This window comes from Schistocerca americana, chromosome 2 (assembly GCF_021461395.2).
Source record: "Schistocerca americana isolate TAMUIC-IGC-003095 chromosome 2, iqSchAmer2.1, whole genome shotgun sequence".
NCBI classification, from domain to species: domain Eukaryota; kingdom Metazoa; phylum Arthropoda; class Insecta; order Orthoptera; family Acrididae; genus Schistocerca; species Schistocerca americana.
This window is the reverse complement of record NC_060120.1, coordinates 580,961,759-581,105,937: the sequence shown is the minus strand read 5'-3', so window position 1 is coordinate 581,105,937 and position 144,179 is coordinate 580,961,759. Positions and strand designations below refer to the sequence as shown.

The window sequence follows — 144,179 nt, the reverse complement described above, 5'->3', positions numbered from 1 at the left end:
AGCGTTAATGTCTTGTCGAAGTATTTCTACTTGTTGCGCTGCAGGCAACGGCGAATGAGATGGCTCGGTGGTTAAGACTCTTGACTATTTCACAAGGAGTAAGGTTCGATCATGTAGATGCAAGTTTCTAGCGGTCTTTCAGAATCCATTACGGCGACTATCAGGATTGTTCTCTTGAAAAACGACACGATATGTCGATTCCCTTTGCCTTTCCTAGCCAATCCGAGGTTTTGCTCCGTCTCCAATAACCTAATGGGAGAAACCTCAACCGTAACAATCCATTCCCTTATGTAAGTCTGCAGGCTTTCGTGGCCGTTGTCACTGAAGTTAAAATCTTCTGGGTTATTAGGCCGCGTCATGTTTCTTCTAAAATGATCGACGTTTCGACCCCTCTGCTGGGATCCTTCTCAGGATCTTCTGGTGTCCACTACCGCTAGAACACAGAGTTCTAGCAGAAGATCCTGAGGAAGATCCCAGCAGAGGGGTCGAAACGTCGATCATTTTAGAAGAAACATGACGCGACGTAATAACCCAGAAGATTTTAACTCCAATCCATTCCCTTGTTGCCCGCCTCAGTAGCTGCGGGATCAGCGTGGCCGAATACCAACTGAAGGAGCACGGGTTCCATTTCCAGACGGGTCGGAGATTTTCTCCGCTCAGGAACTGGGTGTTGTGTTGTGCTGTCCTCATGATTTGATCACCACCACTTCGCAGGTCGTCTAAATGGTGTCACTAAAGATGACGCACCGGACAGTGGGCGGCCACACGACAGAGAGAGATCACCTATTTGAAAACCCTACACATTTTATGAGGTCTAGTCTTCACCTGTCGACTGCGAGTAACTAGCAAGTGGTTTATGGGTGGTATGTCATATGGATGTCGACTCTAAGATCGCAGCTTAAATAACCCGGTGGTCAAAATTAAGAACGTGCCAGTTTAATTGTAACAACTCATTCTGAAGTCTAGTCCAAGTGAGCATGTTTACGGTGTGTAATGAATGATATTACGGGTCAGGATGTTCGGAGCATTAATGAGTCAATCATGAGTCGAGATCAATATGCAGGTTATGAAACTTCCTGGCAGATTAAAACTGTTAGCCGGGACTCGAACTCGGAACCTTTGCCTTTCACTGGCAACTGCTCTACCTCTGAGCTACCCAAGCAGCTACCCAAGCACGACTCACGCCCCGTTCTCACAGATTACTTCTGCCAGTATCTCGTCTCCTACCGTCCCAACTTCATGGAAGCTTTCCTGCGATCTTGCAGAACTAGCACTCCTGGAAGAAAGGATATTGCGGAGACATGGCTTAGCCCCAACCTGGGGGATGTTTCCAAGATGAGATTTTCGCTCTGCAGCGGAGTGAAAATCTCATTCTGAATACGCAGATTGGTTGGCTGGGCAGCGGTTACAACGAGTTAACTCCTTTGTCGTCACGGAATCTTAAATGAAGTGGTAACGACAGCCTGGTTTATTCAGCAGTGTCCATACATCCGATGTAGACAGTATCCCCGAGGCCTGCGGTGAAATTGGGCGGCAGCATAAACCACAGTAAAACTATGCGGCGCGCGGCGGCGGCCGTAATGGCTTCGATCAAGAAGATCGTGCATCCTAGCGGCCTCGTATGGAAGCCATGTTCTATGGCGTTATATCAGACGCTGTGGCGCACCATCCTGGTCGTACTGGCAGTTGCGCTGACAACAGCTGAGGGGCGTAGCCCATGGCGCCAGCGGGCAGCGTGGAGAGCAGGTTGGTGCCCTCAACCCGACAACCCGGCGCAGGGTGCAGCCACAGTGGTCCCTGGATTAACTCTGCAGTAACAGAATGCGTGCACGCAGGACAGGTATTATCTCGGCAACAAGTCGGGTGTAGGTCGCACCTGAGTGAGGACCGCAAACCAAGGGCCCCTGCAGCGGACCCTGTGGCCGGTTGATGTCAGTTGTAAGGACTAGGCTCGGCCCATAAACCAACACCTAGCGGAGGCAGTGTCTGTTTGTAGCTGAGATTGCGTGACACATTGGGTAGACGGCTGGCATGGAGTACGACTCTGTCTACACTGCGGGCGACAAGAGATACCGTTAGGTCTCAATGGTCAACGTTTGCACTGGCTTGTCTTAAATTTATTATGAAAACGGGTCGCCTCCAGTCACATCTGAGGCACAGCAACAGGTGACGGATCCCAGCCTGTGGTAACCTGCGCTCGCCTGAGTGCCAGGGGCGGAGACTTTCACCATGTTGGCTGTAAAGGAACCTGCCAATGCAGTTCTTTTAGTCCACAACACGATCAAATGAGATCAAAATTTTAATTCTGCATTTTGACGGTATAATCAATGTGATCTTACATTTTGTTAACTCCAAATTAGAATCACATTTGAAATTACTAGTGTTAATCTGTAATTATTGTAATAATCTGAGAATATCTGTAAAAGAAGTAACTGTGTATTAACGTCTTTTGATACAAAATCGATATACTGCGACTTCTTGGAACACCTTTTTGATCTGCATAATGGAGAATAAATTTGTGAAGTTCCGCACATTTTAAGAAATGTGTTAGTATTTTTACCAGTAGGAAGCAAAGAACTTATGGACCTTTTTTCGAGCAGCCAAGGGCAATTTTTACCTATCCCAGACAATAGTGCCGTAACTCTGAAGCAATATACAATAAAATTCATTGTGAAAGTTAAGTAAAAGAGAAATCTGTTGATTTTTCAAGTAACTAATATGTGAATACTAACATTTCCCTTATTTCTGCAGTACTTGCTGTTCAAAACTGGAGGAAACGCAGAACTGCAACAAGGTGTACGCGTGGTTCTGGTTAATTTCTTTATAACGATAAAATTGAGACATTTAGGGTGTTAGACGGCTCAGCATTTCTCCTGGACGCAGGGTGAGGACGTCGATTTGCAAACGTAGTGGTGGAGCGATGTATTAGTCTACTATGAACGGGCACAAGAACACTGTTTCAGTGTAGCGTGTTCTCATCCCACCTATGTTCACACTTAACAAGATTCCTCGCAACACTCCTACTCAAGAGTTCTGACGTCTTCTGTTTAACTCCTGCGTGTAGAGGTCGTGACAAGGTTTGTTTCTGAAAGATTATTTCATTTTCGCGAATGTGTAGCTCTTGTCTATCCAGGTATTTGCGCGTTCCGAAATTATTATGAGGGTGACGATTCACAGTTTCTACTTTCTTGTGGTTTGGTAGCGAAGATACACGACCTGCTGGTATGGCAGCGTGCTAGCTTGCGAAAGACGAATGTGAGCCAGGCCCGGATCGAATGCGCGCGCGGGATTAACTACCGTGGTTGATCCCGCGCCCAGCGTGAGTGTGGTTTTCAGGCGGTTTCCCACGCTCAGTTAGGAAAATACTGGTCTGGTCCCCGCTTTGTTTCTAGCATTTTCTAAAACGGAAAGAGTTAAAGATACGATGACACACATAACAACGTTTAGACAATTCAGAGACAAGTGGGGCTCAGGGCTTCTCTGCCTTAGATAACTCACTAATGTGGCGACTGCAAGTGCATCCAGCCGTAAAGTACAATAAAAAGAAATTTTCCGAATGTTGAGCACAGTGGATCCCGTACTAGGCGCGATCCACGCGAAGAAAAAGAAGAAAGCTGCAACGTACGTTAAACTACCTACCTTTGATATTTTCCTGCGCCCCTTCCTTCAACGGATGGACACGTGCCGAACTTGGATTACCTGCTAATAGCAACCTGGCGCTGCCGCCGTTCCCTTCCCGGAAATTGTAGGCACACGTTTTGGTACGCTAAGTGCGGCTTGTCACTGGCGCCCCTCCCACAGGAGATAGGTATTTGTGATTAATCAGGAGAGAAGTGCCCTGCCGAGGCGGCGGCTGTGTAAGGCGGAGCTGGCTGTGCGCCGACAAGAGTGGGGCGGGGCCCTTGTTTGTCAACGCGTAATGCGTGTGTCACGCCGCGGCCGTTCCGGGAACACGGCGGGCCGCGCCGCCGTGGTACGGCGGAGGCTCCACCATTAGCACCCTGCTGGCGGCAGGCGCTGCTGAGTGGCCGGACACACACACACACACACACACACACACACACACACACACGGCAGCGAGAGAGCGAGCGAGAGAGAGAGAGAGAGAGAGAGAGAGAGAGAGAGAGAGAGAGAGAGACCGAGAGAGAGAGACACCGAGAGAGAGAGAGAGAGACCGAGAGAGAGAGAGAGAGACACCGAGAGAGAGAGAGAGAGAGAGAGAGAGAGAGAGAGAGAGAGAGAGAGAGGAGGGGGGGGGGGGGGCAGTGATGCAATACAAAGTGGTGAACCATGATGCGAACAAAATGTCCTAATACCGGTTTTGAGGTAGCTCTGACTAAGCCTCAATTTGCTTTTGTTTGTTAAAAATAACATCTCCTGCTGCCACTCACTATTTTCCTTTAATTTCTGCACGAGGCGGTACGAGAAATAACGCTATTATGACATGTTTGAGCATTATGCATGCGATGTGTGAGCTGCTGAGTTATTCTGATACTGGTATCTTCTTGTCCTCTGTGTAGAAATTCATACGTACAAGTATCATGTATACACAGTTGACAGTTCACAACACACATAAATGTATGTTATTAATTTATATTTATTGATTTATTTATTTATTTACTAGCGGAGAAAGGTATTTATTTACAAAATGGCTCTGAGCGCTATGGGACTTAACATCTGAGGTCATCAGTCCCCTAACTAACCTATGGACATCACGCACATCCATGTCCGAAGCAGGATTCGAACCTGCGACCGTAGCGGTCGCGCGGTTCCAGACTGTAGCGGCTAGAACCGCTTGGCCACTCCGGCCGGCTATTTATTTACAGGTATGCCTCCAAGTCCGTGCAACGCATAGTCTGGCCTTATGCTTAATATCACATCTCCGGAACTGTGTGCCGTACAGTGATATAATTTTGTAGGTACATACAACGGGCATATATGAATGCTGTCTGAGAAATTTATTGCGGTTACAGTCAGTAGCAAAGAGAAATAAATTTACACGCTTTGCGTGATATGGCATTTCTCACCAATCTCACTGTTTATAGCGTCGTATCTCCTAAACTGTGAGTCGTAAAATGATACAATTTTGCACTTGCATATATGCATACTGTCTCTAAAATTTGTCTTGAATATAATTAGTAGAAAAGAAATAATACGTCAATGAATCATAACGTCATGTCTCACGCGGTACTTTTACTGCATGAACAGCGGAAAAATAGTAAGATAGAAACATTTTTCTTCCATCATTTTGCAGGGGTTGTCAGCGAAAAAAAATTCTTTAGTGTCTGAAATTATGTGCAAAGTTTGCTCGAAGTTTGCACCACTTTGATGGGTACGTGGTTCTCACCCCTGTAGCGACTGTCGCCATACAGGTAGGTACATGTGTACCAAGTGTGGTTGAAATCGGTCCAATGGTTTAGGAACAGAAGTCGAAAATACACACACACACACACACACACACACACACACACACACACACACACACACACACAATTTTTTAAATAAGTTTGGATTTATTTACTCTGTCGCTGCTTTTAGACCGACTGTGTCTATTTACATAATAGATCGCGTTCCTAACATTTTTAAATTGTTACACGTTTCGGTTAATTACGAAGCTAGGTCCCAGCATAAGAACAACAATCATAATAGTAATAATTAATTAATGGTTAGAAAAGAAATGTAAGAGTTCACTTACATAGAATAGGAGTACAAGCTGTGGAATGGCTTCAAATCATGTTACCCTTCTCTCCCTGGCGTAAAAATCACTTTCCTTTACGGTTCCGTACTTCAGTCGGTAAAAACGGAACACAATGTTAAACAGAAAAATTTCTTCCAGCAGTTATTGTTCGTGACTTGGTAAAACGGCCCATAATTAGTTAAGTTCCAATGAGAGATCTTTTTAATGCATTTTAGAAGTTAACTGCAAGTAAGCTTCATGTGAAAAGCACTGCACACTCACGTACACGTACACCACATTTACAAATTCGCTCGTAGCTGGTATCTTCTTTACAGGAGTTTACGTCTTCGGAAGTAGCGGCAATGTTTCTAAGGTGGGAGTAGGTCTACATTCGAGCCAAAGTTTGTCAAATGTGTACATTAGTGTTTCCTGAGGTGGAACGTGATGTATAACAAACTGTAAATTAAGCCGTCAACCATGGCTCTGAGCACTATGGGACTTAACATCTATGGTCATCAGTCCCCTAGAACTTAGAACTACTTAAACCGAACCAACCTAAGGACATCACACAACACCCAGTGATCACGAGGCAGAGAAAATCCCTGACCCCGCCGGGAATCGAACCCGGGAACCCGGGTGTGGGAAGCGAGAACGCTACCGCTACGAGCTGCGGACCGTCAACCATTTTCTTAGACGAATATGCATGTTACGAATGAATCACATACTTGAGAAAGCGGATCCAAAACTAAAGATCTCTAAAAACATATTCGGTGGAACGACCAAACGACCTACGGTCGGAATTCAGGAGAATACGTTGGTGCAGCAAACGAACTGACTAAAGTGCCTACAATACGGGTGTGTTAGCTATCATTTCTCTTGCCCATACTCGACGATAGAAGCTTAGGTGTTCTTCCGTAAGATGCCATCTTACACGATGTTTCGCCGGCCGGTGTGACCGAGCGGTTCTAAGCGCTTCTGTCTGGAACCGCGCGACCGCTACGGTCGTAGGTTCGAATCCTGCCTCGGGCATGGATGTGTATGATGTCGTTAGGTTAGTTAAATTTAAGTAGTTCTAAGTTCTAGGGGACTGATGACCTCAGAAGTTATGTCCCATAGTGCTCAGAGCCATTTGAACCATTTACACGATGTTTCATTTTCGCTAGACACTACCGCAGATGTGTTGCTGAAACCTCTTGTGTTGCTGGGAGTATCAGTATCCTAAATCGTAAACGAACACTCGGTTCGATATGAAGTGAGAATCATTCTCTAATACTGGAATGTAACGGTGGTTAAGGGCCTTTGAACAAAACATTTTATGCGTCTAACGAGAAGAAACCCTGGTAAAGCCACGCGTACAATGAAACTGTTAATGCCCTCCGTATTAGTCTTATACACTGATCAGCCAGAACATTATGACCACGTACCTAATAGCTGGTATGTCCACTTGGCACGGGTAACAACGGCAACGCTTCGTGGCCTTGGTAGGTTGCTGGAGGCAGTTGGCACCACATCTGCACACGATAGTCACCTAATTCCCGTAAATACGGGGAAGGGGGGACGGGGGGACGGGGAGGGGTAGATGATCTCTCACGCCAAGTACAATAACATAGAGTCCTACACTGGCTGCAACATCAGATTATCATCTAACACAACATAAAATCATCTAATTTTTGTGTAGCTGTAACCATTAGTTTGACTGCAAATGTGCTTACATCTACCGATTTCAATCCCATTCCTGTTACATTTCAAATTACACTTGTTTAATTTCGTATTGACCCTTATAAACAGATGATTCCTCATTCCTTTTTACATTAGACATATATATCATATCAGATACTTGAACATTTGATACAGTTGCTCTAGGGTAATGTGTCTTAGACCATCTGCATAAACTGAACATTCTGCAATAACTTCAAACAACATTTGAGTATCAGTATATTTTGTAACATCACTATTTAAACTGCTTGTGCTTAAAGCATATGTAGGATTAATGCCTACATGTAGGCTCGGTTGAACATTTGTATCGTGAAGTCTAATATTATATCCCGCAGAAGCAATATCAGCTTTTTCTATTAAATTATTATATCCTGATGCTTCTGCATTTGTGACGGGACTAACAGCTCCCACTAATTGTTCTTCCGTTCTTGCTGATTCAAAGGGGGTTAAAGAAAAACTATCACATGACATAAAAGGATTACAGTGCTTATCAGCATTAATATTATACCTTTGAATTACATTTTGAGCAGTAGTTGTAATAGGAAAAATATCAACATTAGCTACTTGTGGAATTTTCAGAAAACCTAATGTTGGTGTATACGTATAGTCAACAACAACACTTCCTGTTCGTGCATTTGCATCTACTTCAGAAACACAAGACTGTACACATTTCCAACCCCAATTATGTAAACCCTTATCTTCGTGGTGAGTGTTTTTTGAGTGCATCTTCGCGTCTCTAATTGCGTTTGCTATTCCAAAGAACTGATGACCGCCGGCCGTGTGGAGTCAAAGGGAAGTCACCGCGTATGCGCCGTTTCCGTAGATGGCCAGACAAGTTCGCGCGACTCGGTATCAGCCTCCGTAACGGAAGAACGACGCTTCCCAGCTCGTCCAACGTAGATGGGGGCGACAGAGCGGCAGGCCGCTGTTAAAGCGCTCTGTCGCCGGTGTCACTCTGCGGATCCAGTTCCGTGAGCGAGCGGCGCCGCAAAGCTGTCAGCAGGGCAGCCATCCCTGTAGAGCGCGGCAGCGGGGGCGATCACAGGCAGGCGCCCTCGGCTGCTGCGGCGCTAACACAGCTGCCGAGTGGAGGACGGGCGGCTTCTTCCTCAGAAAGCAATGCTACATAAAGCTAACTCCCCATGCTTGTTACGCTCCGTACAGTAACATCCTGTACCGTGCGGGGTAGCCGCGTGGTCTCGGGCGCCTTGTCACGGTCCGCGCGGCTCCCCGCCCCCCCCCCCTTCCCCCCCCCCCCCCGTGGGAGGTTCGAATCAACCCTCGAGCGCGCGTGTGTGTGTGTGTGTGTGTGTGTGTGTGTGTGTGTGTGTGTCGTCCTTAGAGTAAGTTAGATTAAGTAATGCGTAAGCTTGGGGACCGAAGACCTCAGCAGTTTGGTCCAGTAAGACCCCACCACAAATTTCCAAAACATCCTGGTCTCGACTAGCAGGTAGCTATACTTTGTTCCACTTTGAGCTCAGTCTGAGCCGGAAGAGGAAGGCAACGACACGGTGAACGATTCACTGTTTCCGGAAGGCGAATGCTAGGTCGGTTCCCAAATGCAACACAGGTTATTGGAAATGAGGCATATACTGTAAAGTATTAACACTGCAGAGGTATATAGAGCGTCCGGAAAGTCTCTCTGACCTGGACTCCGAACCTTGGAAGTTCGAAACAAAGTTCGCAGAACGCAAGTTAATAGTACGGTTTTGTTACAGGCGCGTGATTCTTTTTTAATTCGTTCTACTGTTCCGGTAGAAGTAACTGTTCGGTTTTGTTGGTGAAAGTTACTGTATGCGGTGTTTAGATGTTCAGTTTGCTTTTAAATTATAATGCTTTTAACTGAGAAGAGTTTTTTTTTTTCGCTGAAAATGTGTTTTGACAAGACGACGAATACACAGATTTAGTACAGGAGGAGTTCCTGAAAACAGCTGTATCTCATAGGAATGCGGTTCGTCGACTTATTGAGAAATTTCGCGAGAAAGGTTCAGCAGTAGATGCCGAATTAACTGAAACACTACCCAACCTAAACGCACGGAAGTAGTCGGATATTTCTGATTCTATGCAACAGAACCTAACAAAATGATTGCGTACGTTGGCACAAGAGAAAGATACCGGACTTGCAACAGTGCGTGAAACGGTTTGACAAACACATTGTTTCCGCATATTGTGACCGCAGTGCTTGACCTGAAAGATGCAGATCGCTGAAAGCGAATCCATTGCTGCAAATCATTTACATCTTTTATTTAGAGGAATACCATTGGTGTTCTTAATGTCACCTATGGAACGAGGCCTGGTACCACTTCTCTTGTCATGGTACCATATAAAAAACAGGATCGTGCTCAACGGGGAAACCTTGTGCTGAGCTTGAAATGCCGTTGTATAGTCATAAAATTGGAAACTGTGTACCAATAGCCGGACGGCGCATTATTGGACCTTGATTTTTTCGAAAAAAACCATCAAAAGTGTGTCGTGTTCGGCTCCATGGCCTAGGCTGGCAACAGCCGAACTGTTATTCTAGGGCCGGCTGGGGTGGCCGAGAGGTTCTAGGCGCTACAGTCTGGAACCGCGCGACCGCTACGGTCGCAGGTTCGAATCCTGCCTCGGGCATGGATGTGGGGTTGGGTTGTTTGGGGAAGAGACCAAACAGCGAGGTCATCGGTCTCATTCGTTTAGGGAGCGATCGGGAAGGAAGTCGGCCGTGCCCTTTCAAAGGTACCATCCCGGCATTTACCAGAAACGATTTAGGGAAATCACGGAAAACCTAAATCAGGATGGCCGGACGCGGGCTGCATGGATGTGTATGATGTCCTTAGGTTAGTTAGGTTTAAGCAAGTTCTAGGGGCCTCAGAAGTTAAGTCCCGTAGTGCTCAGAGCCATTTGAACCATTTTGTTATTCTAGGTCCGCCATACTCCCTATCGACGCTGCTTGTGACCTGTCCGACTGAGAGAAGGGTTTACCTGCGCAGGTGCTGCGCGAAAAGGTGTCAGCGACTGCTAGTTGGAATCAGTACTGCGAGTATGAAGGAATTTGTCGCTGCGCTGACGAAAGGAATGCCGACACGGATAGATGATGTCATTATTTGATTGCGCCTGATCGAAACGGACTGTGGTTTGTCGCACAGAGGACTGTCACTGTGTATGCCTTTCATGAATGCACTGCGCACTTGCGGAATATGAGTAAGCCGGAAGCATAGAAATTGGGTGTCGTGACCGTGACTGAATGTCCGTCACAGTCACGACGGACATTCAGTTCCTTCAGGTACTGTGTACTGAAGATTTGTGTCGCTATCTGATTTTGCATTCTTATGGCGTACTGTTAACTGCTCACGAAGCTCTTCGAAGATATTTTACATGCTACGTAAGCTGTAGAGATTGAACACTTTCGTGTACACACTTTATTACAGAGGTATTTGCCTGATTAAACTATTCAGTGGTATTTGTCGTATGTGTGTCTGGTATTAAAGATGTGCATTAAAACGTGTTCACTGTATGCTCGCGTATTTCCTCGTTCACAACACACTTTTGCAAGGGACATCCGTTGAATTCTCATGCCTCTTAAAGTAATTTAAGTACATTTTAATATCTGTATATTTGTTAGGTTCCACACTAAGTAATTGTCAGATTTAGTTATTTGAGCAATATTGAACGTTTGCTTACTTCTGCATTCCTGAACTGAATGATTATCATGGTTCAGCTTTATTAATTTGCTAATTGTTTGGATTGTGTGTGAATTTTAAGATATATTGTTGTATAGAGAACAGGTTTCAAACTCGGTAAAAACCGTTTTTTTTTTTTTTTTGTGGTTTTAGGGCGCACAACTTCAATGGTCATTAGCGCCCTGACGACTCTAAGAATGCACCGCGAGGCACAAGTTGACCACAACAACTAAAAGGGAAAACACGATAAAAGACAGACTGACAGGCATAGGATTAAAAAACAGCATCATCAAATGTCCTTAGCGAGGTTTGTCAAATTGATAAAACGAAGAACACGAGCAGCTGCTCGTGGGTCATCCGCTAAAATGGCATCGAAAGTATTTGGCAGGTTAAGATCGAGGCGCAGTGTGTTAAGATCTGGACAGGACATTAAAATGTGTCTAACCGTCAGCAAGTGCCCACATGGGCAGAACGGCGCCGGCGCAGCCGTCAGCAGATGGCGATGGCTGAACCGGCAGTGTCCAATTCTTAACCGGGCTAAAACGACCTCCTCCCGCCGAGAAGGGCGTGAGGAGGACGTCCAAGCCACGGGAAGAGGTTTTAAGGCCCGAAGCTTGTTGTCGGTAAGTGCAACCCAATCGGCATGCCACAGAGATAAGATGCGCCGACAAATCACCCTGCTAAAATCGGACGAAGGGACACAACAAGAAGCTGTCCGAGGCTGGAGGACCGCAGCCTTGGCCGCGGCATCTGCAGCTTCGTTCCCAGGGATACCGACATGGCCAGGAACCCACATAAAGCTAACCGGAGAACCGACGTCCACCAGCTGCTGAAGAGAGCGTTGGATCCGGTGTACGAAGGGGTGAACCGGGTACGGATCACTGAGGCTCTGGATGGCGCTCAGGGAATCTGAGCAGATGACATAAGCAGAATGTCGGTGGCGGCAGATGTAAAGAACAGCCTGGTAGAGGGCAAAGAGCTCAGCTGTAAAGACCGAACAATGGCCATGGAGCCGGTATTTGAAACTTTGTGCCTCGACAATAAAGGAACACCCGACCCCGTCATTGGTCTTAGAGCCATCTGTATAAATGAAAGTCATGTCGATGAACTTCGAACGAAGTTCCAAAAAACGGGAGTGGTAGACCGAACTGGGAGTGACCTCTTTTGGGAGCGAGCTGAGGTCAAGGTGAACGCGGACCTGAGCCTGGAGCCAAGGTGGCGTGCGGCTCTCGCCCACTCGAAAGGTTGCAGGGAGGGAAAAAGTAAGGTGTTGAAGGAGGCGACGAAAGCGAACGCCAGGGGGTAGCAGGACAGAGACATACAACCCGTATTGACGGTCAAGAGAGTCGTCAAAAAAGGAACGATAAGACGGATGGTCGGGCATTGACAGTAGCCGACACGTATACCGACAAAGCAGTATATCGCGCCGGTAGGTGAGTGGCAATTCGCCAGCGTCAGCATGAAGACACTCTACGGGACTGGTATAAAATGCTCCGATCGCAAGTCGTAAACCCCGATGTTGTATGGAGTTGAGGCGGCGTAAGATGGATGGCCGTGCAGAGGAGTATACGAAGCTCCCATAATCCAGCTTGGAGCGGACGATCGACCGATATAGACGAAGTAGGACGGTTCGATCCGCTCCCCACGACAGACCACTGAGAACACGGAGGACATTTAAAGAACGGGTACAACGGGCGGCCAAATATGACACATGTGGAGACCAGCTAAGTTTCCTGTCAAATGTAAGGCCTAAAAATTTGGTTGTCTCCACGATTGGGAGAGCAACGTGACCGAGTCTTAAGGACGGTGGGAGAAACTCTTTGTATCGCCAGAAGTTAATACAGACCGTCTTCTCGGCAGAAAAACGGAAGCCATTGGCGACACTCCAGGAGTAAAGACGGTCAAGAGAACGCTGAAGACAGCGCTCCAGGACACGTGTACACTGCGCGCTGCAATAGATGGTAAAATCGTCCACGAAAAGGGAGCCTGATACATCAGCTGGGAGGCAATCCATTATTGGATTGATCGCGATGGCGAAGAGAGCGACGCTCAAAACTGAGCCCTGTGGCACCCCATTCTCCTGGCGAAAGGTGTCGGACAGGACAGAACCCACACGTACCCTGAACTGTCGATCCATTAAAAAGGAACGAATAAAAAGAGGGAGGCGACCGCGAAGGCCCCATGTATGCATGGTGCGGAGGATGCCCGCCTTCCAACAGGTGTCGTAAGCCTTCTCCAAATCAAAGAACACAGCCGCGGTCGGGCGCTTCCGCAAGAAGTTATTCATAATGAAGGTCGACAAGATAACCAGATGGTCAACAGCAGAGCGGCGCCTACGAAATCCACATTGTACATTGGTAAGTAGGCGTCGAGACTCGAGCAGCCAAACCAATCGAGAGTTAACCATTCGCTCCATCACTTTACAGACACAGCTGGTAAGCGAGATAGGTCGATAACTGGAAGGCAAGTGCTTGTCCTTCCCCGGCTTAGGAATCGGGACAATAGACTCGCGCCAGCATGCGGGAACATGTCCCTCAATCCAGATGCGATTGTATGTACGAAGAAGAAAACCTTTACCCGCAGGAGAAAGGTTCTTCAGCATCTGAATATGAATAGAATCTGGCCCTGGAGCAGAGGACCGTGATCGGCCAAGTGCGTTTTCGAGTTCCCGCATGGTGAATGGGGCATTATAACTTTCACAATTCGAGGAGCGGAAGTTAGGTGGCCTAGCCTCCTCTGCCTGTTTGCGGGGGAGGAAGGCAGGGTGGTAATGAGCGGAGCTCGAAACCTCTGCGAAAAAGCGGCCGAAGGCATTGGAGACAGCCTCAGGGGCCACAAGGACGTCATTCGTGACCTTCAAGCCAGAAACTGGTGAGTGGACCTTAGTGCCAGATAGCCGGCGCAGGCTACCCCAGACAACAGAAGAAGGAGTAAAACTGTTGAAGGTGCTTGTGAAAGCAGCCCAGCTGGCTTTCTTGCTTTCTTTGATAATACGACGACACTGAGCACGTAATCGTTTATAATTGATACAATTCGCCACTGTAGGGTGGCGTTTAAAAGTGCGTAAAGCACGTCGACGGGCACGTAAAGCGTCTCTACATGCTGCGGTCCACCAGGGGACCGGTACGCGACGTGGAGAAGAAGGAGGGTGAGGGATGGAATATTCAGCAGCAGCGAGAATGACTTCCGTGAGGTGTGCGACCTGACGATCGCAGCTTGTAAAGGTTTGATCCTGAAAGGTCGCCCTGGAAGAGAAGAGCCCCCAGTCTGCCTTGGAGATGGTCCAATTAGAGAAGCACGGAGAGGGGGTATGCTGCAGGAGATGGATAACACACGGGAAGTGGTCGCTCGAATATGTATCAGAAAGTGCATACCACTCAAACCGGCGTGCAAGTTGGGGAGTACATATAGAGAGGTCTAAATGGGAATAGGTGTGAGATGTGTCCGAAAGAAAAGTAGGGGCGCCAGTATTGAGGCAGACGAGATCGAGCTGGTTGAAAAGGTCTGCTAACAAGGAGCCCCTCGGGCAGGATGCTGGAGAGCCCCAAAGGGGATGGTGGGCATTGAAGTCTCCAGTTAACAAAAATGGTGCAGGTAGCTGAGCAATAAGTTGCATCACGTCTGCCCTGGTAACGGCAGATGACGATGGAGTGTAAACGGTACAAAAGGAAAACGTAAAAGTGGGGAGAGTAATGCGGATGGCAACTGCCTGCAGGCCGGTGTGCAACGTGATGGGATCGTAGTAAATATCATCCCGGACCAGCAACATAACCCCTCCATGAGCCGGGATACCTACCACAGGGGGTAGGTCAAAACGCACAGAGGTGTAGTGTGCCAAGGCAATTTGATCGCATGGGCGTAGCTTCGTTTCCTGGAGGGCTACGACAAGCGGACGGTGCAAGCGGAGCAGCAACTTCAAGTCCTCTCGGTTGGAGCGAATGCTGCGAATATTCCAGTGAATAAGTGCCATCGTAAGAAAAGAAAGATGAGAGAAGTGGTCACCTCGAAGGCCGCTTAGGGCCTGGCTTCGAGCGAGCACTGCCGCCGCTATCAGTAGGCGGACAGTCATCGTCCATTGGGTCTATAGGGTCATCGGCCATCTCGGGAGGATGGCCGGGAGGGGGAGCTTCCTCCGCCAGTGAACGGCCAGATGTACGGCGACCAGCGGTGCGGCCAGGCGAAACGGATGACGGCCTGGGGCGGCAGCCGCTGGGTGGCGCAAGAGAAGAAATGCGCCGTGGCGGGGAAGGAGAACTGTGCTTCCTATGCGCCTTTTTGGAAGGACGTGTAGTGGAAGTACCGGTCGAAGGCTGTGAGGTCGAGGTACGGAGGAAGTCTGCACGGGATGGTTCCTTCTTGAAGGCCCGTGCATCTGACTTCGGTGTCTTCGTCTTAGCAGAAGCTGAAGAAGGTGCTCGTGTCTGTGGGGTGATGGGAGGAAGAGGAGACGTCGACCGCGCGATCTTAGCACTGGCCGAACGGACGACCGTGGTGCTGAAGGTCAGATCGCATGTCTGGGTTGCTACCTCCAGGGTAGTCCGAGGAGAGGCGAAGACAGTACTGTATTTCCCCGCTGGGAGCAGCGTGGGCTTCCTACTAGCCAATAGCTTGCGAGCAGCCGAGGTGGACACTTTCTCTTTGACCCGAATTTCCTGGATACAGCGTTCTTCCTTATAGACAGGACAGTCGCGGGAGGATGCTGCATGGTCACCCTGACAGTTCACACAACGAGGAGACGGAGGTGGACAGTCACCCTCATGGGCATCCCTGCCACAGGTGACACATTTAGCCGCATTGGAACAAGACTGTCGAGTGTGATTGAAACGCTGACACTGGTAGCAGCGCGTAGGTGTCGGGATTAGGGGCGAACAGAAATAACCTCGTAGCCCGCCTTGATGCGCGATGGCAGCTTAACACTATCGAAGGTCAAGAAAATTGTCCGGGTCGGTACAAGGTCATTGTTGACCTTTTTCATGACCCTATGGACAGCCGTCACGCCCTGCTCAGCGAGGAATGATTGAAGCTCCTCGTCAGTCAATCCGTCGAGGGAGCCAGTATAGACCACACCACGAGACGAATTCAAAGTGCGGTGGGCCTCCACCCGGACAGGGAACGTGTACAGGAGGGTGGCCCGAAGCAGTTTTTGTGCCTGAAAGGCATTCTCAGTTTCTAGTAATAAGGTGCCGTTACGCAACCTGGTACAGGATTTGACAGATCCGGCTATGGCATCTACGCCCTTCTGAATAACGAAAGGATTGACAGAGGAAAAATCCTTTCCGTCCTCAGTTCGAGAAACTACGAGGAACTGTGGGGCAGGCGGTAGTACTTTTGTCACTGTTGGCTGGTCACGTTTCCGTTTTTGGGTCGAAGTCGAAAGAGATGGAGTAGAATCCATTGCGGAGGAATCCCCCATGATTGCCAGCGTCTCCGATGGCGCGCTCCTTCCTTGTGGGGACCCTCTCAGAGGGCACTCCCGCCTTAGGTGAATGTTTACACCTCAGGTCACACCTCCCGAGAAACAGACGGAGGGACCAATCGGCATGGTCAGAAGGTATCAGCTCAGGCAATCACCCCTCCCCGGGCCTGGCCTTTACCAGGGGGTACGCGCGTGCCTTACATGTCTACCCAGGGCGGGGACTTACGCGTTACCCCGTCACCGGCTACGCGTGCGAACGCGTGGGTCGGCCTTCAGGCACGCACAGGGAGGAAGGAAGAAGAGGAAAAAGAAGAGAGAGAGGGAGAAAGAGGACAGACTGTCTCAAACGCCGAGGCGGAGACCAGAGAAGGCAAGGAGAAGAAGGCAATGAGAAAGCAAGGGGAAGAAGGCAATAAGAAGGCAAGGAGAAGAAGGCAATGAGAAGGCAAGGAGAAAAAGGCAATGAGAAGGCAAGGAGAAAAAGGCAATGAGAAGGCAAGGAGAAGGCAAGGGAAAGAGTAAGGAAGACAGTGAGGTGGAGAAGAGCAAAGAAAGGAACCAACAAAAGGAAGGAAGAAACGAGAAGTGAAAAAACCAAAAGGACCACGATGATAGGTCGTGGAACCGTCCGTCTCCGGACGCAGGCGCGAACTACCCCCGTGAGGGGGATGGACTCCTTTTAGTCGCCTCTTACGACAGGCAGGAATACCGCGGGCCTATTCTAATCCCCGGACCCGCAGGGGGGGGGGGGGTAAAAACCGTGTGAATATTAATAAGTCATGCGTTACTGTATCTGTGACTCAATCAATCGTTTCCAGCCTTTCTTATCCTTCGACGCTAGTTAATGCTACAACAGTGAACGTTAAAGTACAATCATCGACGATTCCATTGGCCAGTTGAAGGGAAACGAGTGCAACTACTCATGGTTTCAGCGTGATGGCGGTACTGGGTACACATCTAACAATACCATGCGTCTTCTGGAAGAGGTTATTTTTTCGGGGGGGGGGGGGGGGGGGGGGTACGTGTCATCGCAAGAAACCTATGGCCCAATCGCTCCCCAGACATTACTCCACCAGACTTTTATTTGGGGAGCAAAAAAATCTGTAGTGTATCGCATTCGCCCACGCATGCTTTCTGACCTACAAACTGAAATAACTGCCTATCTCATACGCCTATCACAATCATATCTGCATAAAGTGTTTTGCAATAAAATTAAGCGGGCTCAAACTTTGATAGCCACCTGTGGACGTCATTTCCAAGATATGTTCTACCTGCACGGCAACTTCCCGAACACCCTGCATGATGTCGTTTTGCTGAGCAACACACTCAAGAAACCACCTTTATCTACAGGTTGGCTACAATTACATTTTCGGGCCTGAACCAGTGTAGGTGAAAAACTATTTGCCTCGTGGGTACTTTATAGGAATGATGTTCAGGCTGCGCGCTGCAGGATTTGCGTTGTTATTACTGTTAGTATCACGACTTACCGTTAGGCGCCGGTACTTGTATGGCGAAGTAGGGTTGAAACAGAAGCATCAGTGTGAATTACAGTAGCAGGTAGTCAACATGGGTCTGGACGACGTGAGCAGGGCTTTACTTGTAAAGTTGTTTTTTCGAAACAACAACAACAACAGTGCTGCTGCTCTTCGCGATTATTGACGCATTAAAGTAATACAATGAGGTCCCCTTTCCGCAACGGGGTTCAAGAACATGATTCGGAAGTTCGAATTAACCAGCGATTTGGGAATTGTTCCTGGGAGAAGTCACAATCTGTTGAAGTAACTGTTGCCACGGCTGAGAATGCTGGACGGAATGTGCGATCTTCAAGCAGTGCGAGATATGTCTCTCGACAGCTGAACATTCCATGGCCCACCGTTCAGAAAGTGCGGCGAACAATTGTGAAATGGTAGGGTTCCGACTGTCGTAGATTCAGATGGTCGTCACAATGAGTAACTTTTGTAACCTGGAACGTAAATATGGTACGCAATTAACAATGTTACCTTCTCATGTGGAAATTAAAAGGTGTTTCTTTCAATGGTTCATTCGTTATTTCTCGCACGTATGTCCTTACAAACGTGTCCACAAAGTTTCCATACGATCACTCGTTTTTCTTGGAGGCCCTCTTAAGTGGCGGAAGCTCAATTATAACGTATATAATGATCGAATGATAACCTCTCTTTACAGTCAATCACATGTATCCGATATCACGTGCGCGCTATATCGCTCGTATTGCGCGTAGAAATTGACCTGCTGAGTTTGAAAGATTGCAGTATGTGCACACCATGAGGTGCCTTTAAGACTATGGCGTCTCCATTAGTTGTGTGCAGGACTTAAGCGACAGTCGATTATCGGCTGGTTCCTTTGTAACGTCTTTTAACTAGTGACAGGGATTGGAAGCCATCTTCAGTTGTTCAGAACAGGTGAGGAGAGCAGAGAGAACTCTTACACTAGAAAGTATTCTAGATTTCAAATTAGTATTGCTTGTTCAACAACTTACTTCACCTACGTACAGTATCTGACTGGCAGAAGCGTGTTATAGTGGTTTTATGTTCTTACAGTTATTTGGTCTAAATGTTGCCATAGACAGTTGCTTTACAGCAAACTCTTCCCATTACTCCGGTTATTTTTTATTTCTGTTAATTTTATATTTTACATACATATATAATACATACATATAGTATACATATATAAAATTAAAACCGCACAAGATGACTGGCTTTCGGTTTTTTTATTTCTACAATTTCCTGTAAGAAACGCAGAAATCGAAGGCAGACTGAAATACTTTGACTCCCACAGTTTCAAGATATACAAAATCAAAATATTTAGACAAATAAAAGAAAACTTAGTCCATCCACCTTTTCTTGAAAAGTGGTAAGTTGTTGAATACTAAAAAAAAAAAAAAACCACTAATATTCTCCTACTGATTTAAATTTTTTGAGGCTCCGCTCTAAAACCATGTTTTAATCAAGGTTCATAATAACACTATTTGGGCATTAGGAACAGTCAGTACTAGAGGGTAAAAACTGATGTTTGTGTTAGTTTGTCCGTTTTCAAGAGCTGCAAGGAGATAAAGACATATAACGTCAACACAAGCAGCAGATCAGCTGCTTTCTATTTTTATCGTCAACGATAAACGAATTGTTAAGTTTTAAGTTCTCTCCTCAAATGATGTCGCAAATCCGTTGTGATTCCTCCTGCTTTTCATCTTTTAGAGAAAATGGTGCATTGCAGTTCACTAATACCGCACTTTGTAAAATTCTTCCATTCTGTAATACAACTGATATCCCACGACGAAAGTGAGAAACTACTATATAGATCAGATGGGACAAGTATTACACACTGCATGTACACGCTTACCATCTCACTATAGGCTACGCCTCAGGGAGATTACTGTCTCAGCAATGCTATACCAATTCTTATGCCATGTGTCTTTTGCTCGTTTCTGTCGGCATTGTTATTAAAATAGCCAAATGTTCAAATGTGTGTGAAATCTTATGGGACTTAACTGCTAAGGTCATCAGTCCCTAAGCTTACGCACTACTTAACCTAAATTGTCCTAAGAACAAAGACACACACACACACACACATGCCCGAGGGAGGACTCGAACCTCCGCCGGGATCAGCCGCTCAGTCCATGACTGCAGCGCCCTAGACCGCTCGGCTAATCCCGCGCGTCATTTAAAATAGCCCTGATAGCTTTCCCCATTTTCTATAACAAACACAGTATTTCAATGCAATGGAAATTTTAAAGACAAAAAGTACTCCGGTATGTTGATGATTTTCACTTATGGACCGTCTGACAGCAACTGAATAAAACACAATTTTTAGTGCCATACGCGTTTCGCCTTTATTTTCTGCAAGGCATCATCAGTGGCCTGTAATATGTACATATGTTAGCTATTTTATTTACATTTTTGTCACTGTGCCTATAGGTTATAAACAGTTCTGGTGGTTGGTATTTCCTATTAAGTAGTAATGTTTTGAACTGTACTTACAGGTTGCGTAGACAGTTTCTTATATATTACGCTCCTGTTGCATTTTTGGTCTTGTTCGTCTTCCTATGAGCGCCAATTTGCTGTTTTTTCTGCATTCCACAGCACTATGCACTGAACGCTTTTTTTAATGCAATGTTTTGGTTTCTGTTGCCGACTGTCAAATGTTTTTGCCAAAGATCGAATATTACTGCCAAACTTATGAGTGTAACTATCGAAGTATCTGTGGTCTGTTCGTGTATGCATTTGTGTGTGTGTGTCATATTATTTAATTTTCTTCAGGACATAAACAAAAAAAAAAAAAAAAAAAAAAAAAAAAAAAAAAAAAAAAAAAAAAAAAAAATAGATAATTAAATTCAACAAAATAAAAGAAAATTAAATAATATGACACCAAAAAAAAAAAAAAAAAAAAAAAAAAAAAAACACACACACACACAAATGCATACACGAACAGACCACAGATACTTCGATAGTTACACTCATAAGTTTGGCAGTAATATTCGATCTTTGGCAAAAACATTTGACAGTCGGCAACAGAAACCAAAACATTGCATTAAAAAAAGCGTTCAGTGCATAGTGCTGTGGAATGCAGAAAAAACAGCAAATTGGCGCTCATAGGAAGACGAACAAGACCAAAAATGCAACAGGAGCGTAATATATAAGAAACTGTCTACGCAACCTGTAAGTACAGTTCAAAACATTACTACTTAATAGGAAATACCAACCACCAGAACTGTTTATAACCTATAGGCACAGTGACAAAAATGTAAATAAAATAGCTAACATATGTACATATTACAGGCCACTGATGATGCCTTGCAGAAAATAAAGGCGAAACGCGTATGGCACTAAAAATTGTGTTTTATTCAGTTGCTGTCAGACGGTCCATAAGTGAAAATCATCAACATACCGTAGTATTACGCGCAACTGAGGAGGACAGGACCAAAAAATTGAAAAAGTACTCCTTTTAAAAAAAAATAATTAAACACCAAAAATTTTAGCACTGCTGCTACGAGTAATTGATATTTCGGTTTTTTACCGGGTTATTAGTAAAAATAAGAAACGCCTGTTATAACCGTGGCCAAGGAATTACTGAAAATACCTGTTATTCACAGCTACCGGTATCTGTTATAAATGGCTGGTTTTCCCCATCCCCACACGCAAGTGCTGCCTGCTCTCTTGTTCTGTTATCTGACACATAGCCAAAGGCATCCAATATATTTTTTGCTGTATACGTATCTCAGTTACTTCAGCTCCGAAACGGCAATCTTCCTCGCACATTTCTTTCTGCTGCGTGGCATCAGAACTTTGACGTCGGGGCTACGCTATCGAACTCTGAGGTATCTATTATCTGTGAGATGGAATTCTAAACCACGTTACTTATGTACTTCACTCACTTATAGAGGGAGTCTCCACTTCCAATAATATGGATTGCTAATTGCCAGTATTGAAAAAAAAATACATGAAAATTACAAACTTGTCAGTGTTTCGTCTGTGTAGACATCGCCGGCCGGTGGGGCCGAGAGGTTCTAGGCGCTTCAATCTGGAACCGCGCGACCGCTACGGTCGCAGGTTCGAATCCTGCCTCGGGCATGGATGTGTGTGATGTCCTTTGGTTAGTTAGGTTTAAGTAGTTCTAAGTTCTAGGGGACTGATGACCTCAGATGCTAAGTCCCATAGCGCTCAGAGCCATTTGAACCATTTTTTTTTTTTTGTGTAGACATCCTCCGCAGACGGGGTCGCTACGTTTTTGAACGGTTTCTCGCAATGGCCACGGCTGCGCAGCCTGGCAGTTGTAACAAAGGATGCATAAAATACGGTTGCCCAGTCCGTATGTATGTTTCATGAGATTGTAACACTTTAGCAGCGACATGAGGTGTAGCAACGAGACAACTTTCGTCTGACCCAAGGAGGAGATAACATCTACGGCAAGGAAAACTGCCGTGTTCAGATTACTTACGGGAATGACGACTAGTTTACCATTAGATCTCTGATTACGTGTCGCCTCGCCGCGAGGCGACACGGAGCACACGCCGGTAACCGGTCGGGATGGCCGCGTACCGGCGGGCAGCGAGTGTACATTCCAGCAGGGCGGCGGGCGCAGTTATCGGCTGGACCAGCACCCGCCACCAGGGCAGTCACGTGATGGATGGCCGGCACAGCCGCCGCCGCCGCCGTCACTCACCCAGCCGCGATACCGGGCCATGTGAGATATGCGATAAGCGCACCTCTACTCCGCGACCTCACCAATCTCATCTCACAGCACGCCACGCTTTCTAAACCGATACGAACCTTCTGCTCTGCGGCAGAGTACGAGGTGTAAACCAAACGGAAATGTAATTACGTTTTCCTTTAGACATATTGAGCCTCAACTTTATCATCGATAAGGTTGGGGGCTGAAGTAATGAATTGATTTGTGCCAAAGCCGGGACCTGAATCCGGGTCTCCTGCGTACTAGACAGATATTTTGTCCACTACACAACCCTGGGATTATGGCTAACACAGCTACATGGACTTCAATCCACACCTCAGCCCATCTTGATTTTCCCCTTCTTAAATCTTCGAACGATTTAGGGAGGGCATTGGACTAGTGTAGTCCGTGCAACTGAGTTAGTCACACTGCCAAGGTGGTGTAATGGATAACGCATTTGCATAGTAAGCAAGTGAGCCGGGTTCGAGTCCCGACCTTAGCAAAACTTTTAATTCGACACTTCAGCTTGTATCCCAGTCGGAAATATGTTTCTTGCTGGAATTCGAACCCGGATGCCCGGTTTTTTTGCGAACACTGTGCAACTTTCCTCACCACCATCCTCGAAGCTTCTGTGGCATCGCGCAAAGTGTCACCCGCGGCGCGGCCAGAATCCACGCACTGTCAGTGGTTTGCTGCTACGCCACACAAATTACAAATGGCTCAGAGCACTATGGGACTTAACATATATGGTCATCAGTCCCCTAGAACTTAGAACTACTTAAACCTAACTAACCTAAGGACATCACACGACACCCAGTCATCACGAGGCAGAGAAAATCCCTGACCCCGCCGGGAATCGAACCCGGGAACTCGGGCGTGGGAAGTGAGAACGCTACCGCACGACCACACAAATTACACGACGTATTACTACGCACATCTTTATTACTAAGCGGCTACACCGGAACCCTACACCTGTTGCAGGTTGCCTACCTGACGGCTTCCAGGGGCAACAAAAATTTGATGCGACCCACGGTCAAATAGACAAGAGCTATAACACAGAGTAGCAATAATTAACAATGATTTATTGCTAAAAGTTTTACAACACTTAAATGGAGTATGAATACTGCGCCTGGCTATATACGAGGGTTATTCAGAAAGTGAGGAACGATCGGTCGCGAAATGGAAAAACAGTGAAAATCCGATGAAGTTCTGCACAGGTGAGTTGGATGGTGTCTCTAGTATGCCCGTCGATCGCGTTACATCGTTCTTTTTAGTTCTGAGCTCACAGGATACCTAGAACAATAGTGTCTCCCGCTAAGTACGAGGGCCTCGTGAGAAAATTCGGCCGGCCGGTTGGACGAGCGGTTCTAGGCGCTACAGTCTAGAACCGCGCGACCGTTACGGTCGCAGGTTCGAATCCTGCCTCGGGCATGGATGTGTGTGATGTCCTTAGATTAGTTAGGTTTGAATCGTTCTAAGTTTCAGGTGACTGATGACCTCAGAAATTAAGTCCCATAGTGCTCAGAGTCATTTGAGAAATTTCGCCTGAAGCTATGCACCCAACATTACATAACTGTCGTGCGCTTTCTTCTTCAAGACAATTCTCAGCCGCATTCTGCAGGTGCAATCGTTTTCAATTGGAAATGTTTTATTAGCAACAATACAGCCCGTAATTGTCTCCATCTGAGTTTCATCTCTGCTCACATGAAGCGCTGGCTATGAAAACAACATTTTGGCACAGACAACGAGCTGTAGGCCAGCGTAGAGAATTGGCGTAAAGCACTGGCGGCTGCCTTCTATAACGAGGGTATTGGAAAGTTGGCACAACGCTACGACAAACGCCTAAGTCGGATCGGCGAGTACGCATATAAGTAGCTGGAAGTTGTAGCTGGCTGTTGCAAATAAAACAGTTTTGATTTTCACTGTGGTTTCCATTCCGCGACCTATCGTTCCTTACTTTGCGAATAGTCCTCTTAGATCACTGTCCACTTGCACTGATCTGTCTTTAAACCTTGGATACACTAAGATCAAGTGAATGATGACTGACATCACTTGCATGATGTCCAGTTGAGCTCTTCTTGGCGATGAAGGTAGGTGAATTCTGTATTAAGGCTCTTTCTAACTAAGGTACTGATTGACAGATTGCTGAGTGGAGCCGTGTGCCTGCTTCTATCTGCGTTGGGCAGATGGATGTCCACTAAGAAACTGGATGTAACGGAACGCGGAAGTGTAACTTGTTCGCGATATGTGACCCTGTTGAGTCTAATCTTAGCCTTGTTGGGCCTGAATCGTAGGCAGCTCGGTGCTCTTCTATTGTAGGCTGTGCCACGTAACTTCTAGAAGACAGCAGAAATAACTGTAAGGCCTGTCTTAGACTCGCGAAACATAAAAAAACTTTTAACCACTTCAAAAATTAATCATTAATGCCTAGTAGTTATGCAGCTGCATTCAGCAAGATTCCGAGACGTGATCACTGGACTGGAAAATTTACACCGCTCATAGTCAATAAAACGCCTCCTGCTGGACCTTGGCTACTACTGAACTACTTACAATCTTCATAAAAACAAACACAACAAGATAATATTTAAAAGTCGGTAGGTCGAGAGATGGGGAGAGAGAGAACACCTAAAGTTTCCATGGAAACAAATACAATTTATAAATTTCAATTAGACAACATAACAACTCCAATTCTGTGGGCTCCAAGCAGCTTTACGACATTCCTTTAACATTCAGGTATTACAGTCAGTCAACATCAGGAGCAGAATGCCGACACTTCTACTGGTGACTTCTTACCCCCACTAATAGCTCTTCACTGGAAAGTACTATCGCTGCCATAAATTTTCGTAAGTCAGTGGGTTAAGTCACAAGTCCCGTAAGCCTGCCTAGCAGGCTCCAGCAACGGAAAGACCGAATCTTCATCTCCAGGCTGGACAAAGATCCATACTATCTGATCCCTAAAAGTGGCTTTGGCGTTCCCAACAGCTAAGGGGACGACCCGTCGGCGTAACGTATGCTACCTGCTAAGCTATCTGAACCAGACCAAGCGGAGATACTGTAATGGGCTAAAAAACAGCGTCTATACTTTGAAAACTGCTGTAAAATGAGCGCCAGAGATAATGTTTTATACCATCTCACCTTGCCCGATGTCTTCGAATAACCTGACGTACATTAAAGCAGTATGTTTGTCTTTCTGCACGCTCAGAATTGGTAAGAGTTTAGACGGCTTTATGCCTTTTGACTGAAATGTCCGCCGAGAACAGAATTTTGAGTCCCAAAACCAAGTAAACCTTGTTACTATCTGCATATACAGGAAGTGGACAAAAATATGGAAACAACCACAAATAACACTTTACCGTGCCCAATACATGCAAGAAAACCATTGCCATTCAAAACAGCTTCCAGTTGCCCCGAAATAGATAAACACACGTCCTACATGGTTTTCAAGGGATTCTTTTATCATTCTTCCCCCAAAATAGTGGCAAGTACAGGTAACGATGATGAGGTGCATTGCGATCGAAGACCCTACTTTACAAAGTAGATCACGATAGCTCAATAATAGTGAGACCTAGTTGCTGTGGTGGCCATAGGGGATGTTATAACTCGGCCTCGAGCTCACAAAAGCAGTCCTGGACGATGCGAGCTGTTGTGAACAGGAGCCCTAACGTCTTGGAGTACAGCATCACCACTGCATAATAAACATTGCATCATAGGATGGACGTGATTGACCAAAATAGGCACGTAATTCTTGTCAGTAATGCGATCTTATATAGTAACCATAGGGCCCTTGGAATACCACGATACGGCTGCAATGTCACTAAAGAATCCCTGCCAAGTTTCACTCTTGGGACGTAGACTCGGCCCCAAGTTGGAAACCATGTCGATCGAGACTCATCCAACCAAACGACTTTCCTCCATCTTTCCATAGTCCAGGTTTTATGGCTTCGGCTCCACATTCTACTGTTGCGGGCATTTGCATCACTGACGAGTGGTTTTTGGGAGTCCAGATAGCCCTGCAATTTCCTCTTCATGGAGCTCCCTTCGTGTCGTTTTGGTGTTGAGAGTGTTTGCAACTGCGACATTCACTTATGCAGCGACTTTTGCAGTTGTCGTCCTGTGATTTTTCGTCACAATCTTCCTCAGTCACCGTACGTCACGATCACTGGACACATACTATCGTCCGCGTTGTTATTTATCCGATGATGTCTTTCCACTTTCCCTGTACACCGTATAAATCTTCGTTACGCTGCCTCTTGAAACACCACATACCTTTGCTGCGTTAGTTCCAGAAGCAATCCATCATAGAAGGACTAAAAATTTGTCCACCGTCGAATTTACTTGGCTCCGACATAAGGCATTCGCAACTACACAGAACACTGTTCTGACCACGAGTGACGCTTGCAACACTTTGAGGACATCGCACAGGCGCCTTTCGTGGTGAAATACAACGTCGCAACCTGCAGGCTTGGCTACCATCAGCGTTTATGTTCGAACATGGATTCTCGCGGTGTTTCCATATTTTTACCCAGTTCCTCTATTGCATACGATTCGGCACACATAAATTCCACGTGTAGCTTTTGGGCGTAGCGCTGTGTTGCTACTGGCATTTATACGATCTGCCTGACCTTCAGCGGGGAACAGCGGCCTCTGGAATGTCGAGGTGGTGGTATAAATAGCAGCGGTCTTAACAGCTCCAGTCCACACTTACGTAACACACGATGTCTACCTGATGAAGTCTTGATTACGGCATAAGGTTGCAGCTGCTATAGGCATATAAGCGGAATTACCCGATTAAAATGTGAAAACCCATGTAACATCAACAACTCTTTAGTTTTATTTCATTTATCTGCTGGGTAGTCGGTTGTCGGCGATTAATGTCCGCTCTTCAGCTACAGGAACGCTTGTAATTATACGCCATTACATTATTAGCGTATCATAAATGTCGATAGTAAACAAAAATTATGGCTGTGACTTGAGATTCAGTACCTGTATTTGAGTCTTCGCTGGTCTTTACTTTATACGCCGTAAGTACTTGAAGGGAAGAAAGGAAGTGTAGTGTTGACTTTCCGTCGAATATGATATCATTACCGATGGATCATAGCAGGAATTGCGAAACGACGTGACGAAAATATCGCTGCTGTTTTTTGGAAGGAATCTTCCAATGTTTAGGAAAACTTAAATATGAAGACCAGATGAGAATGCTGAACTTAGTGCCTCCGTAGCGCGAGTTCACTGTTTTACTTATAGCAAATCTATTTCGGTATATTGCGACGAAATTGAGTGTTCTTAGAGATGTTGATGCAGACTAGGCTGCCGTCTTGCTAATGCTGTTAGTCGGCTGACACAACTGCAGTTCAGGACGATAGTGCTGGCGACGGCTGCAATTGACTGTATTATGCGGTGGGCTGGGAAAAGAAAGCAAGCGAAAGAAGGTATGAGAGTTAACAAGGCCAGTATATTGTCTTATAGTCTCAACATCGTTTTAGCGTAAGAATAGCGCTAAGAATACATGCCGGGTATGGAATAATTCATGGGACTCAACAGATACTGGGTTAGATTTTTTTCGTGGCTTATTTAAAAGATGGATTTTGGATTATTAAATGTTGCAGCCGTTATTATTACCACCATCATGTGTTGCTGGCAATTGGCGTCCTCTACACTTTTCCTTGCATCACGGTGTTCAGTTGTACACATCCATGTTTGTCCATATTTTCTAACCTTATCTGCCCACCTTACATCATCTAGTCTTCTCGGTCTTTTGTAATATCCTTGAGTCCAGCAGATAATTTCATTGGTCCCTCTTCTTTCTATTTGTCTGGCTACAAATTCCACCCACCTCCACTTTATCCCCATTACAATTTTAAATACGTTTTCCAGACATCTAATTCCTGATTAGCTTTGTTTGTTTTCTTGTCTCTACTAGTTGTATTCTCGTCGCCACTGTAGAGTCTTGTACCATCGGAAACAAGAGAGTGGATGTTGTGTCGCAGGAAGAGGATACCGGCCACCAAACAAGTGCACACATGTATTAACAGGGTTCTTTATTTACACAAACAGGAACCTACTTAAGACTGCATGTGTTGTGGTACAAGCTCTTCACTTATCAGTTAGCCTCACTGCTGGTGAAGTACAAGTCCCGCAAAGCGATGATTGACAGACGCCACACTATGATGCGAGTTAGTGAGCTAGTGACAGAGAGACTGCGCTAGTAACGGACTAGAGGCCCTCCGGTCAGCGGCAGCTATCGAAATAGTTACGGTTGAGAGGGCGATGGCCGCCTGTTGCTTGTGAGTCTCTCCTTGGCCTCTCTCTTGACAGGCGCACTTGATCCAGAGCCTTCTTTCGATCTTCTTGCTACATCTTTGCCGACCGGTGTGCTGGCGACACCTTACGCCAGGACATTACTAGTAGCTCCAAAACATACAACACCTGACAAAAAAGATAAAGCACCCAGAAGGAGAAAACACACTTAAACGTAACAGGTCAAGAGGGGTACGTAACGTTATCGAATACAATTTATAAAGAACTTCGTGATACAGAATTTTTAGTATGACGCTGCACCCTCTCTGGCGAGGGTGCATAAAATTGCCATATCCTAAACTGCTGCAACTAGTCCTTGACAGCGTGAATACTGGTACTGGTACGGAGTTAACGTCCGAACTGGTCCCACATATTTTTGTCGGGTACAGGTATAGGGGTCTTAATGGCCACGAGAGTGCCGTAACATCAGACAGACACTTCATTGAGACACATGCCATTTTTGGACGAGCATTTTGCTATCGGAAAACGGCACCACGGTACTGTCGCATGGGAGGTAACACATGGGGACGCGGGATGTCCGCGACTTAACGTTGTGCCACCAAAGTTCTCCAGGTTGCCGCCATACTCCCCGACGATAACCACGAGAGGTAGTGAAGAATCGCAATTTGTTACTGAACACAGTGCGACGACATTTATCAGCAGTCCATGGTTTCACGTCATGATGCAATTACAAACGAAGTCGTTTGTGTTGTGTTTAACGGCAGCGCATACATGACACAGTAATTCAGTAGTCCGGCTGCTGCTAGCCTCCCACCAACAGTGCGGGATGATACAGTGATGAAGGGAGTTTATTACTTATTCTTGAATGGCAGGCGCAGATGTGAATGTGTTAACCATGTGCTTGGTGCGTAACACAACGATCTTCTGGAGCTGACCGGTACAACGTCGACGAGTATGCAAGCATTCACATTCCCATGCAGTCCAACAACGGATCTCTGGCACATCCGAATATAAATCAAGACATCTCACGATTAGACTAGCCGGCCAAACGGAGACCCCACAATTACACGTCTTTCAAACTCTGCCACGTACTGATAATTCTGTCTTTCAGGAGTACGTGTTATCCCCGTGTCCTTCGCAGTGACCACTCAATGTCTGACGCTGTTCAGGCCCCATATGTACCTTATCAGCCCTCGTAAACACCAACACCACTAATGCACTCTGGTTGCCATTCTACCATATCCAAAAAGTGCAACTCCAATAATTTACATACTCGCCGAAGATGTGTACACATCCGACCCTTTTTTTTTTTTTTTGTCAAGCAGCGTATATTTCTCAATTCCTCTCCAAGCAACATTGAGGTATCGAATGGTTTTCGCATTAAAAATACCTGTGTCACTACTACACGATAAAACTGGTAGTACGCATACTAACTGCAGACTTTCCAGACACTTCGCAAGTCTGCTATTTAATTTCCCAAGGCACTGTTGGCTATTTTTACTCTTGCTATTTTGTCTAAAACTGACATGGTGAGACCGTGGCTGTGTACAATTAATGTAGGTTAATTCTTACAAAGAAGAAAACAGCAACCAGCCACTATTAATACTGCTATTTGTTTAGGTAAATAGCGCCGTTACCGGTTTCGAACTGGCAAGTTCATCATCAGACGGCTGTTCACATGATTTTCAAAATACACTTTACATTATCGTCCGTTTGCGATTTTTATTATTCCACTGTGGCGAAGTATTTTTGGTATGTTGTTGCCCTACGGTAGAAAAACAGTGTTAGAAGCGCCCTAAGTGAAAATAACTAGCCTCCAAACGATGAAATATGTAATATATTAATTTACGGCTGTATGACATAGCACTCAGTGAACTTTCCTTCGATGAGGAAACCCTTGCGGAGCAGGCATTTGCAGAATGACGACGAGGTGTTTTCGAGAACTCATTGAATTTTCCTCGGGTGTAGAAACGATTGAATAACTGGATTTTCAGAATGACGAGGAGGTGATTTTCGAGGGTAAACGTTCCCTGAGCAGCTAAAATGTATTGGGAACCATGTGTCGCGCTGGAGGGTGAATATGAAGGGAAGGACTAACGCCATCACTAAGTTGCACGGTCACAGCTTCGGTCTGTTCAAGGTGAGTTAAAACTTTACTTCTCTTTGAGGTGACGAGGAGACACGCCACTCGCACCATTTTACACTACTACCCATTAACATTGCTACACTACAAAGATGACGTGCTACAGTCGCGACATTTAACAGACAGGAAGAAGATTCTGTGATATGCAATTGATTAGCTTTTGAGAGCATTCACACAAGGTTGGCATAGGTGCCGACACCTACAATGTGCTGACATGAGGAAAGTTTCCAACCGATTTCTCATACACAAACAGCAGTTGACCGGCGTTGCCTGGTGAAACGTCGTCGTGATGCCTCGTGTAAGGAGGAGAAATGCGTACCATCACGTTTCCGGCTTTGATAAAGGTCAGATTGTAGCCTATCGCGATTGCGGTTTATCGTATCGCGACATTGCTGCTCGCGTTGGTCGAGATCCAATGACTGTTAGCAGAATACGGAATCGGTGGGTTCAGGAGGGTAAGACGGAACGCCGCACTGGATGCCAACGGCCTCGTATCACTAGCAGTCGAGATGACAGGCATCTTATCTTCATGGTTGTAATGGATCGTGCAGCCACGTCTCCGATCCCTGAGTCAACAGATGGGGACGTTTGCAAGACATCAACCATGTGCACGAACAGTTCGACGACGTTTGCAGCAGCATGGACTATCAGATCTGAGACCATGGCTGCGGTTACCCTTGACGCTGCATCACAGACAATAGCGCCAGCGATGGTGTACTCAACGATGAACCTGGGTGCACGAATGGCAAAACGTCATTTTTTCGGATGAATCCAGGTTCTGTTTACAGCATCATGATGGTCGCATCCGTGTTTGGCAACATAGTGGTGAACGCACATTGGAAGCGTGTATTCGTCATCGCCATACTGGCGTATCACCTGGCGTGATGGTATGGGGTGCCATTGGTTACACGTCTCGGTCATCACTTGTTCGCATTGACGGCACTTTGAACAGTGGACGTTACATTTCAGATGTGTTACGACCCGTGGCTCTACCCTTCATTCGATCCCTGCGAACCCCTACATTTCAGCAAGATAATGCACGACCCCATGTTGCAGGTCCTGCACGAGCCTTTCTGGATACAGAAAATGTTTGACTGCTGCCCTGGCCAGCACATCCTCCAGATCTCTCACCAACTGAAAACGTCTGGCCAGTGGTGGCGGAGCAACTGGCTCGTCACAATACGCCAGTCACTACGCTTGATGAACTGTGGTATCGTGTTGAAGCGGCATGGGCAGCAGTACCTGTACACGCCATCCAAGCTGTGTTTGACTCAATGCCCAGGCATATGAAGGCCGTTATTAGGGCCAGAGGTGGTTGTTCTGGGTACTGATTTCTTAGGATCTATGCATCCAAATTGCGTGAAACTGTAATCACATGTCAGATCTAGTATAATATATTTGTCCAATGAATACACGTTTATCATCTGCATTTCTTCTTCGTGTAGCAATTTTAATGGCCAGTAGTGTAATAACTTGTTACACGGAGGTGATTTAGACAGGAAGGGGTAGCAGCTCGCTATGGAGAAGCGATATGGTGATGAGCAGCGGGGGCAGTGGCTTTACCTTCCCGCAGAGTGGACTGGCCGGCCAGGGTCGGTCCAATGACAGGGCGGCAGTGGCAGTGGCGGCGGCGGAGGCAGACGGCGCTCGGTGGGAACCGGGCAGGCCAGGAATGCGGCTCAAGGACGCCCGCCGAGGACACGCCAGACACACCCAAGGCGCTGAATCAGACCGCGCCACCTGGGCCGCCGCTGCCACACGACGGCGTGTCTTATCACTTTTATAAGCAGCGACACCTGCCACCGCTCTGCTGGCGACTGAAGCCTCATGTCGTTTCATAACGACTCCTTTCCTATCCCCTAGGACCGATTGGGATTTCAGGTGATTGAAGTGCGGCGCGAGACACCTCCGTGGCACGGGAGCAATGGTGTTAAGACTGCATTAGGGACTCGGTGGATGTGTCTGGTCCGCTCGCAGACAATGGACTCTGCTTTGCTGCCGTGACATTTAGTGGTTCAAAATGGTTCAAATGGCTCTGAGCACTATGCAACTTAACATCTGTGGTCATTAGACCCCTAGAACTTAGAACTACTTAAACCTAACTAACCTAAGGACATCACACACATCCATGCCCGAGGCAGGATTCGAACCTGCGACCATAGCGGTCGCTCGGCTCCAGACGGTAGCGACTAGAACCGCACAGCCACTCCGGCCGGGCGACATTTAGTGGATGGGTCGATTTCCCTAAGCAGAGCACAGCAGGCCCCTCTCGCGAAGTTTGCGAGACTCGCGCGGGAGTTAGGCTGGTGATGCTGGGCAAGCCTAAGCGGCAGAGGATTTTCCAAGACGTCCGAGAAAACTTCTTTGACCAGTACGATGTAAATAATAGAAATGTGAGGACGGGCCAAGGGGCATCATCAGGCAGAGAAATGAAATTAACAGAACACGGGGCAGGACAAGTGGCAATTTCCGTTTACCGGGGAGACAGGAAACCAATCTATAAACACAGTTTTGTTGGGCTACAAGCCCCAATGTTCAGGTATTTTCAGCAGCCAGTAGGATTTCGAGTGGTGGAGGTGTTAGTCACGGGCCCTGGGAGGGTGTTACGTGCTAGGCTGGGGGTGCTCCCAGATGGGGAGCGGAGTACACAATGTATACAGTATTTACAAGCAAATTTGACCTCTTATATTAACAAGAAAAAGCCGACTCGCAAAATACCATCGCCAGCAATCGATCCTACACGGAAATTTTGGCCACAATTCCATTAGTAGACGGTTATGACCTTTCAAATGTACGAACTTCGCGCGCACCGACTGTGTCACTCGCTCCGCCCCACTGCATCCACAGGTTGGAACGTTGCTTTCGTTCGTGTCTCAAGCTGGTGGAGGCTCTGTAATGATGTGGGGCGTGTGCAGTGGGAGTGATGTGAGACCCCTGATACGTCTAGATACGACTCTGAGAGGTGTCACGTATAGAAGCACCCTGTCTGATCATCTGCATCCATTCATGTCCACTGCGCATTCCAATGGACTTGGGGAATACCAGTAGGCCAATGCGACACCGCACTTGTCCAGAATTGCTACAGAGTGGCTCCAGGAACACTCTTCTGAGTTTAAACACTTCCGCTGGCCACGAAACTCCCCAGACACGAACATTATTGATGATATCTGAAATTCGTTGCAACGTGCTGTTCAGAAGAGATCTCCACGCCCTCGCACTGTTACGGATTTATTGACAACCCGCAGGATTCATGGTGTCAATTCCCTCCAGCACTACTTCAGACATTAGTAGAGTCGATTCCACGTCGTGTTGAGGTACTTCTGCGTGCTCCCGAGGGCTGTACACGATATTAGACAGGTGTACGAGTTTCTTTGGTTTTTCAGTGTGTCCGCATCTCGTGGTCGTGCGGTAGCGTTCTCGCTTCCCGCGCCCGGGTTCGATTCCCGGCGGGGTCAGGAATTTTCTCTGCCTCGTGATGACTGGGTGTTGTGTGATGTCCTTAGGTTAGTTAGGTTTAAGTAGTTCTAAGTTCTAGGGGACTGATGACCATAGATGTTAAGTCCCATAGTGCTCAGAGCCATTTGAGCCATTTTTCAGTGTATAAGAGTTCCTTTTTGCACTTAAAAAAGATTCTTAGAAATATGCGGCGGTAACAGTCTCACTGACTAACTAATTCGCGGTTTAATGAAACACCTAGAAAATCTAAATATAAATTATCTAATCAAAGTGTTTAAAGAATTTTTTTTTTTCATTCTGAAGTTTAGTTACATGTTAACGTTGATGTTGGTGAGGGGAGGAGGGGTGAGGCGCTAGCTAACATCTTATTGCCCTCAGGGTAATGCATCAGACAGACTGGGAATCACTGCATTAAACAAAAAAGAAAGGTTCAAATGGCTCTAAGCACTATTGGACTTAACATCTGAGGTCATCAGTCCCCTAGAATGTTCAAATGTATGTGAAATCTTATGGGACTTAACTGCTAAGGGCATCAGTACCTAAGCTTACACACTACTTAACCTAAATTATCCTAAGGACAAACATACACACCCACGCCCGAGGGTGGACTCGAACCTCCACCGAGACCAGCAGCAGAGTCCATGACTGCAGCACCTTAGACCAGTCCCCTAGAACTTGGAACAACTTAAGCCTAACTAACCTAAGGACATCACACACATCCAAGCCCAAGGCAGGATTTGAACCTGCGGCCGTAGCAGCAGCGCGGTTCCGGACTGAAGCGCCTAGAACCGCTCAGTCACAGAGGCCGGCTCACTGCATTCATGATGCCACAATTTCTTCAAACTGTATCTGGAGATCAGGGAAAATTCATGTGCGCATCCTGTGTAACAACACACTCTGGACTTACTCTCATTTAGTTAACGATTAATTGGCGATGAAGTGGACGGTATCTGTCTACCAGCTGATAAAGATTAGGGAAATGTGTTGGTGCCACTAACCGCAGCGGTGACAACTGAAAGTGACCAACTGCAACTACAAGCATGTTGCACCAGGTTTTAGTAGTAAGAACTAAAATCCCCCCCCCCCCCCCCCACCGCTTATTCCAAAATAATAAACACGCATTTTTTGCAACTAAATAATTTCATTCATTGAGCAAAAGACGGACACATTATAGCAACATTGAAAGAGACAGTACGCGGCCAGTAAAAAATATTTAACCGTATCTTAGTGTGTGGCAACTGTACTATTGTGAAGAGTCGGTCATGACTGCGACAGACCAAACCGCAGAGTGATAAGGCGCGCAGACATGAGCGCCTTACCGGTCACACAAAGGAAGAACGCGAGTGCAGCCAAGTTGGGGCGGCGTTGAGTGAACCGAGGCCGGGGCCGGGGCCGGCTCCCAAACTTCCGGCGGCAGCAGCTCCCGGCTATCATCAGCTCATCCCGCCGGCGTCCCCCGCGCTAGATGACACGACGAGACGAGACAAGACAAGACAGCGGAAATCGTCCGCCTCCACCTACTCCCACACAGCCGGTGCGTCCTCCCCGTCTGACAAATGTGCTCAAACATAGCGGTCCACACAGGCACGACAAAGTCGACAGTAGATGTATCACAGTGGGCAAGTACCCACGAAAGTTTCATTAACTGAGCTTTCCATCGTTGCTAGCATAACATGATTATAATATTAAATAAGAAACATTTCCTAATATTCTGCAAAATTATATTTCTTTCGTCACGAAAAGGAATCAATAGGAAATGTTTCCTATTTAATATTACAGTGCCAAATCACTTTAATGTGACTGTCACAGGCCTGAAGAACCACCTTTTGCAGCGCAGACCGGAAGGTACCGACAGGTTCAAATGAGCACTATGAGAGTTAACTGCTTTGGTCATCAGTCCCCTAGAACTTAGAACTACTTAACCCTAACTAAGCTAAGGACATCGCACACATCCATGCCCGAGGCAGGATTCGAAACTGCGACCGTAGCGGTCGTGCGGTTCCAGACTGTAGCGCCTAGAACCGCTCGGCCACCCCGGCCGGCCTACCGGCAGGTATATGGAGCAACGCCAACTCCAGTGCCGTGGCAAACTGCATCCACGGTACGAACAGCCAGATTGAAGTGGTACCACAGATTCTCGATTGGGTCTAAAACCGGGGAATTTGATGGCCAGGGAAGTACGGCGAACTCATCATAGTCCTCTTCGAAGCACGCACATGCTCTGCAAACTGTGCGACACGCAGCATTGTCCTGCTGATAAATGCCATCGTGCCGAGTAAAAATAAGCTGCATGTACGGGTAGACGGGGTCCCCAATACTTGGGCTGATCCATGTTGCCTCCCTAGATGACGAGATCACACACGGAATGCCACGAAACTTTCCCCCAGATCATAGCGCTCGTTCCTCCGGTATGCACCCTTCCGACCACTGTTGCAGGGTGTTTGCTTTCAGTCGTTTCACGCCGTACAGACGAACGGCCATGTGTCCGATGGAGCAAAAACGCGATTGATCTGAAAAGGCCACCTCTCGCCATTCAATGCACGTCCAGTTGCGGTAGTGCTGAACAAATTCCAACCTTCGTCGCCGATGAACAGCGGGAAGCATGGGTGCATGAACCAGACGCCTGCTGCGGAGGCCCATACCGAGCAAAGTTCGTTGTACACTTGTTGCGGACACGTTGTTGGCAGACACTCTGTTCATCTGCACTCAACGTCTACACTGATCAGCCAGATCATTATGTCCACCAATCTACTATCGATATAGACCCATCCAGCCGACAGCATCAACACCTGGTGGAGAATAGCGGCTAGTCAGACACAGGCACGGTGCATGTAGTATCAGTGAGCGTGCTGTCCGTTTGTAGAACGGGGAAGGCGCACGATCTATCCGAGTTTCACCCCAGGGCAGACTGTGATGGCGCTGAAGCTCGGCACAAACATTTCGGAAACTGCTCAACTTTTTTTTACCATAATAATTATACAAAATTAACCCACTTCCTTATCTCATTAGTGGGTCATAATAATTATACAACTAGTACTTATATTGCAGCTAGTTACAATTTTCAGCTGAGCTACAGTTAATGTTACATACAGTGGGCATTTAATTTCTAATATCTACGGCTTATATCTATTTCTTAAAACTAATTCCTATCGCCTGCAGCGTCACATGTGTGCCAGTGAAAGATATAAACCTACTTTTGATAGCCCTGGTCATCGAGCTAAACCCGAAGAGCGTGCCCCCTGGCACTGGGCAGGCCCCGACGTTGATTCACTGCAGTTCCCTAGCATAATTTTCCTAAGACTAAGTCCTACAAACTAACTTATCCTATGTCATTTCCGGTGCATGTCCTTATCGGTAGCATTGACCCCCACTCCCCCTAATCCTGCACGTGGCGGATTCCAACTATGATGGAAAGTCGGCCAGTCCACGCACAGGCGGTATGGGAATAGGGCTCTGGACGCAATCAGTGTTGGTTGTCTTAGTTATTAGTCCATGTCACTGAAGTATTTTGTTAAAACTTTCCGTGATACCTCGTTGGCCAATGTGTTTAGCATTTGGAAAGTGTCCTCACGTCTAAGCAGTTGATATGTGTCGTGGTTTGGAAGTCTGTCTCGAAATGTAGTCGCAACATCATTGAAGAGGGGGCACTCGTAAACTACGTGGTAGGGAGTACCCTCTGACACGCAACAGTCACACGCTGGTGTAGCCCTCTTCCCAAATCGACGTAAGTATGTCGGGTAGAGCCCACGGCCAAAACTGCACAACTTGTCGACTGTTCGAGGAGTGCTGGGTGGCGAAACCAAGGTGAAACCACATCCAGAAGTCGTGGGATTCGGCGGCCACCCCTCATTACACATGTCGGGCGTCGTAGGCACGTCAGACTGGTAAAACTGAACAGGCAGCGGACTGCGGCGGGACTAACATCAGACTTTAATGCTGGGCGAAGTACAACTGTGTCTGAAGACAGAGCAACTGGTTCAACTGGCTCTGAGCACTATGGGACTTAACTTCTGAGGTCATCAGTCCCCTAGAACTTAGAACTACTTAAACCTAACTAACCTAAGGACATCACACAACACCCAGTCATCACGAGGCAGAGAAAGTCCCTGACCCCGCCGGGAATCGAACCCGGGAACCCGGGCGTGGGAAGCGAGAACGCTACCGCACGACCACGAGCTGCGGACGAAGACACAGCACCAAACACTCCTAACGATAAGCCTCCACAGCCGACAACCCCTGCATGTGCCAATGTTAACACCACGACGTCGGCAACTACGACTGAAATGGGCACGTGACCATCGACACTGGATATTGACGCAGTGGTAGAGCGTTTCATGGTCTGATGCCGATGGGAGGGTGCGAATGCTTCGTCTTCCAGGGGAACAGCCCTTGGCACCTGTACTGTGGGGCGGAGACAAGCTGGCGGCTGCTCCATTGTACAGGCATTGTACAGGCGGGCATCGATGGATCCAGTGGAGCTCGTGAAGGCATCATGACTGTCAAGGTGTATCTTACACTGGTTGCACATCATGTACACACCATCATGACGATGTTTCCCGACGGCACCAGCATTTTTCCAATAATATACTGCGCCAGGTCACAAGGTCAGGATTGTGACGGAGTGGTTCGAGGAACACAGTGGCGAGTTGCAGTTGATGTACTGGCCCCCAGGTCGACAATCTAAATCCGATGGAACACAGCTGGGACGAGATTGAACGTGGCGCCAGAGCTCACCGCATCCTGCCTGGAATTTGCGGCGATTAGGTGACTTTCATGTGCAGATGTGGTGCCAACACCCTCCAGCGACCGATCAAGGCCCGACTGTTCCCATGCCACGACGCATCGCTGCTTTTATCCGTGCTAAAGGTGGACATAGCAGCTTTTAGGTATGTGATCGTGCATTCGCATATACACGTCTCCTAAGCCGTCTTTCAGCCCTGTCATCTATTGATGGCGCTATGTTGGCATATAGCGCAGCACCAGGCGAACAGTTTGCAAACTTTGCCCTTGGCGCGAAACCAAATGACCGTGCCCTTTTCGAAGTCAGATAAATCGCTCCGTTTCCGTATTACAAAGATTTCGTTGTTGTCCACGACAGCAAAAAAATGGTTCAAATGGCGCTGAGCTCTATGGGACTTAACTTCTAAGGTCATCAGTCCCCTAGAACTTAGAACTACTTAAACCTAACTAACCTAATGACATCACACACATCCATGCCCGAGGCAGGATTCGAACCTGCGACCCTAGCGGTCGCGCGGTTCCAGACTGTAGCGCCTAGAACCGCTCGGCCACCCGGCCGGCTCCACGGTAACACCCTTACATAAAGCTAGTGCTAGCACTGGTGCTTTTGCTGCCACCCGCCGTCTGTAAGCGATAGTTGAACGTTGACGTCTAACGTAGGCAGTGTTTCCGTTAATGTGAGAACCCTTTGCCGTTTTAATCACGCATTTGTTAATGTCACACCTCCTCGTGATCACGCCAATGCGGGGGGGAGGGGGGGGGGGGGGCAAACCGTAGCCGTAGAACTGGGAAACATAACACCCTTCGCTGCGTCAGATCACGTTGGGTGGATGCTTCTGAACAATCCTTAGTGTTTCCACCCTGTACGACGGAGGAAAAATGCGACCGTGCTACACCCCGAAGGGTCAGATAACGTTCATTGCGGCTGCATGCCCACGATGACCTCAGAGAAGGGTTGAATCGTCAGACAGTGTCTAATGTTGTCAAGAAGTTCTTTCTGTTGCACACTGCACTGCAAACTGTGGTTTTCGTCCGCGAAATATATGTAAATGGACGTACGAAGGAAGCGGTCGTTTTATTGACGCCCATTATGCCATCTCATGAAGCCTTTTCGTGTCCACTTTTGGGCGACGGTGCGTGTCAAATGGTTTCCACAGTCACCCATAAGAAAACCGTGTGATTTCAACGCTGCGTGTAGCGGTTGTGACCTCCATCGCAGAGACAACCAAGGAAGGGTGAAATGTGGGTAAGAGGGGCTGTGATGACCTCATCCTATGACACGTCCACAGTGGCTTTGGGCAGATTTGTGGTGAAGTCTGTTGCCAGTGTGGCACCATTAAGCCACCTTACACCGCGTGCGTTTCGCCGAAGTCCTTACCCTACCGATTGAAAATGGTTCAAATGGCTCTGAGCACTATGGGACTCAACTTCTAAGGTCATCAGTCCCCTAGAACTTAGAACTACTTAAACCTAACTACCCTAATTACATCACACACATCCATGCCCGAGCCAGGATTCGAACCTGCCACCGTAGCAGTCCCGCGGTTCCGGACTGCAGCGCCTAGAACCGACTCTTTAGTTTTTTTGCGCAATATATTTACCAGTATCGCTTAAACGCTTACGGGAACATAGGATGTAGCACCTAAACAAAACAATAAACGTAAGGAACCACTTCACAGTAATATTATTGACTAAAATTTATTTGAAACCTACAGGAACTTCGACCTCAAACACTGCCTCATTGCTGACTCGCCGCGGCAAAGACATTAGGATCGCATTTAAATGAGCCCCTCCCGCATCTTTCGAGTAACCATATATCATACAAGTATTAGATTTATTTCTTCTTTGGGTTACAGGAAAATCTCCCGGTAATCATTATCTTGTCTGTTAGAGCCTGTGCAACTCTTACGCCCGCGTTAAAGACTATACCCTTAAGGCATGTGAGATGATTATCAGGTGTGGCTGAGGTAAGAGAAAGTTGACATCAAGGCGAGGAGCATGATTCATGGCCTGAAGAATGAGTAGTCACTCCTGCTTGCAGTGACTCTTACAATAGTATTTCAGTAAAGAATAAAAAACGATTGCATGCATTTATGTCTACACACTTTTCTTAGAGACAATAGATGACAAATCAAAATTGACTCAAATGCAACAGGACTACGATTCGTAATTTCTGGGAAAATATAGGAAAGACATTAATGACACTCTAGCTGATCTGGCCGGCATCAATGTGTATCTGTTGTGATAAACTATCAATGAATATGCTGTTGCTGTTCCCGGTGAAACTTGGCACGATACTTCTCAAATGATCCAGAGAAAAATTTGTCTTATGTATCATCCCTAGTGCAACCAAAGCCATTGGCATAGATAATTTGTTAGTACAGAAAGAAATTAGCTACTTTAAAACTGAAGAAAAACTGAAGAAAAACTTCTCCACTGATCAGTCTTCTTATATGCGTTTAAGAGAGGAAAATCTTAAGTTCACCGATGATAAATGTCACAAGTGAAAATCACAATGAAACTATGAGTAGGCTGTTCCTCCTAAACAGTATCACCAGATGGGAATGAACTACGAGGAAGTGCAGCAGAGAGAACACAGGATACAAATGACACGAAGTATCTGAAACAAAATGCTGATTAAATATCCAGAGAATATTCAAAGAATAAATAAATTCAGATCTTCGAGAGAAATATTCAAAAATGGTTTAGAAAAGTCTGCTATAGAGTACTGCCAAAATGAAAAAAGTCAGATACCACGAGGAACGTTTGTAACAAATATATGCCTGTTGCATCATCGTAACCAAAGGAAATATTATGAAAAAATCTGACTGCTTATATGCAAGTCAATATCTAGTAATGTATTGTAAATTAGATTAGAAATATTGTAAAGAAGAACTGTAAGAAAATAATGGACCCATTAACAACTAATCTCCATACATTGGTAAGTAATGTCAAAATATATCAGAAAGTAAGAAAAAATACAGTAACAGAAACAACCAGAAAGAAGAGATTGACATTCTTTGATTATTTGGATAGGTTGAATGGCAACAGATCTTCGGATAGCTCTGGTAGAGCATGTCACCAACTTCAATTCACGGGATCAAAATAAATTTTGCAAAGAAACTACATAAAAACATGAAGCATCACAGATGGAAAGATCCAAGGAGGTAAGGAAAAGAGGTACGTTCGATTTTGACCGAGAGGATGAAAAATACTCAAGGAATGGATGAATGATTAGAGGAAGGAAAAGAGAAAATAAGAAACGAAACAGAAAGAAATGGAATTGGTGCGTGGTGCTCAGGTCTCAATGAGAGAAGCAACAACAGGAGGAGGACAGGAGGACGAAGAAAGGAACGTCTTTTACAAATAGAATTTCTTCTTTCTGTTCACGGAGAGATTATTAATTAAACATTGACCGCGATGTTTAATAAATATTCCACAAAGTTACATGTGCTTTGCTGTTACGAAAATGTTCTAAGTGAGCAGAAAGTCTTATTTTTTAATGAAACAGTTATTTACTGTTGTCAGTGTAGGCGTGATCGGAGGATGTAGCTTTTCATCGGGTGTAAAACCTGATAAATAAAATGGATATGAACTCTATCGACAAACGTTCAGAGGTGTTTCTGGAATATTTACGGAATAGTTTGCTAAAGGGAATCCACTAACTCTAACGATTCATGAAGAATAAATTTAACAGTGCTATACAGGGACAAAGACAAATTTTGATGTTAAAAAGAATTACCTACTCGTTACATTCTGAACACTGTACTAGGTGTGGCAAATGGAAGTTTGCTGACTGGACGTGAATTTGAGACCGCATTAACTGAGGAGAAAAAAGCATACCCAACAGGATTAAGCAACTGCCTATTCAGCTAGCAGAGCCTTGCAGCACATTTACACAATCTTCGCGCCTGACAAGAGTTGTCAACAAAGGTCAGTCTGGTCGCGGCCCTAGCTGAGCACCCGGGTCACCTGATCTGTCAGGGTAGGATTACTTTGTTCGGAAAGCCCTAAAAGTCTACGGTGTATCACAACAACCCTCAGTCGTCAAGAACTGCAGCAGAACATTTCGGATGAGATTGCAGGAATTCCCGCAGGCCAGCTTCAATCCGCCTTCAGCAGCTTGCTGACCAGGACCCAAAAGTGCCAAGACATGATGGTGATCACGTTCAACATCTGCTATAGTCATGTTAGCACTGGTTTTCTCCTTTCTCTGCTGTGTTTCTTTGCACCCTGGAACTATGCTCTCCAGGCCACTTTTATTTGCCCCATCCTGTATTTCGCTTGTACAGAAGTAGATAACGAAAAGCTATAAAGTAAGTTAAAAGCCGGTTGAACCACTTTTAATTTTGTCACTACATTTTACTGCATCTATTATTTTACAGCACAGGTCATTTTCCATAAAGATGTTGTTGAAAGTGACAGTAAATAACGACACATCCCAAGAGGTTCTTTTACAGCTTCAGCGGTTGCAAGAATCCTAATAATCAGGGCCGTGGTGACAAATTAAACTCTTCATGTGACTGTAGATGTAGCCAATCCGGGTTGTATTTGGTGATTAAGTTGACTGGGGAACAGGGAGATGGTTACCGATCTCTCGCCCGAGTTGCCCTAACATCGCAGGCGAGATACACTAACAGTCTAAATCCACCAGCCTACGGCGTCATTCATGTACAAGAAAGTACAGTTCAAGGTATGGAGAACAATGGCTGTCAACGGTACGTCACAGTATGTTGTCCCGCATCGCAATTTAGTCAGAGTAAAAGCTGTTCATCACTTCCTTGCAGGTTCAGTGAATGAGATTGTCCCTGTGTTTTACACAAACAACATCAACACCTTTACAGGGTGATTCATTGAAAATACATGGTCTTTCATGTATCACACAAGTGTTCTGTTTGGCATTATGTGCTAGCCAGTACATTGCAGGCACGCTTATAAGGCTTGGTTAAGTTCCTCAGATTTCGGTAAATGACGTACCGGTCCCAAAAGAACTAGATCAGCTATGAACGAACTTTTAAAAAAGAAAATTATTATGTTTGCAGCATCTCCTTACAGAGCAAAGTGTGCTCACATAAGCTGTCACCAGTACACCAGTCGGCAACGAAGTTGCGAGAGGATCGACAGCAGATGCTGAAGCAAGCACACCTATCAGGAGAGATGCCAAAGACAGACTTGCAAGAAACAAGCGGCCAACGCCCACTCGACCACCAGTATTTAGATCGCCGCCGCGGACCGGAGGACCCAGTCAGTCCAACTGCAGATGGAGTTAGTTGCAGTTTCAGAGTCAGTCAGTACCTAGCAACCAGAATAGCACTTCACCAGCAGTGAGGCTAACGTGCACTATTATGGAAGAGCTTGTAAAACAACAACTTGCTTAAAGATAAGTAGCTCTCTGTTTATGTTAATAAACAACCCAGTCAATACATGTGTGTGCAGTTTTGTTGTAGAAAGATGATACTGGCCACCTATGAACATCCAACTTTACAGTGGGAACGAGACGAAACAAAATAAAGTACAAAAACGAACAAACTTTAGAAAGTAACGCTAATACATCGACTGACCAAGTCAGAGAGCGTTACTGCCTGTAAGTACTGTAATTGGTAATTGCAGTTTGAACAGCATGGAGAGATTTATCCTGACAAAGTATGGCCGCGTTTATTGAGGTCCGTGAACTCACCGAAAAAACGGCGTTGGAGTTCCGAAAAATCATCATTTACACTAAGCTGATCAAAAGTATCCGAACGCCTGTTAATGGATATTAATAAATGGTGTAACCACCCTTCGCCTTTATGATTCAGCTGAGAACACTTTCAATGAGGTGTGTAGAAACTACAGCCCATTTTTTCGTAAGAGCCGAAATGGAAGAAGATAGTGATGTTGAAAGCCGAGGTATGAAGCGAAGTTACGTTCTAACTCGTTCTAAAGGTGTTCCACTGCGTTCACGTCGGAACTCGGGGCAGACCAGTCTATTTCAAGAATCAATTATTCAAAAACAGTCTTAATCGCATTTATTATTATTATACTGCCAACCGGTTTCAAGATGACGTAGGGGTCATCTTCTGGGCGTTTACACCATTGGTCGACTGCTGGTGGTGTCACTCCTGTCTACACAACGGCCGTCGCTTAGGGATGACCACAGAAATGTGTGGCTTATGGTTCAAATGGCTCTGAGCACTATGGGACTTAACACCTGAGGTCATCAGTACCCTAGACTTAGAACTACTTAAACCTAACTAACCTAAGGACATCACACACAGCCATGCCCGAGGCAGGAATCGAACCTGCGACAACAGCGGCCGGCTTGTGTGGTTTATTAGGAGCTACTCAACCACTTTACCCCATTCTTTGTAACTCCATATGAAGTGTCATTACACTAGCTGGACTGCTGGTAGCACTTTGGAACTCATTATTGATGCATTTACAAACACCCTCCGCAGTGCACGAGGTCTGCTGGTTTTGGTTTATCTGTAGCTGTTCCTTCACGTTTCCACTTCACAATCGCATCACCAACTGTCGGCTTGGGCAGCTTTCGAAGGATTGAAATGTTCGTGATGGATTCGTTACTCATTGACACAGAATGACTACTCCACTTTGGAAATCATTGAGCTCTCCGGTCCGAGTCATTCGGATGTTACTGTTTCTCTACTGACAACTCAATAGTCTATCTCCTTTTATAATGGCATGTCGCCTCTCTGGAAACAAGACTATGCAGAACGCTTACTTAAACACTAATTATTGAACCAATCTTTTTCCACCAAATTATAACACTTTGAAAGATGGGTGAATATTTTTCTTTGAAGCAGCAACTGACAGTAATACCGATGATTATATCATGCAGTACAGTGCAAAAAGACACATCGCTAATCCGAATACGGCAGTATTACGGTTGTTTTTACTGTAGTAACTATTCTATAAATGGAACCATGCTTCATCAGGAAAACAGGGCATTTTAGCAGCAATCTCTTGATCGTACAAAGACTACAATAACCGGTTGCACTGCTGACTTCAAGCAACTATATCTAAACTGGCAATCGATACACTATCGTTACTCTGTAAGGTTTCAGTTTGTGTTTGCGCACTGCTCTGCGGGCAGATTCGTCCAACACACCAGTCAGTGCTAAATGATGCATCTATTTCCTTGCATTTTTTTCCAAGTTCGCTTGTCTAGTTCGGCTAGAAATGATATGCCATCTGCCAAAGTCCACCTGCCCAGTACTGGCTACCGCACAACGCGGGAGGCTGCACTGCATCCCATGTGAAAGAAACTGTATTACAGATATGAAAGAAAAAGTACTCCAATTTTATATTACACCACCTTAGTTCAACAGAGGTGTTTGTCACTGTTAAATTACACTGCACAACAAAATAAAAGGATCACTTTTTCAGAAACCCGTAACTGTCTCCTACTGTGACGTTAAAGTCTGAAATTTAGTTCAAAGGTGCCCAAAACCATCCTCTGTAACGGCTAAAAGCATGGTGCCCTGCTACATTACTTTTGAGCACTGCAAAGCTTCAAATAGCGACGTATCAACGCATGTGAAAAAAAGGCCACGTCTCAGAAGTTCACGTGAGCTGTAAAGTGGGCTGACGATGTCCCATTGGCACCAAACTTCACCACAATTCTGTCCAACACGACAGTGGACATGTCACACAACAGGAAGGTCATCACATCCAGTCTTACTCACGCTTCACCCCTTCTTCTGACGCTTTTGCGATGGATGTCACATCAGCGACAACCAGTGTTTAAAATCACACAGTTTTCTTATGGGTGGCCGAGGAAAACATTACAGACACACCGTCACTCAGAATTCACAAGAAAAGGCTTCAAGATGTGGCATAAAGTGTGCCAATGATGCCAATACTTTTCTTGAGATGTTGGTTCTAACATACTTCGAAGTCGAAATCGATAGTTAGCAGTGTAGTGAGCAAAAGGACGACGTACTTGCCAACGTTCGACACTTGCCAGTCCCTGGGCGTTCCAACCCTATTCTAAAGACATCATAGGGCTGCAACCCCACTGAACGTGCCCTGACCCCTTTGGAGTGGAGCACGACCACAATTTTTGCTCTGATGTACAAGCTGAAAAACTATTGGACGAAATTTGAAAGTGATCTGAAGTGCAAAGCGTATTTACGCTTTTTCAGCGCTCCTGTTTGGGCCCCTCCCGTGGCGTGATCACGAGTAGTGTTACATTAGCATGTGCATGAATAAAACAGCAAATGATCTCTCTAAGATCGCCGCCCCCCCCCCCCCAGTTTGGTAGTACCCTACGTACCAACCAAGCACCTTATTTGAGTATGTTAGAAGTGCTCGTGTCAGAAACTTCGTCAGCGATTCATTCTTGCAGCTACTCGTGTCTGATGGTTAGGCAACCCCTTCTACATGCCTTAGATGGTGTGAAATGTGGTTGATAGGAAGTGTGACAGTAGGGAGACAAGGGCAGTGTGGCCCCACATTTCATTGTTGCCACATGTATCCAAGATGGCGGCGATGACGTCATCCAAGATGGCGCTGTGTAGACTCGGCAACAGAGCATGAAGTCATCGTTGATGACGTCATCGCCGCCATCTTGGATACATCTGACAACAATGGAATGTGGGGCCAAACCGCCATTGTCCCCCTAGTTATGACATGTCCACGTTGGCGTTGGGAAGAGCTGCGCTGAAATTTGGTGCCAGTGTGATATCATTACCCACCTTATAGCTGACATTAACTTCCGAGCTGGGGCCCTTTTTTCACATACGTCGACACCCTGCTGTTTGAAGCGTCGCTCAAGTCGAGGGTAACGTCACAGGCCGCCATTATCGAGAGGCTGCAGGCACTTCTGAGCCAAAATTCAAACTTATGCATCGCAGTGGGTGACAATTTTGGGATTTAGAAAAAGTGATTTTTTAATTGTATTGTGTAGAGCATTTAACGAAGTGGAGTGCCTTGGTAGCAGCGAGTATACGAGTAGCTTCCAGATGTAAGTTTGCAGCTTGATCAAGCACGGCACCAGTCGACGCAGATCTGCTCTCAGACAGACGTATACTACCGGAGCTATTAAATCAGGATGTAACGATGCCTAACATGTTGTCGATAGTCGTTGATATCAAATGAGGAGGGCGCAGAAATAGAATCCACGACAGGCACTTCAACCGTACTAGTGAGCAGGTCATTAATTTGCTCGGCGCAAGCCTAACTCGGCAAAGCAAGCAGTCCCATTTACATCTTGTCCGCCCATTTCCTGACGCTGCGGAACGGCAGTGCGTGTTCACACGTCATTTGTTCCGCGCGCGGTTACCGAAGCACTGCGAAATAAGCCACAACAAATCGATGGATGCATCTGCGTGTCTCGCTGCTAGTTATTCGGTTAGGAGACGACAGGGACAATAATTTAGGCACACGGAATGAATAGCTGCTCGCGTGTTAGAGATGTAAAAGTGAGAACGTCCAGATTAAATACGAGAGTTTGTTACAATAACAGGCGTTGGCAATTAGATCTACTTTATCTCTGATCTACAAAACGACCAAGAGAAAGATGCACCGTGGCTGACAAGAGTCTATGTAACAGAGATAATGCTCTGATCTGCCACACAGAGCAAAACGAAAGCGAATACAACGAACGCTTCTCTCACACTACAAAATCAGAACTGGTCCACCACTTAATGAAAGTTTTAATCAAGTTCATCTACAAGCCTTACAGCGAAACATGGCAGAATTACACAAATGAATATGCCCCCTGACCAAAAAAATATAATTTTCCTCAGTTGGAGCGTTTATTAGCTCTAAATTTGAATATTAACATTAAAAGGACCATTTCTGCAAATTTAACTATCCGTAACACCCAAGGCTATAAAATTATTTCGAAACGCAACGTTTGGATGTTGTAAGAAGAGTTTTTCCAGTTATGAAAAAATTACTCGGCAATAAATCTCCTTGCCACGCTAGCCTGAAGGAAGATGTGATCTTAACGATCAGTCGAGAGTAAGGTAACTACAGATGGAGAAAAAGTTCGAATTAAGGAAGGATGGGGAAGGAAACTGATCCCGTCCTTTTCAGTCGAACCATTCTGATACTTGCTTGGATCTGAGTGGTCAGTCGAGCATTTGAACCGCTGACCACACAAAAAGAGTAGTCAGGCGTACTTTCTCTGGCGCTTCGGCAGATATTTGCGATTTTGTTTTGTTTTGCCCTGCAGGTACTGATCATCACGTCCTTCATGCGGCGACCAGTGTCAACTAATAGCGTCGTTCTTTTAACCGTTACAAACAAAATTACTTTTAAAGCGGAATTTAAGTACCCATTCCGCAGGGCTGTCCCAAATTAGTCTAGTGCAATATTTGTTTTAGGGACACCTATTAACAGAGACAGTAAAACACAAAGAATGGCTAGTATTCCAGCAGCGACAACACCGCCCTGGCCGGCGCTGACCCGCTACCGCCATGCAGCAGCACCGCTCACTCGCTGCTGGAGTACTGGTTGTTCATTTTTTACCGCCCTGTTAAGAAGTGTCGATAAAACGAATATCGTACTAGGCTAATATGGGATAATTCAGTCGAATTGGAGCGTAAAATTTCGCTTTTAAGAATCATTTTGTTTGTACCGGGAAAAAAAGGCGCTTTCCGACGACTCCGAGCGCTGGGCCACGTGATCACCAGTATTTGTTTGGACTGACTCCAACTACACACCGCAGAAACAAAATTGCAAATATCTGCAGAAATTCCACAGAAAATGCGCTTGATGACTCATAGGCGGGACATCCGGTATATGATAAAGGAAAAGCACCAGTTTGCTTCTGTTCTACAATATTACTTTTATCGTAAATTGGTTTTCGGCTTACAAGGCCATATTCAGACATTTACTGAGTATTATCACCAAAGAAGTCAAATGTTAGCAGACAACAATGGAAGAGAAGTAACACATCTAGACTGACTGATGTATAAACATACAGTAAGTAACATCGTTGCAATGAAAAAGTAAAAACTGAACTGTTCATGAATAACAATGGAGTAGACAGGAAAACCTCTAACACAAAATAGGAATAGCATGCCTACATAACAGTTTCTATTAATAAACATAACTAATAAAATGAAATAAGTACTAGACAAGGCTTCCTCAGGAGGTATGAAACATGGAGTGTGATACACAACAAATTAAAAGAAGAAACAGTTATCAATGTAAATACAGAATACGTAAGGAACTTCAGCAATGTCAATAAGATAAACAGAAATAAATAAATGCAGGTTAATGGAGGTGTTTGAGGGAACCTACAGTCTAAGAGTGTGGTGGTACTGCATTTTAACATTAACGTTATAATCAAAGCAGTGTCTGTGTAACAGTTCTCATTAAATAAATGAGCAAAGTAAAATATGAACAGTATTTGATGAGACAACTACAAGGGGTTGTTAAATATGGACAGTAATACAAGTACCAGTTAAAAGGAAGCCTTAACTATTGAAACTACAGTCTATGTGGAATACAAAGACAACTTCAACAAAACAAAACAATGAATACAAGAAAATGGGAATATGTAGGAAGAGAGAGTGTGGGAAGTAATGAACAGCAAAGGTGGTTATATGAAGTTTAGGAGAGGGGAAGTGTTGAGCTGTGTCTGGTCATTTAGGATGAGATCTGGACTGTGAGCAAGATGTTTGTTAATTTCCAGGGCTTCGAGCAGGTTGAGTTTATGGCCTTTGTTTGCTAAGTGAAGTACGTGGGACACTGGCTGGTAGTTGTGACCCTCACTCAGTACATGCTCAGCAAATGCAGAGTCTGAATTCTGCAACCTCCAGCTGCGTTCATGTTCAGCCAGCCTAGTTGATATTTCTCTGCCTGACTGACCAATGTAAAAATTTGTCACAATCAGAACAGGTGATTTTGTATACCCCACTGTTGGCTAATAACTGCTATTTGTTGTGTATCACTCTCCATGTTTCATACCTCCTGATGAAGCCTTGTCTAGTACTAATTTTATTTTATTTTATTAGTTTTGTTTATTAATAGAAACTTATGTAGGCATGCTATTCCAATTCTGTGCTAAAGGTTTTCCTGTCTACTCCATTGTTATTTATGTACTGTTCAGTTTTTACTATTTCATTGTAAAGATGTTACTTACTGCATGTTTCTACTTCAGTCTAGATGTGTTACTTCTCTTCCAATGTTGTCTGCTAACATTTAACTTCTTTGGTGATAAGACTCAGTAAATGTCTGAAGATGGCCTTGTAAGCCGAAAACCGGTTTACAACAGAAGTAATATTGTACAACAAAAGCAAACTGGTGCTTTTCATTTATTATAATGTTGTTCTACCAAGAACCGACGGAAGATTTTGTTAATCCGGTATATGATTTTCAGAATACAGAAAACATGCGCTGAAGGTAATTAGACAGTACCGTAAAAATTTAGCGAAATAAAACCAGATTAAAAACAAATTATGGTGCAATAATGTCGTCTTTAGCTAATTATTAATTAGGTTAAGTCGCTCTTCTGAATAGCGTATCCCCAAGGTGAATAAATTGTTAAAGCATGTCATTAGACTCCAAAGTTCATCCTCCATATTCTTGACTTTGTTTCACATACCCAAGACTTCACAGTCTTTTCCTTTTTGTCGACCCCCAAGTCATAAACTTTCTCGAAAAATCTACGCAGCACTCACTGAAACTAGTTCTCCGTTCTGGCGAGGACGACATCATCATCTGCGGAATACGCCACATGAAAGATCTTCTCTGTGCCAGACAGCCTCTCAGTACGCTAATGTGTTGTATAATTTATCAACCACTCGCCCTCAGCAGCACCGTGTGTCAAACGCCACACATTTATATCGCGTCTACAGACGCTGGTTTAGTAAAAATTGGCTGTCACTGAGAAATAGTAAACGGCTGGGCAACGCTTTCCAGGAGTATAAATATTGCTTTCATCAGATAATTCAATGATAAAAAAATTGCAAATACCCTTCACGGAGAAACTCTCATACAATTAATTCAAAATGATCACTTGGTACTTGAGTAAAAGCAGGTTCATCACTTCGAACTAAATAGAAAGGTATTACTGCACGACATGGCACTTCTATATATTTCTCGCCAAACTATTTCAAAAGCCTTCAGTAGCTATTTATCAGACATCCAGTCGTCTATTGGCTCAAAGATACTCATTACCACTCATCTCTATTGGCTCAAAGATACACATTACCACTCATCGCTTTGTTCACCTCAGTCAATTATCTGTACATATGAGACATGACAAGTTGCTTCGCGATTCGGAGTGCACGTTAAACTGTAAGTCTCCCCATACCTGGCCCACTATTTCAGTTAAAAAAATCTGAAGAAGGCAAAGCCATTTCGTCTCCAATAGGATCATTATTTATAAAGCAATGCGGGGTTCAAATTAACCTTCAGGTGGATGACAGCTTTACATCGATATTCGGATGTTCAATAAATCGAAGATGCAGAGTGTACATAATTGTTGAAATGTTTTACGAGTGCAGACAAATTCCTGGAAATTGGAGAAATCATCTGGAATGAAAATGGCCTTTTGACAAGGGAGTTAAGTAATCTCGGGTCACTCAAATGTGCTCCTATAAATGCAAGGAAGCAAAGCACGAGTAATTAATGGTCTTGATCTTCATTACTACAATGCGGTAAGGTACCCCGCTAGTGGAAGAGTAAGTTGACATCAGACAACAGGTCCGGTTTCGTAATTACTTACAGCCATATCCGATGACGAGTAGGTACAGTTGTGAAATAACCGTAAGGCGTACCTTATCATAAGTAAGCGTAGACTACGGTACTTTTCGTAATAGCCTTGGCCAGTTTAGATCTTAAAAGCATTACCTGTGCGTTAGGTGTGTTGCAGACCTAACGGGCGTAACCTCATTTCGATCGCTTTGTTTGCGAATGCCGTAAGTGTCTTCTTAGATTCCCTTAGAAACCGTAAACAGTGAACCACCTAGAAACAGAGAGTATATGTGAAGGTCCGCATAACCTACAGAATATTTTTATTCTATACTGTTATCCACCTCTCTCTTACTTTAAAACAAACTTACACCAAAATTGAAACACTGTTCAATTTAGGTTTTATTCGAAAACTGTTGATTTGTAACGTTAAACAGATGTTGTAAAAATAAAAAATTACTGATTTATCATTTAGGCTTGAAAACGCAATTTCCTAAAAAAAAAACGTAAAATTAACAAAAAAAAAAAAAAAAACGCAGAACAAAAACTTACCAAACATCGTAGAACTTATCTAAAACATTTTTCTGATATGCATAAACAACTCTCTCACTTGCCAATAACAACAGGAAACGCTTCCCTTTGGTGATAATGATGATGAACGTCCTATCGAGTACAAAATAACAACAATACTTACATAATTTCTTATATTTTTTGTGTAAACTGTACTGGAATGAAACGGAATTGCATTGTTTATATAAAAACGCAAATGTTACGCGATCAAATAATTTTAATTATTTACTAAACGCTACGCATAGTTTGTAAGGATATAAGATACACAATGTACTAGCACTGAAGAATGTGCGGTTCTAAGTATATGCAAAAACAAACAAAAAAACAAAGAAGTAGTCGACTCCTACTTTCTCTCTCATGAACTCATTTATGTTTCTTTCCTTCCAATGCTACCAATACTACGGGTAATCTCACCATTTGTTACGTCATTTATGTAGTGCGCCAAAACTACTTAACCGTAGTATTGGTAGAGTGTAACTCTACCACAGTTCATTAGTTTCCATGAAAGGTGTACATTTGACGATGCCTGCACGCTTAGTGCCCCTTTAGAATGGTAATTTCTGAGTTATTTTGTGACATACAAACGTCCTGGCGGGTAACACTGACTCTGAAAGAATACTACGCACATGCCGAAAGAATCCCCTAGCGAGCGAGGTGGCGCAGTAGTTAGCCCACTGGACTCGCATTCCGGAGGACGACGGTTCAAACCCGCGTCCGGCCTTCCTGGTTTAGGTTTTCCGTGATTTCCCTAAAGCGTTCCAGGCAAAATGCGGGATGGATCCTTTGAAAGGGCACGGCCAACTTCCTTCCCCACCCTTCCCTAACCCGATGACCTCCCTGTTTGGTCCCCTCCTCCCAAATCAATGAACCTACAAACCAACTAATTCCCTGTATCAGCTTCACAAACACAACGCACGAGCAGACGACAAATACACACGTGAGATGTCTTTCCGATGGTGGAAAATCATAGATGGCCTATTGCACGTAATTAGTAGACCACTGTCTTGAAACGCGGTAAATGCAAGCATCTAGAAGGCTTTAAACAACAGCCTCAATCCTGCCTCACCCATTTCCGCTCCCATTCGCCTAGACAAGTACGTACTATCTGCAATAGGATGATGATGATGATGATGATGATGAGGAGGAGAACACGAACACCCACTCCCTGTGCAGAGAAAATCCCCTGCCCGGCCAGGAATCGAGCCCGGGACCCCGTGATCCAGAGGTAGCAACGCTAGCCCCTCGACAATGAGCTGCGGACATCTGCTATAGGATCATGTCTAACAAAATACGGTGGTGCATAAATTAACCTTCCGGTTTATAAGAGCTTTACCTATGAGTTGCTAGTGGGGTTATTTCTGGACTGCGGAGATTTAAACCATCAAGAATATTTTGCCTGCTGCTTTATTACTTGCCTTAAGGTACACAATTTTCTTTTAGAGTTCTAGACAACAAGCTAATACCGAGGGGATTAGAATGAGAAGTCAAATGAAACAAATGTAGGATCACCTATTTTTCACCGTGCTACACTTAACACGACGTTTTAACAGGCTATGAAATTTTGGAGTTTACGCGATTACCAGTCTCAATAGGTCAGTTACAGTACGAATTTAAATCGTCAACGATTACCATCGGCTGCCTGTGTGTCTACAACCAACAGCTCTCAGAAGTGCGCTAGTAAAATCTGTCACCATGAATTATCTTAAGCGGAGGATGTAGCGCTTGTTTCTGCTCATTTAGTTTGTTGAGTAGTACATTCTTGCAGCCCAAACTGAATATGTTTACAGATACAAACCAGAAGCTCACGTGCTTCGCTTCTAGTTTAATCTGGAATACTGGAGACAAGCCAGATTTAAAATATTTGGCTGAGGACACGTCTATGTTTTCGACACCCTACAGAAAAAGCAGAGCGTGTGAGATTAATGGAGAAGACACGAAAGGAATGCAGCGATCCTATTTTGAGTGGCCTGCAACACTCTCGATGGGTGAACAAACAAGTTCCAAGATATTCAAAAACAAATGCTACGCTTAATGATAAGTGGCGACAGACGAAAGCCTGTAAGCGCTTGCTTACACTCACACACAAACACAAAATTCTCTTCAATGAGACAGACCCGTTTCTCTACTTTTTGTTCGAACGTAGAAGACGGTGTATTAATTTATGTTAACAACAGAACAATGATTTCCACATTTGTGCTATCCTTTGTCCTACATACCCAGACTGGAACGCAGTAGATGCGAAGAGGAAACCTAGGGACATACATATAACAAGCTGAACACTCGGCGTTCTATTAGTGCATCTCCTCTGCTTTCCACTCTGTCCACCTTCACTCCCTTCTCGCTATCCAACTCTTTCACCCCCCCCCACCCTCTCACACACACTCTCTCTCTCTCTCTCTCTCTCTCTCTCTCTCTCTCTCTCTGTCTATCTGTCTACTCCTTAACTCCTAACTCCTGAAATATGTGTCGCACAACGATATAATTTTGTAGGTACATTCAGCATCGTATGTGGGTGCTGTCTGCTAAATGTGTTGCGAATAGACTTAGTGGAGAAGAAGCAATAAACGTAAATTTCATGGCATCAAGGAGTCACGCCTAACGCGAAAGTTTTTCTCCATGAGCAGCGGAAAATGTAGTAGAATAATTTTTTTCCTTTCATCATTTTGTGGAAGTTGTCAACAAGAAAAAGTGTCTTAGATGTTTGCAATTGTGTGTAAATTTTGCTGCAAGTAATTAAGTGTTCTCTTCTCAAACACTGGATGAATAAAATCTAGGTATTCGCGTGTCACGGGCTACACAGCTTTTTCATGCCCCATTCCTTTGATAGGTGGGTGGTTCTTACCTTTGCAGTAAAGATTTACAGACCGCTAGTGATACGTGTACCAAGTATCGCACAAATCGGTCCAGTGGTTTCGGAGGAGATGTGGAACATATGTACATATAAAAAAACAGTTTACCATCATCCTGGTTCCCAGAAATCCTGAAGATAGACGTTGACTGTGAATATTATAACACACAGTCCGTTTGACTGTTCGGGGATGTCACTAAGCCCGTCCAAAGATGTAAACAGCCATGCATGAGCAGCGCCTATTAGACGGAGGGGATCCGACAGCCGATCAATTCCAGTCATTCCACCAGGAAGGCGGTACACGGCTCGTGTTGTCTGTTGTTCAACCATGCCTAGACGGTCAATACCGCGGTTCGATCACGTCCGCATTGTGACGTTGTGCTAGGAAGGGCTCTCAACAAGGGAAGTGTCCAGGCGTCTCGGAGTGAACCAAAATGATGATGATCGGAGATGCAGGAGATACAGAGAGACAGGAACTTTTGATGACATGCCTCGCTCAGGCCGCCCAAGAGCTACTTTTGCAGTGGATCGTCGCTACCTACGGTTTATGGCTCGGAGGAACTCTGACAGCAACGCCACCATGCTGAATAATGGTTTTCGTGCAGCCACAGGACGTCGTGTTACGACTCAAACCATGCGCAGTAGGCTGCATGATGCACAACTTCACTCCCGACGTCCATGGTGAGGTCCATCTTTCCAACCACGACAATATGCAGCGCGGTACAGACGGGTCCCATCAACATGCCGAATGGACCGCTCAGGATTGGCATCACGTTCTCTTCACCGATGAGTGTCGCATATGCCTTCAGCCAGACAATCGTCGGAGACATGTTTGGAGGCAACCCGGTCAGGATGAACGCCTTAGACACACTGTCCAGCGAGTGCAGCAAGGTGGAGGTTCCCTGCTGTTGTGGGGCGGCATTATGTGGGGCCGACGTACGCCGCTGGTGGTCGTGGAAGGCTCCGTAACGGCTGTATGATACCTGAATGCCGTCGTCCGACCGATAGTGCAACCATATCGGCAGCATATTGGCGAGGTATTCGTTTTCATGGACAATTCGCGCTCCCAGTGTGCACATCTTATGAATGACTTCCTTCAGGATAACGACATTGCTCGTCTAGAGTGGCCAGCATGTTCTCTAGACATGAACCCTATCGGCAGGCCTGGGATGGATTGAAAAGGGATGTTTATGGACGACGTGACCCACCAACCACTCAGGAATTTACGCCGAATAGCCGTTAAGTGTGGGACAATCTGGAACAACAGTGCCTTGATGAACTTATGGATGGTATGCCACGACGAATACAGGCATGCATCAATGCAAGAGGACGTGCTATTGGGTGTTAGCGATGTGTACACCAATCTGGACCACCACCTCTGAAGGAAATGATGTTTATGTTGATCTATATTCCAATTTTCTGTACAGGTTCCGGAACCCTCGGAACCAAGGTAATGCGAAACTTTTTTTCGATGTGTGTACATTTTTATAATATGTATGAATTCTTTTTTCCGCGACACAATCTTATGAACTAAATAAAGCGTATGCGATGCTCCAAACAATGCTGCAGTTACCAGCGGAAACACTATTAAAATTCGTCTGGTAGTTTCGGAGATACGCGTGTTCGTAGACAGACATGATGACGGTTTTACGAATTATTTTATTATAGTCTTGTAATATCGTGCGTTTTACAGGTAGTGAACTGATGTGTATTTCTTCGCGAACATAGAAAGGTTTAGTATGTAATGCTTCCCAGAACCTGGTTACTATAATCACCGATTACGCTGAAGCTGCGCATCAGTCTTCTGCGACGTTTCCCTTCTAAGGATTCCTACAAACAGTAAAGACCTATATGAAGTTAGATTGTATCTCGTATTTCAAAGAATATTTCACTTTTGTTTCCCGATTTCACGCAGTAACGTTTAATTGTTTACAACATCACAACATGTATGCCAGAAACCAACGGTCATATAATTTTGAATACACCGGTTCTCGTACGATCAGCGAAGTTAAGTAACATCGGGCCCGGTTAGTACTTGGATGGGTGACCGCCTGGGAACACAGAGTGCTGTTGGCTCCCTTCATTTCAGCCCGCCGGCTGGCCGGCGATCTAACGCGCTGCTTCCCGACCGGGAAGGCGTGCCGGTCCCCGGGCTGAATCCACCCGGCGGATTAGTGTCGAGGTCCGGTGTGCCGCCCAGCTGTGGATGGTTTTTAACGCGGTTTTCCATCTACCCCGGCGTATGCGGGCTGGTTCCCCTTATTCAAAAATGGTTCAAATGGCTCTGAGAACTATGGGACTTAACATCGGAGGTCATCAGTCCCGTAGAACTTAGAACTACTTAAACCTAACTAACCTAAGGACATCACACACATCCATGCCCGAGGCACGATTCGAACCTGCGACCGTAGCGGTCGCGCGGTTCCAGACTGAAGCGCCTAGAACCGCTCGGCCACAGCGGCCGGCCTCCCCTTATTCCGCCTCAGCTACACTATACCGGCGATTGCTGCGCGAACACCGTTTCCACTACGCAAACTTTTCAGGTCACACTTGTCTGCTACGAGACGTTCCCGGGGTCCGAACCGCACAATAACCCTGAAATCGGTGTGGGGCGGCGGTGGTGTGAGTGGACTGCTGTGACCTGTTGTGGAGTTGTGAACCATTGAGGGCTACGGCGGGACGAAGCCTCTTAGTCATTTCTAGGTCCCCGGTTTAATACAATACAACGCCAGAAACTGTACGTAACGGACTGATTTCATTTGTTACCTGTAGAAACTTAGTTTATCACGTTCAAGGAAAAACATTTATTGACAGATGAGACAGAGCAAAGCTAAATTCGGAAGATAACTGGAAATGTTTGTTCCGAGTGATTTCTGCAACTTCACAGTAGAATTTCTATTTCAAAATTTGGGTAGTGAAAGATTTATATAGTTTTTATGTTACTAAAATAAATGCTTTTACTATTACAGTACTTCGTATATAAATGGTCGAATTAAAACTATACTTTCGATAATAATTAATCCAGTCCTTGTGATTTTGTGGGTAATGAAACATACAGCATAACGGCGTTTCTTCTATCTGAGAAGGTGAAGTACCTTACAAATTTACAATGATTTCAAGGGAAAAAAATGACCTGCAGATAGTCGTTCATAAATTGAATAAAATTTGTTACGGATTTGATCTGAAAATTTCGGTGCACTAAACTAATATCACGGCTTTTAAAAATAACAGCTGAATTCGGACTAAGATTTTGTGAACAACAGAACAAGTAAAACACTTCAGATACACAAAATAAAGTGAGCAAGTTACGTAATATATGCACAGCAGTAAGCACATATCCAAACAATATAACTCCCGAACAAAAAGCGATTGAAGTTTTGCAAGACTAGAAAATGGAAGTGAATCATCGGTTGTGAACAAAATGCACATGCAAAATACGGACATGTGGCTTTTAACAAGTCCCGGTGTTGATATCAGAGGTAAACTAAACGAGTACATAGTAACAGAAAAATTAGGAGAAAACAACCGAAGAAGCGCTGAAAATCTCTAAAAAAGTGTCTTCTGAGATTATAAGTAAAAATAAGGTTATAAAAATCGAAAAGAACACGGGGAAAAGATGGTAACTGATACTAGCAGTAAGTACACTGATACAAGAAGTGAAGAAGAAGAAGGTATCTGCGAAGTTCAAAAATATTTTTGAATATGCTTAATATTTCTACTCATTCACGTAACTGGCTGCGCCATCAGATCCCTTCGGTGTTTTCTGTTTTCAGCTTACCACAGTATCCTCCAGTGGTGGCTTGTCCACTTCCGAAACTTCTGGTCGTTACACAGTGGCATTGTCCGCTCTAATACCTCAGCGCTCACCGGCCTGTGAGAGCCTGTCTGTCAGCCAGTCAGTCAGTCCTTCACTCTCACACACACTCCTGTTCGCATGTCCTTCCCTCCTCTCGAAGTGTAAGCACAAAAACATGGTACACAAACAACCGTTGGAAAGCTACTGACAAGCGCCCCTCATCTGTCCATTTCTGTCACTTCCGCTCTGGCGTCATTTTGTGCAGAAGGTGTCACTGCATGTCATCTTTGTTTTCGAAGCAGTTGCTACTGACACCTACTCTGCCTTTGGAATTCGACATCCGTGTGTGTCTTCTCCTACAAACACAGAGGGCTCTAAAATTCGCTCCAGCTATCACTCCGCTTTCAAAATCTGTTAATGGCCGTCGTGCGGCCATAATCACGTCGAAAACTTTTTCACATGAATCATCTGAGCACAATTGACAGTTACGCCAATGCGCTGCCATTTTATACCTATACTACCGCCACCTGTGTATGTGCATACCCTGTAACTTTTGTCACCTCAGTGTGTATTGCTGAGTATGCGGACCATCCCACCTCGGCAAGGTCCAGGGTTCATCGACGGGAAATGTGTTAGTTACAAATATGGCCCTTACTTTGAGGAAACTCACTCAGTTGAATTATATGAGAACCTAGCAGAAGAAACACAAGCGGTTTTACCTTTGACATCGTAGTATTACGTGAGCAATTTGGTACTTCCACAAAATTTGCGAGAATACGTATTACAGGTCTCCGTGAATCCGCTGCGTTTGGTAGATTGTTTTGATGCAGAAGCTTCATGCGGAAGAAATAAAAGAGTGACACATCGAGGCGGATACGCAATAGCACGTCGTGCAGTCGTAAAATGCCAAATGGCAATCGCACAGAATACCAATACCTAAGCTATTGGCAATATACGGGACAGTTGACAGTCACTTACCAAAGCCCAGCTACCATACAGTCGAATCTATTGACAAGGGAACGATGTCTGGTGTACATTGGTACGTACTGTGTAGTTAATATTGAATTCCCTAAGGGCGGCGATGTAACTTACAAGCGCACGAACTGTCTCCAAGTGAATTGAACGACGCAGTGATCTGCAGAACATTGCAAAACGGGTACGACTACATACCTTAATTACAGAAGTGAAAGTATATAGAACAGAGGCATAATTATGACCTACTGGTGCGCCAAGTGTCCTGCGTATACATAACGTACAAGTTAGACTAGATGCAAGTGACTCGACTCTTCAAAGACATGAACTGGAGTTATGTGCACACTGCTCATGACATGAATGAAAAATACAGCACTTTATTAAGCCCTTAGCTTACTTAAAAGTTCCTCTTCCACCAAAAGGAACCCATATTAGACTACAGTCTTCAAGGAAGCGATGAATTACTCTAGGAATAAAGGAATCTTTTAAGACAAAAATGCAAGGGTACTTGTGAACATAGGCTTCCGCAGCCGTTGTCACAGTCAATAAAATTTTTCTGGGTTTGAGGCCGGATTGTCAACTATAAAACTCCGGCGTTTCGGCGACTGTTGTAAGTTAGCAAAACACCCTGAGGAAGGCGCCTTGCAACAGTCGCCGAAACGTCGGAATTTTATAGGTGACAATGCGGCCTCAAACCAGGAAGAATTTTATTGACTGGAAGTGTCCTTGTTAGCCTGAAACATTTGTGATGGCGATGCTCTAATTCATTATGAACAGGAATTTTCTCTTATTAACTTCTGTGTAATAATTACGTACATCATTTCAATTAAGTCGTTTGTGGAATTATGACAAACACTATATGATAAGAAAAAATCTATACTTATAAAACGTGAGGACTTCTTAAAAATACATCTATGCAAAACTCTTACGTACTACTAATCTTTGTTCTAAGAAGCTGTAATTTCTTTGTATAGGCAAGAACGGATGTTAATTTGTCACCTTCCTATCTTGGCTGTGGCATGATGCAGATGTACACACGTTACCTTTAATCTTTATACCAATAACAGTTGAACAATTTATATCAAGATTTTCTTAATTTTTATGAAATGATTTACCTTTCAGTTCTCCTGTTTTAACTGTATGTAATAAATTATTTTTTGGCCATTTTATTTACGTTGGAAGCTGTATCGTTAGTTTCTCTCTTGACAGGCGAACCTGTATCTTTACATGAAGTCTGACTAACTTTCAACAAATTTATATGCATTTTAAACACGTACACGGTTATTTGTTACCAAGAGCGCCGTCAGCCAACAATGACCATTTCTATTTTGAGCGGGAAAAATACAAAACCCAGTCAAATTCACTCTCACGCTCTCTGTTGTCACGACAGTGTGATCTGATGCGATGTGGTCTGATGTACATAATTTAGGGGAAACGTTTAAGGCTCATTAGGCTTAACGTGGTGTGATGGATGTTCAAGCGGCTCTGTAAGTTGACGTTAAAATGTACTGCGATACCAGGAGGATTTTCATATATCGTCCTGTCAACATCGAGGTCATTCGGGCGAAAAACTGAAAATAGTGCAGAAAATACAATTCTGTACGTTAAACGACAATCATCAAAGCAAAGCACAGTAAGAGCAGTCGTAAGGAGAGATGGGGTAAATACATTTCAGATATCAAAAATTATCTGTATGGATGATAGTTTTCGCAAATTAAGAAGACTCAGAATAGGACAGAAAGGAAGTAGCTTACATAAAACTAGCTGTTGAAGACAGATGTTTAGAAGAGGCACCATAACTAGAAGCTATGTTATATCCTGGTTTGAACTCTCACCAGCTACATATATACGCAAACACGCGGAACCGGTAACATTACACAATTTAATTGACTAAGGTTTCAAGGCTGACATTTCATATGTATTTCAGCTTCGTCTGTAGAATTTTTGGAAAAGAAAACAAAGAGCTACAGAACTAGAAACGACACAGTGACGAAACAACGCAAAAAACCAAAAAAAGTGCTCTGCATCTGGGTATCCGTATGGCAGTGAGCGACTGCTGCTAAAGAACGAAAAAAGCGGCATACAGACTTCGGAAATGAGATTTTTCAGATTACTACTAGATGCCTCAAGATGAAAGGAGGAGAAACCTGGCAATACGGCAACAGCTGAACATTTGTAGTTCTGAGGAAAAGGTAAGAAGCTTAAAAAAAATTAATGGTAGATCGACGTACAGAGGGTACCCAATGAAAAGGTACCTTTTCCTTTACGACGAAAGACGAATAAGAAATGCTGGCGACCGAACAGTGGATGGGCAGAACTGATGCAGACTTGATGACGCAAGGAGCGTAAGATGTAGTTCTTGATAGAAGGCGAAAATAAAGTTAACAAATAATCACACTGTTATGTAACTACTGTTACAAATAACAGTTAACTGAGCAACATTTTCATGCATGTTTGTAGAAAAACATGTGCAGGTTGTCCCAGGATAGGTGGTAAATATTCAAGGATATGGCAGGAAGGAAACAAAAAGGTCTAGTAAACAAGGGCTCTAAAACGCATACCGTAAGAGCTATGAGCAATTGTTTAGTAGAAGAGATGTGTTTCACAGTATCGAAGATGAGTAAGTGCTCACAACTCTTGACGTATGCATTTTGAATCCACGTTTACTAGACTCTTTTGCTTCGAATGATCGTTCCTGTTATATCCTTTAATACTCTCCGTTCTTCCTGGTACGCTATATATGAGCCACCGTGTGTCGAATGAAGACACGCAAAACCAGTGTCATGTTTTATGCAACTGTTTAAACGTGTTGATATATTCTTTGCGGGAACTGACCGTTCTTTTTAGTTATAACGTTCTCGCTCGCTTGGAAGATAAATGTCTGCATAGCGATCTAAATGCAACGGACAATGGCGACACCCTCTTTACAGCAGAGCTCGTAAATGATGAATGGAGTCCGCTAGCCCTTACTATTTGTTAAAAAAGAACAGCTAAGTGTGCGTGGCCTAAATGAAAAGAAAAAAAAACGCGGTGTTCGGCTTCTTGCTGCGGTAATAGAATATGTAAGACACGCCTGTAGCTGCTGGCCTTCCTTGTCGGGGCGGATAATCTTTATTTCTTCTACGGGACTCCGGCCGTTTCATCCTCTTATAAGCGTCGGGTTCTCTCCGCACGGCTTGGCGCTGCTTTTACGTCGCATTAATAGCGTGAGCTCCATGTTAAACACTACACTACGCTGCATGACACGTTTCTCCTGCGTCTCAACTCATGAAATCCATTCTTCGGGAAGTAAGATCTACCGGAATGGTCAACAGCTCGACGTCTTCGTAACTTCCCAGCTTCTACAATGTGTTTACTAAAGAGCTGCTAGCTTAAAAATTCCGAAAGTGATCCAGCAGATTTATGCAAATGTCGGACAGGCGGTTTTAGTCCAACACATTCCTTCTTCCTGGCCTACTGTATGTTCACGGGGTCGGCATGTTAATCTGGGTGACTTTGCTACAATAATTGTAGACGGTGGCCAGATGCCCTAGTCACCACCCCTCGCTGCCCGACTCCCCCCCCCCCCCCCCGCCCTTCCCCTTCGCCGCCATCAGTGTTGACGGCTCAGGCTTGAGAAGCGGTAACAAAATAGTGTGTCGTGTCGAGAAACATCTATCACCCGCGTCAACTGCGTCCCGATCAGCGCGTGAAAACATCTAGTAACGCTAGCTTGTGGATTAATGTTACTGGCGAGAACTGTGCCACCAGTCTAAACTTATAACGACTAATTACAACAGTAGTTTTAACATATATGTGTTCAATGTAACTGAACAGAAGACTTCAGTATTTATTAAGTAATGCAACATACTTTTACTCTGGACCGATTCAGGTTGGAAAAAATGCGGAATTTTTGTGGAACATCGTGAAATATTCCCGCGTCAGACCCTGTAGTTTCAATAAGTTCCGTTATAAGGCAGCGCTATACGTAATGGCATCTGTAACGGTCGTACCTTAGCAGAGAGCTGCCATTGAGTTTCTTTTGTCGGATAACCAGAGAATTGCAGATATTCATAGGCACTTGCAGAATGTGTAAGGAGACCTGGCAGTAAAGCACAGCGAGTCGTTTAGTGTGGCGCCTATTGCCATCACACCAAGTTCGCTCAGACCTCCCGTATCTCCTCCGTGCCAGCCGGCCGCATACAGCTATGACTCCTGCAGTGCTGGAACGTGCGGACACACTCATTCGACGTGGTCAACGGATCACAGTCAAACACCTGGCTGCACAGCTGGACGTCTGTTGGTAGCGCGGGGGCTACTGAAAGGTGTGTTCCCACTGGGTTGCTCGCCGCCTAACAGAAGGCCGTAAAGGGCAACGAAGGCTCACGTGTGTGAAATTGTTTGCGCGTTACGAGGCTGATATAATCTTTTCTGAACATCGTCACAGGCGATGAAACGTTGGTACATCACTTCGAAACAGAAACAAAACAGCAATCCATTGAGTGGGGCCACACCAACTCCCCTCCGAAGAGAATGCTGAAAGCTGCTCCGTCAGCCGGTAAACTCGTGGCCACGTCGGAGACGGTGAGGTTATTTGACGCAGCATACGTTGGTTCCGACGCCGACCAGTACAGAGGTACCAAGCGGGCACTCACACCCCACACCCCACCCAAGTAAGGTCGCGTGTGGCCGTCGCACTGAACGGAGATTATAGTGAGAAATAGGGTTCTGCCAAAAGACTGGAGAATAATGTGTTGTATTAGAATCCTGAGAGAAACAAACTGCTTTCAGAAAAAAATGTGTTGCGTTACTTATTGAACGCCCCTCGTATTTCATTTTGACTTCGTGGCTGAAGTGCCAGCTAATGATTCTCCCAATTTACGATAGTATCAGTGGTGAGCAGTGCAGCCGAAGTTTAGTGTTTGCTCAGCTTAATATATTTCATCTTACCTGATAGCATTGGATTTCACTGTGTGAATACTTCCCCAATCTCTTACCGAATGAACAGTATAGAATTTTATCGTTAGCCTGCAGTGGGAGCAGTAAGAAAGAAAGCAAGCAAGCAGCCGCTGTGGGGAAGGCAGATACGTTGAATTTAAGCGCGCCGTCGTACAATATTCAGTCCACGTGCCCGTGTTTTACGTGACTGAGCAGCAATCGCGTGAGTGAGGGAGACCAAGTTTAACTATTTCAACCCCCGGGCGTGTTACAAAATGTAGGTCTTCCTGTAACTGGCTGGTTTACGTAAGATCGAACGCCAAAGGAAGACGAGGGTGGGGTGGGGGGGGGGGGGGGGGGGAGCCGCCTCCAATAGGACAATGCCGGCTCTTCACCAATGGGAATTCATTCAAATTTCTAGAAAGCTTGTGAGTCTATTCCATGTTCTGCAGTTACGAAATACACGACTAAATTAAAAGTAATCGTGTTACCTCGTGACTAAAAATGGTTCAAATGGCTCTGAGCGCTATGGGACTTAACATCTGAGGTCATCAGTCCCTTAGAACTAGTTAAACCTAGCTAATCTAAGGACATCACACGCATCCATGCCCGAGGCAGGATTCGAGCCTGTGACCGTAGCGGTCGCGCGGTTCCAGACTGAAGCGCCTAGAACCGCTCGGCCACTCCGGCCGGCTCTCGTGACTACAATCCACAGGAAAAAAAGAAAAGCAACCACAAATGGAAGCATCGAGAACATACACAGCATGGTATTCGGAAGATGAAATCAGAGGTGTACGAAACAGCTGGCACCGCACGTAAATCACAATAATGCACTTTTTTAGGTGAAGAATTGACTTCAAGAAACCTGTATGCTCGATGATTGCCATTTGTTGAATGATGATCAAAGTAAACGTGAAAACTTGCAAGCAATGTATCAACAGTTCTTAAAAGGATCTCAACTGATTGTGTATACCGATTTCTCTCACTTAATAAAATGTGCGTCCACTACTGCAAGCCAATAAGTAAACGCCAATGAATGCTGTGTGCCGGGTAAAAGCCGTTAGCCCGGTACCAGAAGGTAACAACTACTTTATTAGACAGTACTTTCAGGAACGACAAAGGGACTCATCTCGCTGATTATTCCGCAAATAGTGCAACAGTAACTAATAAATGTTACGCGACTACTTTGAACCAAGTGTGTGAAAAAGGAATGCGAGAAGAAACTGAATGGCACAGGAAAATGTTTTCGTCAGAATACTGAAAGGAGCTTTCTCCTCGCCAGATCTGATACCTGATGACTGCAACAATTGCCGAAAATTAATCTCCGGCTGGAAAAAAAGTTTCAAGTTCTACGTATATTATGGCAGCCGTACATGAGTATTTTTCAAACCTTCCGGTACTACAAGGCTTGAACCTCAGCACTGGAAAGACGTTTCGTGAAGTGTGGAGACCTAAAACGACTACGTTGAGTGCATTATGGACTTTATTTCATAAAAGGGCCCCAAAATTTAGCAACCACCACATGTCCTGTAGGCCCACATCAAGAAGACTTTGTAGGTAGTATACTTACCTACATGTCTACAACCGAGTGAAGTTAAGAGCAGTTATACGGTAAAAACAAACCAGTAATTTTCCTGCTCCAATTGCTCAACCTTACGGGCTTCAAGATTGAAACAAATTATACTCCAGCGTTATTTTCATTGTCAAACGGGGTGTAGTTCAGTCGACGCCAAGGTTAAAAAAACCATGTGTTTTCCGACGCAGTTCTGGTCTCTCTTCAGTCTGCAGTTATTCTACAGACTGAGTAGAGAGCATATCATTTGCAGTCGCCTGACACTTTAGATCGTTACACTGTTATTAAGAGAAACTGACGGTTGGTGTGGAACATAGGAGTCCACCCTGCAAGCGGTGACAACTAAGAGCATCTCTTCCGGCAATTGTGTGAGCGACAGGTGTCAATGCAGATGTGTAGATGCCTGAATTATGAGTAGAGGCCAAGACAGGCCCGTCAGCGGTGGCAAAAAACCGTGTGTGTGTGTGTGTGTGTGTGTGTGTGTGTGTGTTATCCAAAAACCCCGGAGAAGCCAGAGGCGTCGTATACCAGACACAGAGTCGCAATAGCAAATACAAAAAAAACTGATAACAGCCGAGTCGATATAACAGGTATGATACGGCGTGTAACGATTATCTTCAGGCAGAATATGCAGAATGGTGGTGCGCCGTGGAGCTGTCTTTATACTCTGGTCCTTGGCAGAAAGAGTCAATAATGCATGCGCCTTCTTGGGCATCAAGCCAAGATCAATGTAGATCCTAGCGTTACTAGTATGTGTAGTATCCCACAGCGATAGTAGAAGGGTTAGCGTCCCGTAGACACCAGCACTAGCTCAGTTGAGACAGAATGGAGAAATGAAGTCTCTAGGTTTTAAGAGTTTTCTCGATAAACACAACCACGGAAAATATGAATGAACATGTCCTGCAAGAGTCAAAACCTACTCCTTCTTCGCACAAGTCCAGTGCCTTCTCCATGTAAGACTCGTTAACGGTGCAGTCGAACCAATTAATTGAGGCCACTTTGACATCACAGCAGGACTCGTTTACAAACGCAGTAGTAAATAACATTACCAATTTCCTCGCGCAGGAATTCGTTCTGGTTATCTCTATCGTGTCGTGAAGTAATATGTCATGGTGAAGTCTGCGTCAACTCGCGAAACATATTCAGAAAAAGGTCCAAAAATACTGCCCCACAGAAGCTGAAAAATAAGCAGTGGAGGCAACTGAAGATCAGGTGGGGACCAGTGAAATACTGTAGTCAGATGGCGCCCTCTGATATCGAAAACAAGTTGTGCTGCTTTCGGTTGGTTAGAAAACAATAAGGCCATCATTTTCGTCGTCGTCGGCTGCACACTGCGCGCAGTGTGTCCACCATACGTCACGACTCCTTTCCTACCTAAGTCCTACTATCGAACAACATAAAATAAACATAAAACCAATGATGCATCACACGATATCTTGTGACTCGTATCCAAGTGGAAACAAAGTTCCCACATTACAGTATGCAAGACATCTGTGAACATCCAGGTACGTACAGTAACGTAGTGACGTAAACACTGGACCTCCGCTTAGAAATAGTGAGGCAAGTGGCCGACTATCCAGATTTAGGTCCTTCGTAGTTCACCTAAATGAGTTCAGTGCATTGCCGGACTGATTCTTTCCAAAAGGGTAGACCGATTTCCTGCCCCCATCCGAGATCACGTTTCGTTTCTAATGACCTCGTCGTCGACGGAACGGTAAATTCCAATATTTCTCCCTGGTGCACAAAGGGGGAGACTTCTACATCTACATACATAATCCGCAACCCACCATACGGTGCGTGGCGGAGGGTACCTCGTACCACAACTAGCATCTCCTCTCCCTGTTCCACTCCCAAACAGAACGAGGGAAAAATGACTGCCTATATGCCTCTGTACGAGCCCTAATCTCTCTTATCTTATCTTATCTTTGTGGTCTTTCCGCGAAATATAAGTTGGCAGCAGTAAAATTGTACTGCAGTCAGCCTCAAATGCTGGTCCTCTAAATTTCCTCAGTAGCGATTCACGAAAAGAACGCCTTCTTTCCTCTGGAGACTCCCACCCGAGATCCTGAAGCATTTCCGTAACACTCGCGTGGTGATCAAACCTACCAGTAACAAATCTAGCAGCCCGCCTCTGAATTGCTTCTCTGTCCTCCCTCAATCCGACCTGATAGGGATCCCAAACGCTCGAGCAGTACTCAAGAATAGGTCGTATTAGTGTTTTATAAGCGGTCTCCCTTACAGATGAACCACATCTTCCCAAAATTCTACCAATGAACCGAAGACGACTATCCACCTTCCTCACAACTGCCATTACATGCTTGTCCCACTTCATATCGCTCTGCATTGTTATGTTCAAATATTTAACCAACGTGACTGTGTCAAGCGCTACACTACTAATGGAGCATTCAAACATTACGGGATTCTTTTTCCTATTCATCTGCATTAATTTACATTTATCTATATTTAGAGTTAGCTGCCATTCTTTACACCAATCACAAATCCTGTCCAAGTCATCATGTATCCTCCTACAGTCACTCAACGACGACACCTTCCGGTACACTACAGCATCATCAGCAAAACAGCCGCACATTGCTATCCACCCTATCCAAAAGATCATTTATGTAGATAGAAAACAACAGCGGACCTACCACACTTCCCTGGGGCACTCCACATGATACCCTCACCTCCGATGAACACTCACCATCGAGGACAACGTACTGGGTTCTATTACTTAAGAAGTCTTCGAGCCACTCACATACTTGGGAACCAATCCCATATGCTCGTACCGTAGTTACGAGTCTGCAGTGGGGCACCGAGTCAAACGCTTTCCGGAAGTCAAGGAATATGGTATCCGCATGATACCCTTCATCCATGGTTCGCAAGATATCATGCAAAAAAAAAAAAAGGGCGAGTTGCGTTTCGAAGGAGCGATGCTTTCTAAACCCGTGCTGATGCATGGACAGCAAGTTCTCTGTCTCAAATGGTTCAAATGGCTCTGAGCACTATGAGACTTAACATCTGTGGTCATCAGTCCCCTAGAACTTAGAACTACTTATAGCTAACTAACCTAAGGACATCACACACATCCATGCCCGAGGAAGGATTCCAACCTGCGACCGTAGCGGACACGTGGTTCCAAACTGAAGCACCTGGAACCGCACGGCCACACCGGTTCTGTGTCTCAAGGAAATTAATTATATTCGAACTGAGAATATTTTCGAGAATCCTGCAACAAACCGTTGTTAAGGATATTGGTCTGTAATTTTGAGGATCCGTCCTTCTACCCTTCTTATATACAGGCGTCACCTGCGCTTTTTTCCAGTCGCTCGGGACTTTTCGTTGGGCAAGAGATTCGCGATAAATGCAAGCTAAGTAAGGAGCCAATGCAGCAGAGTACTCTCTGTAAAACCGAATTGGAATCCCATCAGAACCTGGCGATTTATTTATTTTCAACCCATTCAGCTGCTTCACAACCCCAGGGGTGTCTATCACTATGTCCTAATGGCCCTCTTCGGTTGCCACCAAAGATCCCATGGAAGCCCACCTCAGTGTACCTGAAAACTCAGTGATGCTGTGTCCTGTGTCCACTGAAATCCTAGCTGACGAAGCCGTGGGTCAACCGATGATGTGGAGCTCCATGTTTAACAACGGCCTTTGAACGGCGTGGCCCGAAACACTTGTGCCTGCATCGGCATTTTGCTCTGCCGCCAGATCTGACACATATCGCTGCCTATCCTGGATTACGCAGTGGAGGATCCTCCGACCACTTATGTTTTGTGATGAGACGCAGTCGTCCAGTAAAATACGGCCTACTCGTTACTTCACCATCCTTCAGCCACTTTGCATAGGTGATCACGACAGTAGTACGCCTAAAGACGACCAGCGTTGCCGTTTCGGAGATTCTCCTTTCCAGTCGCAGCGCCACAACTGTGTGGCCTTAGTAAAAAACGCTTACATCAGTGGATTTCCGCATTTACGGCCCGTAACTACGCTATGATGGCTGCCCATTCGTGTCTCTTCCGGTTTCATTCCTTCTTTATTGCGTAACGCGCACGCAGCACCGCCAGGAGGCACTCAACCTCACAGAGGACATGCTCATAACGGTTTGGCGTGTGAGTTTCACCTAATGAGCGAAGCTCGGTGCGATAAAGGGTGCCAGGGTAGAAATGCAATGGCCCTGGATTTCATCCCCAGTGGGACCTACGATTTTTCCTGTCATTGATCCTATTAGCCAAAAAGTGGCATATTGCGCCGTGGTTCGGAGTCAAAGTTAAACCGTAGGCTCAACCTATAGCCCTACCTGTAAATGACTATGTCAGTGCAGGGCTCGGAGAAGGTAACGACATACCACCTCCATGGACCATGTCAAATAATTGCCGTGTTCAAGCCATCCTGCAAGTTGAGGAGAGATTTTCCTATTCTCTTAAGTAACTTTGCAATACACTTTCTTTCGTTCTTTCTTTTGCTTGTGCCGGTTTTCCCGCGGATGCGCAGGGTCGGCATGGTTAATCGGATGTGGCAATGTTAGTTGGAGGGGTGGCCGGATACCCTTCCTGCCGCCACCCCGTACCCCCCCCCCCCCCCCCCCCCCCCCCTCCCCGGGAAGGAATCTGTGTACCTCAACAGTCTGCGACTAGTGTAATCCATGGAATAGTGGGAAAGTGTTCAGATGTCTGCGAGCCGTGTAACTGGGGCGGGACGTGGGGACCAGCACTGTATTCACCTAGGGGGATGTGGAAAACCGCCTAAAAACCACATCCAGGCTGACCGGCACACCGGCCCTCGTCGTTAATCCGCCGGGCGGATTCGATCCGGGGCCGGCGCGCCTAACGGAGTGCAGGAAGCAGCGCGTTAGCGCGCTCGGCTAACCTGGCGGATCTAACTTTGCAATACACTCTCGCAGATTAAATAAAAGAATTTGCCAAAAGATAATCTTACTCACTGAAATGTAATTCCTCCAGACAAGAAGTGACCTACCAACCACTTGTTTCACAGATTCTTCAGAATTGCTCGTTGGTTTCGGACTTTAATAGGTTGGATTAACTCAAGATAGACAGAGAGAGAGAGAGAGAGAGAGAGAGAGAGAGAGAGATCAGATGAGAAGCGGCGCGTTTCGACAGGGGATCGTTTAGTAAGCAAGAGAGTGTTGCGGGAGACGCTTAACAAACTTGAGTGGTAGACGATGCAGCAAAGGCGCTACGCTTCGCGGCTAGGTTTACTGTTGAAACTCCCGGAGCGTACGTTCTGGGAAGAGTCGGACAACTCCCTCCTACACACGTCTCGCGAAATGAGCTCTACGAGATAAATCAGAGAAATTGGAGCTAACGGAGAGCTTTATAGTCTCTCTGCACGAAGAAGGCTCTCCACTCATATGCCTCACAAGATGACACTACGGACTGATTTACAATGTTATATTGCAGCGCGCCTTTTAAATCAGGGACGACGCAGTACGCCCTGGGAGTGTTTATTTTTCACTAAAAATAGTTAAAACTATTTGAAATACAGAAATTAACACTTCCGAAGTCGGAGCTCCTTCAGTATTTGTTTGATAGAGAAAAACTCAAAAATGGTCTACATTATCGACCAGTGTTACACTTCCACTAACAAATTTGAGGTTTACCATTCTTAAAAGACAGTGACATAGGATACATGTCTCACACGAACCAAACTAGGTTCAAAATGGTTCAAATGGCTCTGAGCACTATGGGACTTAACTTCTGTGGTCATCAGTCCCCTAGAACTTAGAACTACGTAAACATAACTAACCTAAGGACATCACACACATCCATGCCCGAGGCAGGATTCGAACCTGCGACCGTAGCAGCCCCGCGGTTCCGGACTGCGCGCCTAGAACCACTAGACCACCGCGGCCGGCGAACCAAACTAGGCTCAAGTTTTCGTTTGATCTTAGGACTGTGAAAGTTCAATTCCTATTTGTAGTGTGGTTTATTGGCCGGGTGCTAAATATAAAAAAAGTCTATAAATATGCTTTCTTACTGACTTGTTACTATTGTCAGTGAAAAATATGACACATCGCACACAAATTTTCAGCGTGAAATTTGAACGTTCTTTATACTCTAAGAAATTTTCGGAGACATATATGCACAACTAACTACAAATCACCAGAATTATTCAGCAGTGCAATAATGTTAGAAAATGATGTCTGTGATGTATAATGAAACCCTCACCGTCACTGCAGGCCTTCTTGGAACGGAGATGATGATGATTTGATTTTCGTATAACAAACCCGCTGAGCCGGCTATAAACAGATGTCACCTCACTTCATTACTCTCAGCTTTCTAATTACATATAAACTCAGCTCATCGTTTCTGATTTGTTTTTTCCCCCACTTTCCGAAAGTTTCACGCTTATGGCAGGACCTGATTGAGGTCACTGATACTACATGCACCGTGCGTTATTCCTTGCCAGGTGATGTTGCTATCGCATGGACGGCTTTATATCGATAGTGTGACGGTAATCGTAATGTTCTGGGTGATCAACGTATAGTGGTACCAGAAATACCCTCTCAACATATACCTGAAAGTTGTTTTCAGAGTGTACATGTGGTTTTTTAATTGACCATACCAACAATGTTGTCAAAATGAGTAACGTTTTGGAGAGCGGTGTTCAAATGGAAGAGGTTTCATCGACTCCTGAAGGTGTTATGAACACTGGACCTGATCGTCTAAAAGGGGTGGGGAGGTACAGGGGACTGGGCTGTACGTACCGGGTGGTTATAACACACTATGTGATCAAAAGTATCCGGACACCTGGTTGAAAATGACTTACAAATTCTGGCCGCCCTCCATCGGTAATACTGGAATTCAGTATGGTGTTGGCCCACCCTTACTCTTGATGACAGCTTCCACTCTCGCAGGCATACGTTCAATCAGATGCTGGAAGGTATCTTGGACAATGGCAGCCCATTCTTGGTTCAAATGGTTCAAATGGCTCTGAGCACTATGGGACTTAACATCTATGGTCATCAGTCCCCTAGAACTTAGAACTACTTAAACCTAACTAACCTAAGGACAGCACACAACACCCAGTCATCACGAGGGCCCATTCTTGACAGAGTGCTGCACTGAGGAGAGGTATCGATGTCGATCGGTAAGCTCTGGCACAAAGTCGGCCTTCCAAAACATCCCAAATGTGCTCTGCAGGGTTCAGGTCACGACTCTGTGCAAGCCAGTCCATTACAGGGTTATTGTCGTGTAACCACTCCGCCACAGGGGGTGCATTATGAACAGGTGCTCGATCGTGTTGAAAGACGCAATCGCCGTCCCCGATTTGTTCTTCAACAGCGGGAAGCAAGAAGGAGCTTAAAACATCAATGTAGGTCTGTGCTGTGACACTGCCACGCCAAAAAACAAGGGATCGAAGCCCCCTCAATGAAAAACACGACCACACCGTAACACCACCGCCTCCGAATTTTACTGTTGGCACTACACACGCTGGCAGATGACGTTCACGGAGCATTCGCTATACCTACACCCTCCCATCGGATCGCCGCAATGTGTACCATGATTCGTCACACCACACAACGTCTTTCCACTGTTTAACTGTCCGATGTTTACGCTCCTTACTCCTAGCGAGGCGTCGTTTGGCGTTTGCCGGCGTGTGTGTGGCTTATGAGCACCCCCTCGATCATGAAATCCAAGTTTTCTCACCTGCCGCCTAACTGTCATAGTACTTGCAGTGGATCCTGATGCAGTTTGGAATTCCTGTGTGATGATCTGGATAGATGCCTGCCTATTACACATTACGCGTCGCAACACAGTCACAAACAACGCAAAAATCATAAAACGAACACCAGCACCACATGCTAAGAATGTAGTAATAAGGTAATGTCGCTTGGGAGGAGAAGGCTTGAAGAACTTTTATTCCGAGGCTCCTCCTCCCCAATGGTATCCTGCATAACGTTTAATACTGCACACAAGCAGTAATGTATTGCTCGTCTTATTGCGTGCAGACAGCAGTATATTCTCTTCTCTGTTGAAAGCTATAATCAATGAATTTCATATATTAGAAATGTATTAAGTTATTTAAGGAATAATGCGTTCAAGTAGCAATAAACTGTATTCTCTTTCAACTAACAAGTTACAGACGTAAGTGCGTTTCTCATGTGAAGCTAAAATTCATGTATTCCATGTATGAAGTGTTGAATCAGCATTTAATCTTTATAATCTGTGTAAACATACATTAGCGCAAACCATTTTAGATGAGAGTAACTCGAGGTTGTACCGAGATCTTTTCATCTGAAATAGATAGAAATAGGCCATTACTAACCAACATGCTACTTAGATTGTATTACTCATCCAAATACAGCGTATCACTCTCCTCTATATATTACACATTATTCTTAACCACGCTCATTGTGTTACATTTTCTTTTTTTTATTTTTCTTTGACATTTACATTGTATGAATTATATTCTCATCATTTATGTAGTAACAAATTATATGGGACCATTTTTAACAATTGTTAAGCATTCAACTCGCTATAACCTCAGAGAAATCTTATTATATAATGTTCTTTATATTGTTTTAAAAAAAGCATTAACAACTGTATACCAATAAGACTGTAACAATGAGTAATCTTTGCTGTTAGAAGCATCTTTCCCACCCTACATGTCAAGGCGGTGGGTTACTCTGTACTGTTAATGAAATAAATAAATAAATTACGACCCTCTTAGGATGTCGGCGGCCTCTGTCAGTCAACAGACGAGGTCGGCCTGTACGCTTTTGTGCTGTACGTGTCCCTTCACGTTTCCACTAATCACATCGGAAACGGTGGACCTACGGATGTTTAGAAGGGTGAAAATTTCGCGTACAGACGTATGACACAAGTGACACCCAGTCACCTGACCGCGTTCGAAGTCCGCGAGTTCCGCAGAGCGCCCCATTCTGCTCTCTCACGATGTCTAATGACTACTTAGGTCGCTAATGTGGAGTATCTGCACAATGCACCTAATATGAAAAACTTATGTTTCTTGGGGGTGTCCAGATACTTTTTATTACACAATGTAAGTGCATCTACTCAGAGGGATCAAGTGTGGGCTGTAATTATAGTACGGCAGCGGAACTTCTAGATATTCTAACACGTTAATGAGGAACCGATTTACGCTGGAAACAAAATTAATTCCAATTTTGCCCACAAGGTCCAGATCTGGCACTGTACAGCATCTCGTCGACGTCGTCTGTGCTGATATTGAACAAAATCGGGAAGCGGCTGTTACTTATAGAGTAAATATTATGCCTTTCCTGTTTGTTTCACATTTTCTACCCACATCCCATTCCTAATCTATTACGTATGGAAACATTTCAATACGACTTCCTCGCAACCACAGCGCCAGATTTGCACTGGTCTCACTGCCGTACAACAATTACACGTCACACTGGACCTACGTGCGCAGCTGAGCTTTAATTATAACCAGCCGGTAGCCCTGTGAGGCTGGTTTCTGGAGCGCCGTGTGGGGAGCTGCGGTCAGCAGGCAGTACGGGCCGGCGCGCGCCAACAAATCGCCCCCGGCCGTGCCCAGCCCAGGGCAGAGCAGAACAGCCCCCAGGCACAGGCAGCAGCGGCAGCGGCAGCAGCCGTGATATACGGGTCTCGCTTTACGGCCGATAAAAACGCCCCCGACGGGGCCGGCGTCTGGCGGCTCCGTAGCCTTCCCTTCTGCGCTGTCCTACCAACAGCAGCCGACAGCGTTATACGAGACCCGGTGTCGTGTAGCGCCACGGCTCAATAAGGCTGCCCGGTCAACCACTTTTTTTTTACTCACGGAATTATTCAGGCAGGCGCCCGAGTCACGTGGTCTTTTTTCGAGTGGGTACCTTCTGGATGTCGACCCGACATTGCATGTTCCTTCGTGCAAGCGAGCTCGAAGCATACACGTTCACGGCCGTCACCCTGGTCCAGCTACGGTTGTTAATGGAAACGTGTTATTGGCGGCACTATTTAAGGATTCGGTACTCTTCTCCCCACCTTATTTATACGTCATTCTCTTGTTTCGAACAACCCTTTTAGCATCGTTTCTGCTTCTTTGTTTTCACTTGTTTCCTTTGGCTCACAGTTCTTTCATTGTTTAAGAATATTGTTTCTTCTCGTCTTGTGTCCGCAGTTAGCGGTCTAGTGGCTAGTGTTGCTACCTCTGGATCACGGGGTCCCGGGTTCGATTCCTGGCCGGGTTGGGGATTTTCTCTGACCGAGAACTGGTTGTTTGTGTTTTCATCATTTCTTCTTCTTCTTCTTCTTCTTCTTCTTCTTCATCATCATCATGATCATCATCATAATGTGTTGTGACCACTTTCTTACAGTTCTTGATTGTTTGCTGTCTCTCTGGCCCGCCTTTTCTATTGCTTCTTTAAAATGTTTTCTATTTCTTATTCTGTGCAAGCCGAAACCCACAGTTTCGATCTCTCTTCCTACTTCCCTCAGCCATATGATTTTGGATTTCTAACTGTTTAATGTGTCAAAGATTTGTTTAGTTAGTCTGTCATCATTCATTCTTCATATGTCTCCATAGCACTTTAATCTCTTTCTGTTAACTTGTCAACTTTCAAATATACTTCCTAATTAGATCTTAATACGTAATCTCAAGTACTGCTACTTTTGGGTCCAAATATTGTTCATAGGATTCTTCTTTCAATTTTTTCTAATCTCATTCACTGCTACTTTATGGCCCTAATATTGTTCTTAGGATTATTCTTTCAATTTTCCTCTAATTTTTCAACCTTTCCCTTTGTAGTCAGTTTTAAGAGTTTCCACTACATAGAGCATTTCTGGTCTGACCACTGTTTCGTAGTGTTACACATTTATGTTCTAAGATAAATATTTTTTTAGTTTACACTATTTCATGTTATCCGAAATGTACTTTACGTTTCAGGTATTCTTTAGTCTCTATTTTTGTGTTTTCGTTTACACTGTTTGACATCGATTCTCCTACATATTTGAAGGAATCTACTTTAGACGATGCGCTACGTATTTTCAGCTTTTGAGATGCATTACCGATATCTGTCACGAACAGTCTTTTCTCAGACTTTGGTTACGGATGAATTCCTTCAATTTTCTGGCTCTAGAAGTGGTTATATTCTACTTACAATTGCAAACGAACTGCTGTTATTACGTAGTGCAACGATCACTCTTCTGTTGACCGCGGACTTCGTCGGACGTGTGGCATTGATACCGCAAGAACAACCAGATTCAGTTCTCATTCCGCGTAGTTTGCTTATGGATCTAATGGTTCAGATGGCTCTAAGCACTATGGGACTTAACATCTGAGGTCATTAGTCTCCTACACTTAGAACTACTCAAACCTAACTACCCTAAGGACATCACACACATCCATGCCCGTGGCAGAATTCTAACCTGCGACCGTAGCAGCCGCGTGGTTCCGGACTGATTTGCTTATGGCACACAGTTATTTGGAAATACACGGTCCAATCACATTCATGTGAAGACCCGTCACATCTTTTGCAGTGCGGACGTGCAGGTAGAAGTCAGCCAGTTTCTGTGTGGTATGGACTATGGACAGATATGGAGTCATGCCGACACCAGTGCTGTGGCCAGGTGCGGTAGGTTTCTCTGTTGAGGACCCATGGCGCGAGCAGCCAGATCGATGTGGTCACACAGACTCCGGGGAGTTTGGGGGCCATAGAAGTATGGTACTCTTCCTGGTGCTCTTCGAACCACGCATGTAGACTGCGAGCTGTGTGAGACGTTGCATTGTCTTGTTGGTGGACGCCATCCTGTCGAGGAAAAAACGGACTGCATAGAGGAGTGAACATGCCCCAAGGATAGATGCATACTTGTGTTGCTCCACTGTGTTTTCCAGAATCAGAAGCACTTGACGACGGACACAGGTGGGGCTCGTATTAATGTGACAGGAACGATGTTGTAGCAACTTTGGCATGATCCCTAATTATGTAGATATTTCCCTTTGCCACACTGCTAATCCATATATTGTCAATAATGACTAGTTTATCGGAATTTTTATACATACCCTTCTAAGCATTGTTTTAGTAACGCTGAAAAACAAGCCACATGCAAGTGCTGCTAAAACAGGAACAGACTACGATTCAACGGCAGTATCTGAAATGACTTTTTACTTTATAATGAAGCTATTTATGTGACTGGCGGCGGAACTGACATGTACATCGATCCAAATTTCACAGCCACGACTGTTTCGAAGGTAATGTATGCGATTCCATTATTACTATGAAAGCACGTTCCTTACTGGCTTGAAACAGTGAGTTTCTACGTACCTTTGACCTCATCTCATGACACACTTTTTTGAAAGGGCTGCGACGACTGGAAGCACTCTACACGTTATTGTGACTTCCAGGAGTTTGTATCAGAAACTTCTAGACACTTTTCACGTTTTGGGGGAACACTTCAGTTTTTTGTAACTCTTGATCCTCGAGTTTCCAGTAATTTTCAACATATGAAGTACACAGTCAACCTGTTGCATAAGTTAAATCTAATTCTTCAGAAGGAAGTCACATAAATTACATGACGTTAAATTACTAAACGTACACGATGAATTAATGGAGCTCAAGTCAAACAGTATATATGAAATAAAGTCCTTAAATCGTAACTAATTGCCAAACGTCTAATTTCTACTCTTTTAATAAGCTCTGCCTGTTGTAACAATTTTTACTGTTTTCATGGAGCACCTTATTTCATAATTTCTGCTGCCTGATTTGAGCTGCTCAGCTCATCATGTATGTTTACGATGTTAGCGTCATGTTATTTATGTGACTTCCTTCTGAAGAGGATACCCTTAGTGGTAGCGAAACCTGGTCAAGGGTTTTACATTCAACTTAGCAATCTGCTGTCTGTGTAATTTATTGATTGAAAATTTATTTACGGATGCTGTCATCAGCCATGTTTAAAACTCTGGGTTTCCAGTAAACCTCCTTCCTCCCGCTTCCGATACGTCGAACACCGCTGAAACTTTAGCCATTCAGTTATTTTTTTTACTCGTTTGTGTCTTCCCTGTTGTTGAAACGTTCACTGATTCAATTTCGCGTATCGCACGCTTGGAAAGCTCATCAGCACAAAGGAATCACCTGTACGGCGTTTTCTCACCGCGTGCCTGGTTCCGCTTTTACGCTTCTCGCGAACGTCGCGAATAAGAAGTGCCTTCCTGCTTCGCTACGCTGGTGCGAGGCACCTATTGGAGCGTGCAGGGCCTGTGCAAGAAACGACAACACGTGGCAGCCACTAAAACCGCGAAGTTCGCCCGGGGCGGCGCCCCACGGCAAGGTCACTACGGACAGCAATCGCTCTGTCGAGGCACAGGCCCTCCATGTCGTAAAGCGCCTTCTGGTATACTCTGGCAATGGACGCAGTGACTACTGAATGTTTCCATGCAGCACCTGAATTTGGTATTCTGACGAAGCATTATACACGCTACCTTCATTACTTGCAAATTTTAAGTGTGTAAACTCGATTGGAACCAGAAATTCAGAGGTTTCGGTCGTAAAATCACACGCTGGCTTGAAACTGTTTCAAAAATTTGAAAGAAGCAAGAGACCGTGAATGTTATGTCCCAATTATTAGCTAGGACTGCGAGACAGAAAAGAACAAGATCATCTAGCAAATAGAAACGAATTTCTCCATTTTTTGGATAACATCTTTTTACCAAAGGCTAAATATTTTTCTTTACTCTAGGTCTTCATCTACACTTTGTGGCAGAATCTCTTTGGTTAGCGTAACTGAATGCTCTCTCGGTGATACCAGGCTTCCCACCTGGGAATATACTGGGTTCATCACAACATCCTGAAGCTCTAAAAGTAGCCGTATTAGCAGATTAAATTATGGTAATTCATGTTCACCTATTATGCAAAGAGCTATGTAGTATTCCCTTTTATGTCCAGTCAAATTTCAGCACCCTTCTCCTCCCCCCCCCCCCCCCTCCTCAGGATATTTTTATTATGTTCTCTTCGCTAGACTGTTAAGCGCTGTGAGAGCTTCTTTTCACTATTCGAAGCTTTACCATAGACATTTGTGGCAACTACCCTCATCTGCGTGCTCATTTGTTGTATAAACCATCAAGGAAATGCGGTACTTGCCACTTGCCTTCACTGACTCACACTCAGCTTCTGAGTTAACTTAGTGTAGTTCTACAACATACGAGGATGCAGGTAAGGACAGGTGCCACAAAAACATCTATGGCAGGCTATGGAATTTCGAAAAGATTGTGCCGACCAGTCTAGAGAATAAAGCCATAGAAAAAATACATGCTGATGATCGAACAAGGTGGTGAAACATTATATATATCAATTTGCATAATAGCCGGACCTCAGTTTCCAAATATACTGCGTGTCTCAAACCTATAGGACGAAAATTATACATATTGTAAAGGTTCGCAGGCTAATTACTTTCATCTAAGATATCAGTGTGGATGTCAGGTGTGGCAGGGTACTTGAGTGAAGGTCATCGATGGTTTCAAGTGTTGCACGGGCCGCGTGAGGTCGAGCACTGCCTGTTGCAAAATGATACCTGTAGTTAGAAGTCCACATAGCTTTGACCTTATTGCAGGCCGAAGTTGATTTTTTAACGTATTGGTATATGACGCACTGACGACGGTGTTTCACCTAGTCGTGTAGTGTTCAACGACGAAGTCTCATTCACCCGAAAAGAGTGTCAGCTAAACCTCCCCTGCAAATGACTGCATCCAGGACCCCTTTGGTTTCCGTAATGAGGAATAGCAGCATTCCTTGGTTGGTGACTTTGTATTAAGTTCGTGGACGTGTACCCAGGTTTTGTCTCATGTAACAATTATTCTGAAGTAGTGATCAGCTTCTGCTTAAAAGGGTCGGAAAAGTTCTTTACAGACGTCAACGCGTCGCTCTTTCAGTTGTAGAGTGAACTACCGTGGTCCCCGCCTTGCAAACACTTCGGGAGACTTGAGCACTTCATGAATGTTGTGATGTTCTGAGACATGACCTATGTCCAGATCTGCGGCTATTTTATCGACCGCGAAGGGGCTATTTTCCATAACAATGGCTTCGACAGCTGCAGTACACTCTGATGTCAAATGGCTCTGAGCACTATGGGACTTAACTTCTGTGGTCATCAGTCCCTTAGAACTTAGAACTACTTAAACCTAACTAACCTAAAGACAGCACACACATCCATGCCCGAGGCAGGATTCGAACCTGCGACCGTAGCAGTCCCGCGGTTCCGGACTGCGCGCCTAGAACCACTAGACCACCGCGGCCGGCACTCTGATGTCACAACGCGGTGTGCCTGATCAGTCCACTGAGCGTCTGTTGCAGAACTCTCGTCATACTCCAATCATACACCACCTCCTAGCATCGTGTCGGACCACCATTTGCCTGCCGTAGAACACCAACACTTGGCATGGACTCAACACGTCGTTGGCAGTCCCCTGAAGAAATACTGAACCATACTGCCTCTACAGCTGTCCGTAATTGAGAAAGTGTTGCCGGTGCAAGATCGTTAACGTATTGACCTATCGGTTAAGTCCGATATGTGTTCGATAGGTTTCATGACTGTCGATTTGGGTGACCAAATCATTCGCTCAAATTGTCCAGAATACTATTCAAATCAGCCGCGAACAATTGTGGCCCGGTGACATGATGCAATGTCATCCATAAAAATTCCAACTTTCTTTGGGAACATGAGGTCAAATCCATGAATGGCTGCAAATGGTCTCCAAGTAGCCGAATGTAAGCATTTCCAGTCAAAGGTCGATTCAGCTGGGCCCGGAGGACGCAGTCCATCCTATGCAAACACAGCCCATACCATTATGGAGCCACCACCACCAACTTGTACAGTGCCTTGTTGACAACTTGGGTTCACGACATCGGGAGAGAGAGGGAGGGGGAGGGGGCGGCGGATAGAGTGAAAGAGGGGGGGGGGGGGGTTCTGCACCACCCACACTCCAACTCTCAACTCTACCAGCATCAGCTCTTGCCAACTGAAATCGGGGCCCATCTGACCAGGGCACTGTTTTTCAATCGTGTAGGGTCCAACCCATGTGGTCAGGAGCCCACGAAAGATGGAGCAGGAGAAGTGATGGCCGTTAGCAAAGGCACTCGCGTCGGTCGTCTGCGGCTGCTGCAGCCCATTAACGCCAAATTTCGCTGCACTGTTGTAACGGATATGTTCGTCATACGTCCTACATTGATTTCTGCGATTACTTCAAGCAATGTTGCTTGTCTGTTAGCACTGACAAGAGCACGTAAATGCCGCTACTCTCAGTAGTTAAGTGAGCGCCGACGGCCACTGCATTGTCCGTGGGGAGAAGTAATGCCCTAAATTTGATATTCGCGGCACCGTCTTAACACTGACTACCTCGGAATACTGAATTCCCAAACGAGTCCGAAATGGAATGTCCCATGCACCTATTCGAACTATCACTCCCTATTCAAAGTCTGTTAATTGGCGTCGTAAGCCATAATCACGCCGGAAACCTTTTCACGTGAATCACCTGAGTGCAAAGAAAGCTTCGCCAATGCTCTGTGTACCTTGTGTACGCGACACTACCGCCATGTGTATATGCACATATAGCTATCCGATGACTTTTGTAACCTCAGCGTAATTTCTGCAGTGATGGACAAGTATCACCACATTGGATCTTCAGTCGCCGATGGATTTTAATAGTTGTAGTATCTTCAGTGTTCAGAAAATCTGTTCATCCTCGGTGCTTGCCGCAAGCGTGACTGTCATTCTGAAATAGTACTGCAGCAACGTTTCGCTTGCCTGTAGTATGCTGCCACGAGGAGGGCATTGCTTACGTCACTGGTTACAGTGAACAATGGCGCCAAATGTGGATTTTTAATTAAACTCTTAAGGTTCTGCCTTGAACCCTCCACCCCCCCCCCCCTCCCCCCCTACAACAGCGAGTGCTAACAAAGCTGGCGCGCGCACATACCACATTGGCAATATACTCTTAGCTCTATTTCATCGCGCACCACAGCCATCTTTTTCTTTTTTGTGCTGGAAGAGCTAACTTTTGGGGAGTGTTTTCTCGGGCACGGCGCCTGGTTTTTGTCGGCGCCTAAGCTGGCTGCTGGCGAGGCGCCAGGGGCCGGGCGCCGGGCGCCGCGTCCGCGAGATAGCGCGATCCAGCGCTCGGCGCGCCCAGCTGCTCCAGGAATGAGGTCCGACCGGTCCCAGCTGATGCGTCCAGCCGCCGACCGCTGACCGCCGCCCGCCGCCTCCAGCGCCCGCTACTGTACTCGCCGCTCCTCGCCAACCTCTCTCTCTCTCCCACCTGCTATGCGGCTTCCAGTGGGGGCTCCCACAGTCGCCGTACACAATGTTTTAAAAAAAATCACCTCGTAAAAAAGTATCAGTGGACCTTTGTGGTGGTGTTAAAATTCTCTACATATTCAGCTTTCACTGCGACAATTCTTTCCGAAACGATGGACGATTTCGTGGAGACCTTTATTATAGAGGTATGTAGTTCGATGACCTCGCTGTCATTCTGGATTTGTCCGTCACGCACTGGTTTCTTCATCCCAGAAAAGAGGAACAAATCACTGATTGCCATGTCAGAAAAATACGGAGGTGGAGGGCGTGTGTAACGGATCATCTTCGGTCGGCAAGTGGTGATCGCTATCGTGACATCGCTGGTTTGCCAGTGTCCGTGGTACTGCGGCTATTCTCCAGCCTGAAAGCAATGGGTTGCGCCCCACTAACCCGGCTAAAGTGTGGTAGCCTGGGCCCACCGGATGGTCGCCCGAGGTGAGTGTTTTCCTCACAGAATGGCGAAGACCATTTAATTTTTAATTTTGGAACCTCCGTTTCTGTATGGTGTTTTTTTAGCCCTTTCTCCACGTGTCTGTTTTTAGATTTCGTCTCTTATGTCAATTGGGACTGACCTACAGTCTGTTTCTAACTCCTATCTGTCTTAGTGTTCTATAGTTTTGACTTGGGCGCGTATGACCCCAGTTGTTTTTTGCGCCCTAAAGCAGAACAAAACCAAAACCAAACCCAAATCAACTGAATGGCTGGCGTTTCGTAATACCCTTTAGGAAACAAACGTCTGAAAGGGTCGGCACGCAGCAGCACTTCACAGATGTACTCTGAACGTTAGCAGGAAGTTGCCAGCTCGCGAAATCTAGGAAATCGAGGAGTCGGTCGGAGGCCCTGGTAGAATGCAGCACGCGAGCTTGAGCCCTCTGGGGCGAACGACGTGTGAAATTTGTAGGAAGGGACCAGTAAGGCTGTTTCTGTACGTATATGGAACGTTCAGAAAAGGCTCGAAGGTACATTCCCTTTCGCGCGCGTTGCAAACTTTATCTGCAGATGCTTTTCGAGGTCTGTCTTGATGTTAGCGAGTGTAAACGGACGTAAGTAAGACGCCACCTAACTATGGAGAACTGGGTATCTGGAAGCGTAGTTTCACGAACAGAGCGGATATGGCGAGGATTATTAGCAAAAGGAAAAATTGAGGTTTACTCGAATAGAAATTTGTAGTGTGGAATTCTCGTGTATGCCCTTACCCTCTTTGACTTTAAATTGCCTTCCCATGTTGTTTACAGAAGAGATGGGAGAAACCGGTTGGTGACGGTGTGCTGACGGATTGGATGTTTGTTGTCCAATCCTCTGATAGGCCTGAGAGTTTCGGAAGATAATCAATGGCTTCAGGGCATTGAGTAGCGATATAGCAGAAAAGTCTGTTAACCCCCTCTCGCGGGTCTAAGCGAAGCCGACGACCCTTATTTAGGTTTATAGTGGAGGTGTAGCGGCGCGTAAAAATTATCCACGTCCTCCAAAAAACGTTTGGGAGGAAGTCTACGGAGCAATACGCCGGGTGATTTGTCCAGCGCACCGCACGGCGCTAAGAATTCGTGGACTCTGGCCGCGACTGCGAAGAACTGCACCAGACGCTGCAGTAGCTCCGAGACCACGGACGACGAGGACTGTTTCAAAGGTTGGCAAAATTTGACAGCCCTATGAATCGGCACACGTGACACTGTCATAACATGCTTTCCGTAACCTCGTCAGGACATTTTGGTAGTATATGACTGCTTGCCCCCCTTACGAGCACAATCTCTTGGCACCATACGATGGCAATACCAAACGACTGTCAGCATCATCTTTCCAGACTATGGTTGGGTCTTCGCCTTTTTAGACAGTTGTGAATCCACGTGTTTCCACAGCTCACTTTGCTCCTTCGTCTCGGTGTCGTACGCATACACCCTTCGGTACTTCGTACGATAATTTTGATTGTTAATGAGACACCAGGAAGGTGTATACTGTGGTGGTGCAATAACACTGCGCTTATTCACGTAAATGATTGGAATTTCAGATCAATACGCACCAACAGTTGTTAAAAGCCACCTGGGATCGAAATATGAGCTTGGCCAGACCACGCCATCGAGTGTGGGTTGCAGACAGATCAATTTCAAACTAGGAGCTACAAGTAGCGCTGTTTTCGGCATATTGCTTTGCCGGCTGCGTAGTTCACATTACAATGACCGTATCTGTAATGGGGCGCTGATGGCTCAGTTTTGAATTGACGGCAACCAGTTCGTGTCTAGACACCAATATGTTGGTCAGCATCGAGATAAAGGAACAAGTCTTCTTCAGTGTGTCGGAAGAAACGTGGACAGTATGAAATTCATTCAACAATCACACAACTTGTCTCTTTCTGTGGGGGTGGGAGGGTGCTCCCTAGACAATCTAACTAATCTGTGTTCAACCCACACCTCTTTCAGGGCGTTCGCACACGGGGGCTGAAAAGGAACGCAAGGACCTGGCGATCTAAATCGGTAATTGGTTGTCGACTGGCTGGCAACGCAGTTCCGCAGCTCTCAGGAATGAGACCGTTGAAGAGAGGGAGTACCGTTTGTCGCACCTGAAAAGCTTTTGGTCACACTCGGCTTGTTGAGCACAGAAATACAGGTGGATTATTATTATTATTAAACACGAATCAGAAAACGTACAAAACTCTGGATGTATCCAACATCCGAGGTAGTATAAATAGCAGGCTGTCTCTAGCAGCCAACCCGCTGTAATTGACAGATTCGAAATTCTTGTTCAGCTATTTTTATTTAGAAAACCCAGAGATCTTGAGTTTTATATATACGGAATTGTGGTGATGGTGATTTATGCTTGTTAAATCATTTATGTGTGAACACCATTGCATTTACATGTATCGTGGCTTTTCACTGCTCGTTTCCAGTTTACAATGTAATTTCACAGAATGACAAAGACTGCTAGTCGCACAAATGAATAGCATCCGTATGACTTACATTTCTTTCTGTACATTTGCTTCCACTGACGTACTGTTAATTTTATATTAAACAATAGATGTACAGTACACTACACGTGTAATACGAAATTCTTTTCCCACTTCGGCTTCACATCCCGTCGTCTCTGTGAACTGCAGTAAATTGGCAGCTTGTAGTTGTATAAAATGGTTTTTCGACTCCCAGTTGTTCATAACCTGCTCCTTCATCTTCGGATTAAACCAATACACAGTTGTGCTCGAGGACACGACGCGATTCAGATCGCTTGGCAACAGGTGCACCGAGTCACCGACAACTGGTTGGCAACGAAGCGACTGACTGTGGAGTCACACTACAGTCGCGCCATCTGCAAAGCTCTATGTAACTACACACGAAGAGATGCGCTGCCGACCGGTTACCGATTCACGTCGACGACGAGCTGCTTCGAATCGCTCCGTATGCGGAAGGCCTTAGTCGTGACGTCTGAGCTTCATTCCTGGGCGTCGTGTTGCACAACCCGGACCCGAACTGGCACAGCTTATGTTTCTGTGCAAGCGTTTTTTTTCCGTTGGGGATGGGGTTGCAATAACAACAGCGATATCGTTATGTCGCGGAGCGGGCTGCGACCGCAGAAGCCAGCCGGAGGTGTTAAAGCGGTCGCGAAGGCGACTCTTGTCGTGTAGGGTCGTGTCGTGTAACAGGAGCTGCGGCTGTGGTCGGCGCGAGCAGCCGGGCTGACCGCTGCGGCCTGCTGCTCAGCTGCCGTGCGTGGCGACCGGCGACCGGCACTTACCTGCGCTCCCGAAGACCACAGGCCAGCGTGTGGCCGTCCCATCTTCAGCAATTCCTGGCAGCGTAGGTAAATACACTACTGGCCATTAAAATTGCTACACCACGAAGATGACGTGCTACAGACGCGAAATTTAACCGACAAGAAGAAGATGCTGTGATACGCAAATGATTAGCTTTTCAGAGCATTCAAACAAGGTTGGCGGGGGTGGCGACACCTGCAACGTGCTGACATGAGAAAAGTTTCCAACCGATTTCTCATACACAAACAGCAGTTAACCAGCGTTGCCTGGTGATACGTTCTTGTGATGCCTCGTGCAAGGAGGAGAAATGCGTACCATCACGTTCCGACTTTGATAAAGGTCGGATTGTAGCCTGTCGCGATTGCGGTTTATCGTATCACGACATTGCTGCTCGCGTTGGTCGAGATCCAATGACGGTTAGAAGAATATGGAATCGGTGGGTTCAGGAGGATAATACGCAACGCCGTGCTGGATCCCAACGGCCTCGTATAACTAGCAGTCGAGGTGATAGGCATCTTATCCGCATGGCTGTAACGGATCGTGCAGCCACGTCTCGGTCCCTGAGTCAACAGATGGGGACGTTTGCAAGACAACAACCATCTGCACGAACAGTCCGACGACGTTTGCAGCGGCATGGACTATCAGCTCTGAGACCATGGCTGTGGTTACCCTTGACGCTGCATCACAGACAGGAGCGCCTGCGATGGTGTACTCGACGACGAACCTGGGTGCACGAATGGCAAAACGTCATTTTTTCGGATGAATCCCGGTTCTGTTTACAGCATCGTGATGGTCGCATCCGTGTTTGGCGACATCGCGGTAGCGTGTATTCGTCATCGCCGTACCGGCGTATCACCCGGCGTGATGGTATGGGGTGCCATTGGTTACACGTCTCGGTCACCTCTTTTTCGCACTGACGGCACTGTGAACAGTGGACGCTACATTTCAGATGTGTTACGGCCCGTGGCTCTACCCTTCATTCGATCCCTGCGAAACCCTACATTTCAGCAGGATAATGCACGACCGCATGTTGCAGGTCTGTCTGGATACAGAAAATGTTCGACTGCTGCCCAGGCCAACACATTCTACGTATCTCTCACCAATTCTAAACGTCTGGTCAATTGTGGCCGAGCAACTGGCTCATCACAATACGCCAGTCACTATTCTTGATCAAGTATGGTATCGTGTTGAAGTTGCATGGGCAGCGGTACCTGTACTCGCCATCCAAGCTGTGTTTGACTCAATGCCCAGGCGTATCAGGGCCGTTATTACGGCCAGAGGTGGTTGTTCTGGGTACTGATTTCTCAGGATCTATGAACCCAAATTGCGTGAAAATGTAATCACATGTCAGTTCTAGTATAATATATTTGTCCAATGAATACCCGTTTATCACCTGCAATTCTTCTTGGTGTAGCAATTTTAATGGCCAGTAGTCTAGCAGAGGTTCAGCTACTTGGAGCGTGGCAAAAGGACTACTCTAATAAGTTGTGGTAATGGGGAATATTCGTGCTCACGTTTCATTCCCCATTCCACAGAACATTGTAAATGCTCATGTTTTCAATCACGGCTAAATGAAAGGCGATTTTTTTCTGACAACGGGAACTCCACATCGCACCTCATTAAGGCGTAAAATGACCCACTGGATAGCCCGTCAAAAGCTGAATACAGGTCAAGCATGAAAACTGAAAAAGATGTACTGTACTGTAAAAAAAGCAAAATAGAAACAGTTGATGGTCCAAGAACAAGAAGTGCAATAAAGAGCAATCTAAAACAACAGCGACGTCGTGGGCAAGTTGTCGTCCTGATGAACTGTCAAACGGGCGAACAGTGTCCAAAACTCCCTCGTGCCAATTTTTTTACCTCACAATATTATGAACTGTCCGTCAGGTCCCTGAAATGATTGTTCCCTTTCTGTAGTCTCGGCATTTGTCATAGTGTACATTGGTTATAGAATATGAGTCACGTGATAAAAATACGTTACCGTCGCAAGTAAATGTGATCAATAGTGACAGCAGGCCGATATCACATCGATGTCTCACAGAAATGAAAACAAATAAACGTGTGTGGACTGCGTTACAACCAAGGATTTCAGGAGTCAAGACTTCCAAAACGGAACGCCGCTTCAAAAACGTTTAAAGAACACAGAGAAACTGTGTGATTGTGAAACTGTTCATTTGCTGTAGCTCATGTCACAAACTATTATGTTTTCATCATTTCGTTAGGAATGACCGCATCCACATTCATACGAACAGCTATATCTAGCAAGGAGTCATATCTCACCCACTCACCAGTGGCACAAATTAGGTGCGTCGATAAGAGATTGCTAACTGTGACACACGTACTGTCACTAACGTCGTGTATGACGCACCAGACGTGTTTTTCGCCTGAGGATTCGGCTGAGTTGTCGCCTTACGTTTGCGGCTCCTGTACGAAAGCCACTTCTTTTCGGCTGTCATTATAGATCCCTACCTTACGCCTCGCTGTTGCAAACTGACATTACACCAAGTCACAGACACAAATTTGAATGAAGTAAAAAATTGACACGAGGGAGGTTTGAACAAGGCGCGACCGCTTAGCACTCCAACACCGTAACCACTCTTTTTTTAAAATTCTTTGTTGATCTCATTTTGTTCCATATTGCTCGTTGTATTACTTCGAGGCGGACGTCCCATAACAACCGTTCAGGCACTTCGTTGATCCGTTCAGTCAGTAATTTTTATTACAGAGGGTAGCTAGCACACTGACCGAACACGCTGAGCTATCGTGCCGGCTACTTAACCACAACGCCATTTCTGTTCCCAACTGCTGTATGTTGCTCTTCTTGTCCTTAGACTGTTCACTGTTTCTATTTTGCGTTTTCTTCTTCTTGGTAAAGTACACCTTCCTGTTTTCATTCTTGATCTGTGTTCAGTTTTTGACGGGCTGTTCACTGAGCTCTCTTACCACTAAATCTGAGTGTGCGATGGGGCAGTTCCCTTGTGACAAGAAACATGTTACTATTTTGGAAACACAATGTAACATTTCGTTCCCTGGCCACGCTCGTCATCTAGTCCAGTTCGCTGATACGAAGGCCGGAGCCAGTTTCTGGTACCCAGCCTGGAGGCGGAAGGATGGTCTTTCCACAACTCGCCTAAACGGATTATGAAGCGAGACTACTAGGCTGATTTAAGAGCTTGTAACTTCCCCTGTCCGTAGGCGTTTTTCCAGAATCACATGGAAACGAATTTCTGATAGTCCTGGAAGCAGCATTTTGCTAAAGACTGGCACTAGCGGGACCAGGAAATGACCAACAGAAGTACCTTAGTTCTGTTCCTCAGATTTACTGGCTGAAAATAAATTTTCTAAATAATTTCGTGAAGTTCTTTGGAGCTCGTGAAATCGATGAGCATGGTTAGGAGGCAAGTCGTCGTGTCCCTGGGGTACATGCCGTTCATATTTTTATCACTTTGGATGTCATGAGTATGTAATCCTTTGTGATCTACAGTACTGACGCCTGCAGGCATTCGGAAGTGTGCACCCGAGCTCGGGAGTGGGACTCTGTTAAGGCACAGTTTGGTTTCATACGCGAGTGTCGCGGTTTTGTGAGTGACGTCGTGCTCGGTGAGCTCAGATCGCGCAGACACTAGCTGAGAGGTGGTGATCGTTAAAAGTGACGGACTTCAAAAGCTTATACTTGAAGCCAGTAAATTACATTCTTTGCCGAGAGAAATTAAGTATGATACGTTGGACAGCTTTTACCTATCGGTTATGAACTATTTCCTCTGTTATTTCTGTGTAGATCATCGGCAGTAGTTGGCTGGGATGTAACCACAGCGATTGCATATTCCAGTCCAGTGCTTGGATCTCTGAATCTATGTGAAAGTAGTTAGATAGTAACAGGATTTGTTTTTGCAGACAGTGCGTAATACCAGCCAGGGTTTTGTCAGGTGATGAATTAGGAAGCCCAACCTTGGTGGAAACACTAAGTCGGACCGTGATCAGAAGATGTCCACGACAAATCCCTGTACAGGACGCCTAGAATGTTCGGAAACATTTGAGTAACTGGATTTTCCGTTACCTAAAAATGGGAGACGCAATATGTACACAAAGACACTCTTCGTGAGGCGTGGATTCTAAGTTCCGTTAAAGGGGTTTGTTACTGCCTGTCCGTTCTCCCAAAGTAACTTGCAGTCATCCCCCACAACAATTAAAAAGATTTATATAAAAGTAATAATAAAACAATAATCGGAGATTAGTAAACAACTTTACCACGACGTCCAAGAAATTGTAGTACAGATAAATGCCTTCTTTAAATGGAACATCTTAAATGACAGAAATAACAATATTTACAATAGTATCATATCTGTTTTCAGCAACTGCCTACGTCATTAAAAATTGCAAAACACACACACACACACACACACACACACACACACACACACACACACACACACACACACACACACACACACACACCCTATTATTTACCATAAATATTTAGTTATGTTACCACAACAGCTCCCGAGTGTACAAGAGATTGACCTCATTTACAGATATATCATCACACCAACAGCTTGTAACCCGCATCAACTTGAAATTATGTGTACAACTACTGGCACAAATTGCACATCCATCTGCATATTTTTAAGCATTAACCGATGTATTACCGTAACCTTTAGGCAGTTATTACATGTAACAGATATAATCTTAAAACCCCTTGCCTCGTAAAGTTTGCTCTCACACAATCACTCTTACCACCCTCTCCCTCCCTTTCTCTTCCTCCCCCTCTGCCTCCAACCTTTCATATCTATCTATGAATCCCAACCAAAATTGTTATTTGTGTCTGATTTTACCACTGTAGCCAATATGATTACTGTACTTGAAGTTTCTAACACTTCACCTGATTTTATAAAAGAGTATGAACTTTAAGCTATTTTAACTCGTCAAAATCGGATTTATATACCACATGAAGAATTTATTCCAACGAATGTATTCAACACCTCAAACAACAGTCCAAATCCTTTAAAAATTTATTGCGTAATAATGTTGTTAGGACGTATATTCTTTGGACGTTGTGACAATGTTTTCTCAGCTGCTATACGACCATGCACACAATAGATTGCGACGCCATACTTGTTTACAAATATGACAGCATACGTGTGATGTGTTACGACCGTGAAAGGAACCTGTGACCACTGGTGGTGCCTCATTTTACTTATTTTATGTTTACCGTTAGATAAACGATTAATGTTTTGTCAAAAGAAACCAAAAAAAAGTTCTAAAACAGTGTTGTTTCTCCACTTGACAGTGCCACAAGTTCCTCCAAAAAAATACAACACACACACACACACACACACACACACACACACACACACACACACACACACACAAATGTCATTAACAAATGTAAATCCACCTGATGATGGAGGTTTAAAACGTGGAAACGCGTCGTTGAGATAAACAGTGACTGGTAGCAGTAAACTTGTTTCATTTAACAGTGAAATGTGTCATTCGATAAGCATTCATCTGAAAATTTCGAGGTACACGAGCAATTAATTTAAAAACTACAATATCAAAAGAACGTCTTAAGTCACATGTGAATTTCGTGTTTGACTGTGGTACAAAGTGGTCCTTTTGACTCCTCAGACCAGTGATAATCTGATATGCTCGTGTCTGACGAGCGAAACCGGTAATAGTGAGTCAAACTGTGCGCGACCTGTTGCTGTTTTATCGGAATATTAGTCGGATCGCTGATTAAAAAATAACCTCAAAAACAGACAGAAGCGATCAGCTTATCGGCGTCGCCAGCGGCGATATCTGAAATTATAGTTCGTTCATTACCAATTGTTCCGAGCTCGCCCGCCGGAGATTCTTGATTGAAAATGCAACACAGACGCCCTGAAGCAGTGACGGATGAAAAAATAATGAAAGTTTCCATCTTGAGTTCTGTGTGCAGCAGTGAACACCTGTCGTAACACTTATTCCTGATTACGCGGCGCGTGTATCGTATATCAGCGATCGTTCAAGAGTTATTACGCCATCCGAAAGCGCCCAACTTCTCTTTTGTTCCCAGCAACGAGTCGCCTTCGTTAGACGCAGGGGCATCTGGTGGCGTTGCGATACAGCTCCACTACACAAGGAACATGACGCCAGCTGAGTATCTCTGAAACAACACCGACCGTTCTATTCACTACCAGATTCAGCTAATACGGCCATTTAGCAGTTGTCAGAAGCACTGTGGACAGCATATCTCCTGAAACCCATGGAGATGACACAGCCGTACTGGAAACAGCAAATGCAGGTAGCAAGTGCATACTCACTGTAGCTTGGACTTGACGTTGGGGCTGCTGGTACAAAATGTATAGCATTCTACGTATTCCATCTTTCAGAGGATCCTTCACGTGAAATTCCGAGTTATAATGCTCCTAAACTACAGTTTGTGTGTTGCAAATGGCGGTTACGGTCTATGTTAACAAGTGCTCTTGTTGTAGGTGTAGGTTATGATGAGTCCAAAGAATTTCCGTTAAAATTATGTAATTTGATGGATGCCTCTGAGCGCTATGGGACTTAACATCTGAGGTCATCAGTCCCCTAGAGTTATAACTACTTAAACCGAACTAACCTAAGGACATCACACACATCCATGATCGAGACAGGATTCGAACCTTTGACTATAGCAGCAGCGCGGTTCCGGACTAAAGCGCCTAGAACCACCCGGCCACAGCGGCCATAATTTGATGGAGCTGAAGCGTAATTTTTGTGTTATTGTTGCTATTGTCGTCGTCGTCTTGAATCTGGTTTGATGAGGCTGCGCAAACTAGACTATGCTGTGCAATCCTCTTCTCTGAGTAATTATTGCAACCTGAATTCATTTGAATCTGTTAATTATATTCAACCTTGGATCCTCCCTCTACAATCCCCCCCTCCCCATTTTTCTACATCCTCCCATTACCATACAGGCCATCCGTTGATGCCTCATGATTTGTACAACAAAGCGATTTCTTTTTTTAGTCAAGTTGTGCCATTAATTTCTTTGCTCCACATTTCGATTTCGTACCATCTCCTTAGTTAGTTGATCTACTCATCTAATGTTTAGCATTCTCCTGTAGCATCACATTTCAAAAGCTATTATTCTCGCCTTGCCTGAACTGCTTATCGTCCAAGTTTCGCTTCCGTACAGGGCTACACTCCGTACAAGTACATTCAGGAAAGACTTCGAAAGGGACTAATGATATCAGCTGATGGCTCTGAGCACTATGGGACTTAACTACAGTGGTCATCAGTCCCCTAGAACTTAAAACTACTTAAACCTAACTAACCTAAGGACATCACACACATCCATGCCCGAGGCAGGATTCGAACCTGCGACCGTAGCAGTCGCGCGGTTCCGGACTGCGCGCCTAGAACCGCTAGACCACCGCGATATCAGCTGAGATGGGATTTTATGCGGAATCAGCAGCGAGGAGTGAAAATGCATAACGGACTGGGATTCGAAGCTGGGATCTCCTGCTTACTAGGCGGTTGCATTAACCACTAGCCCATCCACACAGGGTTTACCTCGACTGGGCGGACTGTCTCGGCCGACCCACATTGCCACCTGTCTGCAGTCCATGTCCTCCATGCTCGCTATTTTGAAATTCACGCCGCATATCAGCTGTAACTGTGCATCCTCACTGAAGGTGGCAGATTCATTGCTCATAGAGGCGAATCAGTTATATGAATGCGTGGCGTCTCTTCTTTAGGACATATCCGAAAGAACAGACACCACACATTCATATACTTAAATTTATATTAGGTGTTGACAAAACCCTCTTTTTCAGAAAATCTTTTCTTCCGACTTCGTGCCCGTGTTTTATAACCTTTCCACTTATGCCATAATCAGTTATTTTGCTGCCCAGATAGTAAAACTAGTTTACGAGTTTTACTATCTCATTTTCAAATTTCTGCAGCATCGCCTCATTTAATTCAACGGAATTCCATTACCTTTGTTTTACTGTTGTTATTTTTCTTACAACCTCTTCTGAAGACGCTGTTCAATCCGTTCAACCGCCTCTAACAACATTACAATATCATCGACAAACCTCAAAGAATTTATTGTGTTTTCTTTAACTTAAAATTCCTGTTCTTAGTATCTCCTTGGTTCCCTTCACTGCTTGTTCATTGCACGGCATGATTAATTCTGGGAACCGGCTATAGCCCTTTTTCATTCCCTTCTCAACCACTGCTTTTCTTTGATGTCATTCGATTTCTGTTCAAGGTGAAGAACACCTTTTGTTCCCTGTATTTTACCCTTGATGCCTTCACGACTGCGACGAGCATCCTCCAGTCCACGTTGTCAAAAGATTTCTCTAAATCTACAAATTCTATAAATGTAGGTTTCCCTGTCTTCAATCTATCCCCTGAGGTAATTCGTAGGGTCAGCATGACTCGCTTGTTCCTACATTTCTCTGGAACCGAAACTGACGTTCCCCGTGGTCGGATTCCAGCGAATTGTTTTCATTCAAAGGTATTATAAAAATGTATGTATGTTCCGCATCTCCCCCTCAACTACTGAATTGGTTCCAACCAAACTTGGTACACATACTTCCAGGAAAGTGACGCTATGGGGTAAGAACAACCTGGCTATCATAGTTCAGGAAATACGGCGTCAAACAATGAGACGAATGAGAAACTGGCGGATCATGACGACGTTTTATTTATTTTTTCAGTGCTACTAACTTTATTCGAAATACATTTCGCAGACAGTATCCACAGATGCCGCTGAATGTGCCTGCAGAAATATCATTGTACGAGAGAGAGGACGTAATAGACACTGAGATGTGTGAGATAATGCACTGAGTTTTAACGAATTTATTCTTTACTACGAGTCAACTTTAGGAAATACCTGACACCTGGCAGCACTTGTGACATTTCAACTGCGTAGCGCAAAAGACTATAGATGAATACAATATCCGCCTGAAGAGCTACAATTACGCGGCAAAGAAATTGGTATAGGCATGCATATTCAAATGTAGAGATATGTAATTAGGCAGAATATGGTGCTACAGTCGGCAAGCCTGTATAAGACAAGTGTCTGGCGCAGTTGTTGGATCGGTTACTGCTACTACAATGGCAGGTTATCACGATTTTAAGTGAGTTTCAACGTGGTGTTATAGTCGGCGCAAGAGCGATGGGACACAGTATCTCCGCGGTAGCGATGAGGTGGGGGGTTAGGCCGGCTGTTGTGGCCGAGAGGCTCTAGGCGCTTCAGTCTGGAACCGCGCGACCGCTACGGTCGCAGGTTCAAATCCTGCCTCGGGCATGGATGTGTGTGATGTCCATAAGTTGGTTAGCTTTAAGTAGTTCTAATGTCTAGGGGTCTGATGACTTCAGATGTTAAGTCCCATAGCGCTCAGAGCCATTTGAACCATTTGAAGAGGGAATTTTCCCGTACGACAATTTCACGAGTGTACCGTGACTATCAGGGACCCGGTAAAACATCAATCTCCAACATCGCTGCGGCCGGAAAAATATCCTGCAAGAACGGGATAGAAGAGAATCGTTCAACGTGACGGAAGTGGAGCCCTTCCGCAAATTGCTGCAGACTGCAGTACTGGGCCATCAAAAAAGTGTCAGCGCGGGAACCATTCAATGAAACATCATCGACATGGACTTCCATAGCCGAAGGCCCACTCGTGTACCCTTGATGACTGCGTGACACAAGGCGTTACGGCTCGCCTGGAGCCGTCAACACCTTCATTGGACTGTTCATGACTGGAAACATCTTGCCTGGCCAGACGAGTCTCGTTTCAAATTGTAACGAGCAGATGGACACCTACGGGTATGGAGACAACCTCGTGAATCCATGGACTCAGCATGTCAGCAGGGGACTGTTCAAGGTGGTGGAGCCTCTGCAATGTTGCGGGGAGTGAGTAGTTGGAGTGATATGGGGCCCCTGATACGTTTAGATACGACTGACAAGTGACACGTACGCAGGCATCTTGTCTGATCACCTGCACCCCTTCATGTCCATTGTGCATTCCGACAGACTTGGGCAATTCCAGCAGGACAATGCAACACCCCACACATCCAGAATTGCTACACACTGGCTCCAGGAACACACTCTGAGTTCAAACATTTCCGCTGGCCACAAAACTCTCCAGACATGAACGTTATTGAGCACATCTGTGATGCCTTGCAACGATCTCCATCGCCTCTTACTCTCACGGATTTATTGACAGGCCTGCAGGATTCATGGTGTCAGTTCCCTCCAGCACTACTTCAGACAATAGTTGAGTTCATCCCCCCACGTCGTGTCGTGGCACTTCTGCGTGTTCGCTGGGACCCTAAACGATATTAGGCAGGTGTATCAGTTTCTTTGGCTCTTCAGTGTATATACTGCCGTTAGCACAGAGATGCACACAAAATCGCGTTGTGGTCACACGAAGCAGCTGCAACCAGTGAACAGAAATTGTCAGGCATGCGGTACTTGGTACATTATGCATTTTTCTTTGTACGAATATTTAATCATTTCAAAGGTGTTTGTACATATGCATGGAAAACAAATTTTTTCCGGATTACACGACAAACACAGGTTGCCTTTTGTTTTCGTTTCTAACAGAAAACTGGCAAAATGAATACCCAGGCAATGCCAGGTTTGTCAACTAGTTCTTCTGCAAATAATTGGTGTCAGTACTCTGCAACCAAAGTTTATTAAACTGATAGTTCCGTAGTATTCATTCCTATGTTCTACCTTTTATTGAATAAGTATTATTACATTCCAGAATGAGATTGTGAGTCTGCAGCGGAGTGTGCGCTGATATGAAACTTCCCGGCAGATTAAAACTGTGTGCCGGACCAAGACTCGAACTGGGTACCTTTGCCTTTCGCGGGTAAGTTCTCTACCTTTCTTCCAGGAGTGCTAGTTCTGCGAGGTTCGCAGGAGAGCTTCTGTGAAGTTTGGACAATAGGAGACGAGGTACTGGCGGAAGTAAACCTGTGAGGACGGGGCGTGAGTCGTGCTTGGGTTGGTAGAGCACTTGGCCGCGAAAGGCAAAGGTCCTGAGTTCGAGTCTCGGTCCGGCACACAGTTTTAATCTGCCAGGAAGTTTCATACTATTACATTCTTATTCAAGTCTGAAACTACTTCCTCTGTCGGGTATATCTTGGACACCGGGTGGAATAGTGTTGTCACGGGGCTCTCCAGGATCTCAGTAATTCTGAATTTCATTGAACAAGGTCGCTACTGGGCAGCTCTGCTACGATGTGTTATCCAGCATAGCACACACTTTCATTAAAAAGGAAGCCAACTTGGGAGTCCGTCGTCCATGCGTACTCTGCTGCCGCGGGCGCATGCGCAAGAGGTGGGAGACTCGCAGACCGGGTGGGACCGACCAAGGCCGCTGGGCGGGACCGGTCCGGCCGATACGGCTGTATGCGATACGAGGCGAGGCGATGGCATCGGCAGGTGGGCGGCCTGCGCGGCGGCGCCTTTGATGCCGGACAGCACCGCCCTGTCCAAGGCTGGGCCGCACGCTCGCGCGCCTTGGCCAACCGCGAGCCGCCGGGCATTCATTGTTTGGGGCGGCGACTGCACAAAGGCGGCAAATTAATGCTCGCACAAAGTCAACCGCTGCCTCCGTCCGAGACACACACTACCGCGTCGGACATGTGGTGCTACATTAGGGATTGAGGTTATCGTTGTAACAACCGGTTTTCCGGTTATGTCGGTTTTTTTCAACGCTAGTTTAACCAGACTGTTAGAACCGCTCAAAATTACCGGTAGACATCTAACAAACATAGAAAAATTTAGATACCCTCACTTTCAAGATACACAAAGTCACAACATTAAATTAAAAACGCGAATAAAAGAAAATGTAGTTCACCCATCGTTTGCTGCTTTTCCCGAAAAAAAAAAACACTAGTATTCTTGGAATTAAGCTCAAAAATTGCCGGCCGTGGTGGTCTAGCGGTTCTAGGCGCTCAGTCTGGAACAGCGCGACTGCTACGGTCGTAGGTTCGAATCCTGCCTCGAGCATGGATGTGTGTGATGTCCTTAGGTTAGTTAGGTTTAAGTAGTTCTAAGTTCTAGGGGACTGATGACCACAGATGTTAAGTCCCATAGTGCTCAGAGCCATTTCAAAAATTACGTTGTAATCGGGGATCATACCATTATTTAGGCATTACGGATAGTCGGTGCTAAAGCGTGAAAATTGAGGTTGAACAACTCTACTTTTCATGTTATTTTTTCCGGTGTCAAGGTCTAAAATTAGGTAAAGGCATGTTATATTGAATAGATCAGCGGCTTTCTATTTTTATTGTGAATTATGAATGAACCCTTGAAGTTTTACGTGCTCGCCTTATGTCGGAAGCTGACCGTGGCTCCTCACGTCCTTAATATTTTAAAGCAAATACTGTACTTCGTAAAATACTTAAAAGACAACGGATGGCGCCATTCTGTGATACAATTTATGTTCGGCGGCGACAGCGTAAAACTACCGTATAGACCAGACGTGGAAATCTAGCACACTGCATGTACAGACGTACCATCCAATAGGCCACCCCATATGCTAACAGGTACATTACTGGCTCAGCAATGCTGTATCAATTCTTATATACCATGTGTTTGTTGCTCGTTTCTGTCGCCACTGTTGTTAAAATAGCACTGATCTTTTTTTCCCATTTTCTATAACAACACAGTATTTCAAAGCAATGCAAACGCTTCGAATAAAAATTACTTGTTCTTTAAAAAACATTTATTTAAAAAAGAAGAACTTTACGACTGCTGGTGTGTCTAATTGGTATTTCGTTCATTTACCCGCTTATTAGTAAAAAATAAAAACATCTGACATAACCGAGACCAAACAAATACCGAAAAATACCGGTTATGCAGAACTCGAATGGCTCCGAGCACTATGGGACTTAGCTTCTGAGGTCATCAGTCCCGTCGAACTTAGAACCGCTCGGCCACTCCGGCCGGCGCAGAACTCAAGATACCGGTATCGATTTTAACTGGTCGGTTTTTCCCATCTCTATACTACAGGATTCTCAGTGCAACATTCTACCAAATTAAAATCGACTGTTATCACTCAAAATTCATTCTTAAGAATTAGAAACTATTAAACATATCATAACCAGTCACTAGTTTTTTCCGAAGTTAAACTCTGAGCGCTCTGGAGCTTCATTTCATAAAATAACACTATTGGCTTTGCGCTCAAAAGTAGTTTCCCTGGAACCAGCCAAAACGAAGCAAATATTCCGAAATGAACTGTGATTAAGAAGTATTCACCTTTGGTAATGGAATATTAACTAGTTTGATTCGTGACAGGGCTGCTCGGAAACTCAATTTTTTTGGTTTTAAAGGAACAGCTGCTGATTTAGTAATAACTAAGGAACAATTTCGGTGAAAACGATCTTCTTCGGGTAAAATTACACTTCTCTAATTTAAATTAAATTTATAGTTAGTGGTAACTATCTTTGTAACAAGTTCGTAACATCATTACGTACCTAAACAAACAAACAAACACACACACACACACACACACACACACACACACACACACACACACACACACACACACACACACAATCTAGTATGATCTACCATTGACATATAGCACAACCTAACATTCTGCGATAATACTTATCTACATCCATACTCTGCACACCATTGTGAAGTTCATGGCAGAGGGCACTTGTAGCAGTTATTAAGGCTTCTGTCCGTTCCATTCGGGTATGAAACACGGGAAGAATGCTTGCTTAAATGCTTGTGTGTGCGCTGCAGTTACACTACCCTTTTCTTCGCGGTCGCTACGTGGTGGCGATACATCGGGAGTTTTAATATATTACTAGATTCTCACTTATTGCTGGTTTTTGAAACTTCCTCAGTAGACTTTCGCGGAATGTGACGCCCTCCGAAGGGTCAGACGTACTTTCTGTATGTTCAGTATCCTCTGATAATCATATTTGGTATGATCCTAACACACTTCAGCAACATTATACGCGTGTAATGTAGCAGCATAAGCAGACCTGACTGCTGCGGAAGCGAGGGGCTCTCGTATGAAGTAAGTGTGCTGAATGCGAAAGATGTAAAGAGTGGTAAACCAATGGTAATCACTTTATATTTAGGACACACGTCAGAGGACAACAGGATGTTTCTGGATACAGGTGAAATCGCTGTGAGGTTATTCGGTGTGCAAAACGGCATAGAAACCATGTCGTATAACAACTTGATAGAATAATAGCAAGTTATGACAAAAGACCTCAATAGTTTAAACGAGCAACCTTCATTATAAGAACAATGGTATCTTACTGTTTTTAAAAACGTCAAAATGCAGTCAACAAAATATGATATAACATCCTCAGCTGCCCATGTGTTTAGACAACAAAGTACGGCAAGGGTATTTGCCAGTCAGTTAAGCAGCCATGTATGGTGTTTCCCAGTAGCTGATCGAAGTGGCGACTAATGGTGTATCACTATAGGCAAGGGAAGAGTGTACTTCGTGTTTTATCGGTACTAACGCATCGGCGTGCACGCAACTATCTCCTAACGCAGTACGGTCTACCTGTCTTTTAGTAGACTGATACTTCTCCACAGCAATTCGCAGATTTGGTGTATTGCTTGAAGCGAAGTACCATTGCTCTTCGGCATATCTCACATAATGTTCTCAGGCTCATTATGCATAGGAAATCAGAGGCATTTTATTTGCATTTTGGGAAAGGGCTGTGTAGTTAAGGTCTACTTAATATTGATTTTCATCTTTACTTGTAACTGATTATGTTCTTGTCCAGTTAACATTTTCAGAATGACGAAAAGGTTTAGAGGGTCGTTTCGCAGACATGTAGAACACTAGAATACACAAACCGATGCACACTATGGCAACTGTACGAATATCAGTGAAGGATATGTACACAGACAGAACAGGGAATCGACTGAGGTGAAATCTGATCATCGCCAGCATGAAACACTCCACTAGAAACGTCCTTACGCGCGCACGCTCAGAAACCACACACTGTTAGCGACATGCGGAGCGCGAGAAAAAAATATGCGACGTACTGTTCCACAGATGTACCAGGAATCTACTATTAACAGACCGTGTTAATCCTCTGCACTCTTGCACTATTAAATCTATCTAAGTAGGGGACGCCAGTCTCTCTTTGGTCCTCACGACCTGCTTAAATTTGTCAGAACTCATATCCACTAATAAAAGCCTTGTAGCAATCTGTAGACTTACAAAAAGCTTCTGACAATGTTGACTACAACAAGCTCTGCTAATTCTGAAGGTGACAGCGGTAAAATACTTGTACAGAACACAAACGGCAGCTGTATGTTTTGGATAGCACGTAAGTGTAGCAGTAGTGGAGAAGGATGTGAGACGGGTTTGCAGCCTATCGCCGAGGTTATTCAATTTATACACTGAGAAAGCAGTCAGGGAAACCAAAGAAAAATGTGGTAAAGGAATGAAAGCTCAAGGAGAAGAAATGAAAACTTCAAGATTCGTCGACGACACTGTAATTGTGACAGCAAAGGACTTGGAAGACGCACTGAACGGAATGGGCAGTGTCTTAGAAGGAGATGAGACGAATGTTTGCAAAAGCAAAACAAGGATAATGGACGGCAGTTGAATTAAATCAGGCGATACTGAAGAAATAAAAAAAATGGCTCTGAGCACTATGGGACTTAACATCTATGGTCATCAGTCCCCTAGAACTTAGAGAACTACTTAAACCTAACTAACCTAAGGACATCACACAACACCCAGTCATCACGAGGCAGAGAAAATCCCTGGCCCCGCCGGGAATCGAACCCGGGAACCCGTGCGCGGGAAGCGAGAACACTACCGCACGACCACGAGCTGCGGACTGAAGAAATAAGATTAGGGAATGAGACACTAAAAGTAGCAGATGTGTTTCACTATTTGGACTGCAAAATAACTGGTGATGACCGAAGTTGAGAGGATATAAAAAGTAGACTGGCTCTGGAAAGAAAAGTATTTCCGAAAAAGGTGGATTTGTCACCATCTAATATAAATTTAATTGTTAGGAAGCCTTTTCAGAATGTATTTGTTTGAAATATAGCGTTGTATTGTAGTGAAGGGGGCTATCCGTGGTCTAGCGGTAGCGTCTTTGATTCATAATCAAAACGTCTTCGGTCCCGGGTTCAATCACCGCACTGCCTAAATTTTGATAAATAATCAGCATTGGCGGCCGAAGACTTCCGGCATAAGAAGTCAGCCTCATTCTGCCAACGGCCTTGTCAAAGGGGGCGGAGGAGCGGATAGAGGTTCAGGGCACTCTCTTGTCCTAGGGGTGGGAAATTGCCCCTAAAGGCGGAAGAATCAGCAATGATCAACGACATGAGGATGCAGAAGGCAATAGAAACCACTGCATTAAAGACACGTAACGTGTATCCACAGGACATGTGGCCTGTAATTGAAGAAGTGTCATGATGATCTCTCCATTGGCAAAAGATTCCGGAATAGTCCCCCATTCGGATCTCCGGGAGGGGACTGCCAAGGGGGAGGTTGCCATGAGAAAAAGATTGAATAATCAGCGAAAGGATAACGTTCTACGAGTCGAGGCGTGGAATGTCAGAAGCTTGAACGTGGTAGAGAAACTAGAAAATCTGAAAAGGGAAATGCAAAGGCTCAATCTAGATATAGTAGGGGTCAGTGAAGTGAAGTGGAAGGAAGACAAGGATTTCTGGTCAGATGAGTATCGAGCAATATCAACAGCAGCAGAAAATGGTGTAACAGGTGTAGGATTCGTTATGAATAGGAAGGTAGGGCAGAGGGTGTGTTACTGTGAACAGTTCAGTGACCGGGTTGTTCTAATCAGAGTCAGCAGACCAACACCGACAACGATAGTTCAGGTATACATGCCGACGTCGCAAGCTGAAGATGAACAGATAGAGAAAGTGTATGATGATATTGGAGGGGTAATGCAGTATGTAAAGGGGGACGAAAATCTGATAGTCATGGGCGACTGGAATGCAGTTGTAGGGGAAGGAGTAGAAGAAAAGGTTACAGGAGAATATGGGCTTGGGACAAGGAATGAAAGAGGAGAAAGACTAATTGAGTTCTGTAACAAGTTTCAGCTAGTAATAGCGAATACCCTGTTCAAGAATCACAAGAGGAGGAGGTACACTTGGAAAAGGCCGGAAGATACGGGAAGATTTCAATTAGATTACATCATGGTCAGACAGAGATTCCGAAAGCAGATACTGGATTGTAAGGCGTACCCAGGAGCAGATATAGACTCAGATCACAATATAGTAGTGATGAAGAGTAGGCTGAAGTTCAAGACATTAGTCAGGAAGAATCAATACGCAAAGAAGTGGGATACGGAAGTACTAAGGAATGACGAGATACGTTTGAAGTTCTCTAACGCTATAGATACTGCAATAAGGAATAGCGCAGTAGGCAGTACAGTTGAAGAGGAATGGACATCTCTAAAAAGGGCCATCACAGAAGTTGGGAAGGAAAACATAGGTACAAAGAAGGTAGCTGCGAAGAAACCATGGGTAACAGAAGAAATACTTCAGTTGATTGATGAAAGGAGGAAGTACAAACATGTTCCGGGAAAATCAGGAATACAGAAATACAAGTCGCTGAGGAATGAAATAAATAGGAAATGCAGGGAAGCTAAGACAAAATGGCTGCAGGAAAAATGTGAAGACATCGAAGAAGATATAATTGTCGGAAGGACAGACTCAGCAATCAGGAAAGTCAAAACAACCTTTGGTGACATTAAAAGCAACGGTGGTAACATTAAGAGTGCAACGGGAATTCCACTGTTAAATGCAGAGGAGAGAGCAGATAGGTGGAAAGAATACATTGAAAGCCTCTATGAGGGTGAAGATTTGTCTGATGTGATAGAAGAAGAAACAGGAATCGATTTAGAAGAGATAGGGGATCCTGTATTAGAATCGGAATTTAAAAGAGCTTTGGAGGACTTACGGTCAAATAAGGCAGAAGGGATAGATAACATTCCATCAGAATTTCTAAAATCATTGGGGGAAGTGGCAGCAAAACGACTATTCACGTTGGTGTGTAGAATATATGAGTCTGGCGATATACCATCTGACTTTCGGAGAAGCATCATCCACACAATTCCGAAGACGGCAAGAGCTGACAAGTCCGAGAATTATCGCACAATCAGCTTAACAGCTCATTCATCGAAGCTGCTTACAAGAATAATATACAGAAGAATGGAAAAGAATATTGAGAATGCGCTAGGTGACGATCAGTTTGGCTTTAGGAAAAGTAAAGGGACGAGAGAGGCAATTCTGACGTTACGGCTAATAATGGAAGCAAGACTAAAGAAAAATCAAGACACTTTCATAGGATTTGTCGACCTGGAAAAAGCGTTCGACAATATAAAATGGTGCAAGCTGTTCGAGATTCTGAAAAAAGTAGGGGTAAGCTACAGGGAGAGACGGGTCATATACAATATGTACAACAACCAAGAGGGAATAATAAGAGTGGAAGATCAAGAACGAAGTGCTTGTATAAAGAAGGGTGTAAGACAAGGCTGTAGCCTTTCGCCCCTACTCTTCAATCTGTACATCGAGGAAGCAATGATGGAAATAAAAGAAAGGTTCAGGAGTGGAATTAAAATACAAGGTGGATGGATGGATATTAGGGTTTAACGTCCCGTCGACAACGAGGTCAAGCTCGGGTGAGGGAAGGATATCGGCCGTGCCCTTTCTAAGGAACCATCCCGGCATTTGCCTGAAGCGATTTAGGGAAATCACGGAAAACCTAAATCAGGATGGCCGGAGACGGGATTGAACCGTCGTCCTCCCGAATGCGAGTCCAGTGTGCTAACCACTGCGCCACCTCGCTCGGTAAAATACAAGGTGAAAGGATATCAATGATACGATTCGATGATGACATTGCTATCCTGAGTGAAAGTGAAGAAGAATTAAATGATCTGCTGAACGGAATGAACAGTCTAATGAGTACACAGTATGGTTTGAGAGTAAATCGGAGAAAGACGAAGGTAATGAGAAGTAGTAGAAATGAGAACAGCGAGAAACTTGACATCAGGATTGATGGTCACGAAGCCAATGAAGTTAAGGAATTCTGGTATTTTACTAAATAACCAATGACGGACGGAACAAGGAGGACATCAAAAGCAGACTCGATATGGCAAGAAAGGCATTTCTGGCCAAGAGAAGTCTACTAATATCAAATACCGGCCTTAATTTGAGGAAGAAATTTCTGAGGATGTACGTCTGGAGTACAGCATTGTATGGCAGTGAAACACGGACTGTGGGAAAACCGGAACGGAAGAGAATCGAAGCATTTGAGATGTGGTGCTATAGACGAATGTTGAAAATATAGGTGGACTGGTAAGGTAAGGAATGAGGAGGTTCTACGCAGAATCGGAGAGGAAAGGAATATGTGGAAAACACTGATAAGGAGAAGGGACAGGATGATAGGACATCTGCTAAGACATGAGGGAATGACTTCCATGGTACTAGATGGAGCTGTAGAGGGCAAAAACTGTAGAGGAAGACAGAGATTGGAATACGTTAAGCAAATAATTGAGGACGTAGGTTGCAAGTGCTACTCTGAGATGAAGAGGTTAGCACAGGAAAGTAATTCGTGGCGGGCCGCAAACCAGTCAGTAGACTGATGACAAAAAAAAAAAAATTGTAGTGAAAAGAGGAGGTCGATCAGTTCAGACAAAAACAGAATGACGGTTTTAAAATTTGATTCTGCAGAAGAATGCTGACGATCAGATCGTGTAACTAACGAAGAGGTACTGACCATAAATAGGAAGAAAAGATATTTGTCGCACAACTTGACTAAAAAAAGGAATCGGTTGGTAACATACATTCTGAGACATCGAGGAATCACCAATTTAGTACTGGAGGGAAGAGTGGGGAGTAAAAAATCACAGAGGTAGAGCAAGAGATGAATACAGTAAGTAAATTCAGAAGGATGTAAGTTGTAATAGTGACCTGGAGATGAAGAACCTTGCACAGGATAGAGTAATGCAAAGAGCAACATCAGATCAGTCTTCGGACTCAAAACCACAATAAAAACAGCAGCAGTCTAACTACCTTCAGAGAGATCCGAGCGCTGGACTAGAACGTGTACACCACTGAAAGTTCGTACGCACTGTCTCTAGTTGGCACCTAACAACTTCTTTCCATAATGTTCATCCAAAAAAAGCAATTTGAAGTCTTCAAGTGAAAGTAATAAAAGAAAGACACTTCCAGTTTCCAATGACACAATTCTAATAAACTTTTGCTTCATTTCAACCTCGCCAAATGCGTCTCGTTCATTGAACACCACCATCCAGCTAGCTACTTGGCTCCACAACCTAATCTGAGGCCTCTGCTTACTCAGACTGTGCACCCTCTCTGAACGGCAACGCTCGTCTAGGAAACCGGAAACGACTCTAAAAGAATTGCACACTTACGCACAGAAACTCACGTTTGGAGTCTGATAGGCTTTCCGCATTTGAACAGTAACTCTGTTGAGCACTGTGGGTTACTGACTACCAAGTTCAAAAATACACGTCGAAACACCACCTCCACCCCAGAGGGCACGAGATGTCCTTCTCTACCTGTGAGAGTCTATTCCGCGAGCTTCAAACCTGTTCTGCAATATTGTTTTACAGCCAGGACTTTTCAAAAGTTTATTTCCGACATTCACCGGAAAACAACAGCCATCATGGGAAATCCACTACTTAGACATCGACAACACCGCCTTTAGAAGAATTATAGGAAGTGGTACCCTGACCTCTAGTGTGAATAGAAACCATCTTCTCACCGGATACCGGAAATCGGCTCTGGTGTCCAAAACAGCCGAGGATGAACGGACGGGCGCTACCAGGAATGGTGCGCACATTTCGTTGACAATGTAAGGGTGCAGATATCGATACCCCTACGAAGGATTTAATTTCACCATTAACCAACTCTGCTGGACACGAGATTATAGAAGGCGCGGGGAGCCCCGTCAGCTAGGGAATGGGGAGCGCATTTCACGCTGCATAATGGGCGTGTAATAGCTAGTCTGCAAAATTGGCTCATGGAATGGACAAGTACGAATCGTAGCACGGAAACGTTGGCGCCAATAGGGCCGCGTAGCATTCGTTTTATTGTTAATATTACAACGACCAAAAGATATCCTTAAGAGCAATGGCTAACTCCAGTAAAAATGGAAATATGGCTCGCATGTAAGTACACTTGAAATTAAATCGAAGTAGGGACTTTTTAATAAACTCACGATATAATAAACCCAGTATTGATAATAAACCCAGTATTTACAATAAATGTTTCATTTCAAGATTCCTATTTGTTATAGTACGTTTAGTGTAACACATAGGCACGCGGTTACGGAAACTATTACGTTCATTCGTGTAACATGGACGTAAGTTTTCCGGAAATGTTGTCTACAGATAGTCTCATGTCTACTGAACGCGACAGCCAACAGGAGGTCAGTAAATGAACAGTGATAAAAATCGTCCCAAACTACCGGACAACTTACAGCCATTTCATACGTCGACAGGTAAGCGATGAGGCGGGCAGGCAATTAGAAAGATTCTCTGAAACACGTCAGACTGACGAGGCGTATTAACCGCCTCTACTTGGAGGATGATGCAGGCGACCCACGAGCACGGGAAACGGAGAGCTGAGTCTTAGTGCCGGCAAACAGCTGAGCCGTGGCCGCTTTGATGCCGCCCAAGAGGGCCTCCACGGCGTAATTAGTACACTTAACGGAACAGAAGGGAAATGAGCGGACATCAAACAGCGGGCCGCCCCGCCTCGGAGAGCCCTGTGCGCCGGCGGTCTGGTACGGCCGAGCGGAAGCCTTGCCGCGTCTCCTGCTGTGGACCCAGCCAGCTCGTGCCGCTTGGGTAAGTCTGACCCCGAAGTCCAATTGACCGGCTGCCCCCAAATTGGGTCGTGTGCGAAGAAACGGGTACTCACATTGTCAAATTGATCGGGCTTCGCAGTCAAATCGACTACCTCTGAGAAAGAGATTGAGGTTGAGGCTGTCACAAAGAAAGGGTAACTAAGATTCGCTTGTATTCCTTATGCTGGCCGAAAGATCGGTAGATTCCTGCGGAAACATGGCATCTAGTATATTTCGCTCCCATCAACAAAAATAAAAAGTCTTCTTTGTAATTTTACAGACGATCTAGGTTTCCGAAAGCCGAATATGTAACAAAAAAAATAAAAAAGTTCAAATGTGTGTGAAATCTTATGGGACTTAACTGCTAAGGTCATCAGTCCCTAAGCTTACACACTACTTAACCTAAATTATCCTAAGGACAAACACACACACACCCATGCTCGAGGCAGGACTCGAACCTCCGCCGGGACCAGCCGCTCAGTCCATGACTGCAGCGCAGCCCATGGCTGCAGCGCCCAAGACCGCTCGGCTAATCCCGCGCGGCTCGAATATGTAGCGCATTCCATGCAAATGTGGGACGTGTTACAAGGCGGAGACTATTAGAACAGTCGAAGAGTGATGAAAGGGACGTCTGTGACCCACCGGACTAAAACGGCAATACAAATCAGATGTCGCCAAACGCTGCCTCGAAAATAATGATGAAATGTAACACGACGAGACCGGTATCCTAGTCCAAAAGCCAAATTTCTGGAGCAGTTTAATTACAGAGTCTACCGAAGTAAAGGCGTTGGAAAATTTAATAAACCGAGATGGAGGTTTCAATCCTTATTTAGGCTTGGTGTCCGGCACTTTAGTAAAATCTCGCTGGTCATCACAACCAGTGCCTTTCACGGAATATTAGTGCGAGCTCTGAAAAAACAATAGAGCGTCAAAAGGTGCAGTGGGAATCGGGACTCCTACTCTTCTATAAACAACGGCGCGTCACCAACAGTAGTTCGCTATCTAGTTGGAGTTCAGGCAGGCAGTATACGGAACAGCACAAACTCGCAGCACCTGAAAAGTATGGCTAGGTCGCTCGTCGAAACATCGTACATAACAAGGAAATAAAAAACCATGGCTGAACAACCGGAAGCACACTTTTTACGAATTACCCCGAGAGAAAACATGAGACCACACACACACACACACACACACACACACACACACACACACACACACACCTTTTGCCATTCTGCTTATGATTTCCTATTGTTACCCTAAAACTGTTTCAGATTAACACTCTTCAACAAGGTCGAGAGCAATTCTCTCCTACTCTGAGCTTGGCTGCATCTTTAAGTCACACCACTAGATGACGCGTCAACGTTCGTCTAAGCTGCCGGTTGGCCTACATCTGTGTAATAGGCACTTAGTCATTAAACGCTATGTGCTTTTACTCATGTTCCAACGTTGCTCATGTGATTAAATGTCGCTATTCTTGCTTCGATACCTGTGCTGTTGGCATCGAAACAAGTATTCGATAACTCTGAAACGTCCCCTTTGAACAATTATACATGACTGTGGCTATACTGACACACAATAGTTTTAGCGCAACGCAATCTGACTTTCAATAATCACTACAAAAGAGTGGCCCTGACTAACATTAACCTATACCTTTCACAAATCACTTACCTCGCAAAAATCTTCGTTACTCGAACTACTGCAATAGAGCGAGCGCCACTGCTGCCAGCTAAATAAAAGATTCAAACTACGGAAGGCACTAACTACTGATAGGCATAGTTAGCAAATGAAAGATTTTAATAGAGAACAAACAATGTATTTACTTTAATAGTGTTGAAAAATCATAATATACATAGCAGTTCATGACATCCAGTCTTACAAATTTCAAAACTCCGCCATTTCTCTCCCCACATCCACCACTGCTGGCGGCTCACCTCCAACTGCCGAACGCTATGCGCTGTTAACATCCAGCTGCCCAACACTACAATGGCAGACAACAATGCAAACTAGCCACAGACTGCACACAGCACAGCCAGTGATTTTCATACAGAGCGCTACGTGGCGTTACCAATAAGAAAACCTAAACAGCCTACTTACAACTCCACATTATCGTAACAATTGGCCGGGGGCGGACGAAAGTCTGGTCCAGTAATCCTACCCGAATACAGCAATTCGCCCTTCAGCTAGATGAATGCGTGAACATATTTCGACAACCAAGTCCTATGTGCTTTGGAGAACGACACAGGCGTACGAGAGTTTGAATTGTTTTAATTCTGTTGGAATCGACTCACCGTAATATTTATATTTTTGTGAGTAACTTTACAAGAGCTCAAACGGACTCTTACATTCCGCTAAATACAGTCGACTATCTCCGTACTGAAAACTGACAACGTAACGTAATTTTTATCCTGTGAATTCATCAATGAAAGATGGAATGCTAGGCTGCATTGTGTCTCGTAATACTAATTGTTCTTAGGTGGGAGTGAAATTATTATGAAAATTCCTGGCAGATTAAAACTGTGTGCCAGACCGAGACTTGAACTCGGGACCTTTGCCTTTCGCGGGCAAGTGCTCTACCAACTGAACTACCCAAGCACGACTCACGCCCCGTCCTCACAGCTTTACTTCTGCCAGTACCTCGTCTCCTACCTTCCAAACTTTACAGAAGCTCTCCAGCGACCCCTAGCAGTCCTGAAAGAAAGGATATTGCGGAGACATGGCTTAGCCACAGCCTGGGGGATGTTTCCAGAATGAGTCTCGGCACGGCACACAGTTTTAATCTGCCAGGAAGTTTCATATCAGCGCACACTCCGCTGCAGAGTGAAAATTTCATTCGTGAAATTATCATGTTTAGTTTGCAAACAAGACAGGATTTAAATAACTCATAGCTGAAGCTGATTCTGCGCATTGTTACCATTATTTTTCCCGTTATGATGAAGCCACGCTAATTCTTTGAAAAAAATATGTGGGGCATTATTCATTGAATGATGCCCCACAGATTTTTCTCAAAGAATATTTATTCATAAGAGTTAGAATTTGGTGACTATGTCAGTCAACCTTTCTTTCATGGCTACTATTTTTCGAGTCGATTTAGAAGAGATAGGTGATCAAGTATTGGAATCATAATTTAAGAGAGCTTTGGAGGATTTAAGATCAAATTAGGCAGAAGGGTACGATAACATCCCATCAGAAGTTCTACAGTCTTTGGGGGAAGTGGCAACAAAACGACTATTGAAGTTGGTGTGTAGAATGTTTGAGTCCTGCAACATACCGCCTGACTTTCGGGAAAATATCATCCACACAATTCCGAAGACTGCAAGAGCTGACATGTGCGAGAATTATTGCACAATCAGCTCAACAGCTCATGCATCTAAGTAGCCGACGAGAATAATATACAGAAGAATGGAAAAGAAAATTGAGGATGTCCCAGATAACGTTCAGTTTGGCTTTAGAAAAGGTAAAGGCACCAGAAAGGCAATTACGACGTTGCGGTTGGTAATGGAAGCAAGACTAAAGAAAAGTCAAGACACGATCATAGGATTTGTCGACCTGGAAAAAGCGTTCTACAATGTAAAATGGTCCAAGATGTTCGAAATTCTGAGGGTTAAGCTATAGGGAGAGATGGGTAACATACAATATGTACGAAAACTAAGAGGGAATAATAGGAGCGGACGACCAAGAACGAAATGCTCGGATTAAAAAGGGTGTAAGAGATGTAGCCTTGCGCCCCTACTGTTCAATCTGCACACTGAAGAAGCAATGATGGAAATAAAAGAAAGGTTCAGGAGTTAAATTAAAATTCAAGGTGAAAGGATATCAATGATACGATTCGCTGATGACGTTGCCTTCCTGAGTGAAAGTCATCTGCTGAATGGAATTGACAATCTAATGAGTACAGAATTTGGATTGAGAGTAAATCGAAGGAAGACGAAAGTAATGAGAAGGAGCAGAAACGAGAATAGCTAGAAGCTTAATATCAGGATTGATGATCACGAAGTAGATGAAGTTAAGGAATTCTCCTACCTAGGCAGCAAAATAACCAATGACGGACGGAGCAAGGAGGACATCGAAAATAGAGTAGCATTGGCAAAAATGGCATTCCTGGCCAAGTGAAGTTTACTAGTATCAAACATAGGCCTCAATTTGAGGAAGAAATTTCTGAGAATATACGTATAGAGCACAGCGTTGGATGGTAGTGAAACATGAACGTGGGAAAACGCAACAGAAGAGAATGGAAGCATTTGAGATGTAGTGCTACAGACGAATGCTGAAAAATTAGGTGGGCTGGTAATGTAAGGAATGAGGTGGTTCTGCGCAGAATCAGAGAGGAAATGAATATGTGGAGAACACTGAGGCCGGCCGAGTGGCCGAGCGGTTCTAGGCGCTTCAGTCTGGAACCGTGCGACCGCTACGGTCGCAGGTTCGAATCCTGCCTCGGGCATGGATGTGTGTGATGTCCTTAGCTTAGTTAGGTTTAAGTAGTTCTAAGTTCTAGGGGACTGATGACCTCAGATGTTAAGTCCCATAGCGCTCAGAGCCATTCGAACCTTTTTTTTTTTTTTTAAAAAAAAAAGAAAAAAACACTGATAAGGAGAAGGGACATGATCATTCGGCATCAGTTAAGACATGAGGGAACGACTTCCATGGTACTAGAGGGAGCTGTAGAGGACAGAAAATGTGGAGGAAGACAGAGGTTGAAATACGTACATCGAGCAGATAATTAAGGACGTAAGTGCAAATGCTGCTCTGAGATGAAGAGGTTGGCACAGAGGCACAGGATAGAAATTAGTCGCGGGCCGCCATCAAATCAGTGAGAAGACTGATGACTCGAAAAAGCAAAAAAAAGTTCAATGTAGCCTTCGTCTCGTTTTTTGGTCTTAACGCCCGTATTTTCACTTTGGGAATTACGCTCTCGTCATCGTCGAAATGTGTATCCCACGTAGAGACTCCTGAAGAGTCCCAGACAGAGGGCGCTAGGTGTGGGCTACGGTGTGGATGAGGCAGTTATATCCAGCCCAGGTAGAAGCTCAGTTTCTGCATTGCCTGACGTATTCTCTCTCTTTACCCACCTTCGAACAGTACATATGTTAACTGCGTCATTATGATATACTATACTCGTAAACAAACGTTTATGGTTGTTCGCCATGTTTTTTTCCCTACAACCAAGAATTTTACATGCAAACAGGTATCAGCAGCCTATACTAGTAATGTTCAGCATATTCCTCTACCTTGGAAAGTTCTTCGAGTATTCAAATGCATATGAACTAAATTTAGGTGAAGGTGGCCCTTAATAACTTAGCGGAATATATTTTTCCAAGAACTTTCCTTTGGTCTGAGTTGCTGAAATACTGGTAATGTGGGAAAACATACAGCAGCCGTAGAAAAATCCCTTCTCCACTAACTATCAAGACGCCGCTCAGCACTGAACGCACTTCACACGAAAGTATACGGGAACGAAGAGACAATCAGATTGAGGAAAAACAGTCACTGTACAGTCACTGAAGCGTGACTGCGAGGTCGTGCTGTGAACTGTGACACTGCGTCACGACACAAGATCCCATCGCGTGTATAGCATTTGAGCCATTAGATAGATGATTTCCCTGGAGTCACATTAGCTCGAAATCAATCGTTCCCTCTGGAACGCAATGTGTGGGTCGGCTGTGCCTCATTTACGAACTTACGCACTACTTATCACCATACCCTCTATTTACCACTCAGCATCCTTCCACCCCCCGCCCGACACACACACACACACACACACACACACACACACACACACGCACTATACAATACAAATGTGGCTGTACTCATAAAATTCCGTCATCTAAAAAGAAAATCAGTCTCGCGTACTACTTTTGTATGCGCCAGGACTAATTACAACATAGCAAGGAAAAATAAGGCAAGAACTGAAAACAGGGTATTATTTGAACAAGACAACTGTAAAGGAACAACCGCCAATTCTTGCGGAACAACCGACAGCTGCTATGCAACAACCGACCAATGATAATAAAAGGAGGTTGGTAAGATAACTGCCGCGAAGTCTGTGCACGAACGATTTGTTTGCTTTCGACAACCCACAGTACGATGTTTGACGAAAGTGGTTGTGGAGTCTATTATTGTGACATTCTGAGTGATGCGGCAACATGTCATGATCATTTGATTACTTGTGATCGTGGACGTGCAGTCTGACGGCTCGAAGCCGGTCAAATTGTCACTGCTGTGGCTACAGTAATGGATGTGTCGGAAAGTGCCATATCGCAATTTTAAAAAGGCTGCTGAAGGTGGAAATGCTAAGTGGAAACATGCCAGCGGTCGTAGACGGAGCACCATACCGCAGAAGGATCGATACGTAGCCCTAGTGGCGAAAAGAAGAGCCATTTCACACATAGGCAGATCGCATCAAACATTCCAAACGCTCCCAGTACATGAGTGTGCGCCAGAACCATTTGTAATGCTCAGAACCGTTTGTAATGCTCAGAACCATTTATAATGCTTAGAAAACTGCAAAATGCATACCACTGCGACCAGCCACTGTTTAGAAAGAGTTCGTTGGCATAGGGAACATGTTGGTTGGTGATCATCAACAGTGGTTTTTTTCTGTTTGTGGACCACAATGCCAGCCGACACTGGACCGCTGAGATGTCCGACACAGTGGAAGGGGGAGATATGGAACCTGTGGAATGGCCTGTGTAACCCCCCTCCCCATCCCCCCGGGTCCTCACCCCTATAGTCTACATCTACATTTATACTCCGCAAGCCACCCAACGGTGTGTGGCGGAGGGCACTTTACGTGCCACTGTCATTACCTCCCTTTCCTGTTCCAGTCGCGTATGGTTCACGGGAAGAACGACTGTCTGAAAGCCTCCGTGCGCGCTCGAATCTCTCTAATTTTACATTCGTGATCTCCTCGGGAGGTATAAGTAGGGGAAAGCAATATATTCGATACCTCATCCAGAAACGCACCCTCTCGAAACCTGGTGTGCAAGCTACACCGCGATGCAGAGCGCCTCTCTTGCAGAGTCTGCCACTTGAGTTTGCTAAACGTCTCCGTAACGCTATCACGGTTACCAAATAACCCTGTGACGAAACGCACCACTCTTCTTTGGACCTTCTCTATCTCCTCCGTTAACCCGACCTGGTACGGATCCCACACTGCTGAGCAATACTCAAGTACAGGTCGAACGAGTGTTTTGTAAGCCACCTCCTTCGTTGATGGACTACATTTTCTAAGTCCATACCTGGGATGCTCTTGGCAGACGTGTTTCTCATCGTTCTCATCGAATACCCTCTCCCCGTACCACGCAAGAACGGAAAACCTCCACGAGAGAGGGGAGTCAAACAAATCCCCCACGGAGTCCTCAACAGTCTGGTAACAGGTGATAAACGTGCATTAGGGCCCGAAGACAGCAGATTCCTTACTGAGAGCCCGATATCAACCTTTATGTTGGGAGCCTGATCTGTGTCAAATATAACTTTATTTACGTTTGTTATCTTGCTTTCCCATGTGGTGATGGTTCAAATGGCTCGGAGCACTATGGGACTTAACTTCTGAGGTCATCATTCCCCTAGAACTTAGAACTACTTAAACTTAAATAACCTAAGGACATCACACACATCCATGCCCGAGGCAGGATTCGAACCTGCGACCGTAGCGGTTGCGCGGTTGTAATGGTTGTAATGTCTCTTGCAGTGGTCTCTCCACGATATTTTCAGAAATTTTATAAATTATATAACTCAGTACATATCTCGAAATATCTCTTATCATCTTACCGATTCCTAAACTTTAATATACGATGATTATCAATGCAAAGTAGTTTCAAGCCCTATTATTCCTTGGAGCGTCCATTTACTCCATGGAATACCTTATCTGCTATCTACGTTTTCTCTTATGAAAAGAATGAAGGAGATCTTGCCGATTAGCCGTGAAAGGAGGAGGATGTATATGTATGTAGTGTTGAGCTAGTCGCCACCTTGATGAGATTCTGTATGAGAAGGAATTTAATACATGAACTAAACTAAAGTGTGATCGCGTATTATTTAACTGATTATTATTGACAGTGTCTGCTTACTACGCTGTGTTGCACTGGATCAGTGGGGAATGCCTGATTTACACTGGACGAACCTGCCGTTTTGTATGCTCAAGATATCCAACTTATTACTTCAAATAAATAGGCTAACACGGTCTTACCAGCAGATCTCCGGTCTTCCCCATGTGATCACCGAAAGTTAATAATTATTACAAATGTTTTCAGGAGATCGACTGACAATTTTCGTCGCACCGAGACTTCGAAATTACTTCACTGCCTTATGGAATTTAAGTTAAGCTCAATTTAATCAGGATAGAACAGTATTGAACTGTGTGAATGTGATAAGTCTGCTTTGTGAATGAAAGCTCCCTTAATATACGCATCTTTTTACTATCCTGATCAGTGAAGCTAAATCAGGCCGGTGTGAGAGATGTTTTTTAAATTTTTGAATCACACAAAAAAATATTAAATTTGCCTTCACTGTGATAGGACACATTTTTGAGCATTACTGAAACATTGTGTGAATTTTATGTTGCATGTGCACGAGAGAAAAGAAGAGGAAACCTGTTCCAGAAGTCACAATTTCGCCACAACGTACGAGAACGTCGTTCAGACCAGACAATATACAATTAAATTTTTGTAGATAGAAATTTAGAATAACTATTTAAATGTCTATCGGTTTCAATCAGATTGATTGACTGACTGTTGGGTTGAACTTTAGATAGGAAATGTTTATTATAAGTGAATATTATGCAAAGTTTAGGTCAGTGACATTATTAACTCAGATGCGAGTGACTTTATATATTTGTTGTTCTGTGTATTAATGGTTCTGACTAGGGCAGCTTATAAAATGGCAATGCAACAGCAGAGCGAATCACAACAGCCCTCAGCTGTTTCTGAGGTTAATGAAACATTAGACGCTAGCTTAACGGAAGTAGTGCCTAGCGGCAGCATAAACCAGGCCGGTGTGAGAGAGGTTTTTTAAATTTTAGATCCCACACAAAAATATTAAACGGTTCCAGACTGTAGCGCCTCGAACCGCTTGGCCACTTCTGCCGGCCCCATGTGGTGAAATCTGTACCATATTTCGTTATAAATAATACCACTCCACCTCTATTACGTATCACAGTGTTTTATGTCGTCCATCACTGCTGTGATTATTCCTGTCCAATAACGTCCCTGTTCCTTAGCAATGCTGGATCTCATAGGCGATGTTCCTCTCCACAAAGTATAAATCCGACATACTCGATTCTGCCTTCCAAACTTCGAAACGCTGTGGAACGTGATATTGCACGTTCTGACGTCACAAACCTGGGCCAGCGCTCAGACAAGTTCCCTTTCAAATCCCATCTGAGGTGCAGAGCTGAAGCGCGCAACTGCAGCGGTTGCCGAGGTAAGCGGTGGCTGCTTACGGTGCACCAGAGATATCGCCCCCCTCTCTCAGAGATGCGGACTTGCTGACGGCGCCAGGCTGACTCGCCTGGACAGCCGCTCAACAGCGCGATAGCGACAGCCAGCTCACTGTGTTATCGCAGTCGCCGCGGGTGGGCATTCGCCATCCCCAAACTTCTCCCTAAGCAGCTCCGATTGCATCTGCTGCCGCGTCTGACAGCGGCCTTCCCGGAAGCACGCTGTGGTATTTGTTGTTCTTGTAGCTGCAGCCTCTTTGGAATTCGAGACATCGCTTGTAGCACAGATCGGCGAGATCACGTGCTCAAAGCAACTGTCAATATTTACCCATAGAAACTGACGCGGTCCTTCTAACAGACAAATCGCGCTGCTAGCAAGCAACTGTCAGCTGCAGTTCATCTCTCTGACTGCCGCCAATGTCATCCTAAAATGTAACCTGTGTATTTATTTAGTGCGTTTATAGCTGAAATTTTGATTTACTATTTAGAAAACGAATTCAGAAGCTGGAAGATATCAGTAATAACGTCAACTTCTACAGGAACTACGTAATGCCACCGATATTTTGTTTAACATAGAAAACTAAATGGGGGAAATGTTACATAGACAATAAACCATCGTAAATTTTAGTATTCGTCTTTTTTTCAAAGGAGATCATAATTTATAGGTGTTATGCATCAGTTAATTACAATTACTAGATCTCCAGTGGTACATCACATTCTCAATTAAGTACAAAACGTCCTGTTTTATATCCTACTGCAAGGGTAAATTTTACGAGGGTTTAGTAATCTAGCGTTAACAAGTTCACGCCGCCGCTGAGAATTGTGTTTGTGGCTGTGGGGCGGCGCGCAAATTCAAACGCCCTAGCCCGCTATTTTAATATACGGACCCTTCATTTTGGAAAGCCCATTCTTTTGAAACAATTTGATTTCATATAAAACAATTTACACCAAATTAATCACAAACTACGTGATAGGCCATTTGTACAGAAACCTATCTCGTTGAAGAGTCACGCAAAATTGTATTCAGTTGTTTGTTGCGCCTGGCTAATAGGTAATAAATCATACGTTAATGTACTGCTGGTAGCATAATTGTTAGATTCGAGCGTGAGCAACCGGTGGTACAAGCTGGTGTGAAAGTGTTAATGGAGCAGATGATGAAATTACGAACCTTTTTGATGAATGCATCACTTTGCATAAAATATCCAACTTATCCTTCAGCATGACGACGATAAACCCACAGCTTTCCTTGCGTGAAGATCTCTAAAAGGAACAACTTATCTTCCTGTGTCTACAGGAAGCCTGCTAGTACAGGCACCGCAATCCCAATTTCTTCCACACATCCCAGCACCCACAAGGAAGCAGTATATACATCACTGCTACACAAAACACGCAAAATTCCCCTTAAGCATGCAGACCTCCATCGAGAAATACATCAACTCAACAAACAATGGATATCACCCTTCCCTGATTAATACAGTGCCTCAACATCTAATAAATCTAATGAATAAATGAAAGCAAACTATACTAAGCAAACTCCGACTACACTCGCACCCTTACTACTTTCGTAGTTGAATATCCAATCATCACGCATCTTGGTGGCGTGTCTGATAAACTAACGATGGCAAGATAGCAATCAGTTTCATGTTTCAATCATAGAAGTCTTATGTTTTAAATATTACAATTATTCCGAAACTAATGGTCGCATTTTGGAGACTGCAATGCCTTTAAATTTGCTGTTTCAGAGCTACTAAATTAGCAGCAGAAATTACTACAGTCCCAGGTGAAATAGTGAAACTGATACAGATATTTCTGCAATTAATGCACACACCATACGTCTATACAGGGTGGCCAGAAACAGATTGAAAGGCAAAAAAATTCGATACGTTGCACCTTTTCCGAGTTAAATAGCAATGAAGTTAACCCGTCAGACTGTTGCGCGTAAGAACACAAATGGCTCACCATAGACGATGTCGCCAACAGTTTTCCTCGTTTGGTTTCCTAAAACCGAATAAGAGAGCGATACAAAAATCGGATAAGGGACGGCAGTAAGTGTGGAACCAGAGCTATAGGCTTAGCAGTCTCGAGCGCTATTATCTGCGCTGTGAGAACAAGTGACACTAATTTTGTCTGGCGGGCCGCTTGAATTTATAAGCATCAGCCTGATTGGCTAACTTCAACGTTAATGAACTCGAAGCTGCGGAACATAAATTTTACGTTACAATTATTTCTCAATACAACCTAACCTGCAACACACGCTCACTGTTTGTGACCATCTTGTATGTGCTATTTTCGTGGTTGTATACACCACATCGTAACCGTATATACCTGAAAGAGCAGAGTGTGTACCTTTTTTGTGGGGGTACGTGAACTCTCGCAATAACCGTAGCTGGATTTCTGACAGTCCTCTTCAGTTACATCTTTTGCCTCTATCTGAAGGGAAAACCGCAATGTAATTTTCTGATCAAATGGTTCAAATGGCTCGGAGCACTATGGGACTTAACTTCTGAGGTCATCAGTCCCCTAGAACTTAGAACTAGTTAAACCTAACTAACCTAAGGACATCACACACATCCATGCCCGAGGCAGGATTCGAACCTGCAACCGTAGCGGTCGCGCGGTTCCAGACGGTAGCGCCTAGAACCGCTCGGCCACTCCGGCCGGCTTTTCTGATCATCTTTTGTATCTTTTAGCTCTGATGTAAAATTAGTGCTACACAAAATACTGCAAATTTTTTTCTGAAGAAGTAACAGGTGACGGGAAGAGAGACGTCTACTTTACACAGGAGACAGCAAGAGCAAACATTGCCAATGACAAGGAAATGCTATCAAGGAGAATACGAGGCGCATTCAAGTTCTAAGGCCTCCGATTTTTTTTCTCCAGACTGGAAAGAGATAGAAACATGCGCATTGTTTTAAAACGAGGCCGCTTTCTTTGTCAATACGTCCCAGAGATGGCAGCACCGTACGGCAGATGGAATTTTACCGCCAGCGGCGAGAATGAGAACTGTTTTAAATACTTAAAACGGCGACGTTTTCCTTACTTGAACAGCGTGCAGTCATTCGTTTTCTGAATTTGCGTGGTATGAAACCAATTTAAATTCATCAACAGTTGAAGGAGACGTGTGGTGATGGAGTTATGGATGTGTCGAAAGTGCTTTCGTGGGTGCGACAGTTTAATGAAGGCAGAACATCGTGTGACAACAAACCGAAACAACCTCGGACTCGCACAAGCTGGTCTGACGACATGATCGAAAAAGTGGAGAGAATTGATTTGGGGGATCGCTGAATGACTGCTGAACAGATCGCCTACAGAGTTGGCATTTCTGTGGGTTCTGGGCACACAATCCTGCATGACGACCTGAAAATGCGGAAAGTGTCATCCAGGTGGGTGCCACGAATGCTGAAGGACGACCACATGGCTGCCCGTGTAGCATGTTGGCAAGCAATGTTGACGCGCAACGGCAGCATGAACGGGACTTTCTTTTCGTCAGTTGTGACAATGGCTGAGACGTGGATGCAATTTTTCAATCCAGAAACAAAGCGCCAGTCAGCTCAATGCAAGCACACACATTCACCGGCACCAAAAAAATTTCGGGTAACCGCCAATGCTGAAAAAATGATGGTGCCCATGTTCTGGGACAGCGAGGGCGTAATCCTTACCCATTGCGTTCCAAAGGGCACTACGGTAACAGGTGCATCCTACGAAAATATTTTGAAGAACAAATTCCTTCCTGCACTGCAACAAAAACGTCCGGGAAGGGCTGCGCGTGTGCTGTTTCACCAAGACAACGCACCCGCACATCGAGCTAACGTTACGCAACAGTTTCTTCGTGATAACTTTGAAGTGATTCCTCATGCTCCCTACTCACCTGACCTGGCTCCTAGTGACTTTCGGCTTTTTCCAACAATGACAGACACACTCCGTGGCTGCACATTCACCAGCCGTGCTGCTATTGCCTCAGCGGTTTTCCAGTGGTCAAAATAGACTCCTAAAGAAGTCTTCGCCGCTGCCGTGTAATCATGGCGTCAGCGTTGTGAAAATGTGTACGTCTGCAGGGCGATTACGTCGAGAAGTAACGCCAGATTCATCGATTTCGGGTGAGTAGTTAATTAGAAAAAAAATCGGAGGCCTTAGAACTTGAATGCACCCGTAGTTCCTGTTCCCAAACAAACAAACATCCCCAACGTCGACTGTCCTTAGTGCCACGTACCACGATAAATGGCGTATCATAAAAATAAAAATAGAAGGTTCCGGAGTCTACCTCTCCTTCATGCACAGACTGAAATAGCAAATTTCAGTCCTGACATCTAGCAACAGTGTCTGGATTTGTCAGTTGATGCTGCACTGCCACTATTTTGTGCGGTTTCAGTGTTAGTTTCTGCACGTCTTTGACGCACCAGTCTGAAGTGCTAAATGGCGAAACGATTTTCTGGGACTTCTTTGCAAGGCCGTTCCTTACTAGTCTTGTTCACCTAAAACCAGTACGCCACATGCCATTGTCCGAGGAATGCAGCAAAGCGTAACTGGCCATGGCCATGAGAGCCCAACTCCCCTGTGATTTAAGAGAAACACACTCCACCGTAATTGGGCAATCAAAATCAATGGAGACAAGTGACAATTTGTGCTGTACCGGGACTCGAATCCTAGTTCCCCACTTAACGCGAGCGGACGCCTTAATCGCTTCGGTTATCCGGGCACGCTTCCCTTCCAACCCAAATTCTCAACTTGTCGCACACTACAAATATACCGTCCGCCGTTCATTATTCTCACTGCTCCCAGATTTACTTTTTCGCATAAGAGTTCGGGCATAAGTGTGCTTCGCACCGAAGTTATTACCGTCAAGGCGCATATGTCTGCCGCAATACGGTACATATTTTCACTTGTTTCCATTGAATTTAATTTAGTGCCCAACTGCTGCTTGAGATCGACAAGACACCACACGTATAACAACTCTCCTGGATTAGTTCCCGCGCCTCACCCAACAAAGTACTTGCGTCATACGTGAAATGACTTGAATTTCTGAAGGGTGCTTCAAACATTCTCCCTTATTTTAAGTTCAAATAAAAAAAAACAGGTGGATCAAAATAAAGAAACTTTACTACATGTGAATTATATCTATGGAGTGGGAAGTTTTGATTAAAAGTGGTGATACGGTTAAAAAGACAGGAGGAAGGCCACGCAGCGTTCGAACTCCAGAAAACAACGCTGTAAGGTGTTAACTTCAGCAGTATCCAAAGGCAGCAGCTCGAAAATACTCTAGAGCTCTTCAGTTATATGATCGCAGCGTGCGTCGAATTTTGCAAGGGGGCTTGGGATTTCATCCGTACAAGGTGGTCACTGTTCAACAACTGTTCGAACGTGATGATGAAAATAGGGTGAGATCATCTGCAAACATCCTTGAAGATCTGGGTGAATGTGCTGTTGTCCTCTGCTGTGATGAAGCACATTTTCACTTATGAGGATGCGATAATCGTCAGAATTTCCGTTATTGGAGTGGACAGAATCCCCGAGAACTTCACAGAACATCACTACATAATGACAATGTCGTTGTATCGTGTACGCTTAGAAGAATCGGTATAACTGGTGTTCACTGTTTTGATGCCGCGGTGACGGTAAACTCACAGTGACGCACCCACTTGAAGAACGCTTCTTTTTTGCACGAAGTTTCAACGCGCCGCGTATTAAGAAGGTATAGTTTCAGCAGGACGAAACCACCACTCACACAGCTCAGAACTCTCTGCAAGTGCTGAGACAGATCTTTCCCGGGCACTTAATTTCTTGACGTAGCGGCGTTCCCTGACCAGCACGGTCACCGGACAGTACACCCTACGATTTTTTTTTCTTTGAGTGATCATCTTTTTATCTGAATTTTAATACTATTGGTGGACGTTGACAGGGGTGTGCGTACCCTTCGCCTTTACGACGGTTTGAACTCTTGCTGGGGACACTTTCAATTAGGTGTCTGAGTATCTGGGGAGGAATGGGAGACCATTCTTCCTCAAGAGCCAAAACTAGAGAAGGTAATCATGCTGGGTAATGGAGCGAAGTCGACATACTAACTCAAGTGTGTTCCATTGAGTTCAGATAGGGACTCTGGTCACGGAAAACACTCCCATAGCGTAAGCACTTCTCATTTGGGATTACACGTGAAGGCAGGTAAAGTTCGTCAGTCATTCACGAAGCCCAAACCCATCCATCCGACTCCTTCAGGGCATAGCGTAATTCATCACTCTTTTTCCAGTCATCTGCCGCCCAGTAGCATCGCTGTTTACACTACTTCAAGCTCTGCTTAGCACCGATTACACAAATCTACGTCTTATAAAGAACTGCTTGAGCATTGTGCACCATTCTTTCCGACTCCCTAAGCACATTCATTGTCCTTGCTGGACAGCTGGTGATTCCTTTCGCTGATTTCATGGGACATTTTGCATCCACCCTACGTCAGCAGACGAGATCTGCCGGGCGTTGGTTTAGTTGAGGTTGTTCCTCCGCATTCCCATTTCACAATCACATCTCAAGCAGTCGACTTGGGCAGCTTTAGAAGTGTCGAAATTTCCCTGATGGATTTGTTACTCAGGTCACATCCAATGGCTAGTGCGCTTTCGAAGTCACTGACCTCTCTTGACAGACCCATTCTGCTTCACAAGGCGATACTTCCCACCTCCTTTTATACTGGCGGTTCGGCCACTCGTGACATCTGATGGTCAATTCCGCATTACGTAGGGGAGTTCGGACACTTTTGATCGGATGATGTACGTAGAATCTATGCGCCAGCGCTACTCCGAGATATTTTGGATTGTTCTCCAACCTAGTGGCTCATAAATAATTGTTAACATTCACCAGTATCTGAAATCGCTGATTTGGATTACGATGCAGAGTGGTTCTGATAGAATACGTGCTGTTCCGAGAAACAGAGACCTACACACAGTCGGTGAAAGCGGGATGGGCGTGAACTGGAGGATTAGGTGTTTAATTGAGCATCGGGACCGTGAGCAACGGCAAACCCGGTTTGGTCTCCATGACCGTTGTCCGTGCGGATAGGAACGCAGCCCGCCGCTGCCACAATGCAACCGCACAATGGAAGCGTCGCTCTGCGCGATTTTTGGGGAGTTGGCGTCATTATGGCGAGGGTGTCCCTTGGCAGTCCCTAGTGTGGCTGTGGTGCGACCTTGCAGGCCACGTAAGCGTGGATGAAAAGATTTGGCTGCTCATCCCCTCCCAAATGCCGCCCTACCACCGCCCACCACCACCGGCCAAGGGATCGACGCTCGCGTGGTTAGGCGCGAAGAACGGCCGGCTTACTGTTACTTCCAGGAAGCCCGGTGCCTCATTTGTATTCTTTTCTTGACAGCTGGGGCACTCCGCGCGCACAAAAGGGAGTCCGATGAAAGCCGGCGAGGAAGTGACACAAACAGACCACACAAAAGGTCACCGGGAATTACCTCAACATGTGGCAGGGGCGGAGGAGGTGGAGCCCGCCCGTTCAAAGAAGTTCGGCGGTAATGACTTCCGACAGATGCTCTTCGCTCCATTTCGATCAGCTCTCTCAAGTCATTTAAGCTAAGTGCTTCTAGTGTCCACATACAAAACGCACTACGTAAGACCGCTTGTGGGGCGGCGCTGATATTAATGTCTTCCTTTTTATCTATTACGCTGCTGTGTAAGTATGACTTGGATCACTTTGAATATCATGCCGTCATAATGTTCTCTATTTTGGATAGTTCAGCGCCAATGGAATTTCGTCTAAAGTTGGTGAAGGTTTTAAAGAGTCTGCCCGACAGTCAATAACGACTGAACTGCAGCTACTCTGTATAAACGATCGAGTGGAAAACTTTTGGCGTCCAGTGCAGAAGGTGGCAGGCGTAGATGGTTATTTTGCAGACCCTCTACAACAGCACTTCGGAAATAGAATCAACTCCCCAGAAAACCGTTAGACAAAGCGCATTGTCTGAAATGGCGGCTACGTTTTAAATCGGAAGTACACCTCCCTTCAACGCTAGACCGCAAAATTGTGCCAACCATTTCACTTTTTCAGTTGAAGCCTTGTTTTGCACGAAATACATCTACACTTCGAGTAATATTCGTCCTGTTGCTGTTCATATGTGCTTGACACGAGCACTTTTGGAATTGTTTCCTGTACTTTATTTAATTTTGCGAGTTTGCGTGACCTTTGTACGGAATCATAATTAAGATTAAGCGAAGACTGTCCACATTGTATTGCTTTCGTTCCTGCGGCCGGATCAGCATATGTGACTGCAATGAGATTACTACGGAGCTACAGTCAGGAAAAGGAGCATATAGGCTTAGCATCCCGTCGAGGAAGAGGTCATTAGAGGCGAAAGACATACTCGAAAATGCGGAATGATGGAGAAGGAAATCACTCGTGCTCTTTTCAGAGAACCATCCCGATAATTACCTTAGGAATCCTAAATCAAGATGGACGGACGTCGATTTCAGCAGACATCCTCCCTAATACCAGCGCACTGTAGCACCGAGCGAGGAAGGTAACGCAATCCGAGGTATAAGAGGTGTCATCATTTAACCTTGTGTAGGGGGTCTGATTGACGCTAGCGGTCCTTATCGCAAGTACAGGGTGTCCGGGTTAAACAAATAATAATATAAAATATAACAACTTGAGAAATAACTGAGATGTAAGTTGACGGTATGCTCCTACAAGTATGGTAACTCAGAAACACACACACACACACACACACACACACACACACACACACACACGTTTTTTGCACAATTTAGTACGACTCTAAACGCGCACCATTAATGGCGCGACAGACATCTAATCTATATTCCACTTCTCTCCAAACGTTTTGTAGCGTTGCAGGCATAACATTTGCAGTATCTTCACGAATAAGATAGCGCATACCTCGTAGGTCAGGAACTGGTGTCTGATACACCTGAATCTTTATAAATCCCTACAGGAAAAAATTAAGTGGCGACATATCTGGGGTTATAGAGGGTCAAGCAATCAATGGACTACCTCTTCCAATCCAGTGATCTGGGAACTTACGATCCAAAAAATCCTTCACAATGTTCGCGAAATGACATGATGCGCCATCGTGTTGAAAGATCACGTCGGCCACGAGGAAGTTGTGGCACAATATACACTTCCAAAATGTTTACGCACGTCGTTGCAGTAACTGCAGGTTCCACGAAGCCTGTCCTTCAACAATCCACATCACATATTCACTTTATGAGAGTCACTTTCGCACTCTGTCACTACGTTGGAGAAAGGAGGGGGGGTGTTCAGTTCCCAATATGTGGATATGAGGCTATGTGGCAGTTGTGCATGTTTACCAAGCCGGAATTGTGGATGTAACCTCGTCCGGGAAGCAGACGAAATCGAGGAATCCCTCATTATCATCCATTTTGTGAGAACTATCCCTGCGAATAACTTCCGTCGCGGCCTGTCCTCTGCTTGATTTTGTGACGAAGTTGCAGTTTGCACGCCCGTAGGCGCAACCTTCTATGGCCGACATCGTGTACTGTCGAACAAGGCAACTGCAAGTGCCTGCTTGATTGTCAGATTGACTTACGAGGGTTCCGCTGAAGAAGATACGGATTAATTCAACAGTAGCCTTTGGAACTGCGTGCTTGGCGTCGTAGCCAGACGGGGAAAGCAAATTCCCTATTTCCCACAGCGGTTTGTCCCATTTCTTGATTGTTACGTAAGTGGGGAAAACCATCAGCTGGCCGCAGTTCGTACTCACGGAAATGGAGTTACGAGGGTGAGTCAAATGATAACCTTAAATTTGTAGTAACAAATCTAAATTTCGTATCATTATCCTGTAAGTTGGTAAGCGTGCTACAAACAGCGTGCAGAATGGCCTGTAGGTGGCAGCACAGTGCAGATGCACACATACCGTCGCAGTATCAGTATAAAGATGGCCGCCCCACGTGCGACTTGAACCAGGGAAGAACAGCGTTCTGTTATTCAGCTTTGCGTAGTGAAGGTGTGAAACCTATTGAAATTCATCGACGAATGAAGGTCCAGTACGGTGATGCATGTTTGTCATAGCAGCTAGTCTACGAATGGAGTAGGAAGTTCGCTAATGGTGTGACTTCAGTGGAAGATGCTCCTCGTCCACGTCAGGCACAACGAGTTGTGACCCCACAGAACATTGCAGTAGTTGAAGCCATAGTGAAGGAAAACCGCCGAGTGACACTGAATGACATTGCACCATGTTTACAGATTAGTCATGGGTCAGCACACCACATTGTGCATGATGTGCTCCAGTTTCACAAAGTGTCTCCAAGATGGGTGCCACGGCAGCTGACTCCTGAAATGAGAGAACGACGTGTTGATGCTTGTGAAGAACTACTTCGGCGCTTTGAACGAGAAGGTGGTGGCTTCCTTGTAAGAATCGTTACTGGGGACGAAACTTGGGTTCACTTCCACCAACCGGAAACAAAGAGAGCGAGCAAGGAATGGTGCCAGTCATCATCACCAAAACCAAAGAAGCTTCGAACAGAACCATCAGCAGGGAAGGTTATGCTGACTGTCTTTTGGGACGAAAAAGGCGTCATTTTGGAGCAATACATGCCTAGAGGGACCACTATCGCCAGTGCATCATACACAGATCTCTTAAAAAATAATCTGCGGCCTGCAATCAAATCAAAGCGACGTGAATTGCTGTCGAGCAGGTGTCCTTTTGCAACATGACAATGCAAGGCCCCACACTGAGCGTAGAACAATTGCAACAATCACAGACCTGCATTTTGAGTGTCTTCCTCGTCCACTATACTCACCAGACCTTGCCCCAAATGATTCCCGTATGTTTGGACCACTCAGAGCCGCAATGGGAGGAAAGAAGTTCCGTTCTGATGAAAAGGTACGCCACGCGGTGCCAGAGTGGTTGCGCGGACTACCAAAATAATTTTTTTCTATAGGAATTTACGCACTTTGTAAGCGCTGGAGGACTTGCATTGAGCGTGGGAGAGATTACGTTGGAAAGTGATACAGCTTTGTACCACTTCTGCACAGTAAATAATATTTAAAAAAATATTTAAGGTTTTCATTTGACTCACCCTCGTATATCAGTGGAACAGATTTCAGCTCCATAAGAGAAAGAACGCACAACATCTGCCTGTGGGGTCCATATAGATGCTGACGCGCATTTACGAGAATAAGGCAGTCACGCACATTCGTACGCGGTACTCAAGGTCGCAAGCGAACATCGAAAACATTTTTTTTTAGTTACCGTACTTGTAGAAGCAAACCGCCAATAATATCTCAGTACCGTCTGAATTTATTAGAGTTTATATTACTATATATTTAACTCGGACACAATGCATATGAGAGCAGGACATTCCCTGGCCGTACGTGAATGTTTTCTTTCCTGGCGGGGATGTGATGAAGTTGCGCAGTGAAATTCGTGACTCACCTCGCCTGCAATGCGTTGGCGTGACAAGATGATGATGAGCAACATCATGACATAATGATGTAACAGTGCGGTGAGTGAACGCGTCTAAAATTCGCAACCCCATCTGAAGACTAACCAAGAGATGTCTTCCAAGCAAAAGGCAGGGGCGCCAGCGCCCTCGTGCCTAGCCCATTACCCGCCGCACCTCCGCTTGCCCAGTTTCCTTTCGCGGGGAGCAGTAACAATAACTGGAAACGTGACTGCAGGCTGAGTAGTCACGTCCACGACGCTTGGCGTTATAGCTCAGGACTGTAATGCGTTTCCCACCGCAAAAACCATCCCCTCGGAGCCCTTACCGGGCTTTAGAGACCGCAGAAGGAACGTCAGCTGCAGCTCGCGGACACACAATGAAGATGTCACAAGAGCATACAAAGACGCCGACGCGGCGGTGTCGGCTCTCGAGTGATGCAGGAATTTTCTTGCGGTACTCGCTTGACACAGGGAACTTGCAATCATCCGCGGATGATAGCTAGATGCGGACAACATTGACCAGTCGTGTTATAGTCGGGCGGTACCAGTGGTGTCCATCAGTATCACTACGTGACACTACAATTAAGAAAACGGAGACCCCTTAAACGCAGATCATATCTATGGCCATTTATAGGTTTTGGGATATTGTGTGAACAGAAGTCATTGAATACGTATTCTCTCAAACTCCAATAGAGCGGGAATGTCTCATTTGCTACAGAGAACAATGTTTTCGGAGAATTGTTATGGAAGGCGTAGCACTAACAAAACGAATCTCTCTCAGAAATGATTCCAGATAAGTAATGGTACAAACTTTAGAATTGCCTTTTTCCACACTCTGGTGGCGGGCACATCCAGCATACACATGTAAATTTTTATTTTACATCATACCAGTAAATGGTTCAAATGGTTCAAATGGCTCTGAGCACTATGGGACTCAACATCTGCGGTCATTAGTCCCCTAGAACTTAGAACTACTTAAACCTAACTAACCTAAGGACGTCACACACATCCATGCCCGAGGCAGGATTCGAACCTGCGACCGTAGCGGTCACGCGGTTCCAGACTGACGCGCCTAGAACCGCACGGCCACATCGGCCGGCATACCAGGAAATGAAACGTTAAATATGGGCGTGGTGAAAAGTAATGCCACCGAATTTACGTAAAAAAAATTACGCATAAAAAGTAGAACAAACTCTATTAACATTCTAAATCTTTACCCTTCCAGTCTATATATTTGCAGCCCTCTGCTGCTGGAGGGCTCGTAGTGCGCGCAGAATGCCGTTGCCGCTAGATGCACACTCGGCTGGAGAAGCGTGGGGAGAGCAGCAGTGGTGGGGGGTTCGCACGGAGCGCTGAATGGGAAATGCCGGGCGCTGAAGATGTGCCGCTCTGAACTGAAGCCTACACTCACATTTCTGGTTAATATTAAACGGGGCTCCTCCACACCCATACTTGCATGGTGACCATTCAGAAAGACCAGTCACTTTTTCTTTTGTTAACATCTAAAAAGAATTCCGCCGAAAATGCAGCTTTTTTTTTTTGCGTCTGGTTGCTTGACCGTTTGCAACTTTCAGAGAAGAGTCACGAGTGGGGAATTTTTAGTACAACCTACACACTTCTCTTGTTGCCGTGTTAAAATTTGCTTCTTTGTCAAAACTCTGCGGATTTTACACAGTCTCACTTTACTAGCACGTTGTGCATACAAAATTGTGGGAGAATTCTGAAACAGTGGATCATTAAGTCTATTAAGTGAGGAACTGAGGAAAAGTAAGGTCAGCATGTTATGAAATGGCACACCCTCAGTACAAAATAAACGTATAATGACTTCACTTACTGTACATTATATGGAGTGCAACAATCAATCCTTTTTTAGATTTTATTACGCAAATCCAGTGGCTAGCCATTCTCACTGCACTATTTTATATTCTCGATGCATGCAAGTTCCTGTTGTTCGGGCGTCAGTCAAATTTCTTTGAATACTCACTATGCTCCAAAACCTATAGCAGGTATCGTTGCACCAGGTGTCGATGGCCCTTAAAAACTACATTATTTCATCGGAGAAGTATGTAGTCAGTGGATTAACAGGGTAGATAATGAAGTTTTGCATAATAGCCATACAGCAAGATACTCTCCTCTGTGTGTGCTATTATTTGTCAAAATTTCATTCCGATACCTCAAACCGTTTGTGGAATATGAGGAATGTTGTGGACATTTCACTCGGGCTTTGTAGCTGGCGCGGTGCGATCGCAGATGAGTGCGCTACGTCAGATCATTTTCTCGAGGCTGGTGACGAATATAGACCTCCAACCAAGTCTAAAGAAAAATTCAAAATGTTCGCTATATTTTACGCAGCAACATTACGTAATACGCACCAGACGCAAAATCAAGGCGAGCCATTTTTTCAAATTTCGTGCAGTGTTTTAATTCCACGTAAATATCACAATAAGTATGATCATTAACGAAATGATGGGCACATCATAATGAACGTGACGTATAAAGCTGCAAAATCGTTTGAGAACGATTGCAAGGCATGCTCGTCGATTCGTCATCGTCGACCGGCCAAAGGGTGGTAAAGGATTGTCGGCCGCCCCTTCTGAACGAACGAATGGAGTCGCCCAGTTCTTTGAACGAAAACTGATCATTTCGCATCGTCCAGCGTATTCCGCGCGGCCTATAACATGCGCTGTGTAACGTAACTCTGTTGGTGCGTCAGAAACAGCGTGCTGTAGTCTAGTTCCGAATTCGATGAGTTCGTCCACACATGGAACGCCCTCTCCTACAGAATGACAGTGGCAGACCACACACGAGTGATACGACATCTCCAACAATCTGATGCTTTGGTTTCACTGCCATCGATCATCCTCCATGCCCTCCTGACTTAGCCGCATCCGATTTTCGTCTGTTTCCAGAACTTAAAAGAACAGCAAGCCGAGGTGGGGCTGTGGCTCCGCCAACGAAGTAAAACATTATACTGTGACGGTATCAACGAACAGGTCTCTCGTTTGGAGAAATGTGTTCGTCGCCAGGGTGACAATGTTGAGAGATGTTAGTAACGTTTGTTGTATATAAAAAGCTTTAAGAGTTTTCACGTAAGAAGTTCGGAGGCATTAGTTTTGAGCACGTCGCCGTATTATTTCTTTAAACCTCAAAAGTAAATATTGTACCTTAGAAACCAAGCGAATTTGAGCATTTTCTGCCATTATATTGGCACTAAAATGCAGTTTCCTTAAATATAAGACTCTGATGAATGTAATAAAACACAGTATTAAGAACTTTGATGCTGCCATCCTGAGCAGAGTACAATGTCTTTGACGTTATTTCATCTGTGAAGGATGTCGTTCTAGAGGCAGAGATGTTGTTGTTATGTTACGCCATCAACTGCAGCCGTTTTATTACCTATTTATATATTTTATTCTTAATTTGGATTTCTTAGCCATTTTGGTACATGGGTACTTTCAGTAAAGGTTCGTATCTGCAGTTTTAGTTCACGTTAACGTAATATGAATTTCATCAGATTGCTACGACTTTTAGACGTGGTTCTGAGAAAATAACTTGTTCTACAGCTAAGGGTCTAATAAACTGCGAACACTAATACAGAAATTTTAATTGAGTCTGGCTAAACAAAAAGTGCGGTGACAAACTATACCGAAGGGATCCTCGTACCACCTCAGGTAGACCAGTCACTGAACCAGTTATTAAAATCTTACCGATGACAATGCAACAACAATGAAAATACCTTGCCAAAGGAAAACCATGCAAATTATGTTCAGTTTAATGTGGTAACATCAATCTACTTTAGTTGTAAATAAATTTTTGATGAAAGTTTTAAGTCTATAAAACTACACGCACAAATACATTACTGATGTGTTATCACCAATTCCGGCTAAAATCAGGGAAAGAGCAGACTCCTTTTGGGTCGGCGGGAAGGAGGAAGACTTCTGGGCTAATGAAGTTCGTGTATCTGACTCCGCCGATGTGCCGCCCTGCAACACTTACCTGAAACAAAGAGAGAGAAGAATTAAAAGGAAACATAAGTAAATAAAGTTTATTCAAGGCAAGGTATAAACTAAGTTGACATTTTGAAGCATAACGGTGTGGCTCTACGCAGAACACCTGACCTTCGCTGTCATCGCTCTACCAGTTACCCCACAAAAACACGCCTGAGTAAGCTAATCCGAGCGTCAAATTGTCACTAATTCTCCTCACATCCCGTGTGTGTGTGTGTGTGTGTGTGTGTGTGTGTGTGTGTGTGTGTGTGTGTGTGTGTCATGTACGGCTAAATAGCACGCCCGTCTGCAACGGCGCGTATTCAGCTCTGACACTTCTGAATGCTTCGTTCGGTCTTGCGCGAAGAGAACGTGCCCGACTGCGTTCGTTGACAGCGCCGTCAATTCAATTCAGCTGAACGCAAGCTGCCGATAGCATTCCATGCGAGCGCCTCCTGACACAAGTGATCCCTCTGTGAATGGCATTTCACTCCGTGCTCGCGTTCTCCTCTTTCGCCGCCAATTTGTTACTGCTGACTACAGCTCATTTAGAGTCGGCCTTATGAAACATTGAGTTAGTGTAAATCGCAGTTATTTCAATTAACGCTGCCTTGCCTCGCTTTATAGCACGAGCTTCATTATGTAGTCGTGAGCCTGAGGAAAAGTGGCGCCTGTTTGCTAAAGTCAGGCAGAGTTTTGCAGCCCCCGTGCGTTGCGTATAGAGTTGTGTTGCTTCCCGAGTTTGCAAATGAGATGGATACAGGAACGTTTCGAACTCTGTTTAGCAGAGTTTATTGAACCGAGGTTACCAAATGAATGTAAGCAAGTAACTCACTGCTCGAAATTGAATACCAATAAACGTGTAACCTATTCGATCTCCAAAGAAGCAGAATGTCCTTTTGGAACCAGTACGTGATCAGTGCTCAACTGACACCAACATCTTTCGTCTACATGCATGCGCTTTGTGTTTCATGTATTTATATTATGCCTGGTTTTATAGCAGCGAACGCTAGTGCATATTTTTATAAGAACGATGTGTGCCAGTTAACTGGATGAGAGCGAAACCAGATTGCGTACATAGTAAAGACACTTCACATGTCAAGAATCTCCGTTGTATTTTAGAGAGACTACTCTTCGGCGCTGGCCTCATGCTTAGGATGTTGGATTTATCATGAATCTCTCGTCGCGTAGCGAAAAGTCGCAAACGACTGAAAAAAAGCTCAGGGGATCCCCGTATGTAAAAAGCGCAAAATTACAGACCATTACCCTTAACGTTGGTTTGCTGCAGAATTATGGAGCATATTTTGAGTTCCACTATACTAATCCCTTGGGACGCAAACGCTTCTGTCTACAAATCAGCACAGATACAGAACGCTTGCCCTTCTCTCGCACGATACTTTGCGAATCATCGACGAAGGGCACACAGGCCGATTCTAAAGTCCTAGATTTCCGGAAAGTGGTTCTCATAGTGCCACACTGCTATTAACGAAGACCCGAAAAAACGGAACAGGTATGTGGGTGGCGCGAAGACTTCTGAAGTAACAGAACAGACTGTGTTGTCCTCGACGGCGAGTGTTCATCAGAGACGAGGAATACTTCACGAGTGCCCCAGGGAAGTGTGACAGAACCACTCTTCTTCTCCATGTACATAAACGATCTGACGGACAGGGTGGGCAGCAATGTGGCACGGCTTGCTTACGAGAAAGTGTTGTAGCTGGCAGATACAGGATGAATTACGACATGAATTTCTAATTGGTGTGGTGAAATGCAGCTTGCTCTAAATGTAGAATAAGGTGCTGCAAATGAGAAGGAAAAACAACCATGCAATATTCGAACACAGTTGTTGTTGTGTGGTTGGTTGGTTGGCACGGTCACATCGAATCCTTTCGTGACAAGCTAGACGTGTGTGGGCCACATACAAATTTATTTGCCTATGTTCACAGGGATGTGACAGTCTCACATCTGTGTGGTGCTGCGATGTAGCGTTGAATGTAATCAAGCGTGTGGAGCCAATAGGCTCGTTGTTGGCACCTAATGAGCGAGATATCGACTGATTGAGTCGGTTGTACAAAGTGTGCTTTGTGCTTCGGTAGCTTTACGTAAGTTCAGCAAACGTAGTTATTGTTTTTACATTGTTTAAAAGAAAAGATTTGTGCATGTATTTGTTGATAAAACACTTTTAAATTCGTTGAACGGTTTTGCCTTATGGGCAGTATGTGAATAGAATTTTTATTTGTACCGTTAGTCGTATTTGTGTCTAAATTTTAAGATTTATATTTTTCATTCGGAGCTATAGTCTTACTTTATTTCTCTTGATTTGATACATGAAGCAGACAACTTTACGAACTCATTGTTTATTTTTGAGGTGAATGCTTGCCTTTCTCTTCTCGTTATATTTCTCCCATTTGGAGATAGAAGAAGTGTCACATTTTCCTTCATTGTTACAGATCCATATGGCGGAGCTGTTTACCACTCCAAGGATCGAAAGCCATGCCACCATTTGAGTGACTTGCTGGCAACAGCATATCTTACTGTACGCTGGCCGAACCGGTCTACAGCTCCCACTACAGCCGTGTTGAGTGTTATGGATGCAGGCGGGATACAGCCGAGGCTGTACCACTCTATTCTTTTATGACGAATCTTATATTTTTCGGGTGGTGAGCTGCTGACAAAACTGTAAGTGGCTTATTATCTTGCCATTTTATTCCACCTTCACACCCTTCTGTACGGATGATTGCGTGCGTTTATATACAGCTGCAAAACATTTTCCAGCAAGAAGCACAAAGGAGACAATGCAGCATACGGAAGGAAAAGATGCGGAGTAACTTCATGTGTATCTATTTCCACAATGTATTTAACAAATTTTTGAAAAAAATTCATAAAAATGTTAAGCTGAGAACAAATAAATTGTTTGACATAATAATAGTACCTTCGTTTTACACATACTAATCCCTGGTAAAAAGTTATTTTAAGTGGGACACACATTTCCCGCTGGCATCGAGTAGCAATAAATTAGGAAACCATTTATTCCTCCGCAAGTCCAGTGCGACATACAATCACAGTTGAAATAATTATAAAGCTATAAGTAACAGGCAGGCCGCGGTGGCCGAGCGGTTCTAGGCGCTTCAGTCCGGAGCCGCGCGACTGCTACGGTCGCAGGTTCGAATCCTGCCTCGGGCATGGATGTGTGTGATGTCCTTAGGTTAGTTAGGTTTAAGTAGTTCTAAGTTCTAGGGGACTAATGACCTCCGATGTTTAGTCCCATAGTGCTCAGAGCCATTTGAACCAGTTTTATAAGTAACACTCGAATTTTAGAAACAATGCCTGACTCAGTATCCATTCCAAAAGAACGAAGCCAATTTTTATAGTAATATGTGGTAATTTCATAAATTCAGTCATGAAAGGGTTAAATAACCAGAAGTACTACATGGAAGAAGCCCATAAGGTCAGTTTTAGGGGAAGTGGCCGATTTTAGTTTATTAGAATAATTTTAGGAATTTGTGGCCCATTCCCAAAGGAGACCGCTTATGGAACAGTTGTAGCTCCTATTATTGAATAATGCTACAGAACTTGGGATTCCTCTACTTTAGTACTGCTGAGCAGTGTGGGATGCTTACCAGACAGAATTAACGGAGTACATTGGAAAAGTTGGAAGAGGAGCACTCGTTATGCATTATCGAGAAGTAGTGGAGTGTGTATCACGGATATGATATGCGAGATGCGGTGCAAATCATTGAAGAAACGCGTTTTGCAATGTGGCGTGATCTTTTCATTAAATGTCAATCTCCAACGTTCTCCTCAGAGTGCGAAATTGCAGAGTACTGACGTAGATGAAGATGTAGGTGAGTAGTAACACCACGTCACGATGGTACCATCGAACTGATTCGTCGATGACAAACAATAAAAATTAATAGCAATAATACTGAAAACCCCTCCAGCTTTATCCTGTCATCCAAACAACAACGTGTACCAAGGCTCACACGAACTTACGTGTGAAGAGGTAGGGACGCAACATATAAAGCAGCAACGACACACAACAAATCGCCTTCCATACATTTCCGTGCCATATCCACATTCCCACAGGATCTTCCTACCAGCTAATGATAAAACCCGACCCGATACATACCATTTCTCCTTGGCACGGTTAACAATAACACTTCACCGCACCGCATCCTTCCGTCTCCTCCCTCCTAAACCGTCCCTCCAGGTAATTGTTACCTACTTCGTACGGTTTCATGGGCTCCAGCATTGTAATACTCATCATTCTATCCTCCATTGTTGTTGTTGTTGTTGTTGTGGTCTTCAGTCCAGAGACTGGTTTGATGCAGCTCTCCATGCTACTCTATTCTGTGCAAGTTTCTTCATCTCCCAGTACCGACTGCAACCTACATCCTTCTGAATCTGTTTAGTGTATTCATCTCTTGGTCTCCCTCTAAGATTTTTACCCTCCACGCTGCCTTCCAATACTAAACTGGTGATCTCCTGTTGCCTCAGAATATGTCCTACCAACCGATTCCTTCTTCTAGTCAAGTTGTGCCACAAACTCCTCCCCAATTCTATTCAATACCTCCTCATTAGTTATGTGATCTACCATCATGAACATCAAAATGTTATATTTTGTATAAAATCATTTAAAAAGTTTGAAAAGTTAGTAAATTTGTTCAGCAATACATATTAAAACAGAATTTATTTTTATTTCTTTTATATATAGTAAAATTTTCTGTTAACATGTTAAACTTTAGGCTTTAAGACTTATTGAAACGAAGCGTGTGCACGGAGCGACAGCAGTTCATTTTTAAATTGACATTTGCCACTCTACCAGTGCTGGACAATAATAGAATGGCAAGAGGAAGGATATATGGAAGATTTAGTTACTGTTCCATATCTCATTTGCACTGAACAGCCGGATAATTAATTCTCCCTCAGACCAGGACATTTTTTGGAAAGATACAGTTTTGCCTTCAACCTGTCGATATGTGACTCAGGTCGGTGATGCTCCGTGTAGGAGGTGAAGCCAGTTTGTCTACAAATATATCTCTGAAATTCAAACTTAAGGGCATGAGAGAGAGTACAATGAACGACTTTCACACGATGTCTCTACTAAATGTCGAATCAACTGTCGAAATTTCTGGTTGTTATTTTATTTGAGCTTCCAGCTTCAGGGCTACATTACGTAATCTTCAGGCCCCCTGACCGACGTGTATGCAGAATATCACCTCTGATCTAGTCAAAATATGGCCTAGCGTCCAGCCACTAGTATCCGTAGATTTCTTCTTGACACAGCAATCCCTTCGATCACTACTTGACTTGGCAAGCGATGATAGAAGGGGTCACCGCATTTTGAAGAAAACTTCATATACCAATCACTGTTGATTTGGCATAGCCACCATCTCCACATACCTCGAAAAATGGTCTGTTATTGTCAGAATGAATCTGTTCCCCGATGGTGTCCTAACGCATCAATTCCCAACATAGAAAATGGACATGTCGCTTCCGGCAATTGTTGTAGCTGTATCTGTTTCTGACTCAAGTCTGCTCTCTGTGCACATGGTATACAATTCTGGACATACTGATCCACATCCGCTTTCCCACCTCTCCACCACAACCGCTCAGCCACTCTCCTATTCGTCGCTGTATTCATCTCTCAGTTGCGCTGGCACTACTACCCAGCGACCCACAGTGGGCTGGATTGCTGGCACACCATCTGCTGCTGTGTGTAGCCAGTGGTGTCAGACGCCCCGCCATCCACGAGAGCTGCCACACTTGAAAGCCTTGTTAGTGAACTAGCGCCTATTTATACGCAGCTGTGCCCCTCTGTTTTGCTGACGTGCTGCTCCGAGCGATGTACTCGGGTGGGTTGTGTAACTGGGTCCTTCTGCCTGTAACATGCATTACTGTCAGATAGACGAGATAACTTGAAGGTTTCAGTTTTTATTTGAGCCGGTCGGTGTGGCCGAGCGGTTCTAGGCGCTTCAGTCTGGAACCGCGCGACCGCTACTCGCCCTCCTTGTGAAGTAACTCAGTATTTCCAAAACGGACGCCTCCGTTCATTCGTACAATTTATTGTATGCAGCTTGTGAAATCGCTTTTGATGCAGAGCTTGCCCTATGATTTAGTCACTGAATTTCGTTCTGACCGTTTGCTAATCGGATAAGGAAAAGAGAGAAAAACTTCCAAAACCCAGAGTTTCTCCAGCGAGAGTCAAATGGATGTGGGTATCAACCAAGGCATTGGAAATTAAGCGTGTTACGCTATGCCAACGTGACATGGCTGTCATTATGTCCATGTTTCGTAATGTAGCGTAATCAGAATGTGACATCAGAGAGAAATGGTAGCTTGGGTGCCAAACGTCAAATCTTGGTTGAAACAATGAATTTAACTTATTCAGTCTCACAAATTAAATGGAAGCCATTCAGAATATGTCATCAACATGGCGAGGAAATACAGTGTTAGACATAAAACCTGGCCTCCTGCAGGCTTGCACAGTCTTTCTTTCAGGACGGCCAATATTGTCGACCACCTCTCAGAATCCTAAGTCCCGCCATATGCACGATCTGCCAACACTGTGCGATGTAGAAGTGTATGTAGGAAGGTGTGTCAGATGGTTAATTGGTTCGTTCAGGAGAAAGGACCAGACAGTGATGTCACTGGTCGCATTGGATGAGGAAGGGATGGAGAAGGAATTCGGTCATGCCCTTTCAAAGGAACCATCCCAGCATTTGCCTGAAGCGATTCAGGGAAATCACGCAAAACCTAAGTCAGGATGGCCGGACGGGGGTTTTTGAACCTCCCGAATGTGAGTCCAGTGAGTTAACCACTGTACCACATCGCTCGGTGGTCTGTCAGTCCGAGCCGTTACAGAAACGTGACTGCTAGTAGTCAAGTAGTAAGCTGTGTGTTAGGTGAACATAAAGTCGCACATTACATTGCTACACAGGGGGCCTGAAGACGGGGATAATATAGCGCTGAACGTGTTTTGACTGGACATTGTGCACTGAGGTCCTGCAACAATCTGTATGAAGATAGACTTTCAGAGATGTTTTCCGTATCTTCCACTCCCTAATACCCCGCGGAAAAAAACTAGCATCTCATTCTTCAGTGCGGGTTCTGATTTCTTATTTTCTCACTATGGCTATTTCTCCCTTTGTAGGTGGAAGTTAAAGTGTTTTCGTATTCGAAGGAGAAAGTTCGTGGAAAGATCTCACTGCAACGAAACACGCCTTTGTTTTAATGATTGCTATAGCCAACTCACTTATCATATGCGTGACACGCTCCCCCTGATTTCGCGATAATACAAAGCGAGCTGCCTTTCTCTGAAGTTTTTTTCCTTGGTCAGTCCTACCTAGTAAGGATACCATGCTGCGCAGCAATATTCCAGCAGAGTACTGACAAGCGTAGGTAGGCAGGGTGCCTTGTAGATTTGTTTTATTTTCTGAGCGTTCTGTTAATAAAACTCAGTATTCTCTATAATATTTTGTACGTGATGGTTCTTATTTAAGTCGTTGGACAACGCAATCCTAGGAAATTTGCGCGATTTATCGTGCATTGGAAATTTAACTTTTAGTGCGTCGAGGACGCCACAATTTCCGCTGTTTAGAGTCAATGCCACTTTTCGCACCATGTAGGCGTTTTGTATACATCACTTTGCGATTCGTATTGATCTTCTGATGACTTGTTAGACAGCAAACGACGGCATCACTTGCATACGATCCATAACAACTGCTCAGATTGTCTCCTTAATGGTTCATTTAGATGAACAGCAGATGGCCTAAAAGACCTCCTTGGAGAGCCCCAGCTATCATTTGTGTTTCTTTAGATAACATCCTGTTAATTGCTACGCACTATGAGCTGTGTGACAGGAAATTACGAATCCAGTCGCACAACTGAGACGATACTACAGACACACCTATCAGACCCCGTGAAGTTGCACTTCGCATCAGATTTATCCGTGATCGTTAGGATGAAAAAAGTGATGATGGTCTTGTGAAGCATCTTATGGCAGACACTGAACACCGGCTTTGAGAATGAATAGGTCCACGTGGCCGTACTTCACGTGAAAGGGGAGCGGTGAAGAGGCGCGCGCATCCGGCGCTGCCAATTACCACCGGAGACCATATGGCGGCTGAGACTTCCTGCTTTTGTATGCAGGGACGGCCGTACCAGTACCAGTACGTGGGGCATTATCTGCCGGCGGCAGCTGCCTGCCTGCCTGCCAGACAGCCAGCCAGTGATGCGCCGGAAGCGCGACGCCCCCGCATCGCGAGTGCTGAGAACGATGCACGCTCCCTGCCGGCCGAGGGACGCTCACCTGCCTTGGTCAGACCCTTAGGAGGCTCTACTAGCCACCCAGCGATCGATACGGTTTGGCCGAGAGGATAAACGTTTCACGTTTGTTTTCCAGTCGTCCGCGACAAGCTGCATGGGAAGGAAGGAAGTCTTAATTACGAGGGGGGTTCAATAAGCAGCGCGATACTTTTTTTTCTGAAGGCAAGTTAGTTTTACTCAGGATTCCAGCATACCATATTATTCTCCACTTTTTAGGCTACAAAACCCTATTTTTCAACATAATCTCCGTTCAGTGCGAAGGCCTTACGCCACCTTACTGGGAGGGCCTGTATGCCAGGTTGGCATGCGGGGGATAGGACAGGTTTGAGCGAACTTGTTGCGATGGTAACACACGGCTCGCCCAACGATTCACCGTACTTTTGTTCTCTGCCAGGTCTCCGTAGACATTCTTGAAGCGCCTATCAATACCTGCGAAGCTCTGTTTCTGTTTTTCCGTCAAAGAAACTCGATAATAGCTCTCTGCTTAGGACGCACCTCCGTTACAAGACGCCATTTTGAAGGCTATATATAGCGCCGACATCTACCGGAACTTCATGAAACTGTAGCGGTTGAAGCGGGAATATTCCACGACGTTT

At 45.0% G+C, this 144,179-nt stretch overlaps 1 pseudogene; it reads left to right on the top strand.

Moving 5' to 3' along the window:
* Positions 1-58,273: 58,273 nt before the first annotated feature.
* LOC124597679 lies at positions 58,274-58,392 on the top strand (annotated as a pseudogene).
* The last annotated feature ends 85,787 nt before the right edge of the window (positions 58,393-144,179 follow it).